The sequence below is a fragment of the Salarias fasciatus genome, chromosome 15, assembly GCF_902148845.1.
Source record: "Salarias fasciatus chromosome 15, fSalaFa1.1, whole genome shotgun sequence".
In the NCBI taxonomy this organism is placed as follows: domain Eukaryota; kingdom Metazoa; phylum Chordata; class Actinopteri; order Blenniiformes; family Blenniidae; genus Salarias; species Salarias fasciatus.
Window position 1 is genome coordinate 8,433,278 of NC_043759.1, and position 107,325 is coordinate 8,540,602.

Genomic DNA, 107,325 nt, shown 5'->3' on the forward strand with positions numbered 1-107,325 from the left:
TGCTATTTGTAGGAGTAGCTTTTAACACACATTTTCTGATTGTTTTTGTTTGTTTTATCAAAATGTACCTAAGTTGATAAAGAATATTCAGTATCTTGAGGTGCGTGAACACAGCTATACAAGTAAAGGTGTTTTCTTTATTTGGTCAGTGGTGACTCATTTCCTTTGTTTTCATCTCAACCAGCCTGGTAACACATCTGTTGGTTCCTCAGGTGCACAGGGGAGAGCTGTGCACACACAGTTTGCTGTAGATGGGAATTTATTCCCAGTCTTTCTCCATCACTCAGTCTATTCCTCACAAACGCACACAGCAGCAGCGCAGCGTGCCCTCGCTCCTGCTGATGCAGGGCCGGGACCATTAAAATCCACTTTGTCTTGGATGCTTCTCCTTACATTGTTTATACTGGAGGGGAAAAGATATCGCGCTGATCAGGTGTGGTGTGTGTGTGTGTATCGTCACAACACCAACCATCTGTGCTGCTGGGGAGTCACCCATTCCAACAGAAATCTAATTTCATTTAAGGAAAAATATATTATCTTTCTTTATTGTCTCCTTTACACAAACGTCCATACCAAATCTAAGTTTTACAGTCCGCGTTCGGTTTGTAGTTAAAGATGCTTTCCTGACTGCATTTTTATGCGTCTTACAGAATTCTGCAGATGCAAACAAGAAGGATGAAATGTTTCCTTGTAGCACAATAAAACTGACCATTCCACAATATGCATGCGGCAGAAATCTCGATATACACCAGCCAATATTTCATTAAGTTAAATTATCAACAGGAGTTATGCACTGCTAAAATTCAAAAGAGTTACTTTATTTCATTTCCAGCTGTAGAACTAAATTTAGAAATGTCTGCGGAATGATGTGACACATGAATCAGGGATGACGAAGTAATAACACAGTGGAGGAAAAAGAAAACAGAAAAATGGATCCACGGTATGCATATTTCCACCAAAAGTCAAATTAAATCTAAACCTGACCTCGAGCAGTGAGTTGGAAAATGGCGTGCACAGTTTCTCATTAGCTGCTCGTCTCCTCCATTGTCAACAGACATGCGAATAATGAAGTCGGTGGATGGGCAACATTGCAAATAAAATCATTTTAATAATCAGAAGCTGAATCAGTGTTTGCAATATTGCAGACTGTAAATGAAATACATTTGAAGCTTGCAGCGGTGTCCCAATATAACTTTTTATTCACCGACCCATCTCTATCCAGCTACCACTTTATCCAATTTCGGACTGCAGGGCGCTGGAGCTGAAAGCAGCTGGGGCAGGAACAGGGCACGCCTTAAAACAGGCCACCAGTCCAGGGAGAGAGGGAGGGAAGCACTCACATTCTCAACAAAGATAAACTCAGAGTGACCGGTGAACTTAAAACACATGTTGCTGGACTGTGGGAGGAAACTGGATCACCCACTGAAAATGGACAAAATGCACAGACAGGGTCAGGATCAGATTCAGGATAATGTCACTGAGGCAAGAGCACTATGAGAGACAATTTCCCGACGGTAATATCAGTATCAGGTCCGATATTGTGAGATATACTTGTAAAAAACCCCCAATACAAACTGGCAAGTGGCGTCATCCATCAGCAATGTGAGCAGCGGGTGGACAAGAGAGGGTGAGCGATGTCCACGGTTTGGAGATTCTTTAATATCAATGACATTGTTAATGACAACACTGTAAATTATGTTCTTCCAAAATATCAAGAGGCGGTGAAAGACTGTTCATATCACACCAGCGACTCCACAACCTGGAGCTTTTATGGCTGTTCAAGGTAGGCATGGCTGTATGGAGGTGGCTCACAGCAACTCACACGGCGGAGTGGTGTGTAACTCCCTCGCCCCTCAGTGAGAATATCTCAGCTGGATTTCAGGGCTGGGCTTCCTTTGCTTTCATCTCACAGTCATATCACTTGAGATTCACTGGTGAATTTAAATTGTCCTTAGATCTGAATGTCTCTCTCTCTCTCTCTCTCTCTCTCTCTCTCTCTCTGGTCCTCCCCCTTAGTCTCACCACCACCAGTGAATGAGTTACTGTAAATATATACATGGTTAAAAGTCCCTAACTCAGTGTATTTCTGATAATTGTGACTCCAGTACATTAGAAGAACATTAGCAGAACATGTTGATGGGACGCCTGCAAGCCGTTTTGACACCTGAATCCTTGTTTTGCTCTGATGAGTGGACCTCATTTGTGTAGCCTGCATTTCCCTTCATGACACAAGGTCAGCGGCTCTGGGTTGATGATCAATGGGGACCATCATTGGAGGGGAATCATCGCACTTATAACAAACCCCATAAGACAAGCCATGATGTGTAGAATAAAATTGATAGTAATTGGACGCTGAGGTCCTCTAAAGGATGAATCTAGCAGGGAGGTCACCCAGACATGACAGTAATTACTGTGTTGGGATCTGTACTATGTAAAACATATTAAACATGGATGGAGACCATCCAGGGTTCAGGCATGTTAACCCCTTTAAGAAGATCTGGTCAAGGTTTTACATCTGTGTGACCAAAGTAAAGACAAGAAATTATTCAAAACTTCAAAACTGATGGTTTCAGTTTCAAATTATAAAGTAAAGGGTAGAGAGTGAACGATTCAAGTTTACGATTAGAACCCTGCAGATCTAATGTTTCTATCAGTTGATGAAATACTTACTACTATTGATCTGGTTAATGTTAGTCTTTTTTTATTCGATCCCTGTTTTAATAGTAGCTGGTTAGTGTTTATTTTTTGTGAAGTCCTAATGCAGTGAGTGATGTGAATCATGTTGCAGGAAAGAAAACAATATGAGTTTTCCTTGTTGTGTTCAGAGCTTCAAAAAAAAAAAAAAAAAAGAAATACTTTCCTCTCATATGGCTAAATGACATTTCGCCAATTGATTTTATGGCTGTCGACAGCCAGGAGTTCAGCCATTATTCTGAGTGCCACATTTCTCGGGCGTGAAGGTTGTAAAGGCGTTGATCAAATGGACTCCTCGCTTTAAACAGCACAGACTGCCAGCTTGCACAAACACATTTTACACTCTTAATCAATATCTGATTTATTTTGCATCTCAAACAAGGACGGGGATGTCGGCAGGTGTTCACTTGCCAAAAACTACTCATCAAATTAAATCCACTGGACTGTCGTGATCTCAAAGGACAATTTTTTTTTTTTTTTTTTTTTTTGAGATCGCTTAATGAAACACATTCAGTGACAGAGATGATGGGAGGTCAGAGGACGACGTCGGGGATGTTATTGTTTTTTTGAGCAGAAAGTTTGCCTCTAATTGAAAAGTTGTGTAATTGCGAAGTTGAATCAAAATGACATTAAAAAATCGGTAGATGGACGAGAGATTACCTCCTCCGGATGCACGGCGTCGCCTCGCAGCATGTTTGGCGCACGGCGGTGCCGGGCATACTTCTAATCTCTCGGGACTGTAAAACATTTTGAGAGAAGCCATCTCCTGTAAAATAAGTGCGCGGTGGCAGACCTGTAAATGCGCGAGAGCCCCTGCATCATAAATCTCTTAACTTCAACAGGGAGGAGGAGGAGGAGGAGGAGGATGGGGCGCTATCTCATGAGTGACATGTCAATTATTCTTCCCTCCCACCTCCACCTATTTTACACATGGCTACTTGCCATAAACACAGCAAGCGGCGTCGGCAGACATCCCCGATGCCAGCCTGAGCACGATTTCAGAAGCATTCAGGTGAAAAGTTCACCATTCTTCGTCACCCACAACAGGATTACTCTTAATTAGAGTAATTTAGCCAAACTTTATTTTTCGTCACTTCAACTACGAGGCTGGAGACTCCTGTTGAACCTCCTTCCCCGCTTCTCTCTGACAGCCGTGGTTAATTAGAGGTCACTTGGAAGTATTTACGTCCCAAATGAAATTACCCAAGATACCGAGCGCCGTCTGTGTCTCCCAACGAGCGTTTCATCAGGGCTACATCACAGCTGCGAGCGAGGTGACTGGTGTCACGCCAACGCGCCACATCAAAACTGCCCCCGTCTAAAGGGATGTTTTCAAAAAAATTGCCGCCGTTTGCAGTTTGCCGCAGGTGCGCGAGATGCTTAGCTGTCATTTTGTTTGCGGTGCTGACGAGGGGAATGAAAGTCACCGAGGGGAGCTGTAGTGACTGAATACTTCACCTGCCCAACCTCGCCGAACAACATTCATGATGTTTACTCGCGGAGGAGTTTGCGAGTTGAGCTTTGAAAACCGTGGATTTCCAGGACTTGTAGTTTTGTGTCACCTCCAAAAAGCAGGTGTCAAAGTATATTACACAAAGTACATTCTTGCTTCTGTGTGCTTTGACCCTATAACTGTATTTCCGCCATTGCAAACACACATTGAGCTCAGTGTGAATCACTTCAGAAGCAGCTGTTTGCCGTTATTGATCACCAGTGTGACATTGTGTAATGTCCTGCGGCTCCGATGTGACTTACCGCTCCAGGCAGAGGACAGCCATTTAGGATGAAGTAGAATTAATATGTTGATCATCTCATATTTTATCAGCAGGCCCACATTTTTGCTGAGACAGTAATCAATGGCTTAACCAGAGGACTCATATATTACCGGCCAATCAATGGGCAAGCGCCTCGCTTCAGTATCACAAATATTGTGGAGAAATATTTGTTGTGCTTATGACTCCTTTTTCAGGTGTTACTCTATTACACAGTGTGTGATTTTTCAGTCTTTAGAGTGACGTCCCAGTGATCTCCAGGTCTTCCCTCTGAGAAACGGCTAAAACCAGCTCTGCCACATCTGTCATTCACTTAACAGATGAAAGTGTGTCCAACCCAATATCCTGAAAAGGCTCCGATGCAGTCAGTATTAATCACAGGGCCGGAAAGTAATTTGATGCACAGACACCGGAGCACCTGTAACCTTGTCAGGGGAATAGAAATACGTCAACAACTTTGATAAGATGCTTCCTGAAGTCTGTCAGACACAATTGGAGGATATAGGAGATTTTTTTTTTTACCCCGAGCATAAACAGATAAATAATGCTATTTACCTAAACAATACCGGGTGTGGATATCAATGAGATGCCTTCTGGAGAATTTAATATTCGTTGTTCCATTCTACCTGCATATCCAAGCAAGGAATACAAAACAGCATGGGAGAAAATATCAGAACAGGTCGGCGTTCTCCAGGCTGAAAAATAGGTGTCATGACCTGTCTTGGGTGTATCACGCCGAACACGCAAACACCCAGCCACATCAGTAATGCCAGGGTGACACCAGCAGAGGAGTGCTGCTTAGCCCCCAAGGTCAGGCCTCAGCCTCTGAATCACCTCAGCAGTCCCCCAAGACATCACTTATAATTCTGCTGCCAAAGGCCATGATTTAAGACCAAACTGTCACCTCGTTTTATTTCTCCCCACAATTCAGGAAAGTGCCGGGAATTGTTATGACCAGAGAAGATGCTGACCCGATGTCTGTGGTCCAAAGGCCGTAGTTTGTACAATGAATCACAATAACTACATTTGGAGCCTTTTTGGCAGTGTTTTAAAGTTGCTTTCTGAGACAAACTTTTAAAAAAATGAAGGTGATCAAAGCTGGTTGGTGGGTTTGAAAGCATGACTGAATAAAAGGTTTTCCCAGAATTTGGCTGTTATTTTGGCCAATATCACAATCTGGATTTTAGATTTGTCTTAATTGTAGTTAAACCAGATGTCTGTTTACTTTCTGTGTCTGAAGAACCTGGACTAAAATGACTTCTGTTTGTCAGCTGAGGCTGCTGGTAAAGTTTATGCTCAGCTTGTCTGTGAAGGACTGAAAACACAGGTATTCAGAGTTGTGAGGAAACATTTATCTGAATAAACACAAGGAGAAACAGGCTCACATATGGAAGAGAGCTGACACAGGTACATACAGAGCCACAATGCTACAAAAACCACACAGGTGAGGAGCAGGGCTTAAATGGGGAAGACACAGGTGTTACACATGAGGGTGACGAGCACATGGAGAAGACCATTGGCCAGGAGAACATGAGGTGAGGTAGAGACATGCAGGAGGAAGGACAAGGACTCGAGAGAGGATGGGAGACCTCGCCAGAGGGTCTTTGGCTTTTTTTTGTAGGATCTTCTCGTAGTGTCCTGACCATGTGTGGTCGCTGGACATTCAGTTTTGGCTGATCAGGGTCCAGCAACATCTCCACTGTCTGTTTATCGCGCCGAGTAACGGAGGTCACGATAGATACACTAATAGATGGACAATGACAACGTTTGCCTCCAGAGTGTCATAACTCCCAGTCTGTATTCTCCTGGAACTTGGTAGTTTTGTGCTCATGGGATTTTCAAGCTGCTTCAAAGTAAAGTGAATTATAGCGGCCATGGCATCAGTTCAGTAACAGTTTGTTTGTTTGTTTTTCCTGTTGGCAAGGACTTCTTCTTCCTCTGCACAACGTTTGTTGGTTTCTCTGGTGCTTTCATGACATTTGATTTTAGCACTATAGGCCGACAGCCATTGTCCAGCCATGGACACGGTTTTTTGGGTAAACAGCAGAACTTATGTGAGTTCTTCAACAGGTTTAAAAAAAAAAAAAAAAAAAATAGCTGACATATTTTCAAGTCCTTGTCCTCTGTTGCTTTGAATACTTGTAAAAAATTGTCGTTTGCATTATAAGTAAAGTATACATGCTACATTATCCAATAGTATTATTAACCAGAGGCTCCTTCTAATATCCATATCAATCCTACTTTCAAGAGATTCCCTCAGTTTTTTTGATTTTTGCGCTGCAGCTTCTTTCTTTGCCTGTACTTATCTGCACTTCAAAGAACATGGTGCTGGTGTGTGACCTGCATGTCGGAGGATGTATACGAAGACAAATGAACAACCTCGTAATCCTGACAGCAGCCAGTCATCATCTGTTACAGCGTGAAGCTCGGTGCTCGACACGTCCATGCATCGCATGTCATCTGCTCCTGAGAGTCATTCAGAGCATCCGTCAGTCATTCAAAGGCTTGTGATCAGGAAAACCTAATATCATATTTAAATAGATAGAAAGTACAGATGATCAACATGCGTAGACAAACTAGCAATATCTTATCTTGATGTGTGATCAAATGGCAGATTTAAATATTAAAAATACTTGTTCTGTATCCAGTGTAGATGATACAAACCACTGCAAATAGAAAGAGTTTCTAAACTGTATCAGCTGCATTTATTCTTAACACAAAGAAACTGGACCTCAGCAGTGAAGCCATGGTGTCTCAGCTATCGTGCATTCGTGTGGTTAATATTTGGGAGGTGTTTTGCTTTGTCAAGAATTGGGTTGGAAAAATGGAGTGCAAAAAGCCACAGTAAGGAAATTTTTCACAAAACGTGGCAGCATTTGTGCGTCTACACGAGGAAAAAGTAGTTTGTTACCCTCTGTAATAACCTTCTCAGAGTCATCAGCTTGCCAACTATAAAAATGGAGAAATGCTAGTTAGAAAACAACTAATACTCATCGTGTCGGCATTTCTTGGCCTTTCTTTTGAGTCCACCGCATGAATGGAAAATTAATTTCCTTTGTAGCGTCAGCCTGGCTTCTTTCAGTGAATACTGAGAAAAACTAAGCACTAACAGCACATCCATCACAAGCTGTTTATCTGTGTCGCTTTCTCAATACAAACAACTCCTTTAAAGGGAACCAACAAATTGTGTCCATTGTTAATGTCATGAGATATTCAAACCCAGCCAGGGCACCAATGTGCCGTATTGTGTTGCACAAAACATGGTTTGCCAATGCAAACAGAATTGTGCATCATTTCCATTTGGTGGCAATGATGCAAAACAATCCCTGTTTTTTCCCCTCTGTTGCAACAAAGCCATATATAAGTACTTCTAAGATCCTTTCTTGTTGGTCTAAATGTATTGACAGCCCCAATTTGTCATTTCCAGCCAGTGATTAGTGAGTGGGATCAATAATTGTCTCCTGCTGCAGTCACTCCTTAACAGACTGTGTGCACCTGAGTAAAAAAACAAAAGGTTTTTTGTCAGAGCTCCACTTCAATACACCGCTCCTGCTGTCCTGTTCTCTTTGTGGGTCGCCTCTCCCTTCCTCTCTCTGTCTCTCTCTCTCTCCCTCAGCAGGAGACACCATGCTGAGTCATTTGACATAGCAATCTTTCCTGAAGTTTATTAGGACTGCCAAGTCGACAATGTCAAATAGGGGAACTCTATTGCTTTCATTCAATCATTTAACAGTTTCAAATTCTCCCCTTCATGCTTGTTGCTGGAAAAAAAAAAGTTCTCATTTTATCTTTATTTCAACTTTTTGAGAAAAACAAAATTCACACGTTTATGCAAATTTCTGGATAAGACAGTCCGATCCATTGACTTCTAATACAATATAAATGTGTGACGTATGGATTCTCCTCGCTCTAAACCAATGAAAGAGGAGGGTGAAATGAGGACTGAAGCAGAAAAACAAGCCCCAGGAGGAAAGCAGTTCATTCAGTAATTTAATTTATTTCCGCCCGTAGCCAGAACTTCCTCTGCATGGTCATTGCAAAAGAAAAAAAAAAACAGCATCTGTTTGTTGTTTTTCTTTTTAGATGAATTACTATCCTAACAAATAAAACTGAATAGTTTTTACTGAACTAACAATCCAGGAATACTTCAATTATGTACAAAGAAGTAGGGCCGATCATAGAAATGTATAATAGATGTGACAGTGCAATTCCATTGTGAGTATTATTAGACATAATTTAACCTGCTTACTGTGCCATGCAATCCTAATGCATGGTGACAGTCTACTTCCAATGAGAAACAACCTCTGAGCTGCCTGTGTTGACAGCTGCTCAATAATTACAGCCACAATGCTGACAAGATGATGAAGCTAAGGTCCTATTAATGCTCGGTGCCAATATGGTTTGATTAAGATTGGTGTGATATTCAATTTGTCTCCGTGCAGATTGTCCCACAGCGCCCAGAGACCAATTTCACAAAAGATGATACCCTCAAATCAACAGCCTCAGGAGTCCCTCCGTTTCAGCTTCGCCTGACAGGAAAGGTAAACAAGGCCAGAGCCGAATGTGAAAATTACTTGAGATGCAAGTTAAAATCATTTTAAATGATTTACTATTTGATACGAGTGAACTCAAACATGGCCAACAGTACAAACTCAGATAAATATGTAAAATCTGACCCATTTGTTTCTCTTGTCTTTTCTCATGTCTGTGGTGACGCTACATAATGCCAGAGAGCACTGTAATGTCACATGGAGGTTTGAGCCCATCTGATTCTGTTTGGGTATTTCGATGTGGGGTTTGCAAGCTCTTCCTGTATCCCTTTATTTCCCCTATCACATGGCAATGTTATCAAGTGAAAATGGGTGACACTAGAAAGGTGATCGGCTCTGGTATGCTGACAGGTTCGCCTCCTACAGAATGTTCTCGTGTGATCGTGAGGATTCTGAGTGATAGAACGCACTGGCGGTCATCTGGGAACCCTCCAGAGTGCCGTGACTCCCAGTCCACATTCTCCTTGGACGACATCGGAGGATCAAAAAGCGGCGTCACCATGACCACTTGGCTCCCACAAGCCAGTTATCCCAGGTAGTTTTATAGCTTAATCTGTGGAAAAGCAATCCAGTTTTGCCTTGATCAACTGTATTTGGCTTTCTGCAACAATCAAAACATGAGCATTTAAAATTTTCAGTTGGTGAAACTAATTTACTCACAGATGTCAGTGTCACTGCGAGCGAACTGCACATGCAGGCACTCGTGCTATTTTATGTCTATATCAGTGCAAGATAATTTGCTGTCACATACTGATGTTGGCCTTAAAATGTTATCATTGGCATCAAGTAGGCTGTTGTTTCTTTTTCTTTTTTTTGCAATCATTAAAGTTTACATTGCTCCATACACCAAATGTCACTCTGCAAGCAACAGCGGCAAATAAAGGAGTGGAGGAAAAATGCAACACCTGGAGCCGCCTCACTTCCCGATGGTTTATTCACGTCCCGTGTCCCAACTTATTTGTATCGGAGAATCAATTTGAGCCAGCTGTCTCCACGTTGCCCCAATAAATAAACATATTCAAAGTGACAACCCGGGTGCCTGTGTCTGAATGCGGAGGCTGCGCTCGAATTCAATTGGTGGCTGGCAAATGAGACCGGCGCCAACAAAGCAGAGGCTGTTGATTGGATGACAGATGGAACGAAACCTTATTTTTTCCCCTCTATTTTTTTTGCTCTGGAGTCGTTTCTCAACTTGCCAGGCCAACGCCAAACAGAATCAGAACCTCTGTCCTTCCATTGTTCTCTCTTCAAATTTTTTAGCACAGGTAAAGTCAAATGAAAAGCAGTGATTATACTAATTGTTGGACGGGGTTATTTTCTCACACATGCAGAGCCATGATCAGTCAGGTCCGTTTTGCTTCATCCTACATGTCTTTGACAACATGTCAGTAAAAATAGCATGACCTTGAGATGTGTCACTCAGTTTAGTGTTTCTGAAGGGAATCTATCTATTGATCTCTGTGCTACTTGATGAATGTTGTAAGCCTATCCACGGGTGTGGAAGGTCAATAATGACATTTGACTGAATGACTCTTTAATGGTGCAGACTTTACAGTGTTTCATCCGTCTTTTGGTTCATTTAGCAAAGACGGAAGACGTCAGATCATTGCTATTCCTCCTCTGTGGTGAGGACTGCTGTGACCTGAGCTGCAGGGTGCAGGCAATCACAAAATAAGGCCTCATAAACTGTAGTTTACCTCGGCAAAGCCAATAAATGTTAAGCGCCAGGTGAAAGCATGCCATCTGATCGTTTATATTCTCGATTTAGTTTCCACAATGACATTTTTATAGACTGATATTTAATGTGAGAAGTGTTCTGTGGAATAGTAACAATGTGGGACGACACATTTTTCAATACAGCACATGACATATTCACTGCGAATAAAGTAATATTAAATTCTTCAGAGGCCAGTGGGACAAAGGTATTATTTCCACTACAGTTAGCTTTCAGTTTTGTTTTTGTTTTTATTTTCTTTGCTGAGGCTAAAGGGAAAATATGACGCCTTCCATCTCAGAGACACAGAGCTGTCAAGACAACATAGTGCCGATTTCAAAAGCAAATGATTTGATATCGCCCTCACCCTGAATTAAGCAATAATACCATCTGAATTAAATTACTTGAACTCAAGTAGATTGCTACCCAGAGGATGCTATAGATTTAACTAGTGTTAAATGAAAATCGTTCTGCAAGGCAAAAAGCAAAGCCCTGGGAGCTGTAAATACTCCGCGAGCGCACACTCATTGAAGACGCTCTTACCGGAGTATTAAACAAAATTAATGCGACTGGGCTTCTCAGTATGGTTTCAAGCAATATTTCAGACACTTTAAACACACAATTTACTGTCAAACGCGAACTAATTAGAGTTAATGATGAGTAATTTTATTTCCAGACTTGGTCACAAAACTTCCTGTAAACACTTTTAAGATGTATTAAAGCTTTAATAAGAGCCAACGATGTAATATCTGCCAGTAATGTAGGAATTTTAATTATTTTAAATGAAATGAAGCCAATAACGAAAAGACAAAAGTACAACCTTCATTGAGAGAGAGTGCTACAGCATGTTTCCTTCATCAGTATGCCATCCAGGCATCCACTTCACCTTTTTGATGAGCTTCTAGGAGCCGCAGTCCTATTTTTTTTTTTATTTTTTTATTTTTTAGATTATTGGCCACATTTAGCTGATATTACAGCAAAATCAGATTTGCACAAGATTTTTAATGCCAGCTGATCGCATTATTGACAGGTGTTACATTATTGAGCAACATAACAGAAACAGAATCCTGATAGATTAGTTTTTGTCTTGGGTTTGACTCTAACCAATGTCTGTCCTTTAAACTGTGCACTGTGAAGTCTCTGTGTTGTTGAATGTGGATAAACTCACCCGGAGGCTGGTTTATTTTAGCCCATCTGAAAAGCTAATGATCAGCAATGCGACATACATTTCACAAATGATGCTTGAGGTGATAACCACTACGTTATGCTTCAATATTGAAGAACAGCAACTGTATCCTTAATGCCATCTGCTTAACACCAGTTGTTTCTGTCTGCTGTGGAAGAAGCCAGGCTTTCAATTACGTCATTTTCATTCAGTCTTGTTTGCTTTTACTGGTTTAAAATGATGCTTTGAACAGAAATGCTACAAGAACTAACCTTTCTTTACGCTGAGAAATGAAGTGCGATCTGAACAAGTTCTATTTGCTTGAAGATGAGCTACCCTCTCACCCCTTGACAGACCAGGTGCTCATGAGAGGTGAGCGGTGCAGCCGTCCTCCGATACCTGCTCTGTGGAGAATAGATTAACTGAATGCAACACTGTGATAGCGCAGCTGAACCACCCATCCTCCACGGCTATCAGAGTGTGCCAAAAGGATTGGCTCCAGTTGGAATGCGCACTCATTCTGGTTTCTGGTTCTATTTTTAGGGAATACGATCACTGGAGCCGTTGTTTAACTGTATTGTTCCCCCAGGTGGCTGCGGTGCTGTCATTGATGCTCTCGCCCGGCCCGGACAGTTTTCATTTAGCAGTTGCAGAAGGTGACACTTGTCGCAGGATTGTCCTCTCAGAGGTCATTTAATACCACATACAGCAAAAAGATCAGTTATGTATGGTGTTTTCTACATCGTCAATGTTATTTAGAAATGGCGTAGAAAAATGTTCCACTCTTCCAGCTAAGTGGAAAGAAAGGAAATATTTTTAGAGGAGTCAGACCTCAAATCAGTGCACTTTAAAGGTCTTAAAGCCATGTATTTCCAAGGCGAAGTATACTGTCATATGAGTTTCAGTGCTGCTACAAACAGTATTTCTTTCAGTTAGTTTTCTTGTGACAGATGCTTCTCCTCTTCTCGGGACTGTGTGGTGGACGTAACAAACCAAGCAGTCAAGCAGCCGTTTTCCCCTGATGGTAATTATTGCCTCTGCATGAGCAGCCGCTGTCAGTCGACAACCAAAACCTCACCGACTGTCCCCATTAATGGGTGTTGATTGAGGAAGTCATTTCCTCCGGGGTCTCATTATTAATTATTGGCTGTCTGGGAAAGTTGGACGGGTTCGGATTTCATTGATTCCTCTGACCTGGCAGGCCGACTGGGGGCAGCCCGACCGCGCCTGCTGCAGTGCGTTAAGCGTGGCCACCGTGTTTTGTGCCATTTGATATGCTCGGATGAGGAAGTCGTCACAGGCAGCGGCAGAGCGCCTCACCTGTGCCGGCGCGCTGAAAGCAGCATCGAACACAGCTGTTTCTTTCTTACACTGACAATCACACGGATGTGGAAACCGCAGCATCGGTTTTCATATTCCTTTTGTCATATTAAATGCAATAAAAGTCAGTGTGATGATATTTTCGTTTCGGGCTCATGGAACTGAAACAGACAGCGTACCTCCTGAAGACACATTTTATTAAATCTTTCCCCTCTTTGTTTTAGTGCAATGTTTTAAACAAGAAAAAGCACGTTTCAGCAAAGCTCCCTGATGCAAAACACAGTGAAATTTTCCAAAAAACTTGGTATTTTTGTAGCTTTCTGCACGTTTTCATCCTCTCAGTTTGTTGCTACTTCTCCAACAAATAAAGGAGCTTTCAGTCCTGCATCACTGACGTCTCAGCTGGGATTTGTGCGTCGTCTGCCACACTACGACAGTGTGTTCTCCAGTGAATACATTTGAAACAAAACAAAACAGCTCTCGGTTTTATGGAGAAAAATTAATATTTGTTGGGTTTTGAGTTGTTTTCTTAGCAGTGATGGGCTGTCTGGTAGGCGAGTTTCAGCCCGCAGGCTGTGTGTGAGAGTGTGTGTGTGTGTGGGGTGGAGAGAGACATCCGTGGTGTGTGTGGCAACTGCTCATACACTCGTGGTGATCCAGAACTAATTAATTGGCTTATTTGAAATTGATCTCTTTGCCCTATTTCTCCCCACCAAATTGTCTTTTCAATAGGTAATGTAATTATACCGCACTGTATCAGATAATACCATCTTAATGTATTTACAAGAAGAGAGAGAGTTTGATCTGGAAATTAGCCACGAATTAGCTACGCACATGAAAATGGTAATGATATTTTTCACTTTCGAAACTGAAATTACAGTGTGAAGCTTTTCACTATTAATAGTTCACTATTATGAGCTCATTTAATGTGTATTCTCCTGCGTGTGTGAAGCGCCGTGTTCCTGTTCGCTCAGGGAGGATAACAGTTCACCGCTGAAGGCTTCAGGAAGTTAACTCAGGAGGTTCAGTCTGGATACACAGCTTTAAGTTTTTCTTTCTTTCTTAGTTTTTTTTTTTTTTTTACTAACAGTATTTCCTGAGTGTAAATGAGGGAAAACTCTTTTGAACCAAAAACGATGAGTTTCCACTTTAAACTTGGTGTAAATAAGGGCCCCGATTCTAAGCTGCAACGGACTCCAGTCCAACGTGAGCTTTCTAAAGCAGGTACAGACCAAATCTTAACTGGAGATGTAACTAAATTGGAAAACACACCTGTGTAGATCAGTTCACGAGGCGGTGAAGTAACATTCCGATGTGGCTGAGTGTGAAGTGTTGGTACCTGAGGGGTGGTTCTTGTTTTTCATTACTGCAGAAGGCATGAGAGGTGCTGTTCGGAGCCAGTAACGAGCCGTTGAGACAGCGTTGCTTTAATGAAACAGGAAATTGAAACTGTAAACCCATCTGGCCTCCGGTGCGAGACGCTTTAAGAATGATCTCGATCCATCGTTGCGAGTGATGATGACGGAGTTGCATGTGTGGAGAGGTAAACTCGGCCCCCAGGGGTTTTTAATTGGGCCAAAATACAGATGTAAATTGTTCACCTCAACAAGCTGACCCATTTGTATCCTGCATCTGTTTTTACTGCAGTGGCAACACTCACCGCCATGTTGCTATTTTCAAAAAAAAAAAAAAAGAACTTTAAAGTAACACATCATGGCGTTGGTGTGCTGGTCAAGTGGTTAATTGGGTGGATTCGTTGCCTTCGACGCCGTCAGCATAGACCTCGGAAGTGGAAAATGACTTGGCGTAAACATTTCTGCTGAGTTATTCTGGCCTCGGCTGTCACTTGTGTATATAATCGAATGATGGAGCCAGATGTTAATTTTGAAAGCAGCGCTGAGTTGTATCACAGACCGGCGGATATCGTGGTAATCACCTTCTGCTTGCGCTTGTCGATTTTTAGGAAATTTCCATATGGCTTTGCGACGGTGAAACCAGATTGGTCAATATCCAAATTTTCCATCTTCTGACAAAATGTGTTCGGGGTGTGAAAGAAGTACATTTATCATGTCCAGTGTGACTACGAGGAATTAAACCAGCGGATTTTAACAGAACTTTGTCGAATTTTCAAAACCACTGTTGAGCACAGCACTGACTCATGTTCGAGGTATAAAAAGAGGGGAAATATAGTCATGCACATGCTTTTGTTCTCACACTGACTGTATTAACAGTACTTCAGGGTGCGGGGGCAGACAGCGGCGTGCAATCCACTGTTCACGTTCCTCTGTTCTGCATGCCCTTGAGTCTTTCATCATGCCTATATGCAACATTACAGACTTTTTCCAAAATTTGCCTCATCCATCAAATGATTACATTGGACATGCTGTTGAGGCCTTCAGTGTAACGTGACCGCGATTACCATGCAGGACACAACCTCACCTTGTGCATTCCAGCCCACATTTGATATTCATTGTATGCATTAATGATGTTAGGTATGTTGTTTGGTGTAGCTTTATTTACATACTGCACTGAGAATTGAATTAAGTAGATTTTGCACACTTCGTGCTTTTTTTGTCATTTAAACCAGTTGAAGACATTGGTGGCAGTTCAGATAGTAGTAGCATTTCAGAAAAGTTTGTGTTTACCCTCGTTTACATGGAGAGTGAGTGGGAGCATTTTCAAAAAGTTCCACTTTTGGAGCAGTTTCCTGAAGGTTTTCAGTGTCTCGGAGCAACGCTTTGGTGTAAACGGACTCCAAATCACAGCAGAAGTATTCATCGTGTAAATGTGTCTTTAATTTGCTTACTGTGGTGCCAAAATTCCAACTTTTCACAGAGGCTGAACAAGCCTTCCCTGTGCTGTTGTGGTATTTTTTATTTGAGGATCTCAAGCAGCCAGCCAGGTTTGTCTTTTAAAGATCTTCTTGAACCTCACTTTTATTGCAGACAGTTATAGTTTAAATAATAGTCTTCATATTTCCAATAGTCTGTTTTTGCGATTTTTTTTAAATTTTATTACTTTTAATAGTTTTTTTGTTTATTGTAAAGCCTTTGCATCCATTTTTTTAACGAAGCGCTACATAAATAGTATGTTGTTTGAGGATGGCTGAATGGCATCTGCTAAAGTAGTAAAAGCACTAGTCCTATAGTGATGAGGGAGAAAACCAGTATAAAATAAAGGGAATAATACAAAGTGTCACAGTAAATTTGTAAAGCCATTTTTATTAGCGCCGCTGATCTGAGAGCGGGCGGAGCGTCTCGACCGGCTTCAGCTCTCTAGTCCTGCAATAATGTCCGATCTCCACGGAAAGCCCCATTAGTGAACGCGCTGGCGCTAATAATGGGCTCCGGTTATTTTTTATCCCACTGGCTGGGATGTAAAGCAGCCCTGCCTTTGATTCCTGCTCAGTGTTCTCAGCGGATCCTCTAATTGGTCTTTGATAGGCTTCAGCTTTGATCATGTCCTGCAGGCACGGCAGCTCCACATTTCTCCACATCAGTAACGAAAAGAACAAACCTCATCAGTGCAGCGGCTTTGATGAAGAGTCGGCGTCGACCTTTTGGCTGAACACGAGCACCGTCACAAAAAAAAAAAAGAAAGAAAAGGAAGAAAAGGCAAACCAAATAGACATGTCGTGTGAGACATTCATTCGACGACATTGTGAATTACAGTCAACTCAAAAAAAAGGATTTTGGATCTCTGGGGAGGAAAAGTCAGACCACTTCCCTTCCCAGCGAAGATGGCTGATTGTAGAGTGTTCTTGAGATGGATCGTAAACACAATCTCAGGAAAGGCTTCCTGTCAGCTCGTTACAGCTGCCCACTTCTGGCCAGAGGAAGAAATGGCACTGCTGGTTTACTGGAGGCGTTAAACCCGTGCGCTGCGTCAGAGCGGCTCATAAAGTGCAGCGAGCGTCCAGGATGACAGTCTGAAGCACTTCTGACTCATCACGCTAATTAACCAGGCTCGGTTTCTCTCTCTGACAGTTGTGTCATTTATCGCACTAAAACGTTAAATACACAGAGAAAACCATATTTATCAGAGGCCCATTATGTTCAACGTCATATAAACATTTACTGATGGTCAGCCAGGGCCTTGTCATGAAGACGTTAAGGTGGACCGAACAGTTGTTTTCTGTATTGATCAGTGTTTTTAAAATGCTGCGTAAGTTAGTTGTGAAGACAAAATAAAAGTCATTAATTTCATAAAACCAGACAATTCTTTGTTATCAGTCACTCAGTGGGGAATTTATCATCAGTATAAAAACCACTACCTTGTGTTAAAGCATTTGTAGTGGCTTAAAAACTGAAGGACCATCTGGTAAATATCTTCTAAACATCAAAATGTCAACACTTTGCATCCTTAGAAGATTAAAAACCCTAAAGCAGCTGTTCTAATCATTCCATCTAAAGTTTAAGGTAGTTGTATGCAGTTATTTCACACCACACAAAAAAAGATAATGGCTCAACTCACACATGCTGAGGATAAAATTGGAAAGTGTAGAGCAGAGTGTCGACATGAAATCAGGTCTGATGAGCACTTTGTGCTCAACTGAAAGCATGAAAATGAAAGAAGAATATGTGGAAAATCTGTCAGCAATCGAGTTTTTAATTCATTCCATGATTTAGGATATCAAAGAAATGTAAAGATCATTAATCAGTAATGATGATCAAATTATCAACCTTCAGGGAAACAGTCAAGTGTTTGACACAGTAGAAGATAGTTGCATGGAATGGAACATTCGGGAAATTCATCTGGACACATCAACGTCCAATTTGCTTTCAAAGTAGATACAAAGTCGATAATTCTCTGTCTGCAGCCCTTTCTCCTTTCACTAAGAGCCCAGGCCGAATGACGCAAGGAACCAGGAGAAAAAAAAAAAAGAAGAATCTCTTTAATGTTTAGCCAATGCGGCCCACAAAATCACATCCAACTCCAAGAGCCCATCTGGGGCAGAATGGTGCAAACTGCTTCTTCAAGTTTGACCACGGTCTCTCAGGACGGTTCGCTTTGAAACCGTTGAGTAAGTGGGCACAGAGAATTTTATCATACAGAAATCAATTTCTTCTTAATTACCAAGATGCAGGATAAGTTACTCAATAAGTTATAGAAATGATTAGAACTTAAACTTAACCATTCACGGTGGAGAATAATGTGCTTTGGTCATTTATGGATGACGGATTAATGTAAACAGAAGCGGAGACATGCTACGGTGTTTTCTTACCTCCCATAAAGTATCATGCAGAAGTGAGAATCGCGTCACTTCAGAGAAGTCAAGGAGAAAATGGCCTCTTTTCCATCAGCAGAGCGGAGCGGAGCAGCATGCTGTAATACCCAGAGGGCACAGCGCTTGGTCAGTCAACTCAGACAATGTAGAAAATCCCTCGTAGAGCGCCAGTGTGACCAAAAGATAGATCAAACCCGGAATATAAGCCAGCGCGGGGAGGCCCTTTAGATCGCTGCCCTTTCAAAGCAGCTTTAGTTTGCCCCCACTGGGCAATTGAGGGGAATTAGATGTCATTCTTTTTCTGAGAAATAAAACCCGCCTGTTTGAGAGAGTTAAAGCTTTGTGGGCAAACAGTAAAATCAGACGTAGCTTTCAGCGGAGCCCCCCCCCCCCCCCCCCCCCCCCTCAATCCGCAGTAGGGATTATCCTGCGATAAGGCCGCAGCAACATGCCACGGTTTGGGTGTAGAGGGGGCGGACGCAATCCATCACACATTTTGTAATGTATCAGTCGGACCCTGAGCGCGTCTCCTGCCGAGGCTTAAAAGCAATGCAGATTTTAATTGGCTTACGTTGACCAGACTTGACTTGTCGGATTTATCCGCCCCGACAATGCAAACAGAATTAAAAAGATTTGATCGCAGTGACTTTGGAAACGGCGTCCTTTGTTGCACATTAGTTAAGCTTTTTAGCAGCAACAGACAGTCTGCAGTGAAAACAGTGGTGGAGCTACCACTATACATGTATATGAAGTGGAGAACTACTCGTTATTATCACTCCATAGCAAGAATATCAACATTTCACACCCAGGAGTTTTTCTGAGTGGAGTTTGCACATTCTCTGCTTTTCTCCCAAAGTCCAGAGACATTTCTGTGAAGTTAAATGGAGGGAAAGTGAACACGCGCCATCTCCTCTGTAGGCTGGGATTGTCACCGGCCCCCTGCAGCCTCATGAATTTTGATTTTCTTTTGTAACAATTTTGTCAATGTTTAGTTTTTTGACACATGTTAAAGAATTCACCTCTGTCCGTATTATTCATGAGGGCTGTAATAAAAGTGTAAATGTGGTAAATTCTCTTCACTGAGTGAGCCACTTAAAGAAGCACTTTTTTTTTAAATAAATTTACAAGTCCACATTTAATTTAACCGCGATATTGCATTGTCCGCCATGCTATTACAGCCTTTCTGTCTGACAGCAGATTCAAAGGACAGATTCAATTTATCGCCATCTACTTACAAATGCCAATTTCCTCTTCACTTAACTTGTCCAAGTTACCCAGCTTGACCTTGTTGGTCCTTTCTTAACTTTCCTTTCGATTCATGCCCCAAACTTTACTCTGTGAAAAGAAAGAAAGTGTGGGCTTGAATTGAAGCCAGCCTTTTTTTCTTTTTATCTTTTTTTTTTTTTTTTTTTTCTTGCTGTGTCACACTCTGGTTATTGTTAGAACAGAAAACTCAAACTTTTTCTTTTTGGGCCAAACTTCGAAATGCATCAAACCTTTGATTTTGTGAAAAATGCATCCTGCAGGTGCATGTTTATTTCTGGGTTATTTTCAAGGAGGAGGAAAAAGTGCTCATGGAAGTGTGTGATGCGCAGACGCCTTTTGATGTCCCCGTTCTCTATTCTGATAGTCAAATCGAGCTCCCAGTTCAGATGACAACATTTATTTAAGCAACCTTTCTGGCACATTTCAGTCTGGTGGGATCTTTAGTAAAAGCAACGAGGATTCCTGAAGCCTCGGCTTCGAGCAAACTTTCTTCAAATACGTAGAAATTATAATGATAGACGACTTCATAAACGGAAGCACTGACCTCTGAAACTATTTTAGGCTTGAATTACGTATTTCATGTTCATTGTTTTTGTGTTTTTCCTTCAGAAAAGTTTTGTATTTACTCAGCAGCATTTTGAAAACCATGTCCAGAAATGCTGAAAATCATGCACTTTTTCATGTTGGGCCACTAGTGGGTGCTGTTTTACATACATCTACAAACATTAACAATAGTGAGTACACAGACATTCAACTGGTGACAAAGCTGGATTGCTACGGTGACGGCCAACTAAAATTAGGGTTTTCAGTGGCTCCGAGCACCGTTGTCATGTAAACAGACAATCAAAAATGCAACTAAAGTTTTCCATTTTCATGTTGAAGCAACTTTTAAAAGGGACCTAAGTAGGGTTGCAGAGCATTGGAGCAAACAGGCTGTATTTGACTCCATCGCCTCTGGATATCACGTGAACACTTTTCTCTCTGAACACCAACTGCCATTTCAACAAGACGATCCATTTGCATATAAATCCTATGACCCAGTCGGCCGCCGTCGATGGCTGATTTCAGTCTGAATATTTAAACGGCACCGGAAAGTTGTCATAATGAATTCCCGAAGATTGTTATTACAAGCGATTGTGTCGACAATCTGACCCCGATCTCCAGCCCCTCTCCGGAGCTTCAGTTTTAGGGGAGAGCTGATGAGCACGGCCCCTTTTAATTTCCCCTCTGATTTCATCACGCTGATTGTCTAATAGTACACAGGCGCACTGTTATTAGTGCAGTTAGGCCACAGAGAGACGGTCATGCTGCCAAACACTGGTCCGCCACCGATGATCCTGAGATGCAGTGTTTTTCTCTCTCTCTGATTGAAAACTGGATCCATAGGTTGAAAAGGCAAGAGAACTATTGTCTGCGATAACTTACTTATTAATGATCTACAGCAGGAGTTTCGAACTTGTGGTGGTGCAGTGTACAGTACATGTGACAAAAATGTCTATTTTATGGAAAAAAAAAACCCAAACAATTACAAGTCCTCATACAGAAATCAGAATTTGTCAGAAATCCTCCTGCCCTGCACGCTTCACATCCCTTTCCAGTTCATCATGTTCAATTAAAGTGAGGCTCCTTTTCTGGCTTCTCTGCAGTCTGATTGCAATTATGAAACACATGTGAACAATACAGAGTGAGAGGATCTCGAGTACCACATCTCTGAATCGGCACGGCAGCTTGAATCAGCTCCAGCAGCAGATAAAACCATGTCGTGGATGGATGGATGGATGGATGTTTCAATTAAAAAGAAAAAAAAAATGCAGCATCTGACAATGAAGTTTATTTGGAAGAAAACACCTGTTAACTTTAAAAATGACTGCTGAATTTGTTTTTGCTTTATTCCAGTAGGTACTATTGTCAAGTTTGCTGTATCACAGCAGATTTGGAAATCAAGTGTTTGCTAATTGATAAGCAGAATTCCTTCCTGTCAGACGATGCACCATAAAACAACGAGTCATGCTGGATATGATGAACTTTTAGAAAATCAATCCCAACCTGACTTCAACTGTGAGTCGTGGTTACATAAAAAAAAAAAAAAAAAAATGTTTTTAAAAACTTTACGACACAGCACGGATCAGGTAGGACAAAAAAGGAAGGCGAGTGATGTTTGATTTCCTGCCTCAGCGTCATGTCTCATTCTCTTATCGGTGACTTGAATCTGGATGTGGCTGTTCCGGTTTGTCGCCTCGGGTCACACTGAGGGTCCCGTCAAGCGGTGCTGTCAGATGTAAAGATGTGCTCTTCAGGCGCATGTCGAAGAGAAGGATGCTTTTCTGTCACATTGCTGCAGTTTAAATTGTAGAGCTGTTTCTAATGAATGTAAGTGTTTCTGATCAATTTTCTGAGTTTTTTTGTCGTTGTTGATGCAGACTGTTTACGACAACCTCAGAAATGAAAGACGCCATGCTCTCTTACAAAGGGTTTCAGATGGTCCACACCATCATTTTTACTGCAAAAGCAGTATTTCAGAGAGCAGGAGGGGACTTGGTGGGAGGTTAACGACTGGCTCCCGCTGTGCTGCGTCAGCTGTCACATCAGGACTGCCATTAATCCACATGGCTATCTCTTCTTCAGCTCTTCCCCCATCAGATCGCCAAATAAACATCTAGATATGCCAAATGAAATTCAAAACATCAGTCTGACGGTGGTCTGTGCACACATGATTAATAGGCTCTTTATACTTTGGTGTTTAAAATGTTTGTGACTTCATATATTTTTAAATAGTTTAAATAATTTGGTGAAACTGCCTGTTGTACCGTCATCTGGACAGAAGCAGGTGTCCAGGGCGACCGTGGATCACTGGGGAGAGCAGTCGTCTGACAATCGGGAGGTTGTTAGTTCGATTCCTGTCCTGAATTTCCCCCAGTGGATGGATTGAGCGCCTTGCATGGCAGCCGCTTCTGCCGGTGTGTGAATGTGTGTGTGAATGGGTAGATGTGATAATACAGTGTAAAGCGCTTTGGGCTCTGCTAATGCAGATGAAAAGCGCCATGTAAGTGTAGTCCACTTACCATTCCAGGCATATAATATTGGAAAAAAAATGAGAAAGTACAAATCCCTGCAGTATTCTAACATTTTTTGAGATAGTGCTTTTCAAATTTGTGTGTCTTAGAAGATAAAATGATAAATGATGAACCAAAAAAACTAAAGTGGTCAATGCTTATATTGTGCTTTTGCATTCTGTTAAAAGATTTCAAGATACTTCTCTAAGTGGTATCCTCATTACATATTAAAGGGGACATATTGTGTTTATTTCACTTTGTGAAGAGTTTCTTATAATAGCATATGTTTCCTCCCTGTCTTGCTACAACACATTTTGTGAAAATGCCTGCTAAAACGGTCGAGTTTGAGTTGGATCGGCTTATCCTGAAAGCAGATTTAACTCCTCCCCCTGACTGTGCGCCCACCGTGTGTGTGTGTGTATGTGTGTGTGTGTGTGTGAGAGAGTGGGCATGGACAGACGCGTTCATGTGCATACCAGGAAGCAGGCTCAGAAACAGCCTGTTCTGAGGAGGGCTCGTCAGAGCCACTTTTCAGACAGCTGAAACTCCGAACAAAGGATGAATTTGGGGCGAGCAAACTTAAATACTATGTTTTTGGGCTTCTGAGACCAATATGACGTGACTGAAAAATAGCATAATATGTCCCCTTTAAACCTCCTTTTGATAATATGGCATTTTCTTAATTAATAATTTTGAGCAATTTGAACAAATAGATCAAGATTTTTAATGTTAAGACAAGTTTTTTGTGTGTGGTTGCTATGGGACATCTTAATACATGGGATTGTGTGAATGGCAAAACTTACTTAAAAATGGTAATAATAATACACTGTGACTTCTGAAATACAAAATTTAATTTTTCTGTGCAGGCGAGTCTTGAATAGATGGAACAGGCTGAAACAGACACCATTTCCTGCATTCAGGCTTTAATTCTGCTCAGATCGTATCACCACTTATCAGAAACGTTGAACGCTCATCTTGGAATATTGCTGAAAAATGACCTGGCAGCTTACGAAACAGAGTAACGTCGAGCTTCCCCGTCATGCTATGAAGCAAAAATCAAGTTATCCGTGATGAGCAGTGTTGATATTGAGCCAGCAGCGTCTCTCCTGCTCAGACATGTCCGGTTAATTGAACTCCATCTCGCCGCGGCCTTTACACGCCTCCTCTGGGCCATTCCTCAAATCACACAGGTTAATTAAACGGCACACGGAGCAAAGGCACTTTTCAGCGCGGCACGTAAATGGGTCGTATTTCACGGTCGCGAGGCGACTTTTTAACAGCGCGGATGTCACAGGTAGATGAACCCTGCTTTTATAGAGGCTTGTAACTGTGGGATAGTTAAGCAGTGAGGTGACAATCTTTAGCCCCTCACTCATTCAGACACTGAAATTTATGGAGCACTCAGGCGGGATTTTGGTCAGCAGGTTCAATTGGCATTCATGCACTTTTTGTTGTTGTTGTTGTTTTAACGCAGCCCTCTCAGAGCTTTTGAAGTGGCAGAAAACAATCTAATAAACTTGTGAGCTTTATTCGACAGGATTTGTTTTTCCTGTTTCTCTCTTTCATTTTGAATCACTCTCAAAAACAGGGAAAAAAAAAAATCAAACCCTGTAAATCCCACGAGAGCATTTAAACACGGCTGTCAGTGAAAGGGAATTCATGTGCGTCCACCCACAGACGGCCGAGCCGCTCGTCAATCCCGCTAAACTATGACCTGACACGCTGATTGCGGCGAGGAGTTTAAAGACTGTTTGGCTTGTCATTTTAGGCAAAAATAAATTACTTGCAATCTATTGATTGTGCTGCCGTGTGGGGGGAAATGCAGGTTGCAGCGCGCCTTCACAACAGAGACGATGAAATGTCACAGCCTAGGTGTAGCGGTGAAATAATCCCCGGTCGTGACAAAAATGCAAGAGAAAATCAAACTTAGAAACTTTTCTACATTGGACATTGGAGGGAATGTCACTGAGAGAAAAAACTCGTAGAAATGAGAGAGATGGTAACCTGCCCCCACACATCGATTGCTGCAATAGTGTCGTCTAAGTGTCCAAGCTTTGGCATCATGACAATAAAGATTGCAGACTGACAGAAGAGACATTCTGTTGAAATGGAAGAGTGGATTTTAAATCTCAGTGAAACAGCCGACAGATTGATGTAACGACTGGCTCCCTTTAGTCCTCGGAGAGCTGCATAGTGAGAAATGACACTGTTAAATATTATGCCACGTACATAAAGAATCCCCAATACAGGTGTGTTTTTGTCTAATTAAAATTAAACTATATCTTGTGTCATGTTTTATGAGCCTTATCACACTTTTAACCTGAGGTAGTTTCTCCTGAGCTGTCTTTAGATTTCCTTCAGGGTCATTTTCATTTCACGTCTTTTACTCATTAGACCTTAAGTGTAAGAATTTCTATTACAAATATTGGCACAACATATCTCATCGCTGTCATATATAGACTGTTGAATTTCAGCCAGGTGCTTTATACATTTTTATTTGATCGTGTCCTCAGCTTCATTACTTCACTGCAGGAACCAGCAAAGTTAAGCATTTTTTTTGCTTTCTGTATCCTCCTGAGCTATTCCCGGAGTCAGCTGTCTGAAATGACTCTGCATTTAGTTTAAGTAGTGCCATTAGAATGGCAACAAATGTGCCGACACATCTTGGCACGGGTTGGGGGGGGGGGGGGGGGGGGGGGGGGCTGCTTCTGCCGCACCTTTGTTCATTACTGAAAACGGCCGCTCTTGGCTTTGATACGGCGCCGAGCCGGCAGCCAGACGAGCTGAGAACATTTATGCACACTCAAGTGCTTTCAGTCCAGATTAAAAGGACCGACTGTAGGTTTTTTTTTTTTTTTTTTTTTGTTCCTGGTCTGTGTTTGAAGTATTCATGGAATGGGATTTTAGAAAAAGATGAAGGGAATACTACACGTCCTCCATAACAAGTGTTTATCAGAAATCAGACTTGATGGATGTTTACCTTAGGATTCGAATTCCAGCTGTGAAAGGCAAGGGTGGTCGACGTCTTTGAATTGGTGCATTCTGCCACCCTCACCACCTGCTGCAGGTCGTTCCTCGTAGACCCACAGTGGGTTCTTCCTTCTTCACCTGATGAGAGATGTTTGCAGTCAAGAGGAGGGCAGCGGATCAGGGAAATTGAAGGTTTTCAGCCTCTCTACTGCCTGTGAAATAGTCACCAAACATTAAAAGGGGAAGGAAAGAACTCATCCAGCTACTTTCTTTGCCCTCCCTCTGTCTTTCTGTGCCCTTGAGCTCCATGTTGCTGCTTCTGTCAAAGCCTCGCTGCTGGCAAACACGAATGTGATTCAGCTGCGAAGACAAATTTAACCCCACTCAACAGACTCTGTTCTGTCACTCTGCTCCTGCCAGGGGTTCAATAATCCCACCACTGTTATGTTTAGATAGAACCTCTTTCCTCCGTCCTCCTGGCTCCTTGCAGATGGAATAACCTACACTCAGTGTTGAAGAGTGAAGGCCAAACTCTGTGGAGAACTCCTCACCTCCTCCTCTCATCTCCAAATGAAAGAAAAACAGTTATTTCCCCCCCCCCCTTGTGGGCCAAAATATTGCCAGGTTAACGTTTTACCAATAAAATTTGCAGAGACAGGAAAGTCAAAATCACACGCTTTGTTAGTAGCCGGTACTGCGAACATTTGGCACCACCGGGTTTTTACACCGGAAGAGTTGTTGCTCCTTGCTAGTTGTTCTGTTAGGTCAGTTCTCATTGAGACATGAGCAAACCAAGAGTGCCTGGTAACTATTTTTCTAGTTTGTAAACGGGATATACCCCTGGTTGTCATTTAACTGACAAGAGAGAATCAGTGAGAATTTCATTATGACAATCTCCCTTAAATTAAAGTTTTAGAGTACGTAGTAAGCTACCTCCATTGTTTACATTGTTTACCTCCACTACTGTTTACATAGGACATGAATAAGACATAGAATGTGTCTCAGATGCTGCACACACAGGATACGGGTTATAAACAGACTGCAGTTGTAATTGTTCTCTAACTTCCACGACAGAGTGTGATTCAGCTTTTTCCTACAGTGAAAACTGTGTTCTCTAAGCAAACATTTCTGTTAAATGAGGTCAGACTGGGACTGTGTTCCTGCTCTGAATCAGGCCTGTCATCTCTCTTATCTGGTTTACTTTCAGCCATGTGGCGACGATATCTATCTGTCCTACAGACATTGCCGTCAGTACGCACTTTTCCCCTTATATTTAGATCTTTTATTTAATTTCTGTTTCTGTGTATCCAGTTAATTTCGGATAGAATTTGGGGCGTAACTGTTCATCTTGATAGTGTAATTTAACAACAATGACGACGACCTGGAAAATAAAAATCAAAGCTGAAGTAACAAAATAGTTTTGAGAGTCAAAGGAGTAAAATGAGGCATCAAACTGAGCCAATCAATGTGAGGTAAAATTATTAAATAAGTTTCCATTCCATTCTAGGTGTTTCTGTAATGTTAAACAGGAGTATTTCTCTCCTCTGTTCAGAACCTTTCATCTGAGGTTCGGATTAGGTCACTTTCTCAGCTGGCAGCATCGAACAGGACACCTCTGGACTGAAATCTTCTCTTTCCCACAGGGAATCGTGTGTTGGGCCGAGCAGACGCACAAGAATACAAACTCCTCCTAAGAGCCAGCGTAGCATGAACACAATATGTCCTCTGTCTGGCCTGCTGTGTCTGGGAAACGATAACGACAAAGTGCCTCTGCTGTCACAGTGAACAGGCTCACCTTTTCCTTTTTTTTTTTTAACTCTTTTACAGAAATAACTGAACCTTTTCTCATGGATTAAAAAGGTGTTTTGTTCACACAATGTGCAGATAAAAAGTGCATTTTTATTCAATTACCTATAGTGGTTTTTTAATTGAAAATAGATTGAGTTTGAAGCGCTCTCTTGAATACCCCGGCAGTGACCTTTCTGCAGATGTTTTTTTTTCAACCAAAGTAAACCAAACTGCAATGAAGCTTGCAATCTTTTTAAAAGGTCAGCGACATTTCCACGCCATGAAAGTCATTTTCTTCAACCTTCTAATCCTATTTTATGAGAATTAGAAGTTGGCATGATCATTTCTTTTTCTTGGATTGTAACTGTAATACAGGCTATCATATATTTATGAGTAAAGGATTTAGGTCCGGCTTGCTGCAGGTGTCCTTTGAGTCCGTGCAGTGTAGAACCGAGAGTAGAAACCTTCACTTCTTGATGGAGAAATATTTTAGTGTCGTTTTTATTGTTCCAGCCATGGATCTGTGTTTCATTTCAGAAATAAAACATAAAAGTTTTTGATGTTTTGACCTTTAAAAGACAGGAATGACAATAGAAATCTGGAAATTATTCCCCCTCCCATCCCTTGTGAAACCAGTTCATTCATTTTTGAAAGTCTCCTCCCGTAGCAATGTGACCTGCGGCCTGAAAGTTTTCTGAGCCTAATCTATGCCATATGTGATAACCTACCACGTTAAGCTGTTTTTTGTCAAGGTTATTGCCTCGTTTTCGTTACACCTTGACTGAAACCCCATTTTCACAACGTTTCACGTGAAAACGTATCAGTTTTAAAAATGATGTCCAGATGTAGTTTTCATGTTGGGCCACTAGTGGGTGCTTTTGCACCGCCATTTTCAAAAATCTCTGCCTTGTGAGTCCTTTTGAGAAAGTTGCGTTTTCAGTGGCTCCGAACATCACCGTGTGCTTTCCATCATTCTTTATCCAGCAGACGGTTGCTCTCTTTGCAGCTGTTTGCATTTTCCTGCCTTGTCTTCATGCACACTCCCCCCTTTGTGCCGACTCACTGGCGTTGAGCAAAGCCGGGCATTGTGTTATTGGGTGCTTCTCACTTGGACGATTTCATTATACAGTATTTCATGGTGAGTTCACAGTAATCTGACATGCTGGTTAGCCTCTGATTCCCTCTCTTTATTTATTTAGGCCCACGTTTCAGCAGCATATGGATTCACTTATGTGCTGTGCTGTGCCGTGCGATGTTAGCGTGGAAAAGATGTGTTCATGGGGTTGGTGAGATCCTCACATACTTTTATAGTTAAACAAATAAGGGTTATTTGGTTTTATATTTCAGACATATTCATGACTGAACACATTTAAAACAAACAAAAATCAACCGTTCACGAGTCAAAATAAAGCAGTGAACCTGCTGCTTCTATATGTAAAGTACAGTTTTCTGCAGTGATTCATTCCATCACTGGTGTGACGTGACATTATAAAGTTGTAGCCCGCTCGTCTGCATGTGACAGTGTAATGTCTTCATGTGGCCCGATGTTTACACGCCTCCATGAGAAAATATAGTTTATCCGAATGTTATCCCTCCAAGGTGGCAGCTTGACTGGGACAGTAAATATGCGGCTGTCAGCGTCATGTGATGGTGATGAGTGTATAATTCACAGCAGGATGCAGACAGATGCTCTCCTGGTCAAAGATATGTAAGGTTATAAATTACTACACTGACATAGAAAAATGCGCCATGATAAAGTAGGCTGTAGCTCTAATATATGAGCAGGTAGAGCTGGATAAACTTCATAAATCTTCTGAGAATATATCTTCATATATCAAACGGTATTTCAAGTTCATGGCATCGTCCCTCATATGATCTCTCTGATCTACCCTTTTGCATAAAATGCAAAAATCTGAAACACATGAAATTGCCTATTTACCGCAAAAAGAATTGAGTCCGACATTATTATGCGGCTCTGCCTGTAACAAGGCTGCAGCATACATGGGATTTTACTGACACCAGCTTCTTTGAAGGAACAAAAGCACAAATGCAATGCATTTCATTTTCTTGTGTAAACCACAATGGAAATATCGCACACCCTTCTTTAGAACTTATTTTTCTCCTTTTCTTTTGTCCTCAGTTCACTCTTCCGGCCTGCCTTCAAGTCGAAGCAGAACCATTTCGACCGTAAAATGAATAGCACGACCAAGGTGAATGTCTTCCATCTGTGCGACTTTTTTTTTTTCTCCTTTCTCCAGGATAATACATGCAGCAGGACAGACAGTAAGAAAGAAAATGGCTCCGAAAAGTACAATGTAGCAGAGTTCAATTGGTGAATAATTAAATTCAGTTTCTTTTGGGAGAAGAAGCATATTATTTCATTATGAGGATGTTTGATTGTGTCTTAGTTCAAATACTTTGTCACTTTTCAATGAGGATGAAATCGTCTTTTCAGTTCACAGCTCAGTGTTGACTGTTAATAACTGGATTTTAGGAATAATAGGACGGAAAAGCAGAGATTATTCTTCAGGCTCAACTTCTTTCTTGTCTCATATGCAGATAAAGCTTTTCAAGCTTCCAATATTAAGCTTTTCTTTTTCAATCAGAGAGAGATGTTAAAGGTTAAACTGTCACCCATTACATCCATCCGTCTTCTATTCACTCCATGTTCATCGCCGGAGCCAATCCCAGATAACTGTGGGCAAGGTCAGGTTAACCCGGGGTCAGGTCAGAGCCCAAACACACGGAGTGTGTGTGCGTGCGTGCGCGGGAAAGGCTACACAGTTGTTTTATCTGTTGACGTCTGTGACAAAAAGCAGCGCAGTACATCTGCAGCGTAATTTTTCCGTATTAGAATCGATAGTGTTGAGGTGCTGAAGTGAACTAACTCCACCGTCATTCATCTAAAGCAGCCTCATTAAACCGTGATCCTAAAAGGAGAGAGAAAGCATTTATTACACTGGAGGAATTAGCACGAGTCGAAATTCCTCCCGCAATGTCCTACATCTGCTCGTTCCTCCATGTGGCAATATTTCTGCCTTGTTTATTTTTTTTAAACTCTGCAATTAGCTGTAAGTTATTCTCGATCAATATGATGAGGGGATGTTTGTGGAGCGCAGTGTCTGTCTCGAGATGATGCAGAGTACATTGTGCATAAAAACTCAAGTCAATTACGTGGAGAAACTTTACTGGCACCACTTTTTAACAATGCTGGATCCTGACGCAGCAGCTTAACTCTTAATTAAACCAGAAACATCTCAAAGTACATCTTCAAAGAGGGGATCGCAGCATGTTCCACCAAATACCTTACAGACGATTTAAAAACGCTCTATTTTGGGAGTGATGAACTTGGCAGGGAAGGTTGAGGCCATGTGTTGTTTCTAACCTAGAATGCATTTCGATACATGCAACTTAATAATGTAAATACTGAAGCGAAAGTGTGTTTGTCAAAACCTCCCCGACCAGCTTGCAGGCTATGACTCAGCACTGCCGGGCTCGTCTGAGTTCACGGCCCACCTTTGCCACCCCAGTCAAAACGATCTGGACGTGCACGGTGCTTATTTTAACTTTTAATCAATAGAGCTGACTGAGAGGAACTCCCGCTACAAGGCTGGAATGAACAACAAGCAGCTCCCACTCACAAGTTCAGACTCGCAGCTATCAGGAAGTTAGAATCTCCGGAGAAACGAGTGAACTGTAACAAGAACCCACATCTTTTCGGGTAATCAGCGGCTCTCCGTTTCAACTCTCACCCACTTCAGTCCTCAATCTGCCCAAACTGATAAAGAACAGCCAAAGGTTGAGAGGAGCCACTGCGGTAACGGAGCCGCAGCCCTGTCCGGAGTTGAGACAAAGTGCGGGAGGACGCGAGGATATTCCTGAATATGCGTTCATAAATGCCAAGAAACTCTCTGGGTGGATGGTTTATAGATATGAGGTGCTCGAGACTGATGCCAAGTTAGCAGATTGCAATAGATCCAGAGGCGGTTCGATAAGTTCTGCTGAATAACCTCACGTCACCTTCTCCATTATCGCGTCTGCTCGGCCGCATACGCTCCACAGCGTCACTCCCAGCATGCTTTTGTGCTGCAGTCAAAACACAATAGAAAAATAGCTGTGTTTCCCTCATAACCAGGTCACATGGGAGTGTAGAGAGTGAATAATGCAATACAATTTTTAATTAGTTTTGCTGAAAAACAGAGTTATTTTCATTTTATTTCAAATAAACAAACCAAAAAAAATAAATAAATAAAACCCTAACTTTGTTCCCTAACTTAAAATTATCCAGCAATGAAATACTGTGGGGTGCAGCAGGCTGGAGGTAAAACTATCTCAGAAATATTAATGTTTTTCAAATAAACACTTGTCCATGTTAATATTGCGCTGCTTCTTAGTGAGTGTTATTACCATGCCGTCAGGAATAATTTGACATTTAGTGCAATGAGCTAATTTGCTCGCACTTTCTGAGATGAAGTAAATGAGGAAATAATTCCCATCCTCACATCTGTCCACTAAATGAGTCTGCTGCAAGCTCCTGCTTAGCTTAGTATAAAAAAAAATAAATAAAATACACAAATGAAAGCTGTAAACAGCCTTCGTGAGTCTATTCTGGGGTGTTTAAACCTGTTTATTCTCATGTATTAGCATCCTGTGTCGAATTTGTACACTGTTGTTTGGGGGGCTTTCCATGATGCCGATGTCTTCCTCTTTAAGTCTCTACTTGTTGCCAGGCAACATCACGGTCCTAACAGGTCTCAAGTCAAGTGCTTTGTGCGCACCGTCTCTCTAATGAACAAACAAAGGATGTAGTGTAATTAATGAGCTTTAGTGGCCTGAGCTCAGCCATGCTGCTTCACATTACCTCATGAAAGTATCAATGATCGCCGCACTCAGCCGAACACGGACGACAAATTTTATATATTTGTTTTATTACTTTCTGTATTTGAAGAGGCCAGCCCTGATTTCATGTTGAGTTAGTCAAATCTGAAGCCCTGAGGTGGATCCGTGGTGTTTTAAATTCACCAGGTTTGAGTAGAATATAGCTTAAACAGAGCTACCGTCAAGGTGTGTAGTCTATCAGATGAGTTGTGTTAAAGACTGAGCTGACACACGTCACATACCTTTGAGCCACAGCTTGATTCAGTTCAGTTAATTGTTTTTCGAAGGCACTTTTACAGAGGGAAATCCCAAAATTCCACAGGAGTTTGCATGTTCTCCCTGTGGTTTGCAGGTCTTCTGTGTGAGTTTTTGTGTGTGTGCGTCCACCCTTCACAGAACACACATGCATTGTTGTGCCTGACATCTGTAAACCTGAGGAAGTGAGAGGAAGTGAATTATTCAAAAAACTGGAGCGAATTCGATTGTTTCCATCCACAGGCTGTTAATTGCTCACTTCTGGAAAGCCTAATGCTTGTATAAGCTCTATTATTAGCTGAAATGGGAAGATGTTTCTAACTCTGACAAATACTGCGTTCCTTCAGCTCGCAGCTTCTCGGCATATTTCTGCTCCAGGAAGACTTCAGAAGAGGTTAAAGAAACCTTCACTTTGGCCTTGATGTGGTTGAACCGTATAACTTTCCACTGACACTTTAATAAAGCAATCACACTGATGCACCGTGCCGTACCTTTTAAAAGTTCACCCTCAGTGATAGCTAAAGAGATTATGTACTTGAGTCTTGCATGTTGTCTCCTATTGTTGCTTCTGTTTAATTCTCTTTCTATTAAAGTCAACCATCCACAAGATGAGGCACTGTTGCCACCAAGTGGTCTGGAAAAATAGTGTCCAACATTTGTGGGAGCTGTTGGGTGCAGAAATGTGGTGGATGTGAAATAGCCTGTCAGCTCAAATTGCCTCCGCGGACCGGATTTTACGGGTTTGTCGCGTAACGTTTTGGAGAACAGAGCGGTACGAAATGAGCGCGGCGCTCTCTCAGCGTGTCAGGTTCGGTGAAACAAGCGGCCAGACAGGGTGAGAAATCCTTTCAAAGGTAAAGTCAAGGTCAGACGAGGTTTCTGAGTAAATCCCAAAAGTGATCCGGACCGAGGAGAAAACAAAGCTCGTTCCTCAGACGTCTGCCTCCAGTTTAATATGAGACAATCAAGTTTATGGCTCTCATCTAATGCTGCTCTGCTGTGCGGCCGCAGAGCTTCAACTCGCAGTATAAATCTGGCTCAATAAAAAAAGCAGTACCGTCAAAATCAAGTTTAAAAGGCCTTCAAACACATATTCACCATTGGTTTATCACCACAGATGATGAGCTTATATTCTGATGGACGATTTTCCACTGTTGATCGAATCTAATTAATGAAGGCTTCGGTCCATTTTCTGCATTGAACTCTGGGTAACGAGATGCTGGAGATCATCCCAAGTGACTCCAGGTGAAGTCAGGTCATGTCAGGGTACAGAGTCATATTTTCAGTTATGAAATAACCTCAAAGGCATATTTACCTAAAATGAACTACATAAATACGCATTTATGCGAACAGACGGGGAATGGACATGTCTGAAAATTAGAACTTCAAACATGACTCAATTAAAACCAATTTCGTCACTTTAAGTAAAACAGATTTTACCTTCTAAAATTCAGATTTGATTGCAATACTGTTAATAGTGTCTCAAATTGAGAGGTCACTGAGGTTAATTAAGCTTTAATTAGCTGATTTTCTAAACTTGACATTGTTCCCACAGCATATTGTGACAATATGAACGGTTTCTGGTCCATGTCTACTCCAATAATTCATAATTACACTTTTTAAACTTTTCTGGGGCTGTCACTCACTGCTTTGTTGTCAAATCCTCCACTGCGTCCCCTGGCTTGTCGCTAACTGTGTTTACTTGTTGTAGTCATTTTTGTGGAGCAGCAGAAATCAGGATGAAATCAGCCTCCTGCTGAAGCGGGGAGGGCAGCGAGGAGCGGCGGGGCTCATCACTACGTGAAATACATCAAACGATGTCGAAGGTTTTTTTTACATTTTCATCATCATATAATATCCCGTCACCTTAAATAAATTTGCAGCACTGTTACGAGTTTTGCCAGAAACTTGGGAAAATTACATTCCCAACATGCAATTTAAATCATTGTAACTCATTCAGCTCCGAAATGTGTTCGGCAGTCCGGTGCAGCGAGCCGGGCTGCAGCGAGCGGCTCTGTCCTTTGCAGACAGACGACGGGGAGCCTTGAGCCACCCGGTGACCCCCTCGCTGAAGCGTTTCCATGGTTTCAGCCGGATGATGGACACCTGGGTTCAGGGTGAGGGCTGAAGGTCGTAATCACTGCTCCCGTTCGGTGTTTGACGCTCGCACTAATCACATCCTCAGCCTTGACAGATCATCCATCTTTCTCCCCCCATGCTGTCTCCCCATCTCTGCTGACTGCGAAGGTTGAAAAAAAGAAAAAAAGAAAAGAAAAAAAAAACCTCACAACTCAGCCACAGAGACCGGCGGCGGCGCACGCCGCGTCGTGCATCTGTGAACTTTTGGCTGCTGTGAGGAGCGCCTCGGCTTCAGGGATCATTTCATGCTGCATGGAGTTGAGTCTAAACACAGCTGTTTTATCAGGCTGGATCATAATGTGCCGCCGCGTCACCCTGTGTAAACCCACCAGAACACGAATCGCTGGGAAATCATTGCATTTTGTTATCGTATGCTTGATCCGAACAAAACATCAACATGAGACGACGGTGTCAGGCATTCAGGGTCCACATACAGCCGAATTTCATCTTGAGAGGGCCAGAGCGGTAAAATAGTGAAATAATATCCTTGAAACTGAACCTTTAAAAAAAATTTTAATGAGGGTATGTGGGATGAAAATGTCTGTATATTCTCAGAAATTCAAACAATTATCCTTGGAAAATTAGTACATTATCGACATAAAGTCAATTTTAGTGAAACCTCTTTGGTGGAAAATGCATTGAAATGTCCAGAAAGCTCCTCCTGCACAGCACAGATTTGAGGCTAATGCTAGTTTGCTAGCAATGAGCTCGATATCTTTCATGACCGTTTCACCGATATCTCCACACGGGCCTCAGTTTCCTGTAAGGGAATCTATAAAACAAGAAACAAAAAAAAACACAACCTGTATTTGAATTTTTTTACAATTTGTTGGTCATTTTACCGGCACGGTTTTGGTCCACAGGCCTTATGTTTGACACCCATACCCTAGAATATCATTTGTATAATTTTTTTTTTTTTTGTTTTTTTTGTTCAGCAGATAAGACATACTGTATGAGATGACGGAAGAGGACAAGACTCCACTTGTTGAACTCCTTTGAATCTCTTTGAGAATTCCTCCTGAGAGAAGGAACATCCTCACCGCTACATCCTGTTTAAGAATACCGAAAGATGTGAGAGAATCTTTAATCAACACCGGCTGACAATGATTAATGCTGCAGATGTGAAGATGCTTTTCTAATCAGTGCTTCCAGACAGCCGCTTCAGTATGAGACTGATTCTGAGAGCCGGAGAAATCAGCAAATGACTGGATCAGGGTGTAAACATGTCCTCAATGTGTTTTCTCTTTTGTGTTGAATCACTTTTTTCGTGTTGTAACACTTGAGCAGTAACACTTTGTGTCCACCTTCAGGGTCAACCTTGCTTATGATGACTCCGTGAGTCCACTGCTTATCAACGTTTAGGGGCTTTTGTAGCTTTGAGAGAAATACCGGTTAACAATTCTAACTCATTCAGATGAATGGCTCGGAGCTGTTCAAATATCTGCTTATCACTGTTGTTAATTATGACTAAAAATGAGTTAAAAGTGAGCGTTCTCCATCATAATCATGTCATAATCCTTCTTGTCGGGCGCAGTTCATCACAGGCGGCTAAGCATGTGTCAGCAGTGTTCTGATCGTCATCATCATCACTTGCAATTAGGACCGTTATTAATTTTAAAGCATTGAAGGCAGTGGTAGTTGCCACAGATTCGAGGCGTGAAACTTGATTTTTGTCAGCGGGGGGAAACAAAACCCCGCTCGGTGAGAGAGAACGACGTGAATCAGCAGCAGTGACTGACAGAGTCTCTCAGTAACGCCGCGATGGCAGCTGAGGGTCGACACTTATGTCACGTCAGACAGATGCAGCCGCAGAGAACGCCGGCGCGTTCCCGGCGACCGGCTACAAATCATTTTTATAGCTCGTTTAGACTCAAGTGGGTCCTTGAATATGCAAAAATATGTCTCCATGATCCCGTTGAAGAACACGCTGTTGGGGATTCTCATTTAAACCAAACCGGGGTGCTTTGAGGTGCTAAAGTATATCAAATTAGATGCAATTTACACAATCGTCATTTGTATCCACTAGACTTGAAGCACATTGTGTTCTGATCATAAATAGCTCGTCTCCTCCATAACTTTTGCTTTATCCTCACTCTAAACCTCAGAAGCCATAATTTCCCATATAGTCAGAGAAACGGGAGCAGTGGTGCTGATCCTCATTTCTGACTCTTTCTCGATGATTTCTTCTTTCTCCTCCCTCTTTCAGGCTTACTGAGAAACAATTATCAGGTCGTCCAAAACAAGGTGCTGAAAGATGGTTTCCTTTCACATAGATTGCAGCTCTTGGCCTTAGTTCAAAGGTGCAGAAGCGTTAATAACGGCCCAGCTTTCATTTTCGGACCGAGCTTCCCGTGTCGGTCAGAGTGTGGAGGAGCATGCATCAGGCCGGAGGCTGTGGATCCCTCCTCTTCCCATTAGAGCGAATCAGCAGTGTATGAAACAATCCCATCTGCTGCACCGCCTGCTCCATTTTTTTTTTTTTTTTTTTTTTTTACTGTTATCTGCTCCGGCCCCTCTGATGTGGATCCATTTTGGGATGTATTGATTCTTTAGGGGAGCCGTCGACTGGCAGCTGAGAGCGTCTATGAAACACACTGAGCTCCCATTCGAGCGCATTTCCTGATAACCTGAGACGTGCTGCGCGCATGAGGGAGTAAACAAACGACGGGACGGGACGACTTGACGTGCAGACGTGCGCATGGACGACCCAGCTCGGCGGCTGACGGTCGCCGTAACCTAGCAACGCAGCTCAAAGTTTAATTACATGGACTGGATGATGAACAGACTGGAGCCGGGTGGGAATCTTCTTCAGCCCTCTCGTGTTGTTGTTGCACTAATCCTACAATAAACTCCACAAATAATGTGAGTCAACAGCATCAGCATTCAAATATGGACGCTTTAGTTCAACTGCTTTCCAGGAACTTTTTTTTTTTTGGTTTATTCTCAATAAACAACAGCATCCACTTCACATTCAGATTATAAATATAGAAGTTTAAACAGAAGCCGCTCCATCTCGGTTTAAATCTGTAACTAAATATACCCAAATGAATCTAAATTAGCTCCGTGATTGATCTTATTGACTTTATAATTGTGTCACTGCTTTTCTAATGATCTTATCACTCCTTAAAGAGAATGGAGTGACGAATTATTAGAATTATCTCATTCTGCCTCATTAGCTACTGAGACACACTTAAAACAAAGGCAGAAATGATTCTGTCATAATGACTGTAGTCTGTCGATCACATCAAATCCGGAAAATTACAATCAGATTCATCGCATTCGATATTTTTAAAATGTATTTTCTTAATTAACGGGCTACTCTGAGTTGATTTCTCTCCTAAATTGTGGGTGGAGATCCAGATATAGATTGTCTGTACACTCTGTAAACTCTGTGCCAGTACAAAGAGTGACTACTAGAAATGACTACAATATCAATATAAAGTCACTTCCATTGCTTCTGGTGCCAAAAAGAGTAAAATATCCAGAAAACTTATTCTGTGGTTACTAACATTGTGCATGTTTTTGCAAACTCACCCTGACAGCATGGCTAAGAAGTTTGTAACGTACAAAAAGTCTGTATTCATTTAATTTATTCAACAAATACTGATTATTTGTGTGTTTCTTCAACAGCTGTACTGGAGAAGTTCAAAGGAAGCTGTTAAATGTATTGAATGAACCATTAAATCAAAGCAGCAGACATAATGTTATCAGAGTTAAAGTTACATTCTGCTGTCCTGCAGGGTTTTCTTTCTTTCGAATGGCTGTCAGCAGAAAATTCCAGTGGTTTTTGCCCAAATCTTCCACTTTAAAAACAAACAAATCACAGACAAAGCTTCATTGGAACTACTTTCAGCTCAATTTGGCAACATTACAACAAATTTATCAAAAATGTTTTCCAAGTATCCATCTACTAAAAACCTCTGATCCCGATTTAGCTGCGTAACTCTGTTCTTCTCATACAGCTAAAAGCATGAAATTGGAAAAATGCACTTTAATGAAAGAGTTTCGTGTTCCCCAAAGGACCTTTTTGCCCTATTGAAGAGTTTTTTCAACTTTGTGACTAAATAAAAGCATAGTAGCTCTAGAGTGGCCCTGGATATTCACTGCCTGAAGACAGTTAAAATGATAGATTCTGATGATTGATCGCCTCTCAGACTGGTATTCAGTTTCACAGTCTAATAAAATGTATGCGGTTGGTTATTAATTCATTTAGAAGAGCTAAGATAGAGAGTTAAGTGTCCAGCAAAATGTAACGTCAAAGCATTGCACCAACGCTTTATTCAATTCTAATGACAGATTTCAAATAGTCTTTCAGAGTCTTGTCCGTTTTTCCATGAGAATCCACCCACCTGTGTGTTAACACTGAGATCTGAATCATTAAGAAGCCACTGGACAGCCGGTTTCCACCTCAGCGCCTCAACATGGAGCTAACGCAAACGTTCCTGCTTGTCAATATGCAATCAGACACAAGTACCTGTTTCAGGTCGCTAAGCAAAACGGCAGCTGAGCAGAAACAAAGAGATCGAGATCCTCGCCTTTTTAGCGATCGCTGACACCGCTGGGAAATAAGAAGAAGTTAGCCGACAGCTCGATGACCTTTATCTGAAGGAGCCTTAAACATGGAAGCTTCTCAGTGAGGCTGTGTAGTTTAGACTGGCCCGAGGCAACCAGATGTCTGCAACAATTCTCAAAGCTCTCATCAGGTTTCAGGGATAACTTCTGTAAAAGGAGTCAAATCCATGAATACTAACGCTTTAAGCCCTCGCTGCTGGATTTTCCAGAATATTTCTTGCGTTTGCTAGGATTAGAGTTGTGTGTTTAGGAGGATAAAGTGAATGAAGCACATAAAGTGCGAAGGCTGTATTTGTGGGAGCGCTTCAGCCAGAATTTAAACAGGAGGAATATCAAAAGAAGCAACAGGAGTGGCTTAAGATCGACTCCAGCGCTTCCTCTGATAATGTCGGGGAATTTAGACGAATCAGTCTTGATGAAAGACTTTATGGTGACAAAATAAATCATGTTTAGGTTAAACATGGTGTTTAGTGCTGCACAGGTTTTCACAGAGACTGATTTTTTGGGGGATTATCAATGTAAATACATAAAGTCCTTGTCAATTTAACAGGGAATTTGTATCTTGATGGCATTTTGTTGGAAGTTCATTGTTCTTTCCAACAAACTGTATAACAAAGACCGGCAATCTAGTTATGGTTTCGTAGTAATGTCCTATCAGCCAGGACACTGAAAGACATTTTTCAGAATTTGAGAATCAATGGACAACATTACAGATGAATATCTTTATGGAAAAAAGACTGAGTAGTAATGCACAGTTTGCACTGTTGCATCAATTTCAATTTGTCTTTTGCTGCATACACTGCAAAAATAAACTGTGCTTTAAAGCAAATATTAGTTTTAAGCTCCTTTTTTTTTTTTTTTTGGAAGAAATCTAGATTTTTTTCTTATTTTTTTAAAAAAGAAGGGGGGGTATGTTGCGAAGACAAGTTGTATGAAGCCAACTGGAAACGTCCCCCTCTCTGGTTTCTTTACAGATCAATCCTTCCTCAATGAGTGTGAAAATAGAAAAGATGACTGAATGGTGCAATGTTTTCTGTCTTAATGTATTTTAACAACCTACTGACAGATTGTATTAGCATTATTGTCTTTTCTTCTCAAGTTCGTTAAGCAATCAGACTTGGTCTTTTCTCTTGAGCACTTTGCACTAATGAAGCGGTGTCATCTTCGCAGAGCTCGTGATGGATTGGCGGAGCTCAACCTCGGGAGAGACCTCTGGCACAGCTCCACATGACTGCTGCTGCAGGTACGAGCAGAGGAAGGGACTTCATGCCAGGAGTTAAAAAAAAAAAAAAAAAAAAAGCCCGTAGATGTGATTGATGCCGGTGAAACTCAACCTCCAGGCAAAGCTCAGTCTGGATAAGCTGCTCTTTGTGCTGCTGGCAGGCCCCAGTGTCAACAATTTACTGATGGCATCAAGTCAAGTGGGCATGGCGATTTCTCAGCGTCGCTCAGCGTCTCCTCGCGTTCTGAGAGTTCAAGAATTAATGGCTAGGTTTCGGAATGGAACGCCATATCTCCAATCATTATTGCACCTGACAGTTCATATGATTGCAGAACCAGCGATCCTTTGTGATGGAGGGCTGTTTTTGTCAATTCAGAAGTCCCAAGCACCCTAATTAGTTTTCCTCCGCTATAAGTCACTGGCTGTCTCGCCGAGGTCCCAGAGAAAGTTTGGATTTGGCCGCTTCGCTGCTGCACATTGGCTCATTCACTCCTCTGCAAACAGACTTTGCCAGAAATAAGTTCCCTTCTCTTCTACAAAAAACTTTGTAAATCAGCGGAGAGTACATACTGTGTGCTATCAACCTTGACCAGCTGCTAAAAAGTTGAATTTGGTTAAACTCAAACACTGGGAAAGGGACTTCTTATGAGCTGCACGTAATGGAAGTTCTACTGAGTTTCCAAAGAAACGTGTCTGTATCTTTGTGGCCTTTTTCACGTGTCGGAGCAGAAAACGCACATGAGGATAATCCACTTAGCTTCTGGCTCACTTGAGAGTCTGTTGATGTTTTAAGCCATGCTTTCTTACAGAGTCCAGTTTGCTGCAGTGAGAGTTTGGTTTTACCCATGATCAGTATACACACACATGATCGTGAAGACTCACAAAATCCACTACAACCATGTCTCAGAATTAGAGGAAAACACGCTGTGAAATATACACATCTAGATTCTAAGTTACTTGCCCAACTTCACTCGTCTGCAGAGTCTCAAACTTGTAATCAATTCAGTCCTCCACTTCCAAAGTAGGACACAGTGAGAACTGAGACTTTACTTATTAATATGATTTAGCAGCAGGTGTCTTTGTTTGCAGCCGAGTCCGCCGACAGCTCCATGACAAAGCCATGATTCACTCCCGTACGGCGTTTGGCAGCGGGCCACATTAATCGCCGGTGTAATGGGAAGACGGGCCTATTGACCAGTTGTTCAATAGGACAGAGGGCCAGCACATACAAATCAAAGCTCTCCAGCCTCATATTGACCCGACTGTCCGGAGGAGGCGAGATTCATGGGCTGGGGTGACGGTGAAATGTGACGGGCGCTCCGGCCGTGCGCAGGCAGTCGCCGGGGGTTTGATTTTGCTCAGCGCCTTCAAATCAGAAGAACTCAATATGTATTCAAGGGTAATTTGAAGTTAAGCCGTTTTGCTCATCACCTCAGCGAATCGGAATGAAACGGCAACAAAGACGGTCGCCTCCTTTTTTGCTGAATACTGGGCACAATAAAACACTTCTCGTGGTTTGAGGGCCATTTTGCAGATTATGTTCTTTAACTGGACAAATGTGTAACATTCATGACAGGAATGAATGCTGAGCTTCAACATTATAGTGAATTGATCCGACAGTTGCTGCTCTCCTCTTCCTCTGTGCTTTATTGACAGCAGACATGTCAGAAATAAATGACTCTGGTTTATGCAAGCGCACCTCTCTTTCACAGGAGCCGTAGTTTTCAGACGCTCACGCCTGCAATAAAGCACGGAGAGGGATGATGTTTATTGTGGCTCCGGTTCACGGCGGAAATCACGCTGACCGCAGCGTCGGGCCGTGATGAATGTGCTCCTGGCTTCCCAGTGAGAAGTTTCACAAGGAATCAATAAAAAGCAAGTTTGAAAAAAAGAGCAGCTGCTTTGTGATGAAATGAATTTTAACATAAGGCGATGGCAGATTTATTGGTTGTTGGGTTTTTGCAAAGGATGTGTTCACATGCTTTAGAATACAAGTTTACATTCAACGCTGGAATATTAACCACGATTTAAACAGGCCAGTCTTTAGGTACAAGTAATTTTGCAATAAGATAATGTTATTTAAAAAAATGTTTCTGTGACAAGATCCCATCATGCCACATGGCTCCTGACTCCTTAATGCGGGGGCTCGGGAGTCTCACGATCATAGCTACATGTTTTGTGGATTTGGGAAAGAACTGTGTCAACCTGGATTCCTGTTATTCTGCTCTCACAGGGAGGGTTATTCATTTATCTGGCTTCGCTGAAGAAGGGCGATGGACTCTGTAGGAGCCGAGGTCTGCCGAACATCATGTGGAGAAACGAGCTCATGGTTTCTCCGCTTTCTAGTCCACGATTTATTATTGCCTCCAGCGCTCACCGGTCATGTTTATGAATGAAAGTAAAGCAGCTGAGATGTAGATCAGCACCTCTGTGGTCTTGGATATTGCCTAAAGATTTGGTGGCTACAAAAATGCAGTTGCTGATTTTCTCATGAAAATTAAACACGCAGGCACCTGAACACTGGGTCCCGACTGGAAGGACGTTACAGTAGAGACTGAAAGCAGAGCAGCTGGTGGCCTCCCACTGAAGAACTGCCAGGGACGTGTAGCTGATATGAAGGCCCTGAAGGTGACTCATGACCGGCAGCAGAGATTATACCGTGGAGTTGGTCTGGAGGAGACTCGGGTCCAGTCAGAGGAGCTGGAGGACGCTGCAGGAAACGAGGATGCCGGAGCCTCTTTCCTTTCCATACTGCTGTCAGGACACCGGGTGGGAGCAGCTGTGTCGCTTTTTTCAATGAACTCATGCTTACAAGGTTTTTTATTTATTTATTTATTTATTTATTTTTATTTTTTTCTCTCTGTGGAAGTCCCTTCATGTGTAAAAAGCATATTTCTTTATGGTTGGATTTATATATCTATCATTCCAATATTGAATAACAAATAATGGCCTTGAATTTATCAAAGGCCTCATCAACTGCATTCTGAAGTCACTGTTTTTTCCCTAGACAGCCTGCTGCTTCACTCCATTCATGGTTCCAAAATCAGGGCAGACGTGCCAAACAAAGAATCAACGTGACATTTCAATAATGTGGCGCTTTTTCCCTCTGTTCTCTTGTGTCTTCCCACAGTCCAAAAACATGAATGTGAGGTCGTAATCAATGACCTGAAACTGCCTGTAATGTGAGAGTCTATCGGTCTCTGTCTTTGCCAGACGAGGTTGGTGTCGGCTCCCCTGTTGATGGACGGATGGAGAGCTGGACATTGACCAGACCGGTTCTTTAAGCAGGAGTGTGCTGGGAGTGTCCTCTTGTGGGCATCGGAGTGAACATGTAGTGAGTGGTGTCAAATGCTTCACACTGACAGTGTTTGGAAAGTAATTCTGAATATGGTTCAACCTTCGGATGAGGAGGAGTCAAGTTATTTCTCTGAAAAACAGCAATGTTACTCTGGTGGTTGGAGATGTCATCATGCAGTTGAGCTGATGTGTATTTGATTAACGCAGTGTGGTATTTGAATGGCGAGTTGTATAAATTGTCTCCTGTTCTGTTTACTGGTCTGGTGAGAACTGTTTGCTCTCCCCCTACCTGTGACCTATGCACACATGCAACCTTTGACCCCAACTCCTGCCACTAGGTCCCCCCTCATTTTCCTGGAGCACCCCGATGTGAGAAAAAAATGAATTTTCCCAAGGGGGTTGATAAAATATAATCAGTTTATGTGTTTATGAAGCAATTCCAAACATTTGTGGCAGCCTTGCTGTGAGGTTTACCTGGCAACAGCTGAGGTAATCCTGCTATATTTCAGTATAAATCCGGCAGATCTCGCGCTGCCTTTCCCCCCTCGGATCCACCTCTGCTCTGCCTCCTCGGGATGGACGGAGGCGCTGCTGCGGCGGAGAGCCGAGCCGTGCGTCTCCTCTCCGGATCGCGGCGGATTTCCTCCGGCATGTTGCGGCTGTGAGGAGAGGACGACGCGCGGCAGCAGCGGGAGCGCGAGACGACGCCGCGACCCCGGACTCCATCCCGGCGCCCGCAGCGATCCGGTAAGGCTGGGCTCGTTTTGCACGCGCTTTGCGCGTTTAATGCGCGGTTTTCTCGGCCTGTAGGGAGGATGACTGGTAAAGCTGGCGTGAAATGTTGCGCAGACAGATCCGTGCAAAGTGCGCATTTCTCCAGCGCGTCTCACAGCCACAGGCTGCTGCTGCTGCTGCTTCCCTCTGGATGAAAACAGGCTGAGATCCGGATGATGTATTGATCCATAGGAGGCCTGTTCACTTCATCAATAAAACACAGACGTCATCTGCTCCGATTATCAGACATTCACAGGCGACAGTCTGGCTTTTGTACCTTTTCTCAGGTGTTTTTCCCCCATAAAATGTTTTTGATTCACATAACCATGTAAGTGAGTCAGCTTGCTTTCATATTCAGATCTATTCATTTCACAATGTTCAACGAGAAACTTAAGATTCTGCACACAGTCAAAGTTAATTGAATTGGTAATGTAATGGATGCAGTATAATGTAGTTTTGGAGAACTTGTACTTGATTAAAATCAAGATTATATCAGATAATCCTTTATTTTTCCACCAACGGGCAATTTTCTTTATTGTTGCAGGAGCAAGTGGACAGTATGAAAAATAAATACAAACAATAATTGTGACAGTAAAATAATTCCAACAGCTCTGGTGGATTAGATTAAAAGTTATTATGCACAGAATTAATAATGTATATTGCTAACAGAACAGGACATTAAAGTACAGCGTCTCAGTGCTTACAGACAATACTCAATTACAGATTATCTCACTTATAACAGCAATACACATAAACCACTAAACAAGAATGAAGCGGCTACAAAAGTTCTGCTAAATCTTGTTTCAGTAAATAATAAATCGCCTTCATAAAACAGCTGTCAGTCAGGTGATCTTTATTTTCAGTCCTAATGAGAACATAAGGATGCACTTTCCTCCCTGTCCCCGTCTCCGCTGAAGCTGACCTAATGTTGTTTTGATTGACTGACCCCAGCATGTATCGGCCCCCTCGGCCTGCTTGACCATTAGGCGATGCCTTTCGATGCCCTCAGAGAAACATCAGGGAGTGAATGCAGACGGAGCCGCCTCGCTCCATCCTCTGTGTGAAGGACGGGAGTCACTGGAGGCCATCCTCATGAGGGCACGCCGCTGCTTGCTCTGCTCTAAGGTATGTGTTCATGTCTTTGTAATGGGTGGAACTGTGATCATACATTCAAATCTCCTTTAATCAAACAGCTCAGTCAGCATTTTTAACTTGAAGTGTAACTGTTTTTTTGTGCATGCTGTAAAGAAACATTGAGCTGGGAGGCGAGGGCTCCCCGAGGCAGAGCAGAGCGATGGGCTGCGGCGGGAGCAGGACCGACGCTCTGGAGCCTCGCTACCTGGAGAGCTGGACTAAAGAGACGGAGTCCACGTGGCTGACCAGCACCGACACCGACATCCCGCTGTCCTCCATCCACAGCATCCCCTCCGAGCACTCGGAGGCTGGATTCACCTCAGAGAAAACCATCAGCCCCGGTAAGATGAATGAACCGCCACTGAGTAAACAGAGGGGTGGAAATAAATGTATTCTCAGGGTGAGGTTGAAAGATGAATAAATTATTCACTGAATATGAATTGGATGTTAATGTGGTATCCTCTGTTTCAGAGGTACACTGAAATGGAAATCAATATATTGCTAAGTCATTTACCAAATGAAACAAATGCAGGTGCATCGAGCAAACTCAGTAAGTTTCCAGGAAGCAGCAGGAGAACGAGTCAATGCAACAACGCCTGGAGCTCCTGGTGTAGCTGGTCTGATGAGCGTGTTTTCTCCACCGGATCCAAACTGAACCACTGGTGGCAAACAAGCTCCACGAACACATCCATGAATTTTACACAGTGCTGCTTTGATGCATGAAATTTTGCCTGATCGATTGGAACCAGTATCCAGTGTTGGGTTTGCAGTCACCGTCATGCTGCTGTTTCCGCCTCAGCAAGACATGACGGCGTGCGACAGCTTTGGAAGTTCCTTTGTTCTCACGCACTGCAGTAAATAATTTGCCCCTCTGCTTGCAGACCAGGAACAGATGGATGCGCTCGATGCGCGCTCTATTGTTGCTAAGTTGTCGCCGGCTTTGCATTGAGGGTTGTGTTTTCTTTGAGAGCGGAGGAAGGTAAATCAATAAATGGGAATAATGGAGCGCTTCAAAAAGCCACGGTGCTCGGCTCAGGACTTGGCTCTCATGGCAACAGATACAGCTGTTGGTGAATGCAGGCAGAGGAGCCTTGATGTCTTTGTGAAGACAAATTGAATCAAGCTGTTCTGAAGAGATAGAGCCGACCCAGAATCACCCAAATTAATTAGCAGCTGGAAAACAAAAAGACAAGATTGCGTCAAACGGTGGCTTCAAATTAATGTGGTATTTATTAAACGGCTGTAACACATTCAGGACAGTATTTTACTGCTGTCTGAATCTTTATTAATGGATGTTTGAAAGCACATTCACACAGCCGTCATTCATGTGAAGCTTTCATCTGAAGACAGTCTGTATTAGATGGATTTTATTGACTTCACTCTGTGACTTACTGTTCAAATTATCTGAACCTGCCTCGTTACAGTCTGAGGCACAAATTATCCTGTTGAAATGTCTTCTATTGTAAAATATCTGTAGATCTAATCAATTCTGGTTAATTACGCACTCATTTTTCTTTATTCTCTTTAATTGTATTTTCATAATGAAGCCATCTGTCACTCTTCTATACCATTTTACAGCTTTATAGAATATAAATAAGTAGAACTCTAAATCTCTTTTAAGTACAGCATAGTATTAATATATCATTGAACGAGTCACACTTAATGAATAAACCTGCAGTTTGAATAAAGAACTGAAAATTCAACATATTCTGCCTCAGTTCACTAAGTGCTTTACATTAGTCCACATGTAGCTGGAAGTAGGTTGGTTCATTTTATGGTCAGGATAACTTGTAAAAATCCAGAAATTACCTTAGACCTGTACACACATTCGCAATCATGCGATTTGATGCACCAGATCATGCAAACCAGCTGCTACAGCACTGTGCACTGGAGATTAATAGAAAAACCCACCTCAAACTTTCAAATTAAATAATCAAGTGGACACTTTTAGTTTTACCTTCAGGACATTCAAATCCAAATCAGGATTAGGAATTACATTGTTGTGGATAATGCAGGAACTTTATATTTTGTCTGATAACCAAATAAAGTAACTGTTCCAACCAAAAAGGCATTATCTCCACAAAACAATTGGTTTTTTTAGGTGTGACTTTTGTTCCTCCAAAGCTCTTTGCTCTGCTTCGCTACAGTTCCAGACTTCTTTGAAGACACCCTCCCGCCTCCTGCTCAGGCCTACCTGAAGGTCTGCTCGGCCGTGTCTGAAGCCAGCCTCAACGACGTGAAACCCAGCAGCCCGCCCAAAATACTGGCCTCCCCGCCACAGGACGGCGGGCCGCCTTCGTCCGGGACCACGGTGCAGCGCAGGAGCGTCCTGCACACCGAGGAGATCGTAAGCCTCCATCAAATTACTCCCCAAAGCTCCTGCCCTTTTGATGGCTAATTAAACTTTGGCTCTTGGGAAATTCCATTTGACCTTTTGTGCATTTTGCACTTTCGAACAAACGCAACCATTATACTGACACTTCTTTATTGTTTATTCTTCATCCAATAACAGACCAAGTGGCAGGATAACCGCATGTCCACCAAGCAGGTGACGATCACGGTGACCCAGAGCATCCACCAGGTGGACAAGAACGGGAAGGTGAAGAAGTCTCTCACCACCTACGAGGTGATGAAGCCTGTGGAAGCCCTCAAGCAGGTGGCCACTCAAAACACGTGAGGTCAGGCGAGGCCGCAACGAGCCCAGAAACGTGCTTTTTGGTGAACACACACTGAAAGGTGGAAGCACAGGAGAGAGACTGGAGGTGGGATCATGTTTAACGTATTGTGTTTGACACTGTGTGATGTTTTACTGTACTTTGACACAGTGGGAGACAAAGACACGGCCTGGTCGGAGAAGATGTTTTACAGTACATGCAGCATCAGAGGGAAAAGGAAAATCATGTTGTAAACGCAGACAAATCGACTCGGTTCATATATATTTGTGTAAATCCGTTAATATAAAAATATGTTCTAGTCTTAGTATTTGGCATCGATACACGACCTGTCGTATCTGCTGGAACAATCCATATGGCTCTCAGGAAAGCTGATTTGATGGCGATTGCACTTTTTGCAGTGAAGACCCGGACCGGAGCTTGTGATGATGACACTGTCCAACTGCTTTGTGTTGTTTTGTAGAATACAGTGTTCTCTTTTCTATCTGGTGACGTGTGTTTTCTAATGACAATAAATTAAACCAAACGGTTGCGGTCCTCATTTTAAATTCCTTCATATGAACGAACATGCAGGAAGTATACACAGCAGTCCTGTCCTTCAGCTGATCTGGAGTCAGCTCGGCGCCGTCAGTGTGTGGATGTGGTTTCGTTGGTCGTAGTGAATCTGTCCCGACCGAAACGACGGCTCTTCCTTCTGCATCCACTCCTCCACGCTGAAATCTGGGAAGAAGAAGCTGATTTCTCTTTGGGCTGACTCGGGAGAATCTGCAGAGAGGAAGAGCACTTTGAAAACACACTGAGGGGACACCAAATGTTTCCTCAATACTTAGGATGCACTGCATTTGAACAGAATTATCTTAAAGTATTTCACAAGATCCGATCTTTTCCCCCACTTTTATCAGTAGATCAAAATTATCACAGTAAAACTTCAGAAATAATTTAAAATTATTCCCTTTTCATGCATTTCATTTTTTATTTATTTTTTTGGATGACTTTATAAAAATGTGGCATTTATTTGTAATTGAAGGCTATATGAACTAGAAAAGAAAAGTTTCATTGTCAATAAGTCTCATTTCATGAAATTGCAGGTGCTGCTGTCCTTTTGCATCAAAACAAAAAAGTGGATCACAATGTGACCTTGTCTCATTTTCCCTGCTTCGATTCAACCTTGCTACTGTCGAGCTTAAGAATCAATTTCTTTTTCCGACAGATGAGTCGTGGATTGTAGCCCAGAGAATCTCTTGCTCACTGAAGTCGCTGTGCTCTTTATTTCTTTGAAGGGTTTGAATGTTTCTGTATGGAGTAATTCCTACCTGAGCCATGAGTCGTGTTCCTCGTGTCTGTGAGTCCAAACTGGCCCCTGATGGAGTCTGGGGACGTGTATCTGGCTCTGAACACTTTGGTTGGCCCCATCAGTTCCCTCCAGTGTCGTATGGCGTCCTCCCTTGCTAAGATGTACGCCCGCATCGGCCCACTGCGGAGGAAGTCATGAATTCGAGTTATATTTGGCTCTGCAGACGGAACGACGGTCGCTCTGCCTGACTGGTTGTTACACATGTTTGATTTCGAACATTGGATGCTTTCATTCAAATCTAATCTATCCCGCTCCACAGCCGCCGCGGAGGAACGCTCGGCTATTAATATGCATCCAGCAGATGCAGCTATCTATCGGTTTATCAGATTTCAGCTCGACAATGCAAACTGAAGCGCCTTCAAGCTCGACTGGCTCCCGGTGCTTCCAGTTACAAGAGCGTCGGCCAGAGATAAGGAGCTGGAGCAACAACCGAGTCCCTCGTGTGACCAGAGACAAATGACAATGTGATTACAAACACCGTTTTCCTGGCCGGTGGGGGCGTGAGGCACGAGAAGTGGCAACATGCTGATTCTCAAACGATTGCTCGGAGGATGTCGTGGTAAACAGGGCAGCGCGCTCATAATTGAAACCTCTGCTGTGAGGTTTGAGACAATGATTTATTGGGGACTTGCTGAGCATGAAAGAGCAGCAGCGTCGACATTTCTGTGTCGGCCCAGCAGGTTATTTAGTCGGCATGCAGAATGGCATTCATCCAAACACATAACAGTTAATCACATGCAAATGAAGCAGGAGTGTCATGATTCCTGACGTCAGGGCGTCGGCTTACCTTGACATGAATTCAACAAGCCGTTGATAGAAGAATCGCTCTGAGGATTAAGAACATTAACACCTTTTAAACCTTTAGTCTTTTCTTTTATTTTTGACAGACTGATCTTCACTCTCCGACACAAGAGGGGAATTTAATTTCTTTATCTTTTAATAGGAGATTAGGTTTCTTTATCGGTGTGTACACCCAGAGGTAACACCATCAAGGATGATTAAATTGTTTCATCCCAGACATATTAAAGCAGTCTCTCCTAAAGACTCATTTGTTTGACCACATGAAGGTCAAAAAGGCCAAAAACGAGCTTTGCTCATTTCACTATAGATGTGTACACACCTGAATGTTCAGCGTAAAACCTCTCCGAGTCACGTTTTCTCCAGACCAGATCTCTGCATCGAACAATCACAAAGTTGTTCTCCAGAATTTTTTGATGAAGAGCCTGAGAGGGAAAAGAAACACTATCAGGTTTGAGCATGTGTTATTTTACAATTATAGAAACATTTCTAAGCATGTCTGAATTGTTTGTATTTCTAAATCATGTATGGTGTTGTTAAAGTCTCCTCCAAAACAGGTAAATAAAAGATTGGGTAATTCAATGAAAACTAAGTATTGTACAAAGTTCCGGGCGAGAAAATGTTGCAAAGTAACCCTCAAAAAGTAGATGTCAAATGTGATTTGGATCATTGTACTCTGCTGCAGAGTATTTCTGGAAGTAATCTGTTTTCTTGATTTTATGAAGGAACAGAAGCATTTCTTGCAGATGTGCCCCAAACTTCCACTGTAGCTATATTGAATATAAATTATATTCACAAGGGATTCACTGCATTGCTCTCTAGAATACGTGCATGGAAGAGAAAACATTAAAAGACCGTTTTTTCCCTCAAAACCTGTAAATAAGTGTAGCAGACCTCCATCATGAGAGGATGAGCCACAGCATCTGGCTTGATGACCGCCAGGGTGAGCTGCAGCACTTTGGACAGACGAGCAGCTGTCAGTAACATCTTTAATGTTCTGAATGAATGTAAACAACAGAAAAACATCAAGTGAGTCAAACGAGCTGCTGTGTACATTAACATGGTCGCTTCAAACAGTTTAGCTACTAGAAGACACACAGGCCGTGAACTTTTCTGCCACTAAATCTACTCGAATGTTTTATTTCCAAAATGAATATGTTTCAAAGTAAGAGTAGTATGTGGCGGATGACACTAACCTCTGCCGTGGCTGGTTTCCAGAACACCTGTCAGTTTAAAACGGAAAGCGAAGCAACTGCCGCCGCCATTCTGGATCAAATCGAAAACCTTATTTTGCCTAAAATCAGCCTTCTTTATATGGTCTGCAGCTGCGACTACAATGTGGACCTTTTCAAATCATCTTAAAAGAAATACTAGCAGAAATGTATTTAAAATGTACGATAGAATGACATCTCGGTCCAGTCAGTCCTATGATTTAAATGATCCCCCTGAAACAGATCCACAACATCCGTTCCACCCGGCGACTCGAGTAAATAAATCTCAAAATTAAGTCTGTCCGATTCTTTCGTGGTGAATAAAATATTAGAAAATCTCTTCTGCTAGTTTTGCACCTTTTGATTAATAATCCATTATTCATTCCACAATGGACACTAAAAAAAAAGAAGCGAACAATAATCATAAATATTTGAAACAACAACAATAGTATAACAGTGACAATATTTTACTTTAATGTTGTTAGTGATTAAACTGAAAGTTATTGCTCACATTAAATACATGAAGAATGTATATTGCTCACAGAACAGTATTGGACATCAGGAAGTGCAATGTCTCAAACATGTAGCTTGTGGAGAAAATAAAGAATAGCCTGTCGTTGTTGACTTACTCTAATGGTACCAGGTCGTTTCTTTATGTTTCTTTTAGAAATTTGATAACATTTTGAAATTAAACTTGTAAACAAGTACTTTTCCTCCAACATTAATACCTTGTATAAATTTCTTTTAAAATAATAAAAACCCTCCAAAACATATAAAACACACAGTATTACCATTATACAAGACAAATACACAATGATGATATGTCAATTTGTACGTGTCAAATAATATTTGTAATTTTTCTGTAGAATGAGCTAACTGGATGTTTTCTTGCTCAATAACTCACTTCCCATAGTGTCTGCATGTTGGGCTTTTTGTCTGTTTCTCAGTCTTTTAATCAGAAAATAACTTCAAGGGAAAATAACACAGAATAAAAACTCATTATTATTCAATCAACAAAGCAAACTAACAATTCATCCACTAACAAAACCAAGGGTTGAAAGGTCACAGAGAGATGAAGCCGATTTCAGCAGCATACAGTCGGCGATGTGGAGAGATCGCCACTCCACACTGTGTGACAATCACATTACTCCTCCTGCCAATCTATCATCAACAAATAACCTAACAAACCACACATGTCTCTGCATTGTGACAGGAAGCATTGTTCAAGACAAGTTAGCACATCTTTAGTAGTACATTTGAGTAATATTTGAAAAGTCACATTTAATATCTTTTAATCATAGACTATTAAGAGGAGGCATGATGTTGCGGTTAGCAGCTGACAGCCACACAGCAGCTTGAAGCAGGGAGCGGAGCGAGAGAGAGAGAGAGAGATTTTTGCCTGTGGAATTTCATCACTGCAGGAGATCAGACGTACAGTATGAGTTACAAACACTGAGCACATTCCGGCAATGCAAAATGACCACACCCTTGAAGTGTGTGTGTGTGTGTGTGTGTGTGTGTGTGTGTGTGTGTGTGTGTGTGTGTGTGTGTGTGTGTGTAGTTTGACATTCAGACAGAATAGAGGGAAGAAGTGGGGGTTGGGGTGGATTGCCCACATAGGTTTCTTCCACCTGCCGATGTCATGTGACTTGGGGTGACACCACAGCTGTTACCTCCCATGAGGCTCGGCGCAGAGAGGACAAGAGGAGGTGCTGGGCAGCCCTCATGCCAACATACACAGAAAACTTGACTTATAATTTTGCTTTGATTCTAACATAATCTTAGCCCGTCTTTAAAATTCAGTTTCTGATATTTATGAATGGAATGATGCACTTCAGGTTTTTATTTTGTGCTTTAATCACTTGCTTCACTGTAAACAAACTGTAGCAACAGAGTGATGGGGATAAGCATATGTCAGAGGGACCGTTGGTGACCACAGTTGCTCATTGTGTGATTCAAACAGTTTACCATTGTCTTTATACCCAGACAGCGGGTGGGGGTAAAAACTGCATGACTGAGGATCTCACTCATAGTTTCACAGATATCCTACATGGTTTAGTCATGCCAGGCAGAGAGCCACGATAGCATTAAACAAAAAGGGCCAATAGCTGTTACTTTATGTCATACTCAGTAGTTATGGGCACACTATACTGTTTAAAGGACAGCAAGGAGAGAACATCAGGAAAGATTTCAGAAATTTTATTCTCACATTAAGTAAAGTCAGAGGGTCCTTTCACAATTTACAGGCTAAGATATTTGTAAATGGAATAAAAAAAAAAATGTTACCACATCCTACACATCCTACACAGTGCACAGTACTACTGTTACTGTAGGAATTTACCCTAAATAACCTGTCTAGTTCTGGTTTTGCAAATCAAATCATGAACTGGATGCAGTGACTGCAAAGCACCATCTTTATAACAAATACAAGTGTGCCTCATCATGTCCAGAGAATAACCTGCATTTACCCTTCATCATCGTCTTCATCAGCTGTGATTGGCTGCAGCACTTTGTAAGCCAAAGTTAAAAAAAAAGCTGTAACTATGATGGGTGGATACTACTGCGTCTACAGACCATTCATTTAGATTTTATTTCTTTATATTATGAGACTTACAAACTTTCACCTGTTGCCTTTTTTTTTTCACTGATCTCCGATGCCACATTGCTGCATGAAAATGAATTTAACTACCTTAACTTCTAAATACAACAAACGTTTGTTACTCCTGTATTTTACAGCTGTTTCTTTTGGTGAGTTATAGGTGAGTGTTCTGTGGTGTAAAACAACATGTATGATTATGAAAGAAAGTTTTAATGCATGAGGCTGGTCGTGGTAAAGAAGCTCAACCAGCATAAACTCTACATGCTGTTATGAAACCTGAAAAATGGGAGTACACACACACACAAACACACACGCAAAGGTGAAAATAAACAAGAAAAGGACCTGTCAACTGCATATGAAATATTTTTGTTGATTTCTTTCATGACTGCAGCCACATTGGGCTGAAGAGGATCACTGACTCCGACTGAAATCATCCGCAGCTGGCAGGCTGATTCAGCTCACCCTTTGCTCTCTGAAAACTGCATCTCTGTTTTATCTGTGCGTGACTGCTGCTGCTGCTGCTGCTGCTGTTGCTGCTGCTGCCGCTGCTTATGCCGCTCGCGCTCCTGCAGTTGTCGTTCCCCTTTTGGTGGCAGCTGACTGACTCACGACCCCCACAGGCGCTTGGGTGTCCAGAAACTGCTCATTCTTTAAACAGGAGCCACGGTGAAAGGATGAAGCCCAAAAAGCAAAGACACGTCTGAATCTGAGTTTGTTAATATGATTGTCAATTTTTTACTAAAATGTCAGCACACAGTTTGAGACACATGATAATGTGATTTATTCAAACATCAGGCGGTCATGAACTACTCAACATATTATATAGTATAGTATAGTACAAATATATAGTATATATTATGTTTGTTTTCTATGATGTGATTCCTCACAGTTCGTCACAGCTATTTCAGAGCTCACAGGCTCTGGTGTAACACCTGCAACTCTTTAGCATCCTAATTATTTTACCGGGTGAGAAAAGTCATGGACGTGTTTCCTCCTTTAACACTTTTAAGGAGAAGATTTTCACTGTGATCGCAGACTGTACTTCACTCCTAAACCTAATGGCCTCCGAGCATCCGTCCGAACCCTGCCGCCCTCTCGGTCAGTCGCACGCAGGCGTTCCCTTCACCTCTCCGTCACCTGTTCTCTCTTTTAGCCTAAATGCTGCTGACCCTTGGCCTTTCTGCTGCGCTGCTTCGCCACACGGGACTGGGCTCCCTCCAGCAGCTGTGTCAACCTCAGTCCTGGCAACTGGCGTGCCCAGGGAAGGACGAAGAGGGGCATTAATGTCAGCCCACATTATGAGTCAGCAGCGGGATACGGACTTGTCTTTGTTCGGATTAAGCTGCTCACTTTTACTTCTTGTTTCATGCCTGCTTATGATGTGAGAGTCTCATTCATTTTTGAATTTTCTATGAGATATTATCCATGAAAGCAATCCCAGTGTTTAGCTTTATAAAGCGATCTGAAAGGTTAACCGTTCACCTCCTGCGAGGAGTTTCCTGTGAGAAGAGGAGTTAATCTGGGAGGTTGTCCTATCCGGTGCCTGAGCAGGACCCGCTCTGCCGTCAGCTGGCCGTTTATTTATACCGACAGAGATCCCTGCTGTCCGCTGCCGGAGAAACCGCTCTGAGTTTACACCCTCTAAACCCTTACCTGTTGTCCCGAGGGAAATTATCTCCTCCTGCCAAGAGAAGTGTGTTGTGACCTCCCCAGAAGCAGTGGGACATTGGCAACAGGGCAGATGGGTATGACAGAGGGGAACAAAGTGATTAGCAAACGGGGGCCCCGGTATGTGAACGCTGGTTAAAAATAACTTCACTGGCCCAATTTTTAGATGGCATGCTGCTCGGCCGCTTAACTCCTGTGCCGTGTCTCTCCGTTTTGGCTCCGATCTTATCTCGAATCGCGTTTTAAGATCGTTTTTGGAAGGGACTAATCCAAGTTTGTGAACGCTCATCAGACCGATCAGAGGAAGTCAAATTACTAAACGGGCCGACAGATAAAGAGAATCGCTGGGCTCTTCGTCATGACACATGATGAAGGAGAAACAGATGATTAGATGAGAGTCTTTAACCCATCTGTGTGTTGGCAAATCCTTGGCCCATGTGTGAGTATGTAACAGTGATCAGCTGTCCCGCCCGAGAGGAACAGCGGGATTACGGCTTGGTCCCTGACCATTGTGTCCAGCGTGAGCGGTCGAGAATCCACTCAACGACAAAAGTCATCTGATACTCACATCACCCAGATATATTTGGCCAGGCCTTGACACATAGCTGACATTAGTGGAAATGTTGCATTTGTGATACACCCTGGCCCCGGGCCATGGGAAATATTGAACAACTGTCGAATTTAGACAACATCCTGTGGTGGATAAAAAAAACAGGAGCTACAAAGATGCAGCAGAGCTGCTATTTGTGGACAGTGAGTGTCTCGAAAATAGCGAGAGCGTTGGGTTTCAATATAAGCCCCCCTCACTGAGCTCGAGCTTTCTGTGAATGAGGCCCGGGTTCCTATCACACCCAACCCCGGCGCTGATTTTAGAACACAGGTGTTGACCTTAGTGGAGCGGCTTGTGCTTGCAGCAGAGGAAAATGAACCCCTGAGCTCGGCCCGTTTTCCTCCACCGCATTGGTAATCACTTGTATGGTCACACAGATGCTTCGGACCATCACACCTGAAAAACTCACTTCATTTCTGTATAATTACTAAAAGTATGTACTCTGACTTTGCTGTTTACCTGATTTCATGATATTACAGTGTTTCTCTCCATTTGTAGCGCTTTTTTCATATTTTTATTCTCACAAAAGAGTCTTTTTCCACATTGACTGCTGTTCCCTGAGTGTCCCGGTGGTCGCCTTGTGTCCACAGGAGAATTTACTGCTTGTTTTTATAGTGCCAGAAGAACCTTTTCACAGTACTCAAGTGTCACCGGCTGTGCTTCATGAAGTTTATGTTACAATTTATGAAAGCAGAAGTAGTAGTCGACGCGGCACATCTCGTCTAAATCATCTAAATCATCATGTCATCGCATTAAAAGGCCCGAAGATGTAAAAGCCGTCTTAGAGCGTGAATGTCATTTTTGCTTTCGCTGTAAACGATACGAAGGAGCTGGAAAAGCGAAGCGGGATGAAACTCAACCTTCAGCTGTGACTCGTGGCCTGTTGTAGCTGCTGTTCTGAGCGTAACCCCAAAAACCGAGTAAAACACGCCCAGCGCGCAGTTGCTTCCTCGTTCACTCTCTTTCTCTTTCTTCTTCTTTCTTTTTTTTTTCCTCCAAAAAGGAACCATTGACATTCAGTGTAAAGGAGAGGAAGGGTGGCGAGGAGGGAGGAATCATGGCGGGGGGGGGGGGGGGGGGGGGGGGGGGGTTGAACAGAGGAACTGCAGGGGTGTAGGGTGTCTCAAGCCCAGTGTGAACAGCTGAGAGGTGTGATTTCACAGGCTGGCTCCCCCCTGTCAGGGCCCTGATTGGGCCGGACAGGAGGTGCAGGAGAGGCCCGGGCTTCTAAAGGACACCAACAGGTGGGAGGCCGCAGCGGAGGGGGGCGCTCCTGGCGGGATAGAAAAGGCCGATCTGCAAAGCCGGCTCTGGACACAATCCACAGGCCAGATACAGAGGAGGAGGGTTGATCACAGGAGAGCCGGGGTGAGGAGAGAAGCAGGGTGAGGCTGGACAGGGTTTCACACAGTGATCAGGTATATGGATTAAGAGTCAGGTTGGTTCGGATTCTGTACAAGTATACTTGTTCCGGTTTTTCTATTTATGGGTCATTTTAACAGAAATCTAGATTTAGACTCTTCAAATTAGGTGCTTTCTCTCCGTTAAGATTAAATCTGCAGCACAGTCTGAGTCAAATCTAACATCTAGCCAGCAGTTCTTAGTGTTTTCCTTAGGTGGCAGGGCCCGACGCTTGTGTCAGGTGAGGGGAAGCTGAGGTGTGACGCAGGAAAGAATCAGGAAATTTAGTGCCCTGACATGTGTCTCTCAGAGGAGTCGTTACCGTTTGACCCGAGTAGAGGGGCCAGTCCTTGTAAAGGCCATTTGGTTTGTACCTGGAGGACACAGAAGTGGTCAGATTTGTCAGGGAAGTCCCTCACAGGCCCACAGTGACTGTGGAGGAGAGGCGGAGTGCGGCCTCCATCTCAACCCAAGCTGCTCGGACAAAGAGAGGCAGAGAAGAGATCAATGAGGTGAGTGGAAAATATTTCACCGTCGTGCCCTGAATTGATACTTGTGTTAACTCGTTCTGAGAAGTTTTAAAATGACAATTTCCCGTCACAGTAAGGTACTCAGAAAGACTTTGCTGCAGCGTGATGTTGAGTGAATGAGCCAGGCTGTGACCTTCATCTGCTGGAAGCCGGCAATTCGCCTCACCCTCCAAAGTTATTTAAACACAGATCAGCATCATCACATTGGCATTACCCATCAAAGAGCTGAGCAGACTGGCATCTGGCGCTTTCCTCCATCAACAATATCACTGTTTTTCTGTCACCATTTTGAAAAAAACAAAACAAAAAAAAACTGTCCTGCTCTAGAACAAAATATGAGTTACGACTGTTCTCGCAGATTTCAATGCCCCGTCCTGTCAAACCAAGGTTGTTTTAATCTTCTGACTTTTTAGTACATCTGGAGCGGACGACCGAGGCTGCTGTCACGTGTGTCTTTGGCCGCTTACCCTCTGTCACAGTTCGCCATTGTTGAGCTGGTTGTTCCCGCTTCTCCTCGTGCGAGGCTGTGAAAGGGCGCTTTGTGTCGGAGGAGCACTCCATCCAGTTGTTGCCCCTTGTGAGGACATGCTTCCTTATATCCCCATATTATACACCACTTATGGAATGTAAGGAAGTGTGTGGTTTCAAGGGGATCCCAGCATCAAGCACACTGAGAAGACACTTGTTTTTTTTTTAACTCTGTTTTAACTTTTTTAACTCTGTCATGTATTTAACTTGGATTTTTTTTCTCTCGCAGCACTGCCAGAGTGTGCCTTTGTGTGTTTTATGAGTTGGGGGGGGGGGGGGGGGGGGGGGTTGTCAGAGTTCATGTGTGTGTGTGTGCGTGTGTGTGTGTGTGGCAGCACAACAGGTGAAGGGTCCGTTCCCTCTCCTTCGGCCCCAGGCACGTGTACAGTTAGCATAGCTTCCAGGGCTTCCACTGATCGGGTCTCAGGGACTTCTTGAAAAATTCCTGCCCTGCCCCAACGGCTGACAGTCAAGGAGGATTGACAGACCACAGCTGTCACCCATTATAGCACCCGCAGAACTCTCAAAAAAGGGAGAGGGGGAGGGAGGACAGAGACGTGTATCTGTCACCGAGGGTGAAAGTTCACCCCAGTAGGCCTGCTTTGGAAGGAAATAGGGAGATGTCAGTGACTGCCAGGCTTCCCAAACCTCTAAAATAGGAACAGTCTGCTCAGTAACATGAAAACACTTGCCTGTATGTTGTCTCACAGCCTGCCCCATTAATATTGTTCCTTTTTGTCTTTGTTTCTTCAGGTAAGACCGAAGAGGATCGCACTGCTTGCAGACAGACGACGTCCACCGTCTCTTTCTTCATCTCTAATTTCCCCCTCTGTTTCATCTTCTTCATCCCTCCGTGTACCTTATCCTCTCTCCCCCTCCTCACTGCATGCCCTCTCCTGCTCTCTCTCTCTCTCTCTCTCTCGCTCTGTCTCTCGCAGCTGAAGCAACACGCCTTGCTGTGGCTGGTCAAACGGAACCAAGTCAGGTGTTTCTGTGAGGTTTGGTCCCCTTCAACCAGCTACTGCGTCGTGAATTCAGTCAGCAGACACCAGCGTGGACTCAAAGACGTGCTTGTTGACAGACGCGTCGTGGTGTGTTGCTGCTCACTCGCTGGACGTAGTTTGGTAATAGAGACAGACTATATTCCACAGACTTTACACGGAACGCTTCAGGTTTTTTATGGTGTTGCATTGTATGTTTAAAAAGCAAATAAAGCATTACTGACATCGCTGGATTAGTATACTTGTTTATCCCCCGTTTACTCTTCAAAAGCAAAGTAAATCATTTTTGATGCATAGATTTTGTACCAAAATGTGTACAATCTTTTTTTATAAGAAAACAACGACTACAAAAATATACCACAAAATGGCATTTGTTCAGGTGTGCAAAACTGATTTGTTTATTAATTTCAATTTTTTTTTAAATAAAGACCTTGTGTGCAATTAAAAACTTCAGTCTCAATAAATTGAGTGGAAATTATTTGATTTTTCTGACTTTACTAAGTAAGGGCTCATTTTCCTTTCTTTTTTTGGAAGGGGGGTCATCTAAGAAACAAAGAAAGACTAAAGGTTGTGTAAAAGTCATAAATCTCCTCCTGACCTTATATTTGTAGCCTACACTTTCATGATCTCTGATACAAAACAAATAACGTGCACGTGAGTGTGGGTGATGATATGTGGACAAAATGATTTATCATAAATAAATGTTTCAGTTAACTACCTCGTATAACCCATAAAGTCCTGTTTCATAAACTCACAATCAAATTACAGTGGCGTTCTGGCTGGAAGGAGGAAATCCATTAAGGTTTAAGATGCTCTATTCATTCAGAGGCTGACAGTAAACTCTGGAGAAATCAGTACCACGGAGAGCACCCATTATACTTACAGTAAATTACCTTTTGTGTAATGTTGAACATTTTGTATTGTGGTGAATATTACAGATATTTCTGTAGCCAGCGAAATTCCATTACCTGAGAATCCTAAATAAAAATGAAAAAGATCAGTGAACTCATGCTCTTCCACTCGGTCAGCTGCTTGATAAAATCAACACATTGTTGCCTTGTTTCAAACACAATACAGATTGTTGGTGTTTTACATTTTGGTGCACACAAAGCACAAAGTGCTTCATTGACCTCAAACCGACCATAACCCCACTACTTATAAAGCTACAGCTTCGGGCAAATACAACTCCTTTTATTTTTTTATAAAGGAGGTTACGGTTTTAGAACTCAAATCCATTTAAGATTTACAGCATCAAATGATTCTATTCTTTGTTTAACAAGGTGAAAAGCCCATTGAGATATAAATGCTCTCTTCCAAGAGGGACATGGCATGGCAGCAGCAGGCAGTTACAATGATGAAAATCAATACTGTATATTCATACATCGATACTTTCGAAAAGTCAAATGGTTCTGGACACAACGGCTTAAAATAAAAGTGAGGCTGCAAAAGAGTTAAAGCAAAAGGAAAATATCTGGCAAAAAATGTGTGATTAAGACATTTCTTTCACCTTAGTGTTGAGACTCAGTGTTTGACAAAGATAAAAGTACAATATATAGTGAGACTTACAAAACCTTTTGCAAATCTGAGGTGCAATAAAGATAGAGAAAAAATACAATGCTGCACACATAGGGATAAAAGTGGGAAATACACAGACAGAGAGCAAAATTATGAGACATCAACTCTATGAGAAAGGTTCAAAGAAACAGAGAGCGCTCCGCAGCTTCCAGGTGAAGCTAAATGTTGTGGTTCTGGTCTTGGTCTTGATTCAATATCGGATTAGGTGGTCTTGACAACAACAGTAATTTAAATATCTTCTCAATCCCCTTATGAATGAAGACAGGTTTGTCAGAACATGAAGTGTGTTTGGAGGTGGACACTGAGCGGGGCTGTACTGTAAGCCTTCCCTCTCTCCACCAGGGGGCGCTGTTTACCCTTGTCCGCACTGAATCGCGCCGCAGAAGAAGACGGAGCGAAGCGGCGGCGTAAACATGGCCGACAGTGGAGTGACAGGTGAGTTTCAGACTCTGCTACAACTGTGTTTCATATCCTTTCACCTCTTTATCTCTTCATTCTGCTGTGTGGGCATCTTAAAGACACAATAGTGTCCATATAGCCCGTGTTATGTGGGTTTTTAGTTTCCGGTTCGTGTTGAAGCAACTGTCTAAAACGCTAAAGGTGCTAACGTTAGCCTTACTAGCGTCTCCGTCGTGCACGATATTGCATCAGCTTTTATAATAACTTTCTAAAATAATGTAGTGGCTAAATATATGTGTTACTTAGCGTCACTGCTACTAGAAATTATTTGAGGAGTTAAGTTTCGTGTTTGGTGTCAGTAGCCTTCAACACATTGTGCCACGTCCAGCTAACAGCTTCTGTAAACTCGTGGCTGCTTTTGTATCTATTTTTTCACATACGCGTGCTTTATGCTATTAAACAATACAGCCGTTTTCTTACAGATGGAACCGACAAAAAAGAGGATATTGAACGTGCAAAGGTAGGAAAGTTCTCTTACATGATTGCTGTTTGTATGCCTGTGTGTGTCTTTGACTCTTTGTTATTGCCCCTGAACAGACTGAAGGCAAAGAGCTGACCAAAGAAGAGAAGCAACGGCTGAGGAAAGAGAAGAAACAGCAGAAGAAAAACAAGGAGAAGAAAGAGGACAAAGCTCCAAAGGATGGAGAGAAGGAAAAGAAGCCGGTCTGTTCAGCTGCTCCAGCATCTCAGCTTTCAACACAGCCTGCAACACAGAAAGGTGCGGCTCATCCAGAGAGGACTGAGGTTTGTTTGTTGTGGACAAGATTATATGTTCAACTTAAAATGTCATCTCTTATTCAGCTCCTCCAGCAGTGCCTGCTCCTGCACCAGTTTCCGTGCCTGCCCCTGAGGCTGCAGCAGCCCCTGCTGACAAGCCTGCAAAGAGTAAAGCAGAGCTTAAAGCCGAGAGGAGAGCCCGACAAGAGGCCGACAGGGCTACGAAGCAGGGCAAGAAGGGCGACGCGGGACAGCAAGCTCCCACAAGCAAACCTAAAGCGCCGCCCAGTGAACTGCAGCCAGGTATAGTACACTCAGGAAGGTTCAGCCCCAGTTTTTTTGTGTGCAGTTTACATGTATGAAATATGCAAACTGAGCTTTTCCCCGACTATCTGCCAAGCTCATAGCTGGTTTTGACAGAACAGCCACACTCATCCATTGCCTGCCGCATTAAGCCTAAAAAAGCATACAAACACATGTGCCACACCTGTTATTTATTCGTATTGGCTAACTTTTGTTTATCGGACAGATTGGAAAAAAAAAAAAGACTTAGATTGCGGGATTCCATTATGATGGCCGATATATTGAGTATCCCTTGTGATATCTGCCATCGGAAATAACATCAAACATAAATGAACACAAAGCATAATAAGCTCCTTGTGAAATGTCTTGTATTCTTGGTTCTTGTCGTTGGCTCTGTTCACTGCAGGCAAATGCAACTCAAGTCTTTTTTTTTTATCACAAGTGACCCATATCTGATCTGTTTTGTGTCCGTGTGAACGTTGCAATTCTTACTTGTTCACATCAGACCCAGGCCTCGTTCGTATGTGGTACCAAGTCAGATACCCATCTGATATTTTTCAAGGCGACTGCAGTCTGAATGCTCAAGTCGCATGTATGCGACGTCCATGTCATTGACGTGGGATCTGTTCCCGAGGAAACTGTGCTTGCTTTTTACTCGGTCTCCTTTTTCTGTCCCTCATGATTTCTCAAAATTCTCAAAATTATGACAGCTCTTATTGCACAACCACTTGAAAATTGATATTCATGCACTGACCTGTGCGGCATGTATTTTTACTCCTGTGACCAACAATAGAGCAGATAAACAGCCGAAACGTCACCCCGAGGAGGTGGGACTTAGTAGCAATTCCATCAATCAGTGATTAACAATATGAATGAATGACATGATATCAAACCACCCAGCCCCGTTGGATGGCTGCAGCTTTCAGTGAAATTGAAGAATCATGAAGTGGCCCTCCTTAGAAATTTACCACCAGAGAAACTCAGGCTTTTTTCTGCGCATGTGTTCACTGTCTGGTCGCATCACGTTCACACTGCACTCTGATAGAGGTCACATTTAAAACGTGGGAATGATCATGCAAAAAAGTCAGCAGATGGCTCATCGATGTAATGTGGAGAAAGTAATGTGCTTTTTATATTTTAAGTGGTGAAGAGGCTCCCAGAGCACGTTCAAGTGGACAACCCAGATGTTTTGAAGAAATTGGCCAAGAAATTGGAAAGACAACAGGTGAGTTATGCTTTTTGGTCTCAGAGAAAAAAACGACACTTTTAGGATTCTTTCAAGACAGACTTTGCATTATTTGTAGCATTATTACTCTTGTACCTAACTCGAAAGTTAGTTGATCTAATTTGGTACATTTGAAATTAACTTTTAGGAGAATATTTGCATGATGTATCTTTATTCAATGAATGGACCTAACAGCCAGATTCCATTTTTGTCTCCCTCTGCTTGTTTGAATGTCGTTTGCTCGACTTACATTTTGTAAATGGTTACAAACAGACAGTGAGACCTCTGTTACACCAGATGTTTCATGCGGTAACATCAAGTGTTCGTGCATGGGATTGAACTTAACATTTCTTTCAGACACCAGTGCACCCCACTTTTCAAAAGGTATAAGTAATTCAGGTCAGGCTTTATGTTGAGTGTGTTACGGTCACTTTTTCCAACTAACATGTTTGCAATCCAAAATCATCACACTTGGTCAGAGTCAATGGGGAGTGGAAAATTCCTTCTCCTGAAGACAGAGCTCCTGTTCATGTGACCGTATTGCTGTGTTTTTCCACCTACATCGATGAGTTGTTTGTTTGCCAGTGTGCTGTGCTTGAAGTTAGTTTGGAGAAGAAACAGAAACACAAGTTTGTGAATTGTTTCTTTATTCTCTGAGTGTGATTCTTGTATGAGAATATCCTTTTCTTGATATAGAAATTTGGTTAATTTAGACTGTTTGCTTCTTCTGCTCTTTACCCATTGTACTTTTTTTTTTTTTAATTGATTTTATTTATGTTTTTAGTATCACTTAGCCCAGCTTTAATCTTCCTGCTGTTGGACGTTCTGTGTTTCAGATCCCGCTCCGCTCAGACTATGGCTACAAAGTCAGCCTGTTTTCTCACCTCCACCAGTATAGTCGCAAAGCTCCTCTAACTCAGCAACTCAGGTACGCTGGTTACAAACTGAAGCGGTGTGAATGTGCATTTCTTTAATTTCATTATTTAATTTGTTCATGTTTTTGTCGTTTGCAGCATTCCTTCTACGGTGATTCATCCTGCTATCGTTCGACTGGGTCTCCAGTATTCGCAGGGCATTGTAGCGGGTTCCAATGCTCGCTCTGTAGCCTTGCTGCATGCCTTCAAACAGGTACTACGACACAGAGCTTTGACCATGTGTTCTTTGGTATCTCTGCTGCGTTTCCTCTGCTGTGATCAGACGGATAGAACAAAAACGTTCTGCTCATTTCACTATCGCTCTGTGATCAGTTTCAGACTGTCAGCAGCCCTCATAGACAAGATTAATGCTGTAATCTCACTTTCATCAGTCTTTTCACATGAGCTTCAGATAAGAATGGGTTGAAAGATAGATGTTGTTGATGTGGACAAATATAGGTGGAAAAAAATAAAATGGTTTTCTTTAATTTCAGGTAATAAGGGACTACACTACACCTCCAAATGAAGAGCTATCGAGAGACTTGGTCAACAAGTTGAAACCTTATATCAGGTAAAGAGCACTGGCCGTGCATCTTCACTGTATATGTCACCCTGGCTACATCTTAACTACTTCCGGTTACTTTTCAAGCTATTTTCCTAATTCAAACAATGATAAATGAAACAGTAAAGCCCTTGTTTGAAGTGTACACTTTATGCTTTGTTCTTTCAGTTTTTTAAATCAATGTCGCCCTCTGTCAGCGAGCATGGGTAATGCAATCAAGTACATCAAGAAGGAAATCTCCAATATTCCAAGTCAGTGCAAAGAAGAAGAGGTCGGTGTCTCATTCAGAAACAAATATGAAATCAGACACATTCACATTGTGGCAGATTTCTGACAGCGAACTGGAAACATTCTGGCAAAGTTATTCATTTTAAAGTTTCCACGACTGAAGAGCTCTTCATCCCTGACTCTGTTTAGGCAAAGAGCAAGCTGCTGAAGTGTATCGAGTGCTACATTGATGAGAAAATCATTCTCGCCGCTAAAGCTATTGCCAAGTCCTCCATAGAGAAGATCAGCGATGGAGACGTCATTCTAGTTTACGGATGGTAAGGCACTGAAAGCCGACCTGCCGATGAAGATCTTTATTTTCTGTGCTTAGTCTCAGTTCTAAAAGCAGCGGTTCCTTGTTGCTGAGCGTTTTAAACAAATATTTCCAGACATGTTCTGTCTCAATACTTTCACTTCCTGGTTTTTTTTTTTTGTCTGTCCCTTCTCAACCATCTCCTCCCTCACACACCGTTTTCCCAGATGTTACCCCATCTAATTTTCATTTCTCCTTCCATCCTCTATCAGCTCGTCGTTGGTCAACCACATTCTGTGCGAGGCCTTTGAAAAAAGCAGGAAGTTCCGTGTGATCGTGGTGGACAGCAGACCTCGGCTGGAGGGCAGAGAGGCCCTGAGGCGTCTGGTCCAGAGAGGCATCAGCTGCACTTACGTTCTCATCTCAGCTGTCTCTTACGTCCTTCCAGAGGTATTAATGACGTGACTTGACAGTAGACAGAGCACAGTGATTGCCATAGATTGAGGTTTGATCACATTGTGGCTTTGTGTTTAAGGTTTCAAAGGTGTTCCTCGGTGCTCATGCCCTGCTGGCCAATGGCTACGTCATGTCTCGAGTGGGCACTTCGCAGATCGCTCTGGTGGCTAAAGCCTTTAACGTGCCTGTACTGGTGTGTTGCGAGACCTACAAGTTCTGCGATCGGGTGCAAACGGATTCCTTCGTCTCCAATGAACTTGGTACGAGAAAAGCAGCCCCTTTCCACTCGCGACACTGTGAGAACACGTGGGTTATTTTCATTTCTTCATCCCCAGATGACCCCGACGACCTTATCGTGACCCGTAAAGGGAAGACGCAGCTGGAGGACTGGCAGCAAGTGCCGTCTCTGGGCCTGCTCAACCTGGTGTACGACGTGACGCCGCCCGACTTCGTGGACCTAGTCATCACAGACCTGGGCATGATCCCGTGCACGTCGGTTCCCGTGGTGCTGCGAGTCAAAAACGTGGACCAGTAAAATGACCTCGACCCGTGTCAACAGGCTGCTTCTCTCTTCGTGCGCATGAACACTTTGCACACGACAAAAAATATCGTGCTTTTAGCATGCAATAAATATATATCCAAAATGACGTACGCTTTCTAAATGGCTTCCATGTGTTGTTTTTAATGGTGGAACTGAGTAATTACATTCATTTCCCAGTCTGATGTGAGGAGAAGGGTAGTTTTAAACTTTTTATTAATGGTAAAAGGCAAGATGTAAGGGGTTAGACATTAATATACGTGCCTTTTCCGAACATTTAACTGCCGGTAGTAAAAGAAAAGCAAACCCCCTGCGCCAGTCGTCAGCCTCAGCATGTAGTTTTAAACCATCCAGAAAGCAGCTGAAGAGCAGTAGAGGAATTTTGTGGCGATCATAAAGACTCAAGACACGTTTATAATCAAGTTGAACACAAAGCGAAACTTGGAGTCAAATTTGAAAAGATTCTTTTTTTATGCTTGCTGTTTAACACTACAATATACATTAAGTTATTACTGTGATACTGTCAAACTTGTATCTGGCACCATATTTACCATGCAGTTACTGAGAAATGCTTTACATAAATTCAGACTTTTGAACATTTTGCATGAGATGCTGCACTTTATACTGATGTGAAGTAATACAGTACATAGTGTTTTCAAATCTTTATTAGAAGCTATAAAGTCATGAAAATTCAACATAAAAACAAGCTGACCGATAACAGCAATATTTTTAGCACTTGTGACCAACAAACAAGAGAAACGACACAAAATTGTGATTTTCTAAATGTTGGGATGGAGCTGTACAGCATCACACGTTTCGTCTTCAACAAAATCCAGGTGAAATATCAGAACAACTGTGAAAATGGAACTCAAAGGCATGCTTTCATTAACGTGTCCCTGATCATCTATCTGAAAAATGGGGGGGGGGGGGGGGGGTAAAGTAGTTATTGCCACCATAAAAAACAAACCCTGCAGTCATGTTATTAAAATTACAATGCAGTACAGACACCAAAGCTCAGTGCAGCATGAGATAATGGCTTCGGTATGAAAAGTGACTTGACCATTGCAGTCTGTGCAGCATATTTTCAACGTGCAATAAACTGCTTTTCAACTGTGCCTCAGGACGTCAAACGACTAATCACGTAAACTTGTACACATTCGATGCGTTTGGCCGCAAAGGCCCCAGCAAGGCTAAAATATTCCCTTCATCCAGTGTTTTAAATTCGTTTTGTCAGCTTTGCTTCAAAATGCAGTCAGTGATCATTTCTAATAAAAAAAAAAAAAAAATTGGATCAAATCTCTCTAAAATTGCATCAATACTGTTGAATAAATTCAGTTTAAAAAAAGCATACTCCCTTAAACCGCAGCTGCCCCATGAAAAGGTGTGCAATCTTTTAAATACTGGGGGAGAAGCCCGGAGTGCTGTGGACTCCACATTTTCACATTCAGAAGAGTCTCTTTCGTCGAGTGTCCAGCTCGGCCTCAGAGCGGCTTGGCTTTCCGTCTTTGGGTGACCCACAGAAACGCTGCGAGGACGACGGTGACAACCGCCAGACGCCAAAACACCTGCACAGCCGGGAACTCTCCCTGCTCCACAAAGAAGATTCAAGGTTAACCGTGAAGGAGAACGACAGGCGCAGACGGAACAACCTGCTGATCCAACCTCTCGAAGACACTTGTATCCGTAGTAGTTTCCGGCACAGCGGCACTGGAAGAAGCCGGGACCGTAGGGGGAACAGAGGGAGTTCTCCGGGCAGAGCATGGCTGTGGATTCACAGTCAACAGTATGAATAGACGCCACATATTGTGAGACAACTAGAAAATCACCGAAGGAGAACTTACACAGCTGGCCGGTCTGGTCGCACATAGTTTTTTGACCTTCACAAAAACGGTTTCCCTTATTGACCCCAACACTTTCCCAAGATGCGTTGCCACCAGGACAATCAAGGTCTGGTGGCAGAATCCTAAAGATAAACAAAAAAAAAAAAAAATCTAAATGAAGGAATAAACACCAGGGCACTAAAGGGTTGATTTTCATAGTCAACCACTTACATGTAATTGAGCTCAGTGTATCCTTGAAATGCTGTGTCGCTCATGTTGACAATGTGATTGAGTGAAAGGTCTCTGTCACAGAAACGTGCACAGTTAACAGAAATACTTCTAACTATAGACAGTATCACACACCAGGAACTCGAACATTATTTCTGCCTCTCAGGAGAAAGTAAAGACTTCAAGTTGTGTTCTGTTTGGAAGATGAAAGTGCTTTTTCAGTTCAACAGTTAAAAAAAAAAAACGTCCTTATCTTGTTGCCAAAAATGCTCTTATCAACATGAGGATCAGTCTGAGGAGTCACCCGCATGTGTGTTGTACATTTTTCTAAGTGCAGCTGGAACAGAGCCCACAATGTTTACTCTACTAAAGTAAATGCATGGACTGGAGTCTCTTATCCAGATGTGTCAAACATAAGGCCTGTGGGCCAAAACTGGCCTGCAAGACGGTGAAATCCCTTTCTGCTGTAGACAGTCTGATCGAAATAGATATGAGAGATGTAACAACAGTACTTACATTATTATGGCAGTTGATGCTTCTTTGAGATCATCCACAAAAGTTAGGGCACAATTGGAAAGATCTAATCTGCAAAAACACATTAAACACAAATTAGTATTAAATAATGGACAGGTGATTTCTCCTAAATAGTACATGAGATTTTTTTCTTTTAATCTTCAAACAAAGTGCATATAAACCAACCTTTATGCATATTCATGGTCACGTAATTTTGAGAGGAGATTGAATGCAATAGACAAATCTACACTGAAGTCACTAACGATTACGACAGGCCCTGAACGCCGCGCCATGTGTATTTACCCGATGATGCGTTCACGATCACTTGTGTTGTTCTTTCTCCAGCAGCAACGTCCGTCAATGTGTCCAGCGGACAGCAAGCAAAAATGACCCACCTCGGAGCTGTTTAGCATCGTCCCACCACACAATGTGCATACCTGTAATGAGACAAATAAACAACAACAACAACAACAAATGTGTTGACACATCCAGCGGCCAAAACATGTTTTTAATCCGGTCAATAACATTCAGCGCGACGTGTTTCTATTCACGACTGCAGCTATTACCAAATCGCCAACCTACCTGCGGCTCGCTCAATTCATAACTCGAGTTACAACATATATTTATGGTTGAAATGAGCATAGCAAGTTTCCACGAGCCATAAACAGCTTTCATTTTCAATGTCCGGAGTCATGTGATCGTCCTGTAGCTTCACGTGACATGCAGCAGCAGGGGCTTTGCGCTGAAATTACGCAGGAAATCTGAATTTAACTCAACACTATCTGAATGGTGTAATAAATTATTATTTCAAGTTTTTTATGCATAAAAAACGTTAGTTTATTCCAATATTTCATTTTCAAATGCAATTCACTATCACATCAAACGTTTAATGATGTGAATATCTACCAAAAAAACTCAACAGTCAAACAGCCATTTCAATTGATGTGTTTATTCAATTTCAGTTTTCATCGAAATTATAAAAAGTGGATATTTTTAATGTAATGAAAAATTGACTGCGCGTTCTCTGTTACTTTGGTCTACACCAAAAGTAACAGAACTTCTAGGGGGATACATTTTAGAGATTCAATAAAATAGTGAAACTGTTTGTTATTTGTCCTCGAAATATAGTCATATATGTTAAAACTCCTCTGTCGATGATAACTCATATATCGATATTTTTGTACTGGTCCACAAGGTGTAGCTTTTGAATGTAAGCTGAGTCGAACTCCCCCCTGCTGGTGTATAGATGGTTCGGCCCAGCAGGATTGTTGCAATGCCTCCTGATGGTTCAGTAGGTACACTGATCACAGGATGGCTTGACGCTTGTGACACCGCTGGCTTTTTCCCGTTTTTATTGCGTTTTTATTTCAGTGTATCCTCTGCCACGGCTTTTCTTAGACAAATGTAACGGACAGAGAGGGAAAAAACAGCAACATCACAACAAGTGTAACTGTACCTTCACGTATTTCGAAAGGTTTTTGTCCGCGGCTGTAAGCGTCGTACTCAGGCTCGAACCAACTGCACATTTTTTTTTTAATCCAGAAACTTCATGATCCGAGCTGCTTGTACGTGTGAAAACTCGTTTTCCCCCTCTTACCTGCTACCTAAACTGCGTGGAAAGGGTCGTTTTTAACGCTAACGGTGGAGGTGTAATTGCTTAACACTTGCAACATGGCTGCTACGGGAACGGTAGAGGGAAAAGTTTAACACTGACGTGGGAGAAGTTTAATGCCGCTGCGAGTTGCTACACGAGTTGTTCTCCAATTAATAGAGTCGCGAGCAGCCGCCGGTAGTCTGGCACCGCTATCCCCGGACTTTGAGGGCAGTGGATGAACCGTGAGAGAAGCCGCCGCCTCCTCCTCCTCCTCCTCCGCAGGCACTGCAGTGGACTTTGTGGGGAAACTGTCTTCATCTCCATCGCAGGCTGTGCTGGCGTTAAAGGACTACTGTCGTCTGGCTGCAGGCAAGCTTTCCGCCTAAAATGCATTTCTCCATCCCCGAAACGGAGGTCCGCTCAGGAGACAACGGTTCGACCTATGTGGTGAGCATCATGATGTGTTTTTGTTTCACTCAGCCCCAATGCTAATGCTCGCACAGGTCGAGCTGCTGTCAATGCAGCTCGACTTTCAGTCCTTAGCTTAACTGTTTGGAAATGTTTGATTTGCATCTAATTATACAGAACAGCTGTTTAAAGACATTCAAACACGCTGCAATCTGAACTGGAATAATATTTATTTGTATAACGTATAGACAAGACCAGTAAACTTGATCAGGGACATCAAAACAAAGTAGTAAAAGCTATTGATGACTCAGATGTGGCCTTCAACAGTATTGACCACTATTTCTGTCATTGGACTGTTATCTGCTTGATGCGATAGCACCGAGTGACTGTATAATGTCTGAGGTTGGAAGTGGCCTTGTCTCTGATTCCTCTCATTAGCCACAACAGAGTCTCTTTTGTTTTGCAGGTTTCAGTCAGCACTTAAATTCTCCCTGAGATTTGAGCTTTGCCACCATGATATTGCAATCCTCCATGTTACTGAGAGGAGAAAAAAAAAGGAGCCAGCACTGCTTCAACAATGTCACCAGCACATTGTGACGATCCATAGTTTTTTCCTTTTGTGCTTCACTGGTAAAATCTTGTCTGTTTTGCATTGCCTTTAATTGCTTCTATTGTTTTTGAAAGATGGTAGGCTTGTATTGTGTTGGCAGTGATTGTCCATGAAGGTTGGTCAAGGACAGCTGCAGTGAAGCATCACCGCCACATTTTTTTTTTCCACAAGAGTTTGCAGAAGTTTCTGTTTTTGAATACCGAACTGGGTTACATTATTGTGATTTCTGTCATATGTTGTAGTTATTTTCTCACTTTAATTTGGGTGGATAATTTCGATAACCACAACAAACTCATGTTGCTAGGAAACAGTGTGAGTTGCTTTATTTACTTTTTGTTCATCAAGCATTGAAAAACATGACAAGAAGTCTTTTTTTGAATGTGACTGGCATTAAGATAATATTCTTCTTGGTTAATTAAGTATGGAGGGATTTGAGACATCATACTTTGAAATTTCAGCGGCCACATCTGACTTGCACATGGCGTGACACTGGCTGCTCTGTGTCTGAGTGTCACACACCTGCGAATGACTATTTTCCATCTTGACTCCATGTGCTCCAAAGAGGAGGGGGGAGGGGGGGGGGGACTTGGATTAAGCTCATTGATTTTTATTTTTTTGCTATTTGCTACTCTCACTCACTACATGGATCCTGCTTTGGATTAAAAACATACTTTGCTTTGAGAATTTTCAAGCAGTACATTTAAAAGTTGATATCAGTTATTTCCCACTTTGATTTGCTCTTCCAACACCTGCTCTCATCTGAAAGTCAGTTTATGTCTAAGCTGAGCATTTAAGTGCCGTCTCTGACCGGTTTTTACCTGGAAGAGCCTGTGTTTAGCCAATCCTCCGGTGGGAATTTCAGCTGCGGCTTTTCACCTCTCAGCTGGCAGGCCTGTGTCAGTCATTGTGACCTTCCTGTAACCAGCCCCACAGGAAGGGACTTTGCTTGATTATAATGCTGAGAGAAGAGCTGTGTACCTTGGAACCAGTAAGCCACAGAATCTGCCGACTTTGCACAGGGCTTTTTAGAATTACAAGGGCTGCAGTTTTCAAATATGACTGTGCAAGCTTGAACATTTTCCCTTTTTTTTTTCTTCAAGTTTTAAGCCCTTGTACTTCCTGTTTTCTTGTCAACTTACCCTCTTTGTCTTTCCCTCACGTGATATGACGGTATATTTTTAAGTGTTTGTGGGTGTTTGAAAGAGGAAAAAAAGCTTTGCTGCTGTAATACATGGTGACTCATTCACTGAAGATCAGGAACAGGTTCAGACTTACATATTAAGTAAATCATCTGCTTCCATTTGTAGTTTTTCAGTTCGTGGAAGTCATGCAGCAGGCCGCCCTCGGGCTCTGAGCAGTATGTGTGAATTTAAAAACACAAAGTAGATAGATTCATTTATATTCATATTAGCAGCCGCCTTCGGTATCTGGTTATTATTAATAAAAGGAGTTTGAGTATGTGCGTCACAGTGGCAGCAGCGATGGGAGTATTCCAGAATTATTTTCTTGGTACTTGAAAGTATTCCTCAGTGTGCAGATGGGATTTCCACAAGTCAACATCTCTCAAAAACACCAGAACCAGTTGTGGAGAAGAAAAGAATTAACAAACAGCAGAGTGTTGGTGCAGCTGTCAGTGAAGCAGTGAGTGTTTTGGTGTTTCCTGTCTGAAAACCCCACAGTGCAAACTTCAGCCGGCGCAGTTTATTTCCTGTTGGAGGAGGCAGGATACCAAGGGAGCGCATAGAACCAATGGTTTCTGCCTCAAACTGCCACAATTACAGACGCAGTGTACTCCCTCTGCGCTCACACAAACTCTACTCCGTATAATAGAAGGCACAAAGAAGTGTCAGGCGCTTAACTTTTTCCTGTTGAGTGCACCACGGATCCCTCCAAGCCGGCCACTCCTTTCGCACAGTTTATGGCGTCTCCACACACCAGGTGTGCACACATACTGAGGCAAAGTCTGACTCCAGTCAGCAGTGCAACCTCAGTCCCTTTGACCTCGACGGTCATCGTGGGTGGACAACCTTCCAATACACACCTTTTACCACTGGTTTCATAACAATGATCAACAGACTGAACTCAGATTTGCAAATAAATGGGCCAGGAGACATGGCTGCAGTCTGCTGCTTTTATTATGTGGTGATATTTAGGTTAAACATTACAGACCACGATTCCGATAAACTTATCCAGTAAAATGACTCGGAGAATGTTTGGTCTATTTCACAGCGATAACATTCAGATCACATTTTGTCCCCAGTTGTTTTCGCCTTTCAGTCATTTGGACACAAGCTTCATCACATCAAAAACATTTCTGTGGTGACTTATATTTTAGAAGGATCAATGTGAAGTCATATATTTTGACTGCTATAAAACTTTATAGAAGCATATGAATATGAAGGCAATATGCTTAGAAACATGTACGTTTTCTTAAGTTCATTTTTCAGAACAAACAGTTGTTATCAGAGCCACGGCATTCTGCACACTCATTCTTCCTTCCTTCATGGATACTGCAGACGTACACATCTTGTAGTTCATTTGTTGACCTTCCCTCCTTTCGCATTCCTCTGGATGTTTTGGTTTGTACATTTTTGTTGTTGTTGTCATCCTGCGTGTGTGTGTGTGTGTGTGTGTGTGTACGTGCGTGCACGTGCTTCTGTGATGCGTCGGGTTTTTTTTTTTATACTTCTAGCTGTTACCTACATGTGAAATGTTCACAGACAGGTGGGAACTAATGGTTCTTTGCAAATACAGAAGCTGACTTTCAGTTCCAGTGAGTAAATAGTGTGCAGATAAAAGTTAAACGTAGATCAGATGTAAAGTGTCAATGTTTCTATTTGATTAGAGTTTCTTTAATGTTCGTTTTTAATCAGTTGAGCCTGAAATCGGAAGAATTTACCAGTTCTCGTCTTCTTCAAACTAAAGCTTCTTTTGATTGTTTATATAATTTCCTATCAGACTTACTGAAGAGTCTAGCAGTATGTACTTTCTTCAACTGCCTCTGAAGACTAACAGATATTTAGACTCCTGAATCCGAGTGGTGGGTTTGTGCGGGAGTATCTACTGAAAGCTCCTGTCAAAACAAACAGAGTGTATCTCAGTGGAAGGATTAAAGGTTCTCGTTGTGATACTTGCTGCCTGTATTTCCTAACAGCACAAAAATTCAAGAAAGCAAAGTTTTGATAGGAAAATGCGCAGCGGGGCCTGCTTTCCGTTTAGGAAGCCAGTGGGGCTTGATTGAATCCAACTTTCACTTCATTTGTTTTGTCTGCCCAATGCAATCAAAAAATGAGGAGACGCAGAGCAGCGAGATGAGACGGAGTGGATGGAGAAGAGGGAGCGAGGGAGCTCAGCTGCGATAGTTAATGTTCAAAGTAGACATTACTGATTGGAGGCAGCCAGTATCAAAACTAACCAAACCGACTCTGCAAGTTGGACTGTTTTATTGTGTAAATCCTCATAAAAGACAGCAGCTGACGAGAATATCATTTGTTTTTCGGTGATGATTATTTTTACATGTATGAGCACGTTCAGCTTTAGGATTTTTAGCTGAGTCTCATAACCGTCTGCGACACGTCAGACCTTCACATGCCTTCTCATCACGTCGTAATTCGTTCTCGCCCTTTTCCTGCAGGCCTACAACATCCACGTCAACGGCGTGCTCCACTGTCGGGTACGCTACAGTCAACTCCTGGGTCTCCATGAGCAGGTAAGGCTCAAACAGCATGGAATATGCCCTTCTGCACGTCCGTCACGCGCCGCGACCGCGATGCTCTGATGCTGTTTAAATGCCGCCACATCCACCCAGAGTGACCTTTAGCTCAGCTCCGTGTCCCCAGCCTCACATCGCTTTGAATCAAGGCCGCGGTGGCTCGCTGTCCCGTGCTCCCGTTCAGCTATTGCCTGTAAATAGGCAGCGATGTGGCGGAGGCTGGAGGGGTTGTGTGAGGAGAAAGGAATGTTCTTGGCCTTCTTTCGACTTCACCTGCTCAGAAACTGAAATTAAACTGAAAGAAACGTCTTTGGAAAGTGCTCACTTGCCCTGGTCTGAATTGCCTTTTTTTGCAATGAAGCTTTATCCACAGTTAAGATCTTTATTTAGAGCTTAGATTAAGAAATAATTTTTTTTTAGCATCTGTTTGTTTGGGCTCGCATTTAAAACAAACACCCAAGTGTCTCGATTGAGTTGTTGGGTTTCTAGCTGACTTGTTGTGGGCTCTTCGTGCTCTGAAATGTACACGACAGCAAGTCTCATAGAAATGCCCAGTTTCCTGCTTCCAAACATGAATAAATAAACAAGAACGGCCCAAACTTTGCAATCTCCATCTTCAAGTCTGTATAATCCAGTCTGACAGCTGCCGTTGCCTGGCAACAGGGTGTGGGAAAAGACACACTTCAAATCAAGAATCGACCCTATGATGCTTATTATGGCGGCGTGCACATGACCCTAAAACACTCCAGTAACTGTGTGTGTCACACACACGATCCTCAATTATCCCGGAAAAATCTCCAGTGGTAATTGGGTTTTCACGTTTCAGGAAGATTTGTTTTGCCTTTTCCGTGCCTCTAATATATTCACAGCCTGTCGTCAACCAACAGTAAAAACAAGGCAATTTGCGTAGGGACGTGGTGGGATTGAGCTCTCATTTATTTCTGGTTTAGAGGAAGATTTTGTAACCTCGGCTCGGCGTGTAGAGCCGTGAGAGCTGATTTGTATGTATAACTGCCGCTGCCTCTGGCGCACTGAAAATACCACAGGGCAATATGTCGAGGTGAAAATCACCTCTCTTCCCTCTAGCACCCTCCGCGGCGTATCATCACCGTGCCATATGTGCTTCATAATGAGAGACGGCGTGCCGGTGAATTCCTCACCACGAGCGCTACGTGCAGCCCGATGCAGCAGGTCAAAAATTGTATTCTAGACTTGTGAGGTCCGGGTTTAAGACTCCCACGGTTCGAAGCTACCAGTATTGAGACGATCGAAAATGGAAAATAAATGAGTCAAGAAGCTGGAAGACAAAGTAAACTTGGAATGACTAGACATGCAGGTTTCCAGATGTTTGTGCACGAGCGCACACGGAAACTTCGCCAGCTGCCGTTGAAACAAGGCTTAAAATAAATGTGTGATTCATCTCGAACAGTCTGAAAGTACCTCTTAGAAAAATGAACCCACAGCTTTTTAATTGAAGAGACTGTCTGCTGAAGGTAATGAGTTTCACTGTATATCCTTTAAACTGAGTTTCAAAGTTGTTATGACTTCTGGGGAATAAAGAAGTGAGTTTTGTACAGCAAGGCTTTTTCAGTATTTTGCACCTTGTGGTTTAAACCAACAGATAAAGAAAGAATATGGCAGCAATGTGGTTCCTGCCTTCCCCCCAAAGAAGATCTTCACGCTGACCCCTGCTGAAGTGGAACAGAGAAGAGAACAGCTGGAGAAATACATGCAGGCTGGTGAGTTATTCCTGCTCACGGCTCGTCTTTCCCTCTACCTTTTCTTTGGATTCGTATGCAAACTGACAGGGCGGTTGATTTTGTCAGTCTTTCAACTTGACGGTGTTCGTCTTCGTGTTGCTTTCCTCCGAACTTTAAACATGCCGGGCAGGACTGATTTTCAAGCCATGAAACGTAGGAGGGAAGAACAAAAAAAAAAGAAGAAGAAAAAACGGCCCTTCGTAGCTGTTTTCCAAACTCTGACTTTTCAGCACAAATAGAATTTCTTTGAAAAGCTTCTCCACCGCAGTCACAAGCATGAACTGGCCTGGTGGGAGTCACGCTCCAGCCTCTTGGAGTGTGTCACGGCGGAGCTGATGATCTGAGCAGAGCGAGATGAGACACAGACATTAAACCGTGCTGGCCCACCTGATCAACGGAGGAATAAAAACAGACTCGGGGTCTCGGACCTGGCAGCACTTTATAAAGCTTTACGACTTTGAATTCTCTGATGATGAGGTGCTACCTCTGGGCATCCATTCTTCTGACTGAACGGAAAACCCAACGCCAAAAAGGATGGCTCACGTTTTTGTATATACACTAAAGGAAACGTGCCGTATTTTTTTTTTTAAATTTAAACATGCCTCATGACCCTTATAAAGGCTTCTGTTACGAGTCCGGAAAGCCGATTGTCGTTTTAAGCATGTTCGAGAAATTCTGTGAACAGGTCGAGGGTGAATATTCCCACATGCGCGCATGAATAAGTGAAAGTGGCAGCAATGCCGAGGGTTTGTTTTAATCCTTTCAAGCACTGGCAGTTACAGCGGAACAAGGACGCGTTGTTTGAGCGCATATTTGCTCATAGTCTGGGAGCATACGCACACAGGGTGTTCTTGGCTTCAAGTCCTCTCGGTTACATCATGGCTTTTTGCATAGTTATGGAAAATGAATCGCCACAAACACAATCTGCTCTGACGCAGATGGCTCTGAACTCTCTGTCAAACAAGCGGTTAATTTGTGAAAAGGACAATGGCTGACGAGACACACATGCACGCTCAATAAACACCTTAAGTATGAAACAAAACCAAAATGGAGTAGCTCCGCTTGATTTTTTTTTTTTTTTTTTTTTTTTTAATGAAACTGATGTTGTCAGTTGCTCTTAATTGAGTTGATGCCCTTCTGATAAAGCTTCGTTTTATATTCCTCGCGCCTCTCTTTCGTAAAGTGCCAGGTTAATTGCCTCGCCGACTGGCTCGAAAGGTTCCGCTGATTTTATCAGTTCTAAATCCAGCGGCGTGATGCGCAAAAAACCCAAGTAAAAAAACGGAATATGGTTCCGCCTGACGACATTGGTCTGACCTTAACCACCACGAAATCACGGCCAACTAATTGGCTTTTAGTAAAAAAAAAAAAAAAAACCCCAACGTATCTCATCTTGAGTTCTTACTGCTCCGCGGCGAAGCAGGAGAGCGAGATGAATAATTTATCAGTGGTGTTGCTGGGTAGCGTTTTCTCATTGGCCTCCTGTCCTCCTTCCCCCAGTTCGTCAGGATCCCTTGCTCGGAACCAGCGAGATGTTCAACAGCTTCTTGAGGAAAGCGCAGCAGGTGGGTAGTCGATCCGATTTCTGCTTTTCCACCCAAACCGGTGACGTGATCATTTCTGCTCCGCCTTTAATTACTGTTGGAAGTGTGTTGCGGTGATGCAGTGCTGTTCTTCCTGTTTGTGATGTTACACAGTGTTATTTGACTCGCGCAGAACACTCATTAAATGTGTGAGATCAAGTTTGGCCCGCAGGCAGAACATGGAGGAATAATCGTATCAGATCTAAAAAGCTGAGGGGTAAGCGGTCTGTTGCTAAACATAGGTACATTTGTCCCTGCTGCGTGGGTGCCGGGTCTTTATGAAAAGCATTATCCCATGTAAAATAGGAAGAAATGAGCCGCCCGATGATTCATCTTGATGAGATGCGGCCTGAAAGCGAGGCTGTCCTGTGCCGTAGTGGAAGATGTCGAAACAACAGAAATTTCCTTCCAATTGATGGTTTGTTGACGGCCCGTTCAGAGCCGGCTGCAGGGTTGAATCACTGCAGCTCAAGCTGTGACCTGCGGCCCCGGGAGGCCTTAAATCACCTCCTTGGACAGATTCATCTGTGTGAAGCCACTTCGCAGCCATCCGGCCTTCCCTCCTCCGCGCTCACGTTAACTCATTAGTGTACATGTGCTCCGTCGTTATCCCTCCCCCCCAAACATACTGAGAACACAGCAGGTGCAGAGTAGGAGACTCACACACACACACACACACACACACACATGCACACACACCCCGCTGCTCTCATTTCATCTCTACCTGTAATGACAGTGCTGTTCAGAGAAACCCCACCCCCACCCCGCTGTGGGCTGCAGGGAAGATGAAGAGCGATTTAGCAGAGACTCAGTTCAAATATCTCTCTTCCTCTTTTCTTCAACATCTCTTCAGACATTTTTTCACTTTTGAAATATTCTTTTATTTTGGTGCTTCTCTCTGCTTATCTCGCTTTCATTGTCTTGTTCAGTTAAGAAATGAAAAGAAGCAGTAATAGCTGTGCTAAACTGAAAAAGGAAAGCTCTTGTTTTTTTGTTTTTTCTTTTTTGTATATTTGAGTCTGAGCTGACAGACGGACAATGAGCGAACGTGAAGGTTTGACATAATAACATCCAGGCTTTCCAAAATGCCTTCAACAGAGACGATATGAAGTGTGTCTCCGTATCCTGTAAAACAAACCTCGCCAGTTTCCACAATGTTTAGAGTTCGCAATCAGCCAGTTTTCTTCTGTGGGAGCTCCTGTTTACCTTGTTACATGCCGTTAAGTGCCGGGTGCAGATTCATTCTGTCCCAGTCGCTCTGCCCCGTCCACGTTAGGGATGGAAACAGTTATAGAAGAACTTTTTTTTTTGACATTTCACTGAATTTTACACCAGAAAGTATAATTAGAATTGGCTTTATGTTTGGATTGTATTAACTTTCAGTAATAATTCCAAAACATTTTGCAAAAACGTAGACTTTTTTATGACTTCTGCTTGGCGCCACAAGAAATGAAAACTTTAAATTGCATTATTTGGGTGTTTAACTCAAGCAGATGTAGATTTCACATTTTTACAATTACTTTTGAAGTCCCATTTTTCTTTGGCTAATTAAGGCAATAATTTGTATTTTTAGGTGTCTTGTAAACTCTGTGACGGGATGGTTTCCATCTCAGCTCAGTTCAACCATCTCATCCTTCCCTCCTCCTCCTCCTCGGCTTTTGTTATCGACTGAAAGAATGAAAACACTTGCCCATGAAGCCGAATAAAATCCCGCGGCGTTTCGTGTCACTCCCACAGGAGACCCAGCAGATTCCCACAGAAGAGGTCGCTCTCGACATCTGCCTGTCCAACGGTCAGAAGGTCACAGTCAACATTCTGACTTCGGATCAGACGGAGGACGTCCTTGAAGTAAGTGCCCCCGGCACGCTGACGCAGAGCGCACGAGCACGGCGTTTTCAGCCGTCCTCCAACGCCGCAGCCCGTAGATATGCACGGTCTGATTAACAGTCCCCTACACGAAAGGCTGTGCAGCGTGTGGATCATTCACTCTGTGAGTGTTGAGGCATTTGAAGGGTCTCAGACAGTGCTCTGCTCTACTGTTACTGATCTTCAAGGTTTCCGGGATTGTTTACCTGGAGACATTTGATGTCTGCTTTTCATAAGCGAGCTGACAGACGCATGGGGACTGGCTTCAGGCAGGCAATATTTCTGCAGACTCTCCCGTGAGCTCCCAAACACCGAATGCCATAAATCAAATTAAGTTGTGTTTATTTATACAGACCCTCCCCGCCAGGGCAATTCTTAAAGGATTTTATGAAGTCTGGGCTTTCTCAGCCTCGCTAAATAAAAACCGCGGTGTACAAACAAAACGGTCTGATGAAAGGGAAACATCTTGATCGATCGCAGGACGCTAAAAAGTGTTGTGGAATTGCTTAGTAAAAAAAGCATCCTGGATCAAATCGCAACCAGTCGTCATCGTGAGGCAGTGTTTGGAGGATAGACCTGTGTGTGTGCATGTTAAAAACATCAGACGTTGATTTATAGTTTTCTCACCTGTCAGTATTGTAGCTGCGATCGTGTTTTTACTGACAATTGACATGTTGCTCAGAATTTGCTCATTAAAAGAGACGTCCTGTTTGCTCAGGATATTTATGAAGTTTTATTGCTGTGTCTGTGTTTGATTCAGGATGCCAACTACCAATAAGGGAAAAGCACACTATTCTAAATTCATTTTAATTAGCTTCATTTCAAAATTTTTAACTATTTATTCTCCATTTTTAATTCCCTTCTTTTAAATCTTGTTTATTTCTCTGATTTTAGTGTAATTTTATGTATTTCTTTGCGTTTGGTAGCTACTTTGAATTGCTTTGTGTATGAATGACACAATACAAATAAACTTGCCTTGTAAAGGTTTTACTCGCTAACCTCCCGCTACTGGTCACAGTTTACAGTACAGTTTTCTTTCATGTTGGATGAATCGGTAAACTTTTAAACTGCTATGAAGAATTTACAGCAAAACTTTATCCGAGAAATCAATTGATGATTTAATTCAGGCTTGTTTTCTGTGTTTTTCATTTTGACAAAGTGTTACTGGAAATTATAAATATCGGAATTTTAGTCCTTATAGTTTGCACTCTATATGTCTTAACATATCCTGAAACAGTAAATCTTGTCACGTATATGCAGAAGGTTCAGAAGGTATTTATATAATCTTCACTTTTATCGTTTTAATCTTTCATCTTCAGGAGCCAAGTTAATTGCTAACCTCTTTCACTCCTTTTTTTCTTTTTTTTCAGGCAGTTGCAACAAAGCTCGACCTCCCAGACGACCTCGTGGGTTACTTCAGTCTCTTCCTGGTTCGTGAAGGTGTTGATGGAAGCTTGACCTGTAAGTCCCAAGAAAAACAAAAAAAAAAACAATAACAAAACCATATTCCGGGGTCATGGTGAGAGTTTGGACTGGCGGATTTGCAGGGATATCCTGTCTGTTGCTATTGGAAAGTGGCCTCTGTTCATTATCCAGAACAAACTGCAACACAAACCAAAGCAAACAGCATAAAGTACGACTTTTGTCCTCCAATGATTGCTGACTATTTATATCCACAGTGAAATGCATTATCTGATGCAATTACTGTCTTTAAATGTTCTGCGTTTTTTTTTTTTTTTTTGTTTTTTTTTTCCCCCCCAAGTGAAAGCTGAAAACAATCAGATAAGCAGTGTTTACCAAACTAAGATGTAACACACTGGGCTGTTCGATAGAGAAGTTCATATTTATTTACCTCCATTTATCACGTCAGCCCTGGCCCCGTGCTCTGGAGACACATAAATCAACTAAATGACTGCCTTCTCTTCCAAACTGGGAAATGGAAGAAGATGTGATTAGATTAGATTTTGATTATATCGGATCATGGATTTCATTTTCTTTGAATTAAAGTTTTGTGGTATTCACAATGTGTGGTTTGGACTTTGGTTTATCCATTGTAAGTAATCATAACTTTTGTTTGGCCAAAAAATGTCAGAATTAAAGGGAATTGTTCTGTCAGTATAAAAACAGACTGTATATGCAGTTTTTGTGGCAGCGTGAAACATAATTCTCACAGGGAAAAGGCTGTTACTTTGTTTTCCCAAACAATTATACTGTTATGTGTGTCATGTCCTTATCTCATGATACTTTATCGCGCCAACAATTTATGGCATACAGCTGTAATCGTAACCCATTTACACCTATCTTGTAACTGCTGAGAGGTTATGCAAGGCGGCGTTATTATCATTACGCCATGAAACTAAAACACGGTACGACCTTCCAAGCACAGACGAGATTCACAAGTGTGTCGCATGTTTTTCAGCACGAGATTATGAATACTGTGAAAAAAAAAAAAAACGGCAGAAGTAGTCACTGGTTGGAGTTTGTGTGAGATCATTGGCCAACAACACCTGCAGAGACGCAGGTGAGCAGCTTGTCAAACTACCTCAGATCCCAGATATTCTCACTTCCTGCCTCACACCTGCCAGACGGAGCTCATTCCAGGCTGTAAATAGTACCAGGTGAACAGGGAGGACTGTGTAAACGTTGCAGACATGTTCTTCATTTTGCTCCCAAAACCTGAGAGGTATGAAAAGAGAGCGGTTATGCGCCGAATACGGCTCAGTTGTCGGAATCTGCGGCAGTTCACGGGCTGCAGTTCAAACAAAACTGATGCTCGGAGGACTGCAAGCTCCAAAAAATCCAATTCCTCCCTGACAGGCTGTAAGTTTCCCAGACGTCCACCAGTAAATCAATATCTGCTGTAAAATATGGAAATACGTGTCAAGAAAGATCTGTTTATGGTTTGAAATAGGATTGTTGTTTTACACAAACATTTTAATTTGCTAGAAGATGCCCTAAAACCATTTTATGCATTGGTTTTGGTTCACAGTGCAGAGACACGGCGCTCTGCCTGCCACGCACGTGTGTCCAGGAGTAAACGCAGGGATGGCCAATTAAAGCACAGAGCAATCTTCTGCAATCTCGAGCTTGATTATTGATGCCTGAACACAGAGCAGACCGCAGCAGCCTGGCCCTGAGTCCTGCCTCAGCCTCCTCAGGGAACCGGCGGCAATAAAGCAGCTGCGGATCATGGACTCGAATACACAACAGCCTGTTATCTGGGGTTTTTTTTTTTTTTTTTTTTGGTAACATTTTAACACGTACAGATAGAATTTTACCCTGCTGGGACTTATCCAGATGTTTGTCTTTCCATCCCTTGTTGTTTGTTGTTAACATTATTATCCATGTCCTTGGGACTTGAGCTGTGCACTTGTGCGTAACTCTTTATCCGTTGTGTGTGTGTGTGTGTGTGTGTGTGTGTGTGTGTGTGTGTGTGTGTGTGTGTCTCTCTCTCACTTTCAGTTGTGCGGAAGCTGCAGGAGTTTGAGCTGCCTTATGTATCCATTACCAGCTTGCGGAGCTCTGAATTTCACATAGTCTTACGGAAAAGGTACCCACCACTTTACCTCTTACCTGAAGCTGATCACGTCTCTCCGTGTGGAATTACCCCTCGGCTCCCTTGTTATTTTACAGGATTTCTTAGACAAGACGGTTTGCGTCAGACGTATTCATGTGGTTGATGGTTGCTGTCAAGGGCTTCATTTTATCCTCTTTATCCTGGTGATGCACTCATTTCTGACTGGTCAGAGGAGCAGTAGGGTTAGCCGCGATCGCTCATTCAACGTCAACGCTCACCACTAAACAGGCGGCGTTGTTCGGCCGCGATGACCCTTATCGAGACCAGATAGCGCGTGCGTCTGACGTTGACGGGTTACAGGACAGTCTGAATGTCCTCCTCTGTTTTAAAGTGGAGATTCTTCCACCAGGCTAACAGACGGGTCAAGTTGTTCATGCTGGAAGGGCAGCTCTGATGAAATAAATAACACTTGGTATGTAGACACCAACTCTCCCCGTTCAGTCAAAGTTTGCGACTTTCCCTCCCGTCAGCAATACATTTCCCTCCTTCCTCATTTCTTGGGTTTCTTTTGTCACCCGGCCTCCCGCCGACTCTGGAGGTACACAGGATGTTTACTTTCTTTCTGCCTGAAGGAAAGTCTCAGTCCTCCTGACCTAGTTTCACTGCGGCGCGTCGAGGAGTGAGGGAAGAATGAATGTTGATCTAACAAGTGAAGGTGGGGGGAAAACAGACCCCCAGTGTGTGAGATCCAGGGGAAGACGAGGTCAGGGTGAACGGGGAAAAAAAAGCTCCTTTGGCAAAACGAAAATGGTAAAAAATGGAGGTAAACCGTCTCAGTCTGTTGAAAAGATTGATTAAACACAATATGAAATGTTTTTTTTTAGAGATATCCAGAGCATTTGTGAATGTATTAGATTGATCTCAGTAGTTCAAGCACAAAATAGAAAAAACCCTCACAGACGTGATTTCACTACACACATGCTCTGATTCCTCTTCGCCCTCGTCGCCCGTTTCGAATTGCCGATGTAGCCGAGGAGCAGGCTCCACATCTCCTCGGACAACTTCTCCTTCCACCAACAGCTTGAGAGTCCAACAAACTACACACTCAATTTCACTCCTGCACTGAAGAATGAAGGCAGACGAACGATGAGAAATTCACTGTCTCACACACAGGATGATTAAATAAATACATAAGTGCACTTTTTGCATTGCAACTGAGGTGTGAAAAGGGTATTATTTAAAGAAGTATCACATCCATCACTGAGGTCCATCAGCTACTATTTTCTATTCTATGCATCATGATTACTGTGGATGTTCCAGACGAACCAATTCAGCAAAAATTGTAATCAGAATTAGTCGACTAATCTAAAAATGAGACATGCCCTGAAAACGGCTAAATTCAAGCATTATTCAGCATTTTGATTATTGTCTTGTAGTTCAGTCCAGTCAGTTTTACGCCACACCTGCTGCCCTCGGTGTGTAACTGGAGTTGTACCAGGATCATCAGACCAACTTGTGTACAGTGTGCTCACAAACCCTGCTGCTGCTGTGTGCGTTTGTGTAAAGTTGTGTTTTTCTCCTCTGGCGCACACACACAGCCAGCAGCAGTACCTTCAGTGCAGCCTGGGTGTTGACTGTGGAGCTGAGCGTCATTAAACTCACATCATCATTATCTGAACAACCCCCAACTCCACGCAAAGCCTTCTTCTTCAGATGAATGTTTCAACTCGTCTCTCCTGCCTCTCCCTTTGAAGTCGCTCTCATTTAACGGGCTCGACGAACAGTTTGTCCCAAGTTTGTTTGTATTTGGCCGGAATACGTTTCCGTGAAACTCTGGTGGTGTGCTCACGGAAGAAAAAACTCTTGTTGTTCCGTCACGCAGTCATTTTTCATTTCTCTGAGACAAGGAGTGGATATATATTTTTGTTCGGGCAGTTTTATTTCATCATCTCAATATGCAGAGCACAGATGTTGTTTTTTTTAGTTAAATAAGTCACCCACACACACACACACACTCACACACACGGGCAGTTTGTGGAGTCATAGAAGACAAACTACCAACTTGCCAACTGTTAGTCATCCTTGTGCATTCATGCATTGTTTAGTTTTGAACAAGTCTCTCAAATGGAACTGTGCAGCTGTGCTGTGATTTACGATCAAGTCCGTGTTTCTGAATGTCCTCTGTGTGTCTCCAGCTATTGGGACATGTCGTATGACGGCGACGTGATGGACAACAGAGTTGGCCTGAACTTGCTTTATACTCAGGTAAGACATCTCCCGCTTGCTTAACTTTGGCTGCTGCGGCTTCTGTCTCAAAAAACACCTTTGAAATTATATTTCCCCTGAGCTGCGCGCCGGAGCAGGAAACTCGCATTACAGCTGGCTGTTTGTTCGCGTCTGCGGCGCTTTGATTGAGGCTGTCTGGCGTCGACTTCACATCAGGAAAACCAAAGCGAGCAGCTGCTTCATCCTCCCGCTGCCGAACGCTTTCTGCCCTTCCCCTGGGTCCCGCAGCGATCTGATAGCGGTATCGGGTTGTTTTGACTTTGCGACACCTTGAACCGTGTTCCTCTTTAATCCTATTATTAGCAGAATTACAGCGACGGCCTGTAACGACCTGCTGTTTGAGGCGTTTCTATGGCTGCTGTTGCAGCTCACGGTGCAGTTTTGTGAAATTTAAAACGCCGATCGGCGGCGTTTACAGAAAGTCCTTCAGGTGTGATTTCTCCATCCAAATGAAACTTTATTTTGCTCCACCTGTGTGGAAAATAACACCTGACTCTGCGCTCTTGCTTCACCAGACGGTGTCGGACATCGAGCGGGGCTGGATACTCGTCAACAAAGACCAGCACAGGCAGCTCAAGTCACTGCAGGAGAAAGGCTCCAAGAAAGAAGTGAGTTACATTTTTTGTTTTAGACCTTCAGTCTGGTATTTGTGTGTCACTGTAATTAATCTGAAATGTCTTCATCCAAGCATAAATCTATAAACTACTGGAAATGCAGCACTTTTGCATCCTGTCATGCAATTAGCCTACTTTTCCCCCCAATATGTGAATTTTTAATCGCATCAATCCAGGAGAGGATTCAAACTTATTCCCTAAAGGGACTAGACACGAGCTTTTTTTGGCATTTAAGAAATGTTGCCTAATGCCACTTTGCTCCAGTTTATCCATCTAGGTCAGACGCTCAAATATTACGGCTACATCAAGTTCGACCCCTGCATCACGGACTTCCCCGAGAAGGGCTGCCAGGTCATCGTCAGCGCCGGCAACAACGAGCTCAACTTCCACGTCAAGCTGCCCAACGAGCAGATGAAGGAGGGGAGCTTCAAGGTCACGCGCATGAGGTGCTGGCGAGTCACGTCCTCGGTAAGCGGCGGGGGAAGAGTGTGTGTGTGAGACGGCGGCCCGCTCACCTTCAGGCGTACCTTTTTGTTACTAAAGCTAATTATGTTAGCGGTGGGGGGGTGGGGGGGTGGGGCATTAAGCCGTCAATAAGCTTTAAAGTGGCTCCGCGTTCAAACGTCCGCTCGCCAGTGCCGCCAAACAAAAACGCAACGGCTCCACAAGTTTCTAGCGCTCGGCGAAAGTGCTGACCTCTGCCTCATCCGTCTTCATCAGCCCAATTACCCAAACAAGCAGGCCACACACACACACACACACTCACGGCGCTCTATTGATCTGGTGGAGTAACACTCAGAGGAGGAATCTATATCTGAACTGATGGTCGTTTCCTGGAGAGCTGTGAATCTGAGGGCACCTTCACTTCATGTGTCTCCCTCAAACAAGCTGAAAATAAAAGACGCAGACGAAAGAACATGAATGAGGGCATATTGGTTAATTGGTGACGATAGGAATTGCCTGCAGGTGTGTGTGTGTGACTGTTTGCCCTGTGATGGACTGGCGATCTGTCGGGGTTTCACTCCGGGATCGGCTCCTCGGCCCCGCAATTAAATGAAGCGACGTGAAAGATGGATGGATGTGTAACGTGATCCGAGTCACACTGCTGAAATCACACACAGCTGCCCAGTAAACATTTACCAGCCCAGTGTCAGATTACTGCTGAACCCTGTTAAAAACACCATTTCACACACACACACACACACACACACACAGTTCCAGCAGCTTCACACTTCAGTGTTCAAACGTGTTCTTCATTATTCCGTTTGGAGAAGAAGTGAGTGCAAACTGCAGGGGAAAGAAGTCTGTATATTTACACTCACATCTGTGTGACGTTAACGGTGTCAGTAAAGGTTTTATTCTGCTCAAGGTCCATATGTTGAACACATGAGGTTACAGTTTCCACCGGCGCCGAGTAACTCCATCGATCAACCTGAGAATGCCGGCTGTGGGCTCAGCAGATCGGCGATTGATCGATCGGGATAACACTCCGCAGACTCAGCCTGGTTAAACAACGCAGTAAAAGTTAGGGGGAAAAAAAATATTTTCTATTTATTTTCCTCATAATGTTGGAGAGAAAAAAAACTCAGTCTGATCATAAAAATAGAAGCGATCACACAGGAAGAACAAAAACTGTTGTGACGTCAAACAAGTGGAAAAAGAGCAGAATGAGGAAGAAGAAAGAGGAGTGTGCAGCGCTGAGTGCCACCCATCCTGAGAAAACAGCCGCTCTATAAAGTCTGAGAAAGGCCACCGTCATAAACGCTGGGCTGAGGGTCAGAGGAGGGAGATAAGCTCCGTCTGATGCAGCCTCTTACATGCTGATAAACGCTACATTATGAAACTGAATGCCACCAATCTGTTTTTTAAATTCAAATCAGGAAAGCTAGCCCAATACATTCTCTTCTTAGTAAATTTGATAACTAAAATTCCTTCTCATATTCAATATGTGGGATCCTGAATCGGCGTCTGTCTGCTGGAATGCCTGTCAGGTGTCTGAAAGCGAGGCGGCTCCTCTGGCGAACGCTTCCAGACGCGAGACCTCATTTAAATGGAGATGGGCTCGGCGGTTCGCCTCGGCGTCGCGCCGGCCATTAGCCGAGTATCACAGCAGCTTTTACCATTCGCCAGGAGATAATTTGCCGGGAGACGTGGCCGCGTGGCAGCAGATCTGAAGACGGAGAGCGTCTCGGCCTGTTTGATTACAGCCGGAGCCCCTCCGCCGCCCGGCGGGGTGATTAATTCCTGAGCTCATTCTGGGAGGTCAAAGTCATTTTAATGAGCCCTTTCCTGTCCAACCAGATATTCAAAACATCTCCTTCAGTACTACACAGCCCCCCCCCCCCCCACCCTCCAATCTGGAGCTCAGATTGCATCCGGAAGGAAACGTATCAGCAGTTAGTGTATGTTTATATATGTAAGATATTTTTGTGTCTGTGTTTTGTCTGCGTGTGTGTGTGTGTGTGTGTGTGTGTGTGTGTGTGGTTAAGATGAGTTTGTTTTCTGATCCAGTAGAAATGGCGAAGGGCGGAGTCACTCCTCCCAGACAGCTGCTAACGACACGTCTGTGTTAATCAGTGGTTCTTTATCGTTTTACAGTCTGCACCAGTGTTCTGCTCCGCCTGAGTACAGAGTTAAACGTATAGTACTGAGGGATTAACAGGGCTTTGAGCTATGGCGGAGGTGTCAAACATAAGGCCCGTGGGCCAGAAGTGACCCACCAGAGGCTCCAATCTTCAACTGTCATAAACACGACTTTCAGAAAAACAGCTTTTTTTTTTTCATCTGTACTAATTTTCTTTCAAACAGCACCAAACGTGAGTGCTATTTTTGTGTTTTTATTCTGAATTATGTGCTTTAAAAATAAATGTCACTTTCCATGTCTTCCTAGAGGAAGCTTGCAAAACCTCCAGTGACGTTGTCTTATGATCGGGCCGCTCAAATTAACCTCCAGTTATACAGAAGAAAAGTAAGCACACCTCCCCGTCGCTGACTGACCAGACCTTGGTGCTTATTTCTGCAGCAAGTCCCGGTGGCCAACGGTACGACCAACCCCTGCAGCTCGGCCAAGTGCGAGGTCAAACTGGAGCTGGCCTTCGAGTATCTCATGAGCAAAGACCGCCTCCAGTGGGTCACCATCACCAGCCAGCAGGTGAGAGGAGGCCCGGTTCGCCGTGACAGGTTTAGAAAGCACAGCTCTCCTTCTGCGATTAGAAGAATTCTTCTTAAGATATTCCACATAAGCCACTTTTCCTCACTGGATTATCTCCGATATGCCTCAAAGCTGCAAACAGGCCTGTTTTTTCCCCGGTTAATGAAAAGCATGGCCTTTGGTGGTTTTCTAAAGCACTTCATTGTGCTCATTAATCCAAGTTTTGTTTAATCAATGAAAAAAAAAAAAAAAGAATGCTCTTTCTAAACTTGGAGCGGAGCTGATTGGACTGACGGCTCTTTGTGATCTCAGGCTATAATGATGAGCATCTGCCTCCAGTCCATGGTGGATGAATTAATGGTGAAGAAGTCGGGCGGCAGCATAAAGAAGGTTGGTGTTTGGAGAAAACCACATTATTGCACCTTGAAATGTGATGATTTTTTTTTTATTTTGTTTTTTTTTTCCCAGAGATTGATCTGGATTGAGGTAAACGGAGGAATTTTTCAAATCCAGGAATTTCTCTTTCTGTTTCAGATGCTGAGGAAACGACACAACGGCTCCATTCAGCGGCCGGACAGCCAGCAAACTGTGAAATCTCCCCCTCTACTGGTGAGACCCGCGATGCCGTTGTCACAGTTTTTATCCTAGACATGCGTTCGTCTTTGACGCAGGTTAATGTGGATTATTTTTGGCTGCAGGACTCTCCAGACCCAAACCGTGAACAGATCGTCAAACTCTCAGTGAGTCTTCTTCACTTTCACCAACATTCTATGAATGTCTGGAGGAAGTATTTCCTGAATGTAAAGTTATGAGACAGCATGATATTTTTGCATCATTGACTGATTTATTTCACTTGAATTTGTAAATACATGGCAAATATGGATGCTAAATGTGAGATTTTTCCACATGAGTGGCTTGAAAGTGAAAATCTGAGTTGGACGTTGTCGTCTGAATCTTCCCGTTGACCCTTTGCTCCGGCAGACCAAGCTGAGCTCGGTGTCTCTCAGAGGGATCAGCGCCTCCAACTCGGCCAACGACATCAGCGCCAACGATTTCCACGGCAACTACGCTTTCGAGGGCATCGGGGACGACGACCTGTAACCCTCGGCCGACCTCCTCCTCCTCCCCCTCTTCATTCCACTGTCAATGAACGGGACGACAAAAGATTTCAAGCTGAGCTGAGCCAAGCCGAGCGGTGCACAGGGGCGTCCGGTTCTGCAAGATTGTAGCTTCCTCCAGGAGAAATCGCTGCCTTAAGCACCCATTTACTCTCCGGTAGTGTCCAGTTTTTCCCTTTCAGACCGCGAAGGCTCGTCTCCGTGTGCGTCCTTAGCGTCCGTCTTGCCATTTAAAGCGTGTTTTTATGGAACTTTGGGGAAACGGCGTGAAGAGAAAAGATGGATTTCTGTCTCTCTCATTGGCCGCATGTTGTTTTTTTTTTTTTTTTTTCAACCACAGAGCCAAACGTTCCGTTCGACCTGGCACTAGTGATAATTCAGCAGGTTAGTCTCGTGTCGAAGTTGATCTCAGAGCTGTAGATTATTCAGAGCTTCGCCTGTAGAGACGATCAGCTTTCTGTCTCGGCCGCAAACCAAAACGCGCCAGCTGTCCTTTACGTTTCAGCGCTCCCTGCGCGCCGCGCCAGCAGATGTTCGAGCAGGCGGGTCAGAGGCACAGCGACTCGCGCTGCCTTCAGGAGCAGCCCGATGCCTTAACCTGTTTGCTCTCCGCGGCGCCGTCGGGCCGTTGAGGGTCCCGGCGTCGACTAGAATCTTGCAGAACGTGGCGGGAGGCCGATGTGGCCGCAGCTGCTTGCACTTGCTGAACCCATCGTTTTGCACAGTATTACAGGTGGAGACGGACATTCGAGAGGAAGCGACTTCAAACGCGCTGCGGAGACTTTTTCCCTGTAAATCCATCTGAGTTTTTTAACCAATTTTTTTTTTTTTCTTTTGTTGTTTTTTTAGAGGTTTATCATAAATGCCAAATTATAGTTTACTAAAGCATTTTGCACAAAGTAAAACATAAAAATTACGACAATGTCACTTTTATATTCTATACATTCAGTTAAGTATTCCGAACATTTACTAATATCTTTTTATCATCATAGCTTGTTGTAATCGAATAGATCAAATGTAATCGAAGCTGTAAGGAACAACGTCTCAACGGACCAACATTTATCATGTTTACATCATGTTTAGGGGACTTCTTAGTTGAAAATGGAACGTGTTTACAAATTCTGCACCTGATTTTTCTTTCCTTTGATGAGCGACGATGGAGAGATGGATGTTTTGGACTCGACGGTTTTCCGTGTGAGCGTCATGCCAGCCATCTCAGAGGATTCAGCTGATCGAGGTGCTGCAGTGTTGGAGAGCGAAGCGAACATATCCCGGTCTTAGGAGAGCCGCCATTCCTCTTAACTCTGCCGTTAGCTCCTTTTCACGTTAGGCCGCCACCCAGCAAAAAAAAAAAAAAACAAAAAACAAAAAAAAAAAGCCTCTAAATATAAATCAGTGCCAACCGATCAATAGCTGCAAACATGTTCTCGATACTAAATGTCTTGTTCTGTCACTGCTGTGATTCTTAGAAGTGAACGTGGACACCACCACCAGCTGCTTCTTTTTTAATGTTCTCTGTTCCTGACATGGCCAGGCCCATAAAGCTGCGAGCTCCAGGATGTTCTCACGTGTGTAGGTGCCAAATTAGAAGTGCTTTTTTTTTTTTCTTCTTCTTCTTCTTCAGCCTCATCTTCTTCCGGCACATGGCAGATTGTTGCGTCAGCGTCGTATTGAACCGATTCCTTCAGAATTTCAGCTACTTTTCATTTAGATTTTAGTGGTTGAAGGTCAGCGGCAGCCGTCTGCTCTGTTTGTCACGCCGCTACAATAAAGTCTGATATCCAACCGGCGTGTGGTCGTGGTTCATTGTCTGAAAACGATCCGATTTCAACCCATCGAGTCTCGTTAGACGAGCCGGTGAAAAAGCCCGTCAGACCGGAGGAAGGGTTTGTTGATGAGAGCTTGGCAGCATGGCGGGCTTCAGGTGAGGAAGATTTCTGTTCAGGAGGTAATCTCGGCGAGGCTGGGAGTGACTCAGTCTGTGGAAGCTGCCTCGGGGAAACTTTGATCTCCTGATTAAGTCTCCAGAAACTAAACTGTTATTGCAGCAAAAAAACCACATCAACCACTAAGAAACCAGAGAGACGCTGCAGGGAGACGCCCAGCAACAGATTGGAGGGGAAACATCAGTGAAGAGCAGATTATTAGGTATTAAAACATAGACATGTCCATTCTTCTCACATGACGCTGGCTGTAATTAATATATGTAATAAGATTTCTTCTCAGTCTCTGGTTTTTCAAGTCAATTGGTTCTTAAATTAACTGCTCATTCATGGCCATTAAATCCCGATATGTCGGTCCAGCCGAGCAGTTTTAACTTGATCAAGGCTCCTCCAGCGCAGGGCTGGGCTCCTCTGGTCCTGGAGGGCTGCAGTCCTGCAGGGTGCCCCCACCTCCACACACCTGATCCCAGCGATTGGCTCGTTATCAGGCTTTCTGCAGGGATTCATCAGACGCTCATTGGATTCAGGTGTGTTGGAAACATGCGGGACCGGCTCTAGTGGTAAATGGAGTGAAGTCATATTCAGTTTTTTCGATTCCGTTTGGTGAACAAGGAGCTTGACGACTCATCACTTTGAAGAAAATACACGAAAGGTGAGTTGTGTGAAAAGTATCGTGTTTGGACTGAAGCAGAGGAAAGAGGTCTCAGGGAGACAGAATACCTACTGAATCAAAGTTTTAGGATGCAACAGATTTTTCCTTCTTTGTAACAATGAGAGAACATTTTGGTAACTTTCTGTTGAGTCCTCACTGCCCCCTGCTGGACATCTTTAGAAACGCAGCTATAGCGTTTAATTCACCTTTAGTCAGAGAAGCTTAGATGTAGCTTTACTGAGTTCTGCAACTCCTTTTATACAAGATATGAACCAGCAGTGCAAAATAATGAATGTGAGGATGCAGTCCGTTATTTAGCAGCGATCATCAACTCATTTCCCTCGCCGGCTTCATGACAGTAAATGCAACATCGACATCGGATGAATGAAACAAATTACATGTGTTTATTTCAAAATCCTCACTTTTTAAGGCATTTTTATGAGACACTGCATAAAAGACACAAATGGCCACTTGCGAGATGCCGCTTCTAATCTATGAGTCTGACGCGCCGTCGTGTTAACAGCAAGTTGGCAACCTGGAAAAATATCTCACTTGCATATAATAGTCATTCACAAAGAGTAAATTTTTAAATCACAGTTCTTCTTTTTCCCATGACAACGAAATGACACGCCACGCATTCAGAGAAAAAAAAAAAGGAAAACAAAAGGCTTTTTCTACATTTTAGAATTTGCCCTTCTAGCAGTGTAATACAGCCACGTTAGAGAAATCCGACGACCTTTACACACGCACATGCCGACTTAATAACGTCGCTTTTTTTTCCAAGGTGAAAATAAAAGAACACATATGGGTTAATCTTCTCGCGGTAAATGATAACGGTATTCAAACGGAGGTGGAAAAAAAGTGGTTTTCCTTCATATCATTGAGAAATCAAGTTTTCTAACTTTTCTTTTAAATGCCGACACAAAATGCTGAAGTATAAATGGGACCTTAAACAACTGATATGTAGCAAAGCTGAAGTTTGGGGATGTTCTGTGTGACATGTTCATACTGGTTATAAATTATTTTGTTACATCGATTCTGTTATTTGTTAATTGTGCTTTTTTTTTTTTTAGTCGGAATAGAACTTACCAAACGGTTCTACATGCAGTTTTATTGTTATAGTAACTGTTTTTCGTTTCAAAAAAGATACTTCATTAATCCTGAGGGGTTGGAAACTGTGACCATGGAGAAAAACATGTTCAGTGACAATGACGCAACCCAATAATCTGAATGAATTCTCTGCGAAGGCCATTCCAGGACGACGAAATAGCACTTAGATAGAGGAACATACATTATCGCGGCGATATGAAGGCATGCCCGTACCCAAGCTTGGACCCAGAAACAAACCACGAAGCTGCACTGTGTTGAATGAAGTCAGGTTTGAAGTCAAATTTCATGTTAGAACAACCCAAAGGCTCAATCCAAATGAAATTCTTTACACCTACAGGTAAATTAGAGCCACTATGTAGCCTCAGATGTAAGATTTTTGACTGCGGGAGGAAATGGGAGCGAGCTCATCCAGAGAACATGCAAACTCCACATCAAAACTTAAAAGAAGGGACTTTCTCGCTGTGAGGCCAGAGTGTGAAACCCCACACAGCGCTGAGAATGAGATGGAAATATATCATTCAGATATGACCGACGATCTCAGCGAGTATTTAAAACAACAGTGCAGAAATAATCCAGGCAAACATGTGCATCAGTTCCACGTGAGAATTATTTGGTAGTGTACAGGTGTGTGTGGGAGCCAGAGAGGGAACCGTCCTCGATGACAGAGCATGGGCCAAGACACAGGGAACAGTGAAAGGACTTCTGCAGTCCGGAGCCGACACGAAAACACAGGAGAAGACGAACAAAGTCGAAACAGACCTCCCCCCCCCCCCCCCCCCCCCCCCCCCCCCCCCCCCCTTCCCTTCTTCCCAAAAGGCATCAAAGTATTCTAAAGAGGACTCTTTATCTATTGTGCGATATTCTACAAAGAAACGGAACGAATAGCAGCCTCGGAGGACGTTTGACAAGACACTGACCGACTGACACATACAGAGAGATATAAAGGCTCTGTAGAAATCGAACGACAACTTGCTGGTAGCTTAGGTTTGCTGAGTTATAATTTATGCGATCTCAAGTTTGTAGCAGGAGTGTATCGTCTGGCCTCCCTCGCGGGGCATGTACTGCATATCGACGCCCGCCTCCTTCCTGTTCGTCTGAGCGCCGGCCTCCATGCGCTTCCTGGGCGCCTCGGCCTCGCCGTGCCCGGTCATGGGGACCTTGACCCAGCCGTCGGTGGCCAGGCCGTGCTTCTTCTGGTGCCTCTTGTAGTTGTCCCAGTGGCCGGTGGTGTAGCCGCACTCCTGGCACTTGTAGGGCTTCTCGCCGGTGTGCCGCAGCATGTGCCGCTTCAGGTTCATGCTCTGGTTGCAGCTGTAGCTGCACACGGCGCACTGGAAGGGCTTGGCGCCCGAGTGCACGCGCTGGTGCCGCTTGAGGTTGGCCAGGTTGCCGCAGGCGTAGTCGCACAGGTGGCACTTGTAGGGCTTCTCGCCCGTGTGCACCCGGTGGTGGCGCTTGAGGTTGTCGAAGTGCGCCGAGGCGTAGTCGCACTGCGGGCACTTGTACGGCTTCTCGCCGCTGTGAGTCTTCATGTGCCGCGCCAGGTGGTTGGGGTAGTGCGTGAGGAAGGGGCAGGCGGCGCAGGTGTACACCTTGTCGCTGCGCTCGCCGGGGCTGTTGGGAGACGACGACGAGTCCTTCGTCAGCATCTCCAGGGTACACTTGGCACAGATCTGGGCCGAGGAGCCGTCCTCGTCCTCCAGGACGACGCCGCAGAGCCGGCAGGTGAACGGAAAGAGCGAAGGCGGGAGAGCAGCGGCGGCAGCGCCGCCGCCATCTGCTCCGCCCCCTCTGGGCGCTCTGCTGCCGCCGCCACCCGCAGTCTCTAATATGGGCGGCGGCGGCGGAGGCGGCGGTGGAGGGTGGTGACCGGGGGCTGGATTGGAGGCGGGGATGGGGGGCGGCGACGCCCCCTTTATGCCGTCAAAAGCTGAAAGGTAGTCGCTGTTCTGGGCTCCCAGGCTGAGGTTGGACGTCGCCCTCGCGACCTCTGAAAGGTCACAGGACAAGATGCCATGTTTTACTCGCACTTGGACTCAACACTGGTATCAGTGCATCTCTAATCAAAACTGTTTGTTTTACACAACGACAATAATTCAGAACAAGAGTTAAGTAGTGAGAGAACGCTACCTTTGGCTGGCGCTCCGGACCCTTCCTCGTGCGGTCTCGCGTGCCTCTTCACGCCGGTCTGGCCACCGGCGGGCCGCGGCATCGGGTCGTGCACGGGCCCCGGGACGTGCATGCGCTGGTGCCTCTTGAGGTTGCCCAGAGAACTGCAGGCAAACGTGCAGCTGTCGCACTTGTAGGGCTTCTCCCCCGTGTGGATGCGCAAGTGTCTCTGCAGGTTGACCAGCTGGGCCGAGGCGTACGTGCACAGCGGGCAGTTGAAGGGCTTCTCGCCGTTGTGCGTCTTCATGTGGCGCTTGACGTGGTTGGCGTAGCGGGACGAGAAGCCGCACAGGTGGCAGGAGTGCAGTTTGGCCAGCTTGTCGTCGAGGGCCCGGGCCTTGTCGCTCATGGCGCCCCCCGCCCCGTCGCACTCCAGCTGCGGGCCGGGGCGAATCCCGCCGATGCTCCCGAACGGCGGGCAGAAGTCCGCGCTCTTGGCCTCCCGGGAGGCCTTGCAGCACCTCAGGCAGTACGGGCCCACCAGGTCGACGCCGGGGCCCAGCGGCTCGTCTCTCAGCTGCCCGCAGCCCCTGCAGGACAGGTAGGGGGGGAACGTGGGCTCGGACTGGGCCGACCGCGCCTCGTCGTCCCTCCCGTTGTCCGTGGCGCCGCGCGAGTTGTCTGTTTCACTTTCCATGCTGAGCTGGCTGTAGGCAGAACTGTCCTCATCACCCAGAGGATACACAGAGAAACCGATCTCAGCAGCTACTTCTGTGCGGGAGAAACAAACAAGGACATTTCCTTTGAATCTGAACACACTCAGCTGCATGTAAACAAACAACACAACGTGCAGGTCGTGGCTAAACACAAGAAGCAAAATACTGCTATCCTCAAATGATTCCAATTCAGATATTTGTTTTTAACTATATTATACATGTGGAGGAAAATGGTTGAAATCATGTCAAAGGATTTCCAAGTCCGATCCTTCATCCAGTCACCTCTGACAGGATCTGGCAGATCAATGACTCTTAGACGGTACAGAAATGTCAAAAACTCTCGGAAAGGAGAGAAAAGCAGCTTTCTGTCAGTAAACTAGTCATTATGGGGTGTTTGGGACGTCTTCAGAAGGATCTCCAGCATGTCACACATCAGTACCATCAAACATACAGTGATAATCAACTGCCAGATATTATATTTGGAAAAAAGAATCCAGTCACCCCACAAGTAATACGGCTAATTTTGTTTTGAATCTCTTGTATTGATTAGTGTTTGGTGGGTCTGACGCACAATGCCATAAACACTCACACATAGGAGCTAAATTTGCCTCTTTAAATGTCAAAACTACAAGAAGAAATGGATTTTCTGCACTGATCATTTCATACTCAGGGAAGTTCTATTTTGTGGAATCAGGGAGGATGAAAACTCAAATGATCTGCTATTCCTCTGTCTATCCACTGCTGGAGTTTGTCCTGGCGCTACAGCCGCTACACGACAGCAGTACGAGCCAAGAATGACGTTCATTTACCGGGTGTCGTCCAGCTTTTAAGCTGCCAACTTTGAAGATCCTGTTAGTTCAAAGTCAACATGCAACGTTTTTGGTTTTCAACTGAGTCTTCATCACATTTACTGCATCAGTTCATCAGTTACTCTGCGTGTGTGAACATGTGTTGCTTTGAAAGTTGTTCAAAAACCTATTCAAATTTCATTATAGCAAAGCCATAACATATGGATGCCATCTCACTGCTCAAAACAATGAATCTCCTGAGTTATGACAACGACCGGTAATTTCATATTGCCTGCAGGTCATATTGAAATTCGTACTGTGGTACTGTTGTTCTTATGTGCTGTTAATATTATTCAGCTTCGATGAAACATGAACACGCAAAAAGCCAGACAATATAGTATCTCGAGCTCAGGAATCTTTCAAAAGTGTTGTGAGGACTGCGAGGCGAACGAGGAGTGAATCAGTGGAGCGAACAGTCGTCTCTGCCTCTTTGATCGCTCAGCCCAGTCACACAAAACTTCAACATGCTTCCACAGCCATTTCTCCTCCCTTTAAAAAAAAAATGGTTTGAGCTAAACTGCAACACTCTCAACTTCACGACGCCGTACAAAAAGACCAACTCGCACTGAAATACCCAAAGACAACACCCGAATCACTCAAAACTGTCTGGCAAACACGAAATTAGTAACAAATCCAAGCAGGTCCGGAAAGATGACAGAAATCCAAGTTGATCTCAGGACTGACAACTTTTCTTCAAGAGAATCCAAATTTCTACAAAGAAAGTCTAACATTCGATACTCACAATGCCGCCATCAAGGCCAGGCGTCTTACGAGCTGTCTGGGTTTCAAGATACGTTTCCCACAGAAGGCACAAAGACGAGCTTTAGGAGCGTCTGGCTTCCGCTGGAGCGGTGAGAACGCGAACGAGCAGGGGAGAGAGAGGAAGAGCGGCTCCGCTCACGGACGCCGAGGTGCGGTGTGAGGAAGGCGAGAGCGCCGACTGGCCTTTTATCCGGCCCCGTGGAAACCCCTCGTGGATGATTACCAAGCCTAATGATAATGATGATGACTATAATGGTGAGGCTGCTGCTTCTGATGATGATGATGATAATGATGATGATGATGATGATGAGGGTAGATGATGATGATGATGATGATGATGAGGGGGGAACGATAATGGCGGTGGGGTAGTGGGAGCAGAGGCAGGCTGCAGATGATGATGATGATGATGATGATGATGATGATGATGATGAATAAATGCCCTCTTATAATGGTGTCCTTGATGATAATGGTCCTATTTTTATGACCCTTATATAATAATGGTGTCTCAGTTCCTTTCTCTACTTTTCCATTTTTCAGATCACTCTGTCTGACAAAGAGCCGTGCTGGGAAATATGAGCCGCTGCTTCCATCCCTCTCGCCGCTGCAGAGAGAGAGAGAGAGCGAGCGAGAGCGATCGAGGCGCTACACTTCACCACCGACTCTCTGAGAAAACCTGACACTTTGGTAAAAAGAAAAAAAAAAAACAAATCAAAGTAACAAACAGTCTTGGAAGTATTCGATGTAGGAAATGAAGTTTTGAACCTTTGCGGTAACGCCGTCATTTCACCGGAATAATGTTCAAACAGCGAGAGTGAATTCAGATGTGTATTACTGCTGTAATGACCGAGCTGTGTGAGCTTCCCGTTTCCTTTATTGCATAATCAATAAGCACATTTTGCCATATGTGGTCCCGGCCGCCCGCGTAGCGAAAGTTCGGCCCCAGTCCATTCGTTCACAAACAGGAAGGTAAACATGCAGCGGGAAGCAGAGGCACCAGAGGATGATGGATCCACTTTCCTCCCTGCTAACAAGTGATGGGGAGATATCAACCATCGCTGCTGCCCGGGCGGAAGTCTGAGACATGGGTCTGACACTGACCTTATAACTGTGCATGTCGGTTTAACAAGCGGTTAAAAAAAGCAACGTTTTATATTCTAATTGGCTTCAAAATGTGTTAAAACAAGTAAACCTGGTCGTTTTATCTGAATTTCATGATAAAGATTAAACATTTTGATGATTCACTTTAGTGAATTTTGCCATTTATCAACAAAGCTGCTGTCCTCGGTTTAACATTTCAAATCTCTTTAAATTTTCTTGTTTCATGTTTGCACTCGAATTCACACCGCCTCCTTTAAATATCATATAAAAACAGCTATTTTATTATTTATTATACATATATAGTTTTAGGATACACACAATATGGGCCCTGTTTACAAGACGTTTCCAGTGAAACGCCACAGCAACAGAAAGTCTGCATAATCAGCTAAAATCGTCGGCCGTACAGAAAAGAAGCATCGCTTCCAGCCTTTCTGCGGTTTCTGCATAAAAAGCAGTTTTTGAAATGTTGCAGTGAAAACGCAAAACTTTTCTGAAACCATGTGTTTTCATTTTTAACACTGTCATGGAAACAGGGCCTAAAGCCTCGGTCCTCCCCGTTATCTTCAGGAAACTACAAAACAGTATTGACTGGAAATTAAATAATAAAGGGCGTGTAATAATATAATAATTTAAATATTAGATTAGAAACAAAGGATTTAAACTTAGTTGTCGAGACTTATTTCAAGTAGGCGGTATAATTGTTCCATTTTCAGAATAAAACATTTTTACATAATTGTCAAAGTGATATTCTCAATAACTTCATCTGATGAAAAAAGGACTGGACATCTTTCTGAAAATATACTTTTCATATTCACGGTGCCATATTATTTAAGTGCTTTGTCTGCCTGTAACAGTTAAAAAAAGGTCTGAAGCTTGAACAAAATGACATCAATGCACATCCTGACGCAGATGAAGACAGAAAACAACACGCAGCAGCAATGTGTGAAAGTTTGAGGACAGGGAGGGATCCGGCTCCCCCGGTGGAGGAGCTGGGAAGTGTCAGGTTAGGCATGCACGTGAGTGTTCAGCATCGACATGCAACGGACAGACATGCATGAGACACTGTCTCAACTGACTGACTGACTGTTCTCAACTGTAAAACGGCCGAGTCCCAGGAGAAACTGGACCGGGAGCCACGACACTCTGGAGGACAACACTGTTGCTCTCGTGCAGAAAAACTATGTAGTAGCAGAATTTACACAGAGTCTGAATGATTTCAGAAACTTGTGTTTTCCCTGGTTTTCACTGAGACTGAGCATTTTCAAAAAAAAAAAAAAAAGCTGTGTTTTACAGAGCACTAACAAGGCTTCAGGGTTCACTTAACCTGTGAAATATTCAACGTAAATTTATGTCAGTCATAAGTGTTTACTAGAACGTGGATGTCTTTTCTTTTTGTACTGATATTTTTTACATATATTTACATGAAAAAAAAAATTCAGAACATGCCTCAGAAGCTATTATTTTCAGTTCTTGTTCTTTGTATTTATGATTATGAGTAGATTAAAGGCAAAACACCAACAACTTACTGGAAAAGGGCATACTGTTAAGTAAGGATCGACCAATTATCGGCCGATATTGGGCATTTTTCTAATAATCGGCATCGGCCTTTTTTTTTCCCACCAATAGCCGATAAAATACATTTATTGAAAAACGTGCTCTTTGGATCATATATATGTAGCCGTCTCTCTCGCTCTCTGCCTGAAGTCACTCTGGGCTGTGTAACAATGTCCCATCCACAGCTAAATTTTGACGCCAAAATTTTCATTTTCACTGCAAATGAATATCAGTTCGACACATCGGCTGTCGGTTTCCATAAGTACCAATAATCGGCATCGGCCCTAAAAAAGCCATATCGGTCGATCCTTACTGTTAAGTATTTGAACTACAAAATTAAATCGCTAGTCAAATCATCTGGAGAAAAACAACGCATGGGGGCATCAAGTGAAGGAACTTTGATTTCGTGGATCAAGTGTTGGGAATCTTGGCAGCGAGTTTTGTATCAGATGGATGGATGGATCAGATGGCAGTGATATAAATGCACTACGAGGACGACATCCAGACAGCTTAAGGAGGACGCTCGTAAAGTTTATCTGCTCTGTGAGTGTTTAACTGCCCGGCCACCACCGAGGCAGCGTCTCGCTCAGTATTCATTCCTCTGGACATGTCCACATTCAGACTGCCTACACACACACAACAGCTCTCCTGCACAAGTCCTCTGGATTTTTTATTTGAAAATTAGACAACAATCCATGTAATCAGTCAGCGGTGTTTGTGTGCAGATTACATTAGATATGTCAGAGTGTAAACAAGATCAGCAACAAAGGTGGTTTTAGGCGGTAATCAGCTTTGATCGATTCATTCCATTAAAACAAAACAAGTTCCCCATTTGCCTAGAAATCACAAGTATCACAGGATCAACCAGGACCAAATCGGAGGGATTTTAACGCTCGCCAATCAGCAATCAAAAATTTGGATTACAAACCTGAGAACTTTTCCAGTCCTAGAATCTTGTGGTCATGATCAGAATCACCAAACTCAAGGTCGTGTCCTAGCAGGAAGTCTGTGTCTAAGGGAAGGTTTCCTGGAGTGTCACTGGTTATACCATCTTCAGAATCCACTACAGTCAAACAGAATCAAACATTTGACAGTTAATATCACTTTTTTTTTCTTTCTTTCTTTTAACTATTCAGAAATATTCATATTTAACTGAAATCGTCAGCGGGCCCCAGAATGCTCGTCCCTAAAGATTTGTGTGTCTGATTTGAAAACATTAACATGCAGCTTGGATTAACAAGTGTTTATATTAATGTCGATGAAGCCTCAGGCCGTCTGCGGAGTGCTATTGGAGGCACTCCATCCTTTAGGTAATAAAAACAACCTTAATTTGCAGTTCTACTTTTCCTAAACAGAACAATGAGCTGCTAGCGTGAGACAGATGGAGCTCGTTCACCGCCGTTTACAGCTAATGACGCCTGAAATTGTAACTCGGCTCTTCAAGTCTGATGAAGTCCCCCCCACCCCAAAAAAAAAAAAAAAAAAAAAACACTATCACACAGCTGTCACTCTTCAGAAAACTACACTCGGGCCATATCAAGGACATCACATTCATCAGCTCTTCTTTGGTTAAAATCTCGAGTGCCAGCATCCTGCATCCTGCTACCATCTACTGGTCGTTTTAGGATTGCCACAGGACGCAGGTTTCTCCTTCCCATGGTTAGATAGTAAAATTAATTCAAGAGAACACAATAATAAATATGTACTAAAAGGAAAAAAAAAAAAGAAAAAAACACATGCTGGTTAAGTGAACAGAAATATTAGTTGGTAAGTCAGATAGTAAAAGCTACTGTATGATGAATTTGACAGTTTTCTCTCAACAAAATAAAAACACATATGACTACCCTTGAAATTGTGGGAATTATAAAGATCACGATCAGCAGTCTTGTGAATATCAGAGGCAATGTCTAGAATCCACATACCTAACTGTATTAAATGCAGACCGTGGCTTCAAACTGAACTGCAGTCACTAGTTTCAGCGCTGTTCGTGTGATTTGGTTCAGAAAGTCTGTTGTCCAGATGTGAGCGGAAACATGTCGGGAAGAACAAGGCTCTTCCTGACAGAGATTTATCCAGAGACGCTCCTGCCACATTTAGCTGAGAGTGTGTTTAAACTGAAGCGTGAGGAGTCGTTTCATTCATGCGGCGCAGCTCAGTTAAGTGTTTCGATTAAGCGTGTGAATACGTACACTTTACTGGCTGTGGATTCTGCTGTTTTTTCCTTGGCATCTTCCAGTCCGCCGCTCTCTCTTCTGAAATGTCTTCTCGCAGACGACCATCAGCTCATTCTCATCTGTTGAGACGTTTGAAAACAGGCACGTACGTTTTATCAGGTTGAACATAAAGTGACCCAGTGCTACAGCTCAGTTGTTAATCCAGTTATTACAGAAAAATAGCATTTTGAACACAATTTAAACATTCATATTCGGGCCACATGGTGGAGCAGTGGTCAGCTTTCTCGCCTAATAGCAAGGTATTCCCACTGGGCCTTTCTGTTTGCATGTTCTCCCTGTGTGTGTGTGTAAGTTTCCTCTGGGCACTCCAGTTTCCTCCCACAGTCCAAAAGCAGGCCTGTGAGGTCAAGTGATGACCCTAATGTGGCCCTAGGTGTGAATATGGACCACTGAAGTGCAGCACAGAGCACCACAGGAGATGCCTCCTTCCTGTGGAAAAACAAGTCTACAACTCCTCTTGTGTTTCCTGTTCATTTCATTCTTTTATGCTTATATTAATCATCATTACGTTACGCTGTGCATACATTAATATCCAACATTCATTTATGTTGTCTTATTGATAGTTTAACTTCTATTTATTCTGTGTGTAGCAATGTAACAAATAGTTTCCCTCTGGAATTTATCAAGCATTTCTATTCTATATAAACTTACTGAGGACAGGCTTGTCAGAATTGTCTGCAGCCACGAACCCTTTACAGATATGAAGGACAAGCCTGTAACATATACCTAAAGGCAAAAATGGTGCAGTAATCAAGTATGCATAATCAAAATATATCTCCAACAGACATGTTGCAATAAATATGCATGGCAGATGTTGATAAAGTAAGTGATGCTGATTTGATTACAGCAGACAGTGGCTCTGATCAGACATCAATGAAAGAGGTTCATCAGTCACTAATTACTGCAGCACTGTCTCCAGCTGCTATTAAGGCCTGTTTGGAAATGAATGTGATTCCCTGCTTTACTGCAGTGTAATTAAGTCCAAACAACAGCAATCTGGATGCGTTTCCGTCCAAACACACAGTTTATTACACTCGATTGGCTGAAAACAGTCTTCCTGGGTGCTGGCCACCGTGGCAGGCACATGTGTGTCATCTGGATTAGACGGACTGTAAACAAAAGCCATTAGGCTGCTTTAGCGGCGCGGCTAAGGCGTTAGCTCCTGGATGAGGATTGCACTCAACTCCAGCGAGTCTTGGCGAAATGAGACCGGATCATGCCCGCGGGCAGGAAGCCATCGCCGTTAGACCGCAGGGATTGTGGGGGATGTTCGGTAGCGACGCCGGCCCGCCCTCGGCCGTGTGTCAAAGCATCAGCGCGTCGCGATGACTGACATCTTTCGTCTAAACACGTTAAACGCTCGGCTCGATTAGCTCCTCCGGCTAGCCCGTCGAGCTAACTCACCTACAAAACGGAAATATTCCTGCCGTCTTTTATGGCCTCTGCCGTCGGTGCGAACGCCATCCGGTGCGAAGCGTCTCCCCTCAAACGTCCGACGTCTGGAGATCCGCCATTTCTTCATGAGCAGCGGCGACAAAGAAAGGCAATTAATGGTATTTTTCATAACTTAATTGATTTTCAGATTCGCCTGCGATCCAGCAGCAAACAGAAACCGGAGCACTTCCGGCTCACAGCCTTCAAAATAAAAGTCTTCTCATTGGTAAAACAACACTTAGTACTCCTTTTTTTCCTGCATATCTGTAAATACCAAAATACTCCACAATGTATCTCTTTGTTAATGCCAATTTATCTTTATGATGTGTTTATTTGTCACAGAGGAAAAAGAAGGAAACATACAATACACAAAACTAAGACATTGCAAGAACATTTTCAGCACCGTAAAACAAAACTGTGAATGTGGAAGCCTCATCTCCTCTGATTGTCCCTGAGTTGTAGTTTATATTTAAAGGAGACCAGGGGTTGGCTATCTATACCTGGATACAGAATGATGCAGTGATATGCAGAAAAGGAAACTAAAGTTGTTAACAGAAGCAATGTGGGGGAAAAAGTCTGCTACTTATTAAAGTGATGATTTTAATCTGTTTTTTGTTTTTTTTACTGGCCTGACATCTATTAACCAGATCTACT

At 43.3% G+C, this 107,325-nt stretch overlaps 6 protein-coding genes across 9 annotated transcripts; 3 read left to right on the forward strand and 3 right to left on the reverse strand.

The window, feature by feature from the left end:
- The first annotated feature begins 44,435 nt into the window (after positions 1 to 44,435).
- On the forward strand, positions 44,436 to 49,056 carry baalcb (BAALC binder of MAP3K1 and KLF4 b). Of its 2 annotated transcripts, XM_030110733.1 has the most exons (5): positions 44,436 to 44,629; positions 45,666 to 45,781; positions 45,905 to 46,131; positions 47,938 to 48,137; positions 48,303 to 49,056. In XM_030110733.1, exons 3-5 carry the CDS (start codon positions 45,951 to 45,953, stop codon positions 48,465 to 48,467), a joined length of 546 nt encoding a protein of 181 aa, XP_029966593.1. In that variant the 5' UTR covers positions 44,436 to 44,629; positions 45,666 to 45,781; positions 45,905 to 45,950; the 3' UTR covers positions 48,468 to 49,056. The 2 variants fall into 2 exon arrangements, with proteins under 2 accessions (XP_029966593.1, XP_029966592.1); XM_030110732.1 differs by lacking the exon at positions 44,436 to 44,629 and having other exon boundaries at positions 45,577 to 45,781.
- Positions 49,057 to 49,064: 8 nt separating this feature from the next.
- nme6 (NME/NM23 nucleoside diphosphate kinase 6) lies at positions 49,065 to 52,027 on the reverse strand. Of its 2 annotated transcripts, none has more exons than XM_030110731.1 (6): positions 51,811 to 52,027; positions 51,509 to 51,601; positions 50,937 to 51,039; positions 50,604 to 50,643; positions 49,776 to 49,936; positions 49,065 to 49,227 (listed from the first exon to the last, which is right to left on the reverse strand). In XM_030110731.1, the coding sequence occupies exons 2-6, from the start codon at positions 51,599 to 51,601 to the stop codon at positions 49,076 to 49,078; spliced, it is 549 nt and encodes a 182-aa protein (XP_029966591.1). In that variant the 5' UTR covers positions 51,811 to 52,027; the 3' UTR covers positions 49,065 to 49,075. The 2 variants fall into 2 exon arrangements, with proteins under 2 accessions (XP_029966591.1, XP_029966590.1); XM_030110730.1 differs by having other exon boundaries at positions 51,509 to 51,611.
- Positions 52,028 to 62,117: 10,090 nt separating this feature from the next.
- eif2b4 (eukaryotic translation initiation factor 2B, subunit 4 delta) lies at positions 62,118 to 67,541 on the forward strand. The gene is made up of 13 exons (XM_030110699.1): positions 62,118 to 62,172; positions 62,619 to 62,656; positions 62,734 to 62,914; positions 62,998 to 63,216; positions 64,359 to 64,441; positions 65,278 to 65,369; positions 65,455 to 65,569; positions 65,850 to 65,926; positions 66,086 to 66,188; positions 66,335 to 66,462; positions 66,710 to 66,887; positions 66,973 to 67,153; positions 67,229 to 67,541. Exons 1-13 carry the CDS (start codon positions 62,151 to 62,153, stop codon positions 67,426 to 67,428), a joined length of 1,617 nt encoding a protein of 538 aa, XP_029966559.1. The 5' UTR covers positions 62,118 to 62,150; the 3' UTR covers positions 67,429 to 67,541.
- Positions 67,542 to 68,328: 787 nt separating this feature from the next.
- atraid (all-trans retinoic acid-induced differentiation factor) lies at positions 68,329 to 70,681 on the reverse strand. Its single transcript, XM_030110723.1, has 7 exons — positions 70,575 to 70,681; positions 70,296 to 70,429; positions 69,996 to 70,064; positions 69,483 to 69,554; positions 69,273 to 69,394; positions 69,094 to 69,194; positions 68,329 to 69,017 (listed from the first exon to the last, which is right to left on the reverse strand). Exons 1-7 carry the CDS (start codon positions 70,665 to 70,667, stop codon positions 68,913 to 68,915), a joined length of 696 nt encoding a protein of 231 aa, XP_029966583.1. The 5' UTR covers positions 70,668 to 70,681; the 3' UTR covers positions 68,329 to 68,912.
- Positions 70,682 to 71,298: 617 nt separating this feature from the next.
- Positions 71,299 to 93,616, forward strand: snx17 (sorting nexin 17). Its single transcript, XM_030110707.1, has 16 exons — positions 71,299 to 71,828; positions 71,916 to 72,033; positions 76,239 to 76,313; positions 77,938 to 78,055; positions 79,577 to 79,641; positions 81,397 to 81,507; positions 82,896 to 82,986; positions 84,988 to 85,075; positions 87,238 to 87,307; positions 87,844 to 87,936; positions 88,207 to 88,410; positions 90,965 to 91,093; positions 91,406 to 91,483; positions 91,628 to 91,702; positions 91,792 to 91,833; positions 92,075 to 93,616. Exons 2-16 carry the CDS (start codon positions 71,974 to 71,976, stop codon positions 92,192 to 92,194), a joined length of 1,419 nt encoding a protein of 472 aa, XP_029966567.1. The 5' UTR covers positions 71,299 to 71,828; positions 71,916 to 71,973; the 3' UTR covers positions 92,195 to 93,616.
- Positions 93,617 to 96,761: 3,145 nt separating this feature from the next.
- znf513a (zinc finger protein 513a) lies at positions 96,762 to 106,820 on the reverse strand. Of its 2 annotated transcripts, XM_030110690.1 has the most exons (5): positions 106,642 to 106,820; positions 105,193 to 105,296; positions 103,932 to 104,066; positions 98,047 to 98,796; positions 96,762 to 97,906 (listed from the first exon to the last, which is right to left on the reverse strand). In XM_030110690.1, exons 2-5 carry the CDS (start codon positions 105,230 to 105,232, stop codon positions 96,918 to 96,920), a joined length of 1,914 nt encoding a protein of 637 aa, XP_029966550.1. In that variant the 5' UTR covers positions 105,233 to 105,296; positions 106,642 to 106,820; the 3' UTR covers positions 96,762 to 96,917. The 2 variants fall into 2 exon arrangements, with proteins under 2 accessions (XP_029966550.1, XP_029966551.1); XM_030110691.1 differs by lacking the exon at positions 103,932 to 104,066.
- Positions 106,821 to 107,325: the final 505 nt, after the last annotated feature.

What these genes read in the sequence shown, in the direction of transcription:
- baalcb (XM_030110733.1), top strand. Translation starts at nt 45,951, where the DNA reads ATGGGCTGCGGCGGGAGCAGGACCGACGCTCTGGAGCCTCGCTACCTG. An exon ending in AGAGAAAACCATCAGCCCCG is followed by an intron (nt 46,132 to 47,937) that starts GTAAGATGAATG and finishes GCTTCGCTACAG; the next exon opens with TTCCAGACTTCTTTGAAGAC. An exon ending in TCCTGCACACCGAGGAGATC is followed by an intron (nt 48,138 to 48,302) that starts GTAAGCCTCCAT and finishes ATCCAATAACAG; the next exon opens with ACCAAGTGGCAGGATAACCG.
- nme6 (XM_030110731.1), bottom strand. Translation starts at nt 51,601, where the DNA reads ATGTTACTGACAGCTGCTCGTCTGTCCAAAGTGCTGCAGCTCACCCTG. An exon ending in CTCATCCTCTCATGATGGAG is followed by an intron (nt 51,040 to 51,508) that starts GTCTGCTACACT and finishes TTTCCCTCTCAG; the next exon opens with GCTCTTCATCAAAAAATTCT. An exon ending in GTTTTACGCTGAACATTCAG is followed by an intron (nt 50,644 to 50,936) that starts GTGTGTACACAT and finishes CTTAATCCTCAG; the next exon opens with AGCGATTCTTCTATCAACGG.
- eif2b4 (XM_030110699.1), top strand. Translation starts at nt 62,151, where the DNA reads ATGGCCGACAGTGGAGTGACAG. An exon ending in GGCCGACAGTGGAGTGACAG is followed by an intron (nt 62,173 to 62,618) that starts GTGAGTTTCAGA and finishes GTTTTCTTACAG; the next exon opens with ATGGAACCGACAAAAAAGAG. An exon ending in ACAGCCTGCAACACAGAAAG is followed by an intron (nt 62,915 to 62,997) that starts GTGCGGCTCATC and finishes TCTCTTATTCAG; the next exon opens with CTCCTCCAGCAGTGCCTGCT.
- atraid (XM_030110723.1), bottom strand. Translation starts at nt 70,667, where the DNA reads ATGAAAGCTGTTTATGGCTCGTGGAAACTTGCTATGCTCATTTCAACC. An exon ending in GATCGTGAACGCATCATCGG is followed by an intron (nt 70,065 to 70,295) that starts GTAAATACACAT and finishes GTGTTTTTGCAG; the next exon opens with ATTAGATCTTTCCAATTGTG. An exon ending in GCATCAACTGCCATAATAAT is followed by an intron (nt 69,555 to 69,995) that starts GTAAGTACTGTT and finishes TTTCTGTGACAG; the next exon opens with AGACCTTTCACTCAATCACA.
- snx17 (XM_030110707.1), top strand. Translation starts at nt 71,974, where the DNA reads ATGCATTTCTCCATCCCCGAAACGGAGGTCCGCTCAGGAGACAACGGT. An exon ending in AGACGGAGGACGTCCTTGAA is followed by an intron (nt 81,508 to 82,895) that starts GTAAGTGCCCCC and finishes CTTTTTTTTCAG; the next exon opens with GCAGTTGCAACAAAGCTCGA. An exon ending in AACAGATCGTCAAACTCTCA is followed by an intron (nt 91,834 to 92,074) that starts GTGAGTCTTCTT and finishes TTGCTCCGGCAG; the next exon opens with ACCAAGCTGAGCTCGGTGTC.
- znf513a (XM_030110690.1), bottom strand. Translation starts at nt 105,232, where the DNA reads ATGCCAAGGAAAAAACAGCAGAATCCACAGCCAGTAAAGT. An exon ending in GAATCCACAGCCAGTAAAGT is followed by an intron (nt 104,067 to 105,192) that starts GTACGTATTCAC and finishes GTTTGACTGTAG; the next exon opens with TGGATTCTGAAGATGGTATA. An exon ending in GTCCGGAGCGCCAGCCAAAG is followed by an intron (nt 97,907 to 98,046) that starts GTAGCGTTCTCT and finishes GTGACCTTTCAG; the next exon opens with AGGTCGCGAGGGCGACGTCC.